Genomic DNA, 144,179 nt, shown 5'->3' with positions numbered 1-144,179 from the left:
GTCTCTTGCCTGTACCATATCTGTACCTGCATATGCCATTGCTGTTGTTGAATAATAGAGCTCACTAAAAAGGGAGAAAATCATGCTCGCTTTTTTTCTGGTACTTCATGATTAAGGGGCCGGTATAAAGTGCTTGCCACTATCTCAAAACTTAAGTTGCTCTGAAATTTATGTTTTGTAAATAGTCATGAGAAGGAGAGTCATTGATCTAGGCTGTTCAACTTTCTCCATAACTTATTGAAACTTATAGTTACTGATGGGGTGGAAGTCTCATTGATTTTAAATGAAAGGGAAAATAGCCTCAAACATCCACATACCCGTAAGTGTGCCTGCCATTTAGCTGCCTTTAAGTGAGCTTGTGTTTACAAAGGATATGCGATTACCGGTTGTGTTCTTAAGCATGCCTGAAGCATCCTTTGAGACTTTTCCTTATTTTATTCTGCTTGCAGCTTTTGCTTCTCATTGCTCAGTTACATGGGATTGCGTACATGTACCTGCTTAGTGTTGAAACAGTAAATAAAAAGGGTACGTAAGAACAATATATTCAACAGCGTTGGACACTAGATCCTCAAATGCCTTTTCTTGCTAATTTGGTGATAATTAACAATTGTTAACAGGTGTGCCATTTAAAGGATGTAGCTGTGTTTTAACTGGCATTTGTGTTAGCATTATTTTAAAGAATTCGCTATCTATCTCCATGTGCCTGTGCACTTTATACAGGAGTTGTTCGTGAAATAAAGTTTGGCTAGGCAAGAGTGGATGCATAAGAACAATCTGGTCAGATCTGAAATTCTATGACATTTTTCTCCTGACCTTCTATTGAGGTCAGTCAGATTTCTGCCATTGACCTTGGTGAAAGAGGGATCTGGTCTTTCATAAATCAGTCAAGCCTTTGTTGAGATGATAGTCACATTTCGGATAAAAAGCTACCATCATTTTAGGCTGAAAGAACACATGCTAATTTGGAGTAGAGGAGTTCAAACAAAAATAGGAATACAGAGATCTATAGACTGGAATGGACAAGCCCCAGAGGCAAATGGGAAGGCATAATTGCTAAAATTGCAGTATCAGTTTAACTAAAAGGAATTTCCATTTATATTTATCTGAATGCCCGTGCTGTAATATATGGTATTACAAGGCCATTCATAAAAGGCTGCTTCTAAACTAAAAATTCTCAGTTAAAATGACTAGGAATATTTCTGTCATGAAAGATATTCTAAAAATATTGACAAGAATAAATCCACACCATTCTTTGGGAGTACTCTGCTTTCATCTATCTCGGAATTTAACATTTGTTGAAGTAAATGAGAGGCAAAGAAAGCTGTGAAAAATGTTTTCAAATGTGTATCACTTACAAATTAAATTCCTCTTCTGTTGAAGCAGCTCTTTTTTTATCAAATTTGAAACAATGCTTAGCATATCAGCAATGAAATAGCAAGTATTTACAAACTCAGCCCTTTAACAGTGAACTTTATTAATAAGCAAACTTCAGAATTTTCAGGAACTTTTTAAAGCTTAAGATTTATTTTTTTACTGGTTAAATTTTGCAAAAGGGGACCAATGAGGTTTAACAATTCCTAATTAATTTCTCCGAATTACAATACTGTCTCTTTTTTCATTAACCAGATTTTTTACGCAGCCTTTTTTATTTTTTTGTTCTTTTTCTCTTCGGAAGTCCCTTCCAAAGATAGAAAACGTATAGATCTACCTCTTTGAAATCCCTACGAATTAAGTGTCTTTTTTTAGTATCTTAGCCTCCTTCCCCCTTCTATTTATTTATAAGCTACAGGGTTAAATATCCTCAGAAAAAAAATAGGCTACATATTTTAATAACATTTCTGCTAGTGTGCTCACTTTTTCAATTCTCTGTAAATACATTTTCACTTCCTTCTCCAAGCCATTGTGGGTTGTTAACATTTCCTATGTTTACTTTAGAAATGGCTATAATTCAAATTAGGACAAGGTGTTTAATCTCTGTTATTAGTAAAAGCTTGTAAAATACTTCTAGGCACACTTTTTATGGAAACCACTAGGCAAATGTCCTAACAAATATTGAAGTATGGGCATTTTTAAGTTTCTTTAATCATAGAATCATAGAACCATAGAACAGTTAGGGTTGGAAAGGACCTTAAGATCATCAAGTTCCAACCCCCCTGCCATGGGCGGGGACACCTCACACTAAACCATGTCACACAAGTCTCTGTCCAACCTGGCCTTGAACATCGCCAGGGATGGAGCATTCACAACTTCTTGGGCAACCCATTCCAGTGCCTCACCACCCTAACAGGAAAGAATTTCCTCCTTATACCCAATCTAAACTTCCCTTGTTTAAGTTTGAACCCATTACCCCTTGTCCTATCACTACAGTCCCTAATGAAGAGTCCCTCCCCAGCATCCCTATAGGCCCCCTTCAGATACTGGCAGGCTGCTATGAGGTCTCCACGCAGCCTTCTCTTCTCCAGGCTGAACAGCCCCAACTTCCTCGGCCTGTCTTCATATGGGAGGTGCTCCAGTCCCCTGATCATCCTCGTGACCTGAAGAAAGGTGAGTCTACATGAAGAATGTGAACTATGTACTTCAAGAAGCCAATACGTAGTACTAAGGGATAAAATGCGAGCTTCTCTAGCTGAAGTTTAACCCTGTTGTTGCCTATTAGGTAGAGTAGCTAGGCAGCTGAGGTGAACTGGGGAAGACCCTGCTAGCTTGCTTTTGTAAGAGGAGAAGTTTAGAATGGTAGCTGGATACGTATCTTTCATTTTTATTTTTACAGGGAACACCCAGTTTTGGGCCCCTTGAACTGTTTCTTTGGTGAGAAGAGCAAACTTGTTTTTCAGTCTGTTCAGTGTCACAAGATCTCTGCCTGTATTTCTCTCACTTGCTGGTAAACCTCTGGTTTTCCATCAGTACTTGCATGAGGTCAAACTTACTTGTCTGCTGCTGCTAAGCTGTGTTAATTAATTATTACCCTCTGCTCTTCATCAAAGCATTCTCCAGAAAAGTGGTTTGATTCATACTTACCCCAGCTCAGTGGAATAAATCTGGGCTAAAGAGCATTCAGGAAAATACTTATACAGGAGAATGTAGGGCAAGAACCTCAGAGTGCATGAAGTTGGTCCAGAACTGTGAGGAGGAGAGATAAGCAGCTAATCCAGATCAGTTTCTTAGTTGAGGAAGACATAAGCTTTCTGGTTTTGTCAGCCTCTCAAATTCATCTCCATCAACTTGTGAACCCAGGAAGCCTCTATTTTCTCTGGGTTAATTAGCATTTGTTTAGGCCTTCCCATGTGGTCCAGTGACTGAATAATAGATTCTTTTGTTCCAACTCTCCTTTTTTCCAAGAAGGCTTAATTACTTCACTCAGTTGACCAACATGCTATTTAGTTTTAGAGAAATTTGCAATTGCTCATAGATCAAGGACAGCCTTGCTGGCAGACACTAACCACCTTCAGCGTAAGAATATTTAATAGACGGGAATATATTATTACTGAAACTATGAGATTTGTGAAAATTGATTATGTGGTATTCAGTTTCTTATGCCTGTTGAAATGTTTAATTGCTGGAGTGTTAGGAGAATTAGGTTTACTTTCCTCTATGTTTAAGAATATGGCTTCACAAAAAAACTGTGCTGGGACTTTAAGGGTTCTACATGTATCAATGAGGAATAAAAGTGTTGCTGCTGTGTAACAAGAGCTAGACTTAAATTTTTGTTGTAATGCAGCCATAAGCTCTACATATTAACAGTTCCTTTTTAGCAGTTCATTGAAAGAATGATGTGTCTAGAAGGAATTTGGGTTTGTTTCGTTTTTTTTTTTTTTTTGTTCTATCTTAAAATTAAAAAAGGCAGCAGTCCTAGGGTTAGAATTGCCTGGGTGTGTGCTATGATAGAGTATGTCATCATTCCTCTTGAAAATGGCTGGAGAAGGCTTATAAACATTTACTATCCCCTAGTTTCCTACAACTGCTTTATTAGTTTGCCAGCAGTGAAAGAAATGTATCAGACGACTGAAGTTGTGAAAGAGCAGCAATATTTTACACCATCTTGCGTTTTTTGAAAGGTCTTAACATGACTGGGATAATTAGAAACATTTTGATTGTATGAGTAATCTGAATGCAAGCAGCATTTAGGATTTTCATGGGTTTTATTAAATTATTTTTTTCCACAAATATCAAAATAAAGAAGACAACTGTATCTTTGAGCATAATGTCTTTAATAACAACAGATTCTCTCTTTTAATAACATTGGAATCATAGACATTTTTTATGCTATCTGTAAAGGTATACATCAGACCTGGAATGGAAAATAGAATCCTTATTCATAACTGGAATTATGTTTATACACCAGCAAAACTGAAAACAAGAAGTCAGGATTTGATGAGACAAAACCCAACAGATCTCAGTTGAAAATATTATGGAATGGTCACTATTTTGAATTGCTTACCTCAAACTCATGTTACAATACTACCAAGAGGCAAGAAGAGTGTGATATCACTGTTTCTGTGGTAAATTACTAACCAGCCTGCAGCTGTGTAGCTCATTAAAAACTGTGTCATTTAGGGATATTTTGAAAACACTGAGGTCCTTTAAAAAGACTGGCAGTCTATGGTTGTCAAACAGACATGCAATTATTGTCATAATATTGCCATCAATTGGATGGGAGAAATTATATGATGAACTAAGAAGCTGTTTAATATCATTTTGAGTTTTCCCAGCACAATTTCCCCTTTGTTCAGACCAGCCATCACCCATCTTTGAATATTTGAATGCAAGGACTCAGAGTGTTTGCTGTTCATGAGTACTAATTATAACTTCTTCACTCCATTTTCTGAGGGCAACAGTATTTTCCTTTTCTTTCTTACTGCCAGTCTCCAGCCACTTACATTACCCTGTCCAGTCACAGGCCTGGCAATCAAAAATCTGGCACCATCTTTCCTTGACATCCACTCCGTTCTCCAGAAATGTTCTCCTCCTGCCATGCTGGGGTTGCTGAGCATAACTGAAACTGTGAGTCTCACTTCTTCCCTCTATGAGAGCAATGAAGCACCCGTAGTGTCTGAATCACACTGCACAGCCCTCATATGGCTACAGTGCAAGTTGCCCACATGATTTAGCTCTGTGCTGACATTATTTCTAAGAGCGACTAAAGTGCAAAAGTGAGTAAAGCGCAAAAGTGAGTAAAGCTTGTCAGGCACCAGACTGCAGCTGCCTGAGCTGCTGCTCACCTCCTAATGCCCGCTTGACAAAGTGGGTTTAGCTTGTGTACATTGCTTGAAGGCAAGCCCTCTTCTGGGTCCTGTCCAGGTTTCCATTTGCTGCCAACTTCTGCCTCTGCTCACTGGAAACTGAGGTTTGTTTCATATACTTCAGCTCTCTCTGTTCCTTGCCATTATAAACTGTGCCCCATGGCAAGAAAAACCTCCTGTGGTACCAAACTGACTTCTGGCACTTGCTTTGCAAGGTTTATAAGGTGCTTATATCTAAGGAGGTAGGGATGGGTCACAGAGAGGAGAAGGGCTGGGGACAAAATCACTGTTCTGGTAGTTGTGGGAAGCATTAGGAGGCTCTAGATAAAGTAGCAGCCTCTCTTTTAGAACCTTAGGCCACCTGCCTTTTCTTTCCCCTACTATCTCCTTCACTTTCCTGCTCATTCTTGGTGTACATGACTTCTACACTCAGTCCCATCCCCTTTAGCTTCTACAGGACTCAGCCCTCAGTTTTATTAGATGCCTAAAGACAGCTCCTTAAGGGAGTTTAAAGAGAGGAAGCAGAGCTTTAGTCCAGTTGATCTCACTGAACAATTGTTTTCATGAAAACCCTAGTAGACACTGAAGTTCTTTTGTAAACCTGGCCCCTAAACGATGGGATTTCTCCTTTCTTTAGGCATAAATTTCAGGTTTAGCTCATTTTGCTCTTCAGGGCACACTTTCATCATCCTCTAATCACCCACAACCAAATGTCAAAAGTACCGGTCCTAACGAATCCAAGATATTATTTCCAGTATATAATAGAAATGTATAGCTGAGACTGGCAATTCTCTGTTAATCCTTAAATGGTTCTGATGGCTTCTTCTCTAAAACTGTCTTTTCAAAAAAGTTCTTCACCCTCTCTTCTCTAAGCATCACCAATATCCATTATCTATGTCTGGTTGTTTTTTTATTTGATCGTTTGTTTGTTTGTTCAACACCTGCCTCCAGAATATCTCACCATTCTGTAGCCTGGGAAAAAAAAAAAATTAAAATCTCTGCTGCTCCTATGCTTGTCACAAGCTTTGCTGTATCTTTTAGCATCAGAATGCATTTGACTTTCTTCTTTCAATACACCTTAGTAAGTATTTTTAAAGTAATGCAAGAGAGCTAGCACTCCCTTATTTTTTTTTATTTTTGTTTTGCATTTGTGAAAAATAACCACAACAATCTAATTCCACAAAGGGAATCTTGTTTACTTTCCTTGTGCTTATCTGAAAGTTAGTTTTTCTTTTCTGTTATTTCTGCTATGCTCATAGAATCACAGAATCACAGAAGGTTGATGTTGGAAAGGACCTCCAGAAGTCATCTTCTAACCCAGGCCCTCAGCTCAAGCAGGGCCATCTAGACTGGTTGTCCAGAATCACATCCAGACAGCTGTTGAGTATCCACAAGGATGGAGACTCTGCAGCTTCTATGGGCTGCCTGTGCCAGTGCTCGGTAACCTTCACAATAAAAAAAAGTGTTTCCTGATGTTAAGGGGGAACCTCCTGTGTTACAGTTTGTGCCAATTACCTCTGGTTCTGGCAGTGGGCAGCAGCCTGGTTCTGTCCTCCTTGCACCCTCCTTTCAGGCATTTATACACATTGGTAAGGTCCCCCAGAGTCTTCTCTTTCCAGGCTGGGTAGTCCCAGGTCTCTCAGCCTTTCCTCATATGAGAAATGTTCCAATGGGTAGTATTTATACGGTTTGTTGTTCAATTTTTGTTGTTTGTTTCTTTCTTATTAAAGCTTTTTCATAGTGTTTGTTGAACACCAGAAAGAGTTATTTTTCATTACAAGAAAATATTCTTCATTATAAAAAAAATATTTTTTTAAGTATTATATGTGAAGCATAATTTGCTATCACTATGCCATCATTATTAAAAAGAAATAAAGGGCATGGATAATTTCATCCAAATTATTTTTAAGCTAGCATTTTACTGAAGCCTTTTCTGCTTTCATACTAGAATAATTTTTTTTTTTTTTTTTTAAAAGTCCTCCTACAAGTTTGCTGTTAAGCTGGTGATAATTTTGTCTCCTGGATAAAACACTGGATAATGTTAGTTTTTAGTGCTCTGTTAAAGTTCTAATTTTGTGTCTGTAAGTTCAGAGATGTAAAAAAAAATAAAAATAAATTGTAATTCAAGCTAAAAGACTCATTGCTTGCTTTGGTTTTGCTGGTTTTTAACCATGTGGATTCTAGTGTGGAACTACATCCATTGTGTCGCTGCAGTATTAATACCAAGGCACAAAGGTATGCTTTTGTGTTTGTGCACATGATACTGTTGGCTGAAGTTCAAACTTCAGGACTTCCTCATACTTGCACTTTGTTTGCACGAAGTTATATGGTCTGGGAGCTGTAAGGTCTGGTAATTCCCAGTGTGCCTACCTATGAGCACATTTTTCAACATTGGTTACCCTCCAAAGGTTTCATGAGATATTTAAGCAGAGGAGCTCTGTGGTGTTGAGCAGTGACCATGCCCTGGTGAAGAGCATTAAGGTTACACAAAAATATACCAAACTTTCAAAATTATGTCTTGTGACACATTTGTCTTTTGTCAGGCTCATAGCATCAATCAAATCTTGCAGCCAGTGACTGGAGTAATTATCTCATCCAGTGCTGTCCTATCTAATTATTTTCAGGGACATTTTCAGGCACAAAAGCTGTAAAATTTTAAATCACAATTATACAGAAAAAAATGCATTCATTAGTACAATGTCTAAGATTTTCTGCTTTTTGTTCATCAGATGTTGAATTATACCGCCTGTTCTGCTCTGGAGCTGCTGATTACAAGTATGCATGCATACTTATCTCCATCATTAGCACTTTGGCCAGAGGTCTTTCTCTCTTTCCCTCTACCTGCTCTTCCTTTTGCAACCAGTTGTATGCACTGTGTGAGTACAGATTTTAAGTTCTCAGGAAGAAGTCTTCCACTTTGTATATTGCTTGTTCTACTTATTCTGCCATCATTTAGTGGTCTTTGATATTTGAGAGTAATATTTTATATTTGAGCAGGACTATGGTGAAAGTGGTGTCTTCTTGAACAGAAGTTTCTAGCATCTTTCAAGAGGTATAAAGCAAATCTATCCTACACAGCAATCAAAAATAGCAAGTGTCTACAGTTCATTTCTATTTAGAAAATATCAGAGTAGAAGCTGTTCAGCTAAGGTGTGACTGCAATTCAAAATAAGAAAAGATGAATGATGGTTGTAGCTGAGACATCATGTTAGTAGAACTGATGGAATTTTCTACCGTAAGGAATGCAAGTATTAAGCAGGAAGGAAATATTATTTCAGCATTTTGGATTAGTCTCAGTATTCATTTGCCAGAAAGAAGTGGCAACCTCTGCAGAGTGCAGAAGCTCATGGCACTGTACTAATCAGGAGGATCCTGGTCCTTCCAGCCCTTCCATGCTAGGCAAGGAGAAGAAAAGGGAGGAATGTTGGAAGACATGTTCCATGGTGCCAGGTTAGGCTCTGAAGATGAACAGCAAACCAAAACCAGCTTGCTTACAGGGAGGGAGGGTCTGGTTTGTGAACAGTAAAGTAGGCATGAAAGTAAAATGAAGTGGAATTGTTTTTTGTTCCCACCTCTTACTATGTCAATATGAACAGAGAAGATGAGAAGACATAAAGCTTTAGCTTTTGAGAAGGAAAGGAAAAGAATACTGCTGAATTACACATCCTGTCCTCTGGCTGGCATTCCTGTTCCTATTGAGGTATTTTCCCACATAAATATGCAGTTTTCCTTTTAGATTACTGGGCTGCCGTTAGAGTTAGTATTAACGGTTTTGAGTTGGTAGTTTATCTGAGTACTCAGTACAGGGGTGCACAGTAAGATCTGACATAGCTGAAGTTAAGGCACAGAGCAGGGGTCCTGTATCTTAACAGACCAAACTTTGATAGTGATTGAATGACAAATCAGCTTTTGGAGAAAAAAGGAAATAAAAGGAGGTTAGCTACAGCAGACTTCTGACCCTTGACTCAGGAATGATCTGGTCAGGGAAGAATTAAAAATGCTGGGTTAGCCTGGTGTGGATGATTAAACAGTGTCAATTTCTTAGGTTAGGGTGGTTTATAGCTTGAGTGAATTTTAGCATTAATAAAGTGCAATTTAATAATGCAGAAATATCTTGTACTGTAAGGATTTACTATCCTACTAATTCCTTGCTCTTTTGGGTTTTGTACCCACTTGCCATCTCCCTTTCCTTCTCACCTACCCCAGTATAGGGTAGAATTATTGGGGCCTTACTCTTTCTCCACATCTTTGCAGATTTTGGTCAGTTAGGGAAAAAGACTAGAATAGGTCTGTTGTTATTTTAAGAGAGCAGTTTAATCACCTCTGTCTACATATGTTTATTTTCCAAGTTTAATAAAGTATATATTCTCAGGGAGAATTATGTACATATCAGGACTAGTATTCTAATACCATGCTTGTTTATACCTACCTTGAAATCATGTGCAGTGCAAATTCAGTTTGATCATATCACGCTGATTTCTAAATATAATTTTAGTGCTTCCTACAGCGATTGATTTCATCAAAGGATTCAGTAAGAACCTGGTTTAAAAAAGAGAGTCCTGTTTCATACTTATCTGCTAATTAATCATATGTTCTTGAAATATATTTATGCCAGCATTTTAAATACACAAGGTATTTTACATAAGTCAGAGACTAATTAGTGTACTGAAAATTGCATTTTTATAGCAACCAAGTTCCCAGAAGCTGGCCATTTGGAAACATAGATCTAACATGGAAATTATTTTGCAGTATTAATGTAGTGATTAGTACCAGCAGGAATGCAACAAACAATGTTTTTTAATTCTATTGTTCACCTGTGTCAGTGCAAGACCTCATCAAACCTCTTCAAAAGATGCAGTGACTAAAATCTAGCTACTGTCTCGTCCTGAGTATTAGCTGCAAGCGTATAAAAAAAGGAGATCTTGTTTTATGTCTTCAAAGCCTAACCATCCCAGTCTTTGTGCACCTACCAAGGAAAACTCACACATAGCTGGCAGTGATAAGGACAGCAGAAAGAAAGCATTAATTTCTTTGAGCAGCATTAGAGTAGAGGACTCCTGCTGTGCTCACCAGTTACTTGCTCTTCACAGCTGCCTTCTCAGCTGGGGGTTCTAAATCAGCACTGTAAGAAAGGACAGAGATGACCATAATGTATTTGTTCATTATGGTGATTTTCTTCCAATGGTGGAAAGGTACTGTTCAGATAATACTCCATGTTTCTTTTTTTCTGATTGACTAATGCTTATTTTTCCCTATCAGTGCATAAAATCAGTCAACTGTACATATTTTGAGTGTGTTAGGTCTGACGTTTGAATAGCTTTACAGAAAACAAGAGTGCACAGAGGCACTCATCACAAAACTGATGTGTTATGTTTTTATTTAAATATGTTTCCTCTTTCCTTCCCTTCTTTCACAGTGTGCATTTAAAGTTATGCTTGGTCAAAATCTAGTTACATGTAGAAACTATATGGGCAGGGTAGATCTGTTGCCACTCTAGAACTCTTTGCTAAGATATTCTTCCTTGAGAAAGAAATATTAAGCCAATATTAAGCGTTTACACAGTAGCTGTATCCCTCTGAAGAAGTTGCCTATTTTCTTCACACTAAAAGGAGAGTTAGCGGCAAGCTCAGATGTAATTGTCTAGGTTAGATGACACAAATCTCTCTGAGGCTCTGTCACTTGGGTGTTCTTCCTTGCCAGAGAAATCTTTATACTTAACATCATTTCTGCTCTTTATATGAGTAAGGTACTATGCAGGTTGTTGATTGACAGGTATTCCTTTGGAAATACAGCAGCAGCTCTACATAATGCCACTCACAGATATTGATGTTTAACAGTTAATGAGTGATGGGGCGCTACTGAATAAATCCCAAACTTGCCCACCAAGTCTGTAGACACAATATTCTGTGTTAGGATAAGACATTTAAATGGTTAGGAAGGACCTTCTAGTGTTGTGTTAATGTCTTTAAGTGTAGGCTGATCATGCTGAATTTGGTCCTAAGGATCCATCAGATGTGGTCACAGGTTCTGAGAGGGTATGGATACACATCTTTTAACTATACATATTTTAAAACCAATTGGTACTAAAGTTTTCTTTGTATATGCGTCATTTGCAAATGTATATAAACATTATAAACCAGGCTTTTTTTGTCTTCAACTTACACTTGGTTGCCTTCTTAGATGGTGTTACATTGTGATGTGCTCTGCAGATTGCATTTTTGGTGGGTACCTGCCATTTATTTTAAAAAGACTTTACCTAATCAGACATACAGTGTAACACCCCTGGAAACCACTTACTGTGTCACCAGGGGGGGCAGATTTTGCTTAACTTAGATAGCAAAATACTTAACTACCCAGTCTTCTAAACATAGTTGAGCATCCCATTAACACGTTTTCCAGAAGCAGTGGTGAGAGTAACTCCTACAGTCTACACTTGGAAGTTCAACTTCCACTTGCTACAACTCGACTGAGCAAGCTAACTAATGCTCCTGCCAGGAAATTTCTCAATGTTTTTGTCTTGTTAATAGTGAAAAAGGATGAAAAACATAAACAATGTGTGTTGGAAAGATGTGGGAGTCAGCAACAGGGGCATTAATATGAACTTCAGGAGGCCCTGTCGAAGTTCCTTGTTCCAGTATGCTTTTTCTGGATGTATCTAGATGTGTCCTTTTGACCTAGATTCACTCAATATGTTTACTAACAAGCGAAAATGTGTCCTAGTTTCACTTAGGGCTTGGGTTTCATTACAAGACTGACATAGTTCTGGTTTCTAATTCCTAGCCAAACCTTAGGTGATACTCCACACCTCAGTAAGACAGCTTGTCAGTACAGCATAAGCAGCTATTCTTATAATTGTTGCAAGTCATGAGGAAAAAAAGAATTTAAAAAAAATCGAGACTCATGTAAGATACACTCTCTTGACACCAAACATACTCAGAAAAAGAAAAACAAAGCCCAAGATATTTCCAAGCCTTTTTGTAGCTTATCTGTTATGGTTTGTATGTCAGTATTTTCACTGTGGGTTTGTTTTGTTTTGTTTGGTTTTGGCTTTGTTGTTTTTTTTTTTTTTTTTTCCCACAGGCATCAAACTTATAATTTGTTCTCATGCCTCAGTTTTCCTTATAGCCCTTTTGATCTTTGTGTTCAGAGCTTTTCATTTTTAGCCTAATGTAGGTGGATAAGAAGTACGCTGCTGTGTACAGGAGTTCTATACCCAGGCTCTGTTATGTGCCAGCAATAAACCTCATTTGCTCAAGAAGCAGCAAAAAAGTACAGAAAGCATGACTGTGTTGAGGTTATAATGTCATGTTGGGATACACATACACCTGGTGTGAGAGGGCAGTTCCCACAGCATTTCTGGCTGAGGTGTATATATATATATATATATATAGAACAGAGAAGAATATATATAGTAGAGAAACAATTCACTAACTGTGTTTTTACTCATAATTTTTGTCAGATGTCTCTTATAATTAGTTGTATGGGAATAGATTGTTCCCATTATAAAGCAATTAAAAGTGCTTCTGCACTATATTGATATAAAGTCACATAGAAGCACAGCAGGATTTTCCTGTGCATATGACAGTTTCATGTGCCCTGAAGATGTCAAACAAAGTGTAAACTCAGAATTCCTGCTGCTGTTCAGGTCTGGCTAAAACCAACCTGGGTATGCTGCAAAAAGAAATAATGTGAGATTGTGTTTGTAAGATCTAGAAGGTGGTATGTGATCTGCATCCAAATTAATCCAAAATCTTGTGCTGGGGCTGAATCCTCACACAGCAGGGACTGAGTGGAATATAAAACATGTTCAGATTTCTTGTATATGTGAAGAAATTGTGGGGTGGAAGTGCACTTTAAATCAGAGGGTGAAAGGAGAAGCCTTGTGAACCGGCACAGAAAGGGTCAGGTAAGAAAGCTCCAGCACCCTGTGGTATCAGGAGAGCAGCACAACAGATCACGCTATCAGCAGGAGGAGGCTCATAAGCCCCAGTAAGATGGAAGAGCAGACATCACACCTCTGTTTTAGCCTGTGCCTGCTGGGAGGAGTCCTTCCCCTCCTCCCTGGTGCGGCTGCAGATCTGGCAGGGCTGCAGGGAAGGAGCTCTGCTCCCTCCCACCCTTTTTCGCCTCCTCGGCTGTTGCAGTATCTCTGCTGCTTTGGGGGTTTCTCAGGGCTGAGCTAACCAGATGCTATTTATTTTGCAAAATGTTGAAGACAATTGCATTCATATATAACTACACAGATAGATTTTGTGTATGCATTCTTGTGTGTGCATGTGTGTGCAATAGCTGTCTGGCACGTTAATTTAGCCACTTGTCTTAGCCTCTTTCCGCTGCACAAATGAGCTTTTCTCAAGGGAGCCTATGCAGCTGATTGGGTCTGCCTCGTTACTAAGGCAACCCTTCTCCTCTCTGCTATATGGTTTATAACTCAGATTCACCAGGCAAAAAATGGAAGTGAAAAAAAACCCAAACCAACATTGCTAGAGACCCTGGGGATACCAGTACTTAATAGATGCTCTTAGCTGACTTATTTATTCAGACAAGAATGCACTTTCTAAATGTAGAAGAGTGTTGAAGCAAACAAAGTAAAATATAATGGTACTGTATAAAGGAGATGATAAAGACCAAATTAAAGTCTTGTACAAACACTGTATGAACCTGAAATTAGCTATGCTGTGCATAGCTGATGTAAAGGTATCATTACTGGATATATCAGCAGCTGTCCCTTTGAACGTCATCCCTGATCAAGAGCAACAACAAAAAACTCTTTATACCAAAAAAGCCACAAATGTAGGGAGGAGTCCTTATGTCAGGCTGGCTAAAGCCCAAATAATATTTTATGTTTATTTTTTGGATCAAAATTATTAGTTTGTTCCTGCTTTTAGGTGATTTGTATTGATTAAATACACCACAGATGTGGTGTACATTTTATGCTGAAACAAGGCATGATTTTGTCTTTGAAGAAGGACTTCTTAATCTTATTAGTATTTCAACAACAGAATCCAGAAACATGCTAATTAAAATAAAGGTGATTATACTCAGGGATGGATAACTGATTAAGGTAATCATATATGCAGATAGGAAGAGGGATGGACCTTTAGGCATTATGTCCCAATCTTTCCTTCAAGAAGCTGTGTTCTAACGTGCATTTCTGTTTACATTGGCACAGGCAATATACACTTTGCTATAGTCTATGATTTACATGTTTATTTCTTCATCTTGTGGCCAGTTCATTAACTGCAGATAATGACCTCTGTAATTTTAAGCTCAGGGGATCAAGTGGAGTGTTGTTTGGATATTCAAAAATCTGTGTAGATAGGATTGCAGTGAAGCTTTTCCAAGGGGGTAGATTTGTTTCTAGATGGAGTTAGATGCTTTTATCTCAAGGAAAGGCTCATACCTTGTATGTATGTATTTTCTCCATCTTTTCCAGTCTTGCTGGTGTCTGCTGCCTCTGTTACTATTCTGGTGGTGGATAGTGAGCTTTTGCTGTCCATTTCTCTTCCTGCCCAACTCCTTACACCTTACTCACTATGTAGTTGAATGAGTCTTTGAAGCAAAAATGTGCATCCTGATACCCTGGTACCTTGGGGGTTGCAGAGATACTTGGCACCCTGCAACAGCCTTCACTTCCTTTTTAATTTGTCGTCCTGCTTCCTCTCACTGACTGGAGCTGCTGCTGCCTCTTTTTTCCCTCTTCCTCTCCTTCTTTCCCTAGACCCTTTATCAAATCCATCAAGCAGGTTTTCAGATGCTTACTCTCCAACCCAACCCTGTCATATAAGTCTGATGTCTTTGTGGCAGGTTTATTGTTTCAATGTCATTTCTCAAGCACTATAAGTAATTGTGCTTGCACTTTGCTCAGCAACTGTTCTAGCAAACTCCATTGCCAACCTCCATTGAAAAACAAACAAACAAAAACAAATAAAAAGTTGCAATTAGTCAGAGTAACATCATGATCTCCTCTGCCTCTGTGGGGTGGTAGGAAGAGCCACCAGTAACAGATACACTATCTGGGTTTGTTTGGATTGGGATGAACTATGGACTTTCAAGAACAGCAAGAAGATAGGTCTGAGGAAAATAAATTCCATTTGAAATTTCCACTAAGCAGCTTCACATGGTTGAAAATAAGAAATTATTTGCTTTCCATCAGGGCTACGCTATATTTTCGTACAGGATTAAGCACTCATACTATGTTAAAATATACACTTAGGGTATGTAGGTGCTAGATACCTTCTTTCTGGGATCTAGGATGCTCATATTCCTATAGGTAATGTAGCTTGCCTTTTCAGATTCTACTGTCAGTAGAATTTGATGTGATATGATTTTTTTTCCTATTAAATGACATAGAGTTCATAGGTCATCTTAGGGTTATTTTCATGCTTAGTTACGTATACACTAATGCAAAGTGTTGGTGACTACCGCTGTACTTTTTGCCTAATGAGGCAGTATATGTCAAATCTGTGTTTGCTGAGATTCCAATTAACTGAATCTCAGAAATATGTCCTATCAGCTTCAGAAGAATATAGAAATGCCCCTACTACATAGAATTTTCATTTTAAGACTGAATTTAAACTCTACTTCTGCTTTGAAAGAGGAGCAAAAACAGCTTTAGAAAGTTACAGATGACCAAAGTTCACTATGGATTAGGAATGAGAGTCATGTGGTGGTAACTGTTATGATTGATGCTTTTTTCCTAACAGGAACATAATCTATATATAATTTCTAGTCTGAACTCTTCATTAGGAGAAAAAGCTGACAGCTGCTTTCAAGGAAGTATTGAAAGTGGGCCACTGACAGATATTTTGGGAGACTAAAGCAGTAAATGATAACTGTTAGGCATTTCTTCCCTATATTCAGTAGAGGAGGATTTATCCACAACACTAATGCAGTTTTAAAAAGAGATGTTTATAATACAAATGTACATGTGTTATATCTGTTAACCTGTCCATGCCAGAATAGGCTGTAAATCTCATTGTCTTCCTGATCCTTCGGCAGGTACATTTAACTAAGGATGAAACAGCCCCATTACTTTGAGCCCCATTACTTTGCAAAGTGCACATTGCTAGTGCAAGTCTGAAGGAGAGCTGTTAACAGCTGGGCAACAGGTATGCAGTGCTTATGAAGGTGATTTAGCAGAACAGTGTGGAAGACCTCAGTGTAGTATCTGTGGCTCTGCAAAGGTGGGGAGAACTAAGACAAGCAACCTGAATCAGTGGCGAAAAGTCTCCTGGGAGGCTGTGGCTGGAAGACAGTAGCAGGTAGCAGGTCCCACTGTGAAACTGTGATCCAGAGAGTTATATATAGGGAACTAATAGGCAGGAGAAGACTTTAACTTCTGTAGGAAGCATGGCTAAACCACAAAGTCCAGTTTTATTGTCCGCATTTTACAAGAGGTATCAGACACCTGAGAGGTCTTCGACACAACTTAAACATCACAGGTAGCGTTCCAAAGAGCTCAATCATCTTAACTTAGTCACAAGAGGATGTGAGTGTTTAGAGTTAGATTAAAAAGCTTGGACTAAACTTGGAGAATCAGCTCTGAAAGTCATAAAGGAAATCTATATCTGGAAACTTAAAGCAATTTTTAGAATGAGGACAGCTATGTAATAGCTTGATTAATTTTCACTGAAAACAACTATTCTATCTCTTAGTTTCATCAAGGCATGGTTTTGAATAGAAGTCTGTGCTTTAGTCATTTATATATTATGATGCTCAGCGTAGTGCAAAGTGATCTGTGCTGGCCTGCTGTATAGAAAAGAGCCAGTCAGATATATTCCTTTCAGACTTTCCATTCAATGAATATAAATTCCCTTCCATAAGGGTAAATTGAAAATCTTCATTTTATGTGGTAATGAAGATACAAATTATGCAAGTTCCATTTCCAGGAATCTTAAATGAAATCCAGTTTAGCATTATCAATTCTGTGATTTTCATCACAGAATTAATGTGTCAACTTGCAGGAATCATGCTTTTTCAGAGAGTACTGGTATTGGCTTTGCATGACAAGGTTTTGGTAGCAACAAGGCTACAGGTTGGCTTCTGTGAGAAGCTGCCAGAAACTTTCCCTGTGTTTGATAGAGCCAATGCCAGCCAGCTCCAAGATGGACCCTCTGCTGGCAAAGCCCGAGCCCACCTTTGATGGTGGTAATGCCTCCAAGATAACATATTTAAGAAGGAGGGAAGTTACTGAGCAGGAGCAATTGCAGCTGTAGACAGGAGTGAGATTATGAGACCAACAGCTCTGCAGACATCAAGGTCAATGCAGAAAGATGGAAGGCGCTCCAGGCACAGGAGCAGAGATTGCCCTGCAGCCCTTGGTGCAGACCATGGGGAGACAGGCTGTGCCCCAGCAGCCCATGGAGGTCCATGGTGGAGCAGATATCCACCTGCAGCCCATGGAGGATTCCATGCTGAAGTAGGGGGTTGCCTGAAGGAGGCTGTGACCCCGTGGGAAGCCTGTCCTGGAGCAGACTCCTGGTAAGACCTGTGGCCCATCGAAGAGACCCATGCTGGAGCAGTTTTTTCCTGAAGGATGCACCCACAGAAGGGACTCACGCTAGAGCAATCTGTTCCTGAAGGATGCACTCATGGAAGGGACCCATGCCGGAGCAGTTCATGAAGAACTGCAGCCCATGGGAAGGACTCACATTGGAGAATTTGGTGGAAGACTGTCTCCTGTGGGAGGGACTCCACGCTGGAGCAGGTGAAGAGTGTGAGGAGTCCTCCCCTGAGGAGGAAGGAACAACAGAGAGAACATGAGATGAACTGATCACAACCTCCATTCCCTATACCTCTGTGCCACGGTGGAGGATGAAGTTGAGAAAACTGGGAGTGAGGTTGAGCCCAAGAAAAAGGCAGAGGTGGGGGAAGTGTTTTTAAGATTTGATTTTATTTCTCATTATCCTACTTCGAGTTGATTGGCAATAAATTTTGTTTGCCCGTGACGGTAACTGGTGAATGATCTCTCCTTGTTCTTATCCTCACCCACAAGTCTTTTGTTATATTTTCTCTCCCTTGTCCACCTGAGGAAAGGAGTGATAGAGCAGCTTTGGTGGGCACCTGGCACCCAGCCAGGGTCAACCACCACAGCACTGTGTGCCCCAAAGAATAAAATGATGTGTCAGATTTCAGAAGCCCTTTTTCTCCTGCACACTCTTTTTATGTAGCAGTTTCACATAGTTCTCTCTTATGTAAAATGTCTGGTTTTTAACAAGATCATTTACTGTTTAGCAGCACAAAAGTGTAGACACAGGGGCAGACTCCCTGGTTCAGAGCCTAGTTTCTTGCTGTTATATCTTTCCCACAAGAGCAAACATTACCTTGAAAAGGTATTTTTCGTGTCCCTTGCCCCTCCAATCCTATGTGGAAACTGTTGTACATGCAGTTTTGGTGTTCTGTTATCTAGAATCCATCTAATTCCCAGTCAATTTGGAACCATTTCTTTTTGTGCCAACAGCCTTTTAACTTCTCTATTCCTTGTGTTTAGTCACTTGATGCATCTATAGAGACCAGTCAAAGCCCTCTCAGACTTTAAGCCTGGCCTATAACATGGCCTATATGCTCTCTTAAATATACCTATTTCTCCAACAGCCTGAATGCATCTTCAGACACATGAGCAATCAGAAGTGTACACAGTATAGCTGGGTCTTAGTAATGTCTAGTATACTTGCATAAATATTCTTCTAAGTCCACTGGGAAATACCTCATCCAATTTGTGCTAAGGTGCTGAGATGACATTTTGCTCTCTACTGGCAGTGTTTCAGTCATCCTTGAATTTGTGTTCTTCAGGTCTTATTAGCTGGTGGCTTCCAGCTGACAAGTTCCCACAACTACTGCGTGATGTGACATTTGGTATAATTAAGTGCATCCTATTTCCTATCCCACTCTTGCCAAGGTAAGTTCCTTTAATTTTGTCACTTACTAATTTCAGTAGCGAAATCTTACTTTAAAAATCTAGGTGAAGAGTAAAATTATTAATGAAGCAGTAAAAATGTGAAGATCTCTGTGAGCAGGACTGAACTGTGTGCCAAAGCCATCCAAAGCCATTCTTGCTGTCTTTGCTACCTGCATTAACCTTGCAGCACCTTCTTCCTGGTAAAACTGAATGTCTTTCTTGGTAAACTTGGCAAATTTTCTTTCAGAAGCAGCTGCTGTGGTTTCTCTCTTCACCTACATCTTTGTCTACCTTTAAAATTTTATCTTTCCCATAATCCATAGTTAATAACTGATTTTAACCCTTAATGAAGTTAGAATGAATCCTTAACCTCCTTTATTTTATGTAAAGATTGGTTACTTCATCAGGCACATTTGCATGCACTAGCCTGCTCCATCATATTCTCCATGCCATAAAATGCTGGTTTTCTTCAAAAACCTACTTTAGTGGTCTTGTAACTGCAAGTTTATTATGTTTGATACTTTTGGGGAGGCTTTAACAAAACGTAAGAAGCTTTGCTTAACCCCGGTCCTATTGTGTTACTTCCCCTTCTCATAAATGTGTCATCAAAAATTCTGGTTTCCTGGTTTGCAGAAATATGCACTAGGTCTTCAAGGAATTCAAGAAAAAAAGATTTTCATATCCTTCTGTCTCAATTTTAGCAAACAAAACTTCTTATCCTTGTTTCCATATTAGTTTTGGTAATTCACATGTTGAGATATGTGCTCCCAAAAGCCATTTTATTTGTACCCTAGGTTCAGAACTGCTCTCATTTAGAAGCTTGAGGTAAAAGGTTTACTTAAAGTCATTCATATATTGTTTTTAACTTCCTTTTCACTGTGTCGTTTTACAATGAAAATACAGACTGTCTTCCCCTTCCACTTTCTTAATTCATTTTAATTATGGACATTTTGCTAATTCTTTTTAATATGCTTAGAATTATTTAGTTCAGGCTAACATCTACTCATCCATCCTATACTTTTTCACCTCCAGAGAAGAAGTATTATTAATTGCTGTTTCCCTGTATTTTTGCCTACTTTTTGCATAGTAGTTATCCATTCTGTATTCAGCTACTCCTTGAATAATTTTCCATTTATTTTGTAGGCAGCTTCCAGAAAAGTGTTTGTACATTCTATTTGAAGAATGTAAAGCCTGAAGTTTAAATCCTTATTCTCTTCAGAATACTTAATTTCTCAGTGTGTGGCTTGTTTTTTTTCAGTAAAGTAAATTGAGTTATAGGCACTATTAATTTTTTTCATGTTTCCATTTAAAGTGAAGGAAGTTCAATTTATGATCACTGCGTCCATAAATTTTTTAGTATGCCTGGCTCTTTTAAAATGTGGAATTCCTTTTTTTTTTTTTTTTTAACTTAAAATACCTTAATTGTTTGTTGTTTGTTACTATTATGACACCAACGCTACTTCTCTTCTCTAGCTTTGCAAAACCAGTTTCTTAAACTCATGTAGTTCTTGATAATATTTACATTGTCAGCTCTACTCTTATCTTTATTTGACCACAGATTCTAGACCAGACATTATCTGCTATTCCAGAGGAATGGATGCATAGTGTTACTACTTTAGTTTCCTATATCATTATCACAATGCTATTTCTACTGTCATTGCTTTTAATGTATTTTTTCCTCAAATATATGTAGATTTCATCAATCTGAATCTTGTGCCATATACTATTCTTACACATCTCTTTCAGCCCTGCAGTACTGCATACTTAAGGGATACGTACATATTTCTAGTCATTCCCTTTTATGGCTTAATTTTCCTGCACTGGAACACCAACATCGCAATTTGGTTGTGACATCATCCAAATTTTTAAGTGGATTAAGCACAGTATTTCATTGCCTCTATGACTGACTACAGACACTTTAAAATGCTTTTCACAGAAACATAAATGTTTTATGGGAAAGTGGCCTTGCTTTTCCAAAGCCATTACTTGGGATAATATAAAATTCATATTTTCATCTTGTTATTGAAAATAGACGTGGAAAAATTCTCTGTACAGTATATCTGTATTGTACCTAACAGAGTCCAGTTTGACATCTCAGATATAGTCAAGAATATCTTTTCTAACAAACTAGGTAATATATCTCTCTTAGTCTTTGGAAGCCCAGGGTCAAAGTCAGGCAGTGACCTGTTCATCAGGAGGCTAAATGATCCTGTTTACTCCACAAAGCTTGTCCTTGACTACAGAAGTTTGTTCACAGAAAGTATGAATGGACTTTGAATGAGAAACAAACTTAAAAGACTTTGACTGGGATTTCTTTGAATTTCTGTCACCTTTTTGGCCTCTTTTTCTGATGTATTTAAACATTACATTGGGTTTTTTGGGGGAACAAAGTGGTGTTTGAATGCTGCCCTTCAATATAAACACCAAGAAACAAAAACAAGGGACACAGGCCATAACAATATTGATACATTGTAAGAATTAGGCAGAGTGATTTAGCTAAATTCTAATGGAAATGCACTTAAACTTTTTTGTTAACCAGAAATTTATGCGCAAAATGCAAAGACAAAGGCAGTTTGCATCAAACACTGACTTCTTTTAACTAAGGAGCCATGGAGAGATTGATTGAATTTGCTTAAGAGGAAACAGTGGTGAAAATGTCTTAATTCAAGTGGCTTCCATTTAACTGTCAAGTGGCTCCAGAAAAGGAACAACTAGCTGAACATAAATGAGGCTCCTGCAATCCCTGTACGCTGCAATAATTGTTCCTTAAAAACCTTTTTTTTCTGCTCCTTCCTGAGAACCCATGTTTGTAATTGCAATAAACAGATTCATATATTGCAAGAATATTGAGCTTATTTGTTTGATGTTCAAATATCTATATTGAAAGAGAAAGAAACAGGTTTATAGGCATATCCCTATCCATCACTCCCTTGACCGCAGAGGAAGAATATTTCAGCCATTGGAGGTGGTTAACTTTCTCGGAAGCCCAGCACAATCTTACCTGTCAGGCACATTTTCTTTCATTGGCCACAGTTACTAAGGAAACCACCTCTTCTGGGTGAAGGTTCCCCCCTCTTTTGGGGGCCTGAATCTGGGACTGTAGCCAGATACCACTTGCAAATTGAAAACCGTACTGCAGCTTACTTAACCCTTGATGCGAGCAGAGATACATTATTAATACGATTATTTTCTGCACAAGGGCAGCTGCTGAAGGACAAGTTCTTCAGAGAGGAAGTGCCAGGAAAAGTACCCTCCTCCCCAGCTCTGAAAGAGTGGTTAGCAATGCAAGCCACCACCTACGGGACACTGGGAAAAGGCTGATTTAAGCCCACTTGGAAAATCTGTGTGATACTGAAGCTATAAAGTAGTGCAAAATGCATAAAATGTTAATCATAAAAGGTATTAGGACAGTAAATGTAACAAAAATCCCCATCCTTGTTGAAGTTATATATATGACATAAGATGAGCTGACAAGTTCAGGAATGTGATTGTATACGAGCTTGAACTATCTCTGGTTTCTTCATTCACATCGTGTCTCTGACTTACAAGCTCCAGTGGTTCAAAATGGGGTGACTCAAGTGGTAGCTATTGCTGCTGTACATAGCTATTGATTTAAAATCCTTCTGTCCCCACATGAGCAGAAAAGACACTCATAATTCCAGTGAAACGTATCATTTAAGCACCACAGATGTATGTACTGACATGTAGCCTAGTACCCTCTTAATAAAAACATTAAATATTAAATATAGAATATTTGCATCTGTGAAAACCTGAAACACTGACATTGCTGTCCAGAAGATACCGAGCTAACAACAATATTAATGCTTTAGTCAATCGATAGTTCTGAGGACCACCTAGCGGAACTCGGACTGTGCTTAATGAGCTTGGTGGGGGTGAACGAAGTGGGCTGCAGGCCACAAATATTATTGGTACTGGTAGAGGCAAAGGTTGGGCTTAGAGATAAGGTGTACTAATCCAAGACCCTTCTCACGAGTACCAGAGTTAGCTCCCTTTGCCTTACTATATGACTTTTGAGATGAAGTCCGCAGATGTTTTTCTACTCCAGCTCCCATAGAGGTGTGGAGCTTCTCACACATTTCAGTGGAACTTCAATGCTCAGTAGCTTTCTGGACCTGGCATTTTCTGCTTTTTTCCTCACCTTACAGGGAGACCAACAAAGGGTTTATCACTCCTAATTAATGTAGATATTTAATGCTTGTTTTGGTAATGGTGTTTTGTAGAATCAAAAAAAAAAAACAAACCCTGATCTTCTTAATATTTGTTTGGCTAGAATACAAATTATTCTACCTTCATTTTGCTTCAGATTTCAGAAAGGCACAAGGTAGAGACACATGGTGCTTGTTATATTCTTGAATAAATGTGGAAAGTTAGAAAAAAAAATCTTTTGGGATCACTAATCAAAAGAAGTAGATATAGACAGTACTGGGATTTACTGCTCTTCTGAAATGGGAAGGAATATTTTACTCTTAAGGTAACCTGAGCCCTGTAAATGTTTATGCTGGTACTTAAGCAGTAGTCAAAATGGGACTTAGTTTTCAGCAAGTGAAAGCTCTTAAAGGTTAACATACATGCAGTCCCCTTGAGGAACCCACAGCATCTGCTTATATGTATAAGTAAAAATAAATATGCATTAAATCCCTTTATCCTACTTTCTCTCTAATTAAATGGCAACTCTCAGGGAAAGGGATACACTCTTTTGTGTTGTCATATAGTGACTAGCACAGTAGGTCACTGATCTCACCTGTGGCATCTGCCTTTGCCACAGTGCAATTGTAGTTCTTCATGAAAATGAGTATTTCAGACTGACATTTCAGCATAAATAGAAAATAATTTTAATTACCATAAGCAGATTATATGTTTAAATTCTACTGCTTTCTGCATTTAAAACCTGCAGTATTTGGTATGCCAGCTAGTTCTAATACATATTGCATGGCTTACGTTTAAGGAGCAGCTAGCTGACAGGCACACTGGTAGACTGCTGGACTGAAATTGCTCTGAACTTTCCTAACACTTTCAAATGTAAAAATTGAGCCAGAATAGTTTCATCTGATTCAAGAAAGGAGATAGATGAATAGACATGGACACTGTTTACTTAAATCTTTCCTTCATTCCCCATGGCTAGGAGATTTACAAACATAAATAATGAAATCAATTTCATTTGAATTTTGCTATTCATAGGACTTGCATCCAGAACTTAATATATTCCCTTTATAGTAGGTACAATGATTCCAATGCCTTCTACCTTTCCCGTTTGTGTGTGCTCTCTTGCTTGTTGTGTGTACATATATTCTACAGGGATCACTTGGAGCTAAGTGTACAAAAGTGCAGAGGCACTTATAGGCACACGATGGAGAAAGGCAAGGGTAGTGCAATCACAGCAGATCCTCAGCTTTTAGAAACAGATGAGTTGCTGCAAATACTTCTGATGCCTGCAATATGTGTTCAGTGTAAACATGCAGTTCTGTGAGCAGCTAATGACCTAATGAAGCCAGATTTCCTACAGATTTCTGCCTCTTGATTGACTTTGTAACTGAGACATAGTTTCATATTATGCCTAAAATATTCTAACTGTGGAGCATGCCAAAGGAGGCAGTCCTGGTTTTTATACTGACTTTCAACTGTGCATTACTACCCCATCAGACCTAGCAAATTCATGTCCTCTAGGTGAATTTGAAATCTAAATAATTTGTGTGTGTGTGTGGTGTTTTTCCAGCTGGATCAATAGGCTTATTATCTCTAAAACCGGTACTCCTCTGTCAAGTTTCAAATTTAGTCAATAGGCCCCAAAGATTTTAGACAAGAATGTAGATGTACATGCAGGTCACACATGGGTTGGATGTTTTAAGTGGTATGACTGCGTGCTGCCGCTTAATTTTCAAAGTAGAGTTGAATATAGAATTAATACAGTGAATGTGTCTTTGAAATGTCTCTATAGCCTAGCAACGTGTGATAATTCATGCCAGAGAAGTACAACATATAGCACTACAGGGAAGTAAAGACAAGGTTAACTACTTTATAATTCAGGATGCTGATAAGTAACACATCAAACCTCCTTGGTGGGATCTTCCTTTTGGTGGGATCAGTGAAGTAAGTGGTCTGCATTCACTGCACTTTGATGAAATGAATATGTAAATGTTGCTTGTGGAATACGTCAAGATGTTATTTCACTTGATGCACATGTGCAACAGAAGCTGTTAGAAAGAGTTTGTATTTATTGTTGTGCCAACAGTAAAGTCAGCACTAGTATCTATATTGACTAGTAATGCACAGTCAAAGTGACTAGCCAAAGCATCTTCAGTGGAATCATCGAGCAGGAATAATCAGCTACTCTGAGGGTGATAAATGACCTTTGAATCATCTGTGGTACTCACTAAGCAGAAAAGCAGACAAGTGTCACAAGTGTCTAAACTTTGATGGATTTGGATGCATTATCTGCATGTGGATCAATGAACTATCACCCTGGTTTCAGCAACTGCCCTCAGAAATGTTGCTGTGTATGTGATACACAATGTTGACCTAAGGTAGTTTGGAAGACATTGCTTCAAGTGCATTTTCTTTGCATTGGGAGAAGGAGAAAAGGTGTCTGGACTATATGCAAATGCACATACCGACGTGTTAACATTTTCATTAGTTCTGGTCCTTATTCCCTGGCCACTTCCTATGTTCTCACTACATTTGTGACACGCTTATCACATACTGTGATAACCACTAGACCACCTTAGTGTCGTACCGTTTATTCTAGGTGGGTGTTAATCTGGAGAGCTGTTGCCTTGCTGCTGCTTTGGCTCCTGCTGTAGATGTGTGTTGCTCAGCCATTGCACAAAGCAAGTGTCTTCCCTGTCCAGTTCCACTGCCCCTCTCAGGCTGCACATCCATGTGCTGGCATGCGAGTCATAGTCTGCTGCATAGCACAACTCTGGGGAGCTGAACGCAAAGCAACTGTTTGAAGTTGGCTGATTCAATGCCTGACTCGAATGTCAGTTTTTACCTTGGCAGCTATGCCACAACTTGAGTTCTTGTGACTCCAGAACTTCGGTACTGACCTGATACACTGAACATCAGGGTTATAACTGCTGTCTCCTGCTGGACTGCCTCACAGCGTCAGGAGAATTGCATTGATTCTATTTCTACATCTGCACAATGGATGAAGTAGAACTTGCTATTCCTTTTAAAGTGCTTTGATGTGTGCACAGTGTGGGCTGTTAAAGAGCAGAGACAAGCCACCATAACAATTACACTAGTTATGATCTACCCTTCAACTTTTTTGGTATAGATAGAGTAGGTAAGCAGGTATTTTATTGATTGGAATAATAGCACAAAGACATTTGCCATCTTGCTAATATAGTTTAATATGATGAACTGATGCAAACACTGGCACAAAATTGTTTTTTTTTTATAGTATAAATCATATCTGAACTAGAAGTATTTGGCAGAGTTGTGCTAGATAGCCCTTTCTAATCTACATACAAGTACAGACATGTTATGTATTTGCTGCTTTTTAACTTTGACAGCTCCCTGTTAGAAAGGGATTATTGGTGCTCATTACTGTCATAGATTACTACTTCAGTATCATATTTGAGTCTGTATTTTATTTCTCTTTTCATCCTGATAAGCAGAACTGTCTCCTTCGAGACTCCCCTTCACCTTCTCTCCCTCCAGCAAGATCAGACAACAGACTTCCAAGCACTGAAAGGGATTTCAGGAGCCCAGAGGTTGAGGAAGATTATGTCCTGCTGAGATTTCCACTGCCCTCTTTACGTCCTTCACAGTGTATACAACACAGTAAACATTGATAACATTTCTATAATGGACTGCTCACTTCTTGCTTTTTGAGGCAAAAGTCTCAAAGATAGTTCTTTGGTATTATTTTACAGAATAACATTGCTTTAGCTTCTTTGTGAGGAACCTGAATGTGGCTGCTTCGGTTACTCTTCCTACCTTGTGAAATAAAAGCAAACTAGCACACATACCTGTGATGGCTTATTTGTCCTGCTGACAAAAATGTGCTATAGATCTACCCAGAGGAATATTAGATGATAGCCAGGTTTCCAACTGTTTGCTTATATAGGCAATTACAATTAAAATAAAAACACTACAGGATTTGGCATTCAGTTCTCTCCCAGTAATCACAAATCAAATGTTAGTTCTAGGGTTAACATATATACAGTTCTATAATCATCCTATTCTTTCAAAATCCAAAGTCCATACCCAAGTGTATCCCAAGTACATGATTTAGACTACAGAATTCAGAAACAAATAAAATTGTACATGCTCATATTCAGAAGCAGGCACTAGACATTTCAATGTTAGCTGGGTTTGATGGCACTATTTCACTCAGCAGCCTTGACACCCCATCCAGATCATCTTTTGCTCTTGTCAGTGAAGTCTAAATTTTGCTTCTACAGAGGTCCTTAGATCCTTATTTTGGGATAAAATATTTCTGATTTTGCTTCAATTGTAAGACATTAATTCCTAAAGACACCAATACATCTGTCATGGTTTAATCCCAGCCAGCAACTAAGCACCACACAGCTGCTCACTCACTCCCCCTCGGTGGGATGGGGGAGAGAATCAGAGAGTAAAAGTGAGAAAACTCATGGTTTGAGATAAAGATGGTTTAATGGGACAGAAAAGTTAGAAAATAATGATAACAATGATGATGAAAGAATTAGAATATACAAAACAAGTGATGCACAATGCAATTGCTCACCACTTGCCAACAAAGTGGCCTTTGGCCAGCTTTCCCTCCAGTTTTTATGCTGAACATGACATATATGGTGTGGAATATCCCTTTGTTGAGTTGGGGTCAGCTGTCCCAGTTGTGTCTTCTTCTAATTTCTTTTTCACTCCCAGCCTACTCACTGGTGGGGTGGTGTGAAAAGCAGAAAAGACCTTGACTCTGTGCAAGCACTGCTCGGTGCTGACAAAAATATCCCTGTGTTATCAGTGCTGTTTCCAGCACAAATCCAAACCACACCCCATACCATCCACTATAAAGAAAATTAACTCTATCCCAGCCAAAACCAGCATAACATCTTTTCAGCTGTTCTGTTCAGTTCTGACAGGGAGGTGCCTTGCTTTAGTCTTAGGGGTCCAGATAAGTAGGCTTATGCAGACTTTGTAAAAACAAAGCCTAATGTGAAAAGAAAACACCTAGGGGTCATTTTACTTCTGGCAGGTAAAAGCCAGCTGTCTAACAGCACACAGCAGCTTTACACAGCAGCTTGGGACAGGAAGTTATTGAGCGAGGTTGATTCTTTGTACATAACCAACCCAAAAGGATAAGAATGAAAAAAAAAAAAAAAAGGAGAAAAGGGTACATGTTTTGATGGCCCATACAGAGAAGGCTTTTGGCACTCAAATGGAATTACCTTGGGAATTAATTAGAATGAACTTTTTAGCTTCTGCATGGGAAAGCAGATGAGATGACCTGGCCACTTATCTTGACAGGCTGTTTTCATGACACACATGTGGCAACCTGACTGGGAGGCATTATTGGCTACAAACAGTAATTTTGCTACGTATTTTACCCTAAAGCTTGTGCAACCTCCCTTTTTATTTTAGAATTTCTACATTATTGTTTATGTGTTTACATGCAGGTAAGAAATTGTTTGTTGGTATTTAATAAGTAGCTGCTACTTTTGAAAATTCTCTTTTTCTTATTCCATCATGCTGTCTCCCATGTCTTCATACTAAAAAGCATGGAATCATAAAACTTCACTAACCATTGCTTTTATAAATAAAATTCAGAACTATTGGTTACATGGTGCATAAAAGAGCATTTGCTGTTCGCTTATGTGTCCTTAAATCACTGAATATGGAATCTGGTTACAGTAGTATTGAGAATTTAGTTGCCAGGAAAATATGATGGCCAATGGCATGGGTTAAAAAATGGATTGTATCAATTCTGTTTCTGTAGAAGATGGCTTGGAAGCTTACATATACCTAAGGTTAGCAAGGTACTCCTGTTGACAGTCTCAAGGTACATAGCAAATTAAAAAACAGACTAGGGAGAACATAGGCCCCCTCAGGAAGCTCTCGGGAGAACTGGCTACACAGCATTTGGAGAAGGCTGAGGTTCTGAATGACTTCCTTGCCTCGGTCTTCACTGGCAAAGGCTCTGACCAAACCACCCAAGTCTTGGAAGGCAGACGCAGGGACTGTGAGAATGAAGATCCTAGGCCCACTGTAGGAAAGGATCTGGTTTGAGACCATCTTAAAAATCTGAACGTGCACAAGTCCATGGGACCTGATGAAATCCATCTGCTGGTCCTGAAGGAGCTGGTGAATGAAGTTGCAAAGCCGCTGGCCATCATATTTGAGAAATCATGGCAGTCAAGTGAAGTTCCTGACGACTGGAAAAAGGGAAATATAACCCCATTTTCAAGAAGGGGAAAATGGATGACCCAGGGAATTACAGACCAGTCAGTGAAACCTCTGTGCCTGGCAAGATCTTGGAGCAGATTCTCCTGGAAGGCATGTTAAGGCACATGAAAATCAACAAGGTGCTTGGTGACAGCCAGCATGGCTTCACTAAGGGGAAATCCTGCCTGACCAATTTGGTGGCCTTCTATGATGGGGCTACAGAACTGATGGACAGGGGTAGAGCAGTTGATGTCATCTACCTAGACTTGTGTAAAGCGTTTGACGCTGTCCCACGCGACATCCTTGTCTCTAAATTGGAGAGACATCAATTTGATGGATGGACCACTCGGTGGATAAAGAACTGGCTAGATGGCCACATGCCAGGAGTTGTGATCATGGCTCAATGTCTGGCTGGAGACCAGTAACGAGTGGTGTCCCTCAGGGATTGGTGTTGGGACCGGTCTTGTTTAACATCTTTGTTGGTGACATGGACAGTGGGATTGAGTGCGCCCTCAGCAAGTTTGCCGATGACACTAAGCTGTGTGGTTCGGTTGATACCCTGGAGGGAAGGAATGCCATCCAGAGAGACCTTGACATGCTTGTGAGGTGGGCTGATGCCAACCTCATGAGGTTTAACCATGCCAAGTGCAAGGTCCTACACCTGGGTCAGAGCAATCCCAGGCACAGCTACAGGTTGAGCAGAGAAGAGATTCAGAGCAGCCCTGTGGAGAAGGACTTGGGGGTGTTGGTTGATGAGGAAATGAACATGAGCCGGCTTCAGTGTGCGCTGGGGGGTTGGAACTAGATGATATTATGGTCCTTTCCAACCCTATCTATTCTATGATTCTATGATTCTGTTTTGAGGAAGCCATGTGTCATATTCTTCAGCCTCTGCATGTCATAAAACTGCCTTGTGAACTTAGTGGCTGCATCTACACAGTGAGATTTTGTTAGCAATTTAAATTCTATTTGTAAGTTGTTACCAGCTATTTCAGACATATTTGTAATTTATTGGAATCATCCTGGAAGCTCCACCTACAGGACCCAAACAGTCCAAAGTGTCCATGCCAAGACCTGGAAAGCTGGAGGAATGTTAAAGGCATTATCTTATTTTAGGATTTAAGAAAACATACTGTACATTGACTCAGGCCACAAATAACATATATCTAGGAACCTTAAATTTTAAAGCATGTCCAGCTGAATTAGCATATGCTCTCCGTATTTTTCTGCTTCAGAGTAGTAATAACCAGTAATTGTTCAGAATCCTAGATTTCTCTCATTTCCACTTTCATTCTCTAACCAAATCTGTAAAACACTTTCCTTGTGAATCTTGCTATCAAAGTCTTCAGAATTTTAAGTACTGACACGGCACAATTGCTTATCAACTGCTTCCAGGAGCAAATAAAAATTCAGGAGCTGAGAGGAGATCCATTATATCCTTTGCTGAGTCTCAATCAGAAAGGACTAGAGACTGCAGAAAATTAACAGCATGGCAAGGTATACCATACAAAATGTCTGTGTTCCCATGCTGTGCTGGTTTTACCAATTGATTAGCAGATTTTTAAGTATAATGGTTTCAGCAATATTGTAGTTTACGGCTGAGATGATGGTCCAGTTCTCCTTTACAGCCTCCATTATAGATGGCTTCCCTAAAATTTCCTTCTGTGTGAAAATTTCTCTAGTTACTTCATTGTCCCAAGTGGAATGTCTTGGAAAGCTTGAAACAAATATATTGCACCATTTTGGAGTCAGCCAAGCATTTGAAATGAGTATTGTTCAGCAGCTGTCATTTTTCAAATTCCTTCTTTGCTCTTTGTTCTTGAGCAATTAAAATGATTTTAATTTAGACCTTTGTCTTGAGACAAGGCATTGATGGAGATGAGGAACACCTATTCTGCTACATATGTGTAAATAATAAAATGATATGCATTATCTGCTTTTGTGGCTGTCTTAAGTAATGTATGATACATTACAAAGCAGTCTTAATGCGACATTTGTGTGTGTCATTTTACTTTTAACATGATTTAAGAACTGATTCAAAAAATCCTCAACAAACTTCCAGGTTTTAACTGTTCACACTTAGACATACAACAAAATCTTTGCTGGTTACCTAATGCATAACATTTGTATCAGTACCAGTTTAATGCTCAAAGGCAAACTTATATTCAGCATTGAGATACAGAAGTAAGTATGTTCTCTATGTGCCAATGGTAAGAGAATGAAGGTTCATTGATAAATTGCCATTTGCAGATACATATGTTCATAGTATTCTAATCTCCAAGTTAGACACTAGAGTAAATTTCTGTACGTATGACAGTGCTCATCAGTCAGTGTTGCTTGAGATGGTATATTTCATGGCACTAAAGAGGTAAGTAATTTCAAATCTGCAGAGAGGACAGAGAACAAGCATGTAGAATAGCTGTGTTTACAGACAATTGGCTCTGACCATGAGGAATATTACTGCTGCTGCAGTTTTCAGGAAGGATGCTGAAAAGCCATCAAACAATTTTGGATTAGTACTGACTTTACCAGATTCAAACTGATAAAAAAGTTAAATGACACCTTGGCAATGCAACTTATTCAGAATTATCAATGTTTTCTATCTTCTATGGCTACTTTTAATTTAGTGAAAAGTACATTTTTTTTAAATATTGGGGTTAACATAAATTACATAGCATAATATAACATAATAAAAATGGACATAGCCTTGGGTGACACGGTTTAGTGGGAGGTGTCCCTGCCCATGGTAGGTGGGTTGGAACTAGATGATCTTAAGGCTCTTTCCAGCCCTAACTATTCTATGATTCTATGAAAAATCATCCAATGGCTATTTTCTTGAATAAGAATTAAACTTAATTTCTCTGGTAAAACATAGAAAGATAAATTTTTATTAATGTTTTCACATTGTGAAGTTAGGCTTCTAGCTATAACGTTAAGCATATAAATTGAAAGAAAATTCTCAAAGATGTTCAGGCACTGAAAATCAAGTGATGGAGCTTCCTTTTTTATTCGCCAAAATACTCATGCTGTAGAAATGAAAAAATGCATTTCCTAATTAAGCTTTTGTGGTGGCCTATCTTGACAATAATGTTACAATTAGTAAAATCCAATCTGGATATGTATTTCAGATACATAATTATAATTACATGAAAAGATTTGAATTGCAATGTATGATATGTTAAAATCTGTTGAATATGAAATTCATTCTTACTGAGATTTTTGCAATCATATATGTATATCTACACACAAATAGTAATCAAACAAGGTTTTGACAGTCCTAGTAATCTTTTTTTCAATTTCTTATAGCTAACATATGGATTATTAGTCTTTGGATATAAGAATACATATGTAATGGATGGCTGCTTTCCAACATTTTTGATTCCACCCTCTTCTCACACAAACAGCAACACTTTAAGTTACTCAACAACTTTAAAGGGTATACTTTGTGTAGCAAAAGTCTAACTAACTGATTTAAATCCAGATTTATTTAATGCTTTCAGTTTGAACAAGCTCTACAGAGAATTTTGAAGTATAGAATGAAGATGAGTATTGAGCATTATCTCTTTTACACCTGGCTCTCTGAAACAGGAATGATGGGGACTGATTCCCACATATTTCACCAATTAAAATGCAAGAAACAATTGTTTAATTGTTAAACTGATAAAGCCAGTAAAGCCCAAAGGAATAAATTCCTAGAAAGATCCAAGATACTTTGACATATGGTGATCCAGACCTGGAAGAGGCTGAGTATTCTTAATTCATTGCAGCAATGGGAAAAAGAGGCAGTCAAAGGTTTTAAAGAAGTTAGTAGTTTCAATTCCACTTTGTCTTTAAACTTTTGCACTGTTCTTCTAAGAGGATTCAAAATATGTTGTTTGTTAAGGCTGGTTGGAGTTTTACACTCAATGAAGGTTAGCAAGAAGAGATGTGATGTATTTGCAGTGCTATGTTCAAGGATGAGATCATTATGATTTAAGAATCACTATACTCAGGCGTGAAGCTTCCATGTGAGTGGCCTGAAAGAAACCATGTTAGCATGAAAGAGAATTTGGAAAGAAAAAAAGTGTCAAAAAATGGGAAACCCTGCAAATAATCCACAGGTTTATGCCCCAGTAAGAAGGGGTAAAAATGCCAGAAAGGATGTTATAGTACTGTTTCTACAGTGATCATGAAGCAAGAATGAAATAATTGTTTTAAACTTAAGATTCTAAAATGGTAATTTTAAAATTACAATATATTTCAATCTGTCATAATATGTTCATCAGCACAATAAGCTGAAATATTTATATAGCCAGCTGTAATTGTTTGTTTACAACTAATTCTTGTGCGATGAAAATTTCTTATGAGAAAATAAAATACATTTAAGGCATATGGTTACTTTGATATTCTGGGGTAATACCCTGATGAACATGTGTGAACACCCCAGCCAAACAGGTTTTGCTGAAAGAACTGAAATGTGTCTTATGCCAGTGAAGGAAGCAGTGCAGGTGTCAAATATTGAATACTTCTGACAAATTGCCCTGAATGCCCTTATTAACTGGAATGTATATGAGTAAATTAACTGCTGGGTAGCTCAGCCTGTGTAGGTATAGATAATTCCATGTCCAGTCTGCCCAGCCTGAGCTCACTAGGGACAACTTTAGCCTGCAGTCTTCACTACGGTAATGGAACAAGATGTTCAAACTAATAAGCTTTGTTTGTAACTATTTGCACAGGCATACTATGAAAGATTATGTGATTATGGTTATTATCTAGCCATTTCAGAAGATCTAGAGACATAATTAGTCTTAGCTGCTTCTTTTTCAGTCATTATCACCAAACTGACACCAAAGCATCATTTATTGACCAATCATCTAATGAACCAAGGGAAATGTTACTGAAATCAAAATTTCTCTGATTTCTGAAAGAGCAAAAATCTATACATGAATCAAAACCAGAAGTACGAAATACCTTAATTTTAACATAAAATATGTCAGTTTTTGCCATGGGTGAAATAAAATTTACGGATTTTCAATTCAAAATACTCATTTGAATTACAGATTATTTTTTCCCTCCCTATAAGAATGTGTAGTCATTCAATATTCTTGTGTTAATCATAGAATCATAGAATAATTAGGGTTGGAAAGGACCTTAAGATCATCTAGTTCCAACCCCCCTGCTGTGGGCAGGGACACCTTATGCTAAATCATATCACCCAAGGCCTCGTCCAACCTGGCCTTGAACACTACCAGGGATGGAGCATTCACAACTTCCCTGGGCAACCCATTCCAGTGCCTCACCACCCTAACAGGAAAGAATTTCCCTCTTATATCCAATCTAAACTTCCCCTGTTTAAGTTTTAACCCATTACCCCTTGTCCTATCACTACAGTCCCTAATGAAGAGTCCCCCTTTACACAAGTCCATGTAGATGACAGATCAAAAAGTTCTAGTAAGAGGATGAGTCAATCAAGCTGCTTTACAGGGAAATAAAATAGTATGGATTCCCCTGGTACGTTAGAGGAAATAAGCTCTCCTTTAGCCTCCACTTCCAAGTGGGAAGAGCTGAAGGTGAGGGCATCTGAGAAATGTGAGATTTATAACCAGTGACTGGAGAAAAGCCACCTGGCTTAGTAAAAAGGAAAAAAAACAACCTCAGAATGGTTCATTTGTTAAAAGACAAGTGTATTTTAGATTCTCCCTAACCCTAAACCCCCAGATGTGATGGTTTTGTTTGTCATAGTCTAAAAGCCTGTTCCATGACTACACTGGCTAGTAAGGCAAAACCTTCCCCAGGTCTGTTCAACCTGGGGAAGAGTAGGTTCAGGAGGGATCTTACCAATGTGTATAAATACCTGATGGGAGAAATCAAGACGGTAGAGGCAGATTCTTTTCAGCAATGTTCAGTGACAGGACAAGAGGCAATGGGCACAAACTGAAATACCAAAACTTTTACTTAAACAAAACCGACAAAAAAATTAGAATGAGGGTGGTCAAACCTGGAACAGGTTTCTTGGGGAGGCTGTTAAGTCTCCATCCTTAGCAATATTCAAAATCTGACTTGGTGCAGTCCTGGGAAACCTGCTCTAGTTGACAGTGCTTTGAGCAGGGCAGAAATTGGACTACATGATTCATGAAATCGCTTCTAATCTCAACTATTCTGTGATTTTGTGAGAAAAACCTTAAAGAGTGGTGTTGAACACAGCACCATAGAAGTAAACATTTTAGCCCATATATTTTGAATAAATAATAGAAAAAAACAGACTACAGCTCCCTCAGTTGCCTATCAAATCTAATTACCTGAGCTTGTGGCTGTCTTCAGTTCTGAAGCTCAGTACTGTATCCCTCATTTCATCATGTAACATCTTAGTTTTCTATCCATTAAATATTTAAATGTTTAGATTAAAGATTAAATATTTAGATTAAATATTTGAAGTATCTAAGAAGAGTTTATGAACATCATAGGACTCCCTCATAATATTCAAACAGGACTTCAGTTAATGCATAGTGTAAATTGGCATTAGCTGCAGATACACATATGTATTAATAGTGAGGTATCAGAAGCTGGCAAGTTATTTATATTTTCATCTACTCTATATTGTTTATAATAAACACATGTTATTAAAGTGTCTTTATCTGACACCAAGACAGTAGAATATTCTTTATCAGCAGGAGATGGTTTCTGAAAATACCATTTTGGCTAAAATTGTATCAAAGAGCCATTACATCAGGAGGCACTGGGATAGCTGGTAGTCTGCAAGTATGTGTGGTAGATTTATAAGATCTAATACCTATCTGCTATACAAAAGTGAGAGAGGGTTAAACATGAATACCCTGCTGCTGAAGAAGACATTTGCTGCCAATGGTGTTCTGTAGGGTAATCCTGTTTGCACTTCCTTTCCCTCCCAAAATGCAAAATAAGAACTCTGACATGCCAGGAAACTGAGAAAAACTTATAGTAGCAATAGTGTATGTACCCGTGGCACAAAACCTTGTGCGTATTGGTGTTTGGGTAAAGGTAGTGAACCTAATGTAAGGTAGTAGTTTCTGCCTTGAGTGCAAAAGTTATTGATTGAGATGACAAGATAGAAGATTCTGGAATAAGTCTTCTGTAAGTAGATGACCATGTGTTGACATGGAAAAGCTAATGTAAAACAGTAGAATCCAAATATCAAAGACATTGATAGGTGTGTACCTGAGATTATATTATTATGTATGGTATATGTAAAATCTCCATTGGCATGAACAAAAACTGGCTGCATTGTTCACATAACTATCTATTAATCTTGCAGGTCATCCAAAATGACTATAAATAGTTGCTTTTTCTTAATGATGGAAACTTGTGTTTTGTACATAGAATATAGAGATATCATTTGATGAGTGATTTAAAAATTATCCTGCAAAAGTTATTGATCATTCTGCAAAATCTTGGCTAGCATAAGGAGAATTCCACCTGGCTTTAGGTTAGACCTGAGATCTGTATTATACTTCTAGTTCATGTCAGGGGAAGAGGATCATTTAGATTCAGCTTAAAAATATAAACCCACCATTTACCATAAATATAGAAATCTACTAACAACTTTCTTTTAAAATAGTTTAAAAAAATTTCTGGTATCTGTTCTTCAAGAATCATTTACTCTAAACCCTTCATAGAGAGACTTTTCTGTTGAAAACACTCCATGAACATTTGGTCATTAGCTATCCTTGTATCTTTTTATATTCTAAAGCCAGAAATCATTAAGTCATTTAAATTAAATGCTGTATTTGGCACTGTTATTTCAGTATTGAGCCTAATAATTTGTATTTGATGTATTATTTTCCCTAAAGCACTGAATCTATGAAACATATGCTGTTTCTTTCACTAATGAATAATCAGTCATAATATCAATAATCATAATAACAATAATAATACCTTTTTTTTTCTAATTTGTGTTTTAATTTTAAACAAATTAAAATTTTGATTTTTATTATAATTTTATCTACTGCAATAAGACATTGTCACTCCATGGAATAATGTTTTGTAGTGATATTTAGAAAACTGTAACCAAATCGTTCTATGCACCTTGTTTTAAGCTTTTTCAATAAAATGATCTTTTAAGTCTCTTCTAGTATGAAATTTTATCTGAACTTCCAAGAATTATTATATATCCTTTCACTAATCTGCTTTTTTCCCAATAATTTTTCTTAACATTCCATTATTAATAATAAATACAGAATTGCAGGATGTTTGGGGCTGGAAGGGACCTCTAAAGATCATCTAGCCCATCCCTCCCTGCTGAAGCAGGTTTACCTAGAGCAGCTTGCACAGGATTGCGTCCAGGCAGGTTTTGAGGATCTCCAGGGAAGGAGACTCTACAACCAGTCAAACTGTCTTGCAAAGGGATGAAAACTGGTGGCTGCAGTATAATTCAGTCAGTAAAAACTGGTTCACTAAAACAAGTTGCTAAATGATTCTGTCACTTATTACCTCAATATCCCCTCAAATTGATTATTATTTTTTTTTTTAAATAAACAAAACAGGTTTTGGACTTTCTGATGTGGTAGCATTTAATACTAATTCATCTGGAATAGCATTTATTCATAGGAAGAACTAAACCAATCAAAATATATAGACAGATGGCGATAGCAGGGTGACTGTTCTCTACCATGCTTCTGTTTTATTCCTAAAGCATTATGCAAGGAATCTAATGTTCTTTACATTGCACACAGTACCATGATCTATATTAAATATCAGAAATTCAGAGAAGTGAAAATTAGCCTTAAGGCCTTTTTAAAATAGACCTTTAAAGTTATGACCAACCAGACTCTTGATACAATACATGCATAGTGCGCTAAAAAAATTGTTTAACCTTTTGAATATTTTTTATTATTCAAGTGAAAAAAAACATTGTACCATGTTCTGTGTTAGAAAATGGTGTGAAGGCTTTGTAGATTTAAAATCTATCCAGCAAATTCATTGTTTGCTTGGATTTAACTCAATAATATGCACAATTCCAGTGTTTATGGTATGAGTAATTTATGCTATGAGTAGTTTGGACTTATCACTAAAACTATCAGCAGACATTTTTTCTGGTCTCAATACCTGATAATTTAATGCAAATCTCATGCAGAAGGATAGCACAAAATCTGAGGCAGATGCTACTGTCACCTTTCTGATAGAAAATTGTTGGATTCTGTTTAAAAGGATAAATGCAGTTCATATTTATGAAATGTTACAGTTGCTTCATCACTTCAATTCCCAATAATTCCCTGTTTACTTTTACACAAGGCAAAATGTAAACAAGATAGATAGATTTTGTCAGCCCAGGCTCCTTCAATCTCCTTATTCTAGCACATTCACCAGCAATCCTTACATGTTTGCACCCTAACTAATATGATGCTTCAAATTCTTCCAGTTTAAGCCATGCTGGTCATCTGTCTTTATCCCTACTATGCAAACACAGAAAAGACCAATTTTTGCCATGATTGGAGATCTGAGAACATAGAAATGACATATCTTAGGTGAACTAAAGGTGGGAAGCCTATGGAAGAGGCTGGAACCCAGGATCTGAAATAGCTTAATTGTAGGTGTCTACTTCCAGAGGAGGAGTTGAGATGAAGGGTCTGGGAAACTACCAAAAAGCAGCTCCTAAATGATTTTTAAGCAATTGCTTGTACAGATGTGGGAAACAAACTCTGAAAAGGGGAGAAAAGGCTTCTTTGTAGAAGATGAACGAAGAAGATGTAGGAATGGTCCTGGGAATTAATAAGAAAAACTTGAGCAACTGGCTTCACAGGTGTCCACTGCTGATGCTGAGAGTAGAAAGTGAGTTGGGTTCCTTCTATTTATCTCCTAAAGTGATTATCAAAGACCAGAAGAGCTGTTGAGATGCAGAGGTGCAAGATTGGTGCAGACTCGCTCACAGTCCTCAGACCACAAAGCCCTGAGGATGGGAGAGGAAACACCTATATCCATTTTCTCAAGGAGATAGACCAGTATGGTGACCCTTTCCACATTCCCCTCAAACCTGAAATAAGCTTGTCTTGAAAAAAGCTTTCAGTCAGAGCTTGAAACAAGCACCTTATAACATCTCCTAGTGTGAAAATTCTTTTGAAAGCATTTTCTATTTTCTTTGTTCCCTTTGATACACAAGGATTAAGCCTAAAGGCAGCTTTCTTTGAAAGCAAGAGAGAAAAAAAATGTAAATACTTGAGCTGCAATAGTATCTTTTGGAACAGCCTTGAGAAAAAAGACTTGAGGGTATTGGTTGATGAGAAGCTCAACATGAGCCAGCAGTGTGCGCTCGCAGTCCAGAAAGCCAACCATATCCTGGACTGTATCAAAAGGTGCGTGACCAGCAGGTTAAGGGAGGTGATTCTTCTCTACTCCATTCTCATGAGACCCCACCTGGGGTACTGAATTCAGCTTTGGAGCACCCAATATAAGAGGGATGTGGGCCTGCTTGAGTGAGTCCAGAGAAAGGCCACAGAGATGCTCCAAGGGCTGGAGCACCTTTCTTACAGGCTTGAAGAGTTGGGCTTGTTCAAGCTGGAGAAAAATGACCCTGGGGAGACCTTAGAGCAGCCTTCCAGTACATAAAGGGAGCCTACAAGAAATCTGGAGAGAGACTTTTTACAAGGGCATGTAGTGACAGGACAAAGGGATAATAATGGCTTTAAACTTTAAAGCGGGTATATTTAGATTAGGTATAAGGAAGAAATTCTTTATTGAGAGCATGATGAGACACTGGAACAGGTTGCCCAGGGAAGTTGTGGATGCCCCATCCCTGGAAGTGTTCAAGGTTGTTTTAGATGGGACTTTGAGCAACCTGTTCTAGTTGAAGTTGTCCCTGCCTATGGTAAAGGGATTGGAACTACAGGATCTTTAAGGTCCAACCCAAACCATTCTTTAATTCTATGATATGTTCAGTTTTGGCATCTTTTTTGCTCGTATCTTTTGATCTTTACTAAATTTCTTTAGGCTGCAGGTGCATCTAGAAAAAATAAATATGTATTTTTTTTTTTAGCTTTGCATAGGACATGATTTACTGAAAAAAGGATCATTTTCATTTTGATCACCCTGATCTAGGCTGTCACAGCCATGATGACTGTGGAAAAGAGCAGAAACAGTGAGATAACTCTTGATCTTATACTTTCTCCTCAGTCCAAGGAAGTTCATGGTGAAGCGGCAGCAAGAAGGAGTACGGGGAGATACTTTTGCTGGCTGCATCTTGACAATTACTTTGTCTATTTTGTATATGTGTCTCAAGCAACTATTAACAGAACGCTATGTAATTCTAATTGTGTCTATCTTGTTTAAACCCTTGGATCATGCTGTCTCTCTGTCAGAAAGATTTCTCCTGGGATTAATATTATCCGTCTGGCAGCAAAGGAGTTAATTTTCCTCATAGAAATCTATATAGTGCTGTGCTTTCCATTTGTACCTAGAAAAGTGTTGATTTGAAACACATTAGTGTTTTAGTTGCTGCCAAGCAGTGATTCCACAGTGTCAAGTCTTTCTTTCCAACCCCTTTCTACCCAAAGACCAGTACTCTGGTGGTGGGCCAGAGTTTAGGAGGTGACACAGCCAGCACAGCTAACACAAAGTGACCCAAGTGATATTCCATACCATATGATGTTTTGCTCAGCAATAAAAGTTGAACGAAAAGAAGAGGATGCGAGACTTTTCTTGCTTATAGCATGTGTCTTCCCAAGCAAGTGTACACTATGTGCAGGATACGTGCAGTGAGGCCCAGCTTTCCTGAAAATAGCTGGACATCTGCTTGAGGATGGGAAATAATGAATAAATTATTTTTACTTTTTTTTCTCTTTGTATCTGTGTGCAGCTTTTTTTTTCTTTCTAATTAAATTGCTTTTATCTCAACACAAGCTTTTCCATCTTATTTTCTCCCTCTGTACTGTTGAGAAAAGGAATGAGAGAGCAGCTGTGTCTGGCAGCCAGCCAAAGGCAGCCCTTTGCACAGTCTTTAAAACTGTGCTTCCCAGATCAGTAGGTAAATAAAGATTCACTTCTGCTGCTGCCCTGTGCAACACTTCTCTGAATTCTGATTATTTCTGTCATTTGAATGGTACAACCTTATAGTAGTACTTTTCTTTGATCATTCATTGCATGGCTTGACTTAGCAAACGAAGATTTGGGAAGGGCTTTACCCATGCTTACTACAAGCATGCTGCTGACTAAAAAGGCCAATGTGAGATAGAGAAATCCGGTTGCAAAAAGCACAGCGAAAGGTCTCCTTGGGTGGTATAGGTGGGGCACGATTCTTTCTATGTTGTCTTTTCTCCTCGAGACTAGTTCTGCATGAGTTCTCAAAGGAGACAACAGCATTAAGTATGGTGTGTCTCCAAGTCTCCTGATTGGAGGCCAAGGTGGACCACTGATGGTAGTCAATATAGCCAAGGCTAAGGTATTGTTTCAGGGAGTCCTTATATCTCTTCTTTGGGGCACTTCTCCTGTGGCAACCAGTGGCAAGTTCACTGTAAAACACGATCTTAGGGAGGCGGTGATCCTTCATCCTAGAGACGTGCCCTGCCCAGCGCAGCTGCAATTTCAGCAATATGGCCTCGATACTGGTGACCCCTGCCTGTTCAAGGACAGTAACATTTGACACATAGTCAGTCCAATGGATGTTTAGAATTGTACAGAGGCAGCACTGATGAAAGCGTTCGAGGAGTTGCAGGTGATAGCGATAGATAACCCATGATTCAGAGCCATATAAAAGAGTAGACAGTACAATGGCTCTATAGACACTAACCTTTGTACTTCTCTCAGGTGTTTATTGAACCAGACTCTTTTATGGAGTTTTCTGAAGGCTCTATATGCCTTTGCTATTCTGTTGTCTCTCTTTGTTGATCGTGGCATCCGAGGAAATAATGCTTCCCAGATAGCTGAACTGCTGAACTGACTTAAGCTCTGACTCGCCAATGGTAATGTTGGGATGATGATAATCTTCTTGTGGTGCAGGCTGGTAGAGAACTACTGTCTTCTTCAAGCTTACTTCAAGCTGACTTCTTTGATAGTATACCAAGGAAAATATTAGGTGCTATCAACATACACCTGTTTCCAACTCTGATAATGTGTGTGGCTTTTTGTCATACCATGGCTCTGTGAGTATGTCTTCCACATATTCTTGCAGCCCCAGTTTCTTAAATCAGTCTAGTCTTGACTCAAATCATGTGTACACTGTAAAACTTTGTATTGTGCTTTGGTCTGCCCTGAAATATTTTTTTTTTCTTTTATGATTTCACAGTGAATCTTTTAAAGATTTCTAAATTAGGAAACATAGTACATGTTGTCATGGTTCAAGCCCAGCCAGCAACTCAGAACCATGCAGCCACTCTCTCACTCCCCCTCCCCCTTCTTCCCCCTGTTCTTGGAAGGATGGGGAAGAGAATCGAAAGAATGTAACTCCCACGGGTTGAGATAAGAACAGTCCAGTAACTAAGGTATAACACAAACCACTACTGCTGCCACCAATAATAACAATGGTAATGGAAATAACAAAGGAAGAGAATACAATACCACCCACTGACCAATACCCAGCCTGACCTAATCAGTGATCTAGCCCTTCCAGGTAACTGCCCCTAGTTTATATAGTGGGCATGATGTGCTGTGGTATGGAATACCTCTTTGGTCAGTTTGGGTCATTTGTCCTGTCTCTGCTTCCTCCCAGCTTCCCCTCCTCCCTGGCAGACCATGAGGCTCGGAAAGTCCTTGGTCAGAGTAAACATTACTGAGCAGCAACTAAACACACTGGTGTTATCAGCATTGTTCCCAGGCTGAAAGTCAAAAACACAGCACTGCACCGGCTACTAAGGAGAAAAATGACTGCTACTGCTGAACCCAGGACACATCTATATCTAAAACTGTACAGAATCAGATAAGTTCCTCTGCAAAGCATATATTTGTTTATGCCATTGATATAGCCCACTTTCTCCTTTATGACTGGAATTTAAAGTCATAAAAGTATATTGATGTTTCTTGCTAATGAATCCTCTTTTCCATCATGCCTCTAGTGCAATATATCTGCCTTGAATGTTGGCAAAAAATGGAGGAGCTGACATCTTAATTCAAGTTCTACAGTGGAAAAGAAGAGTGAAAAAGCTGAATATATTTAATCCAAGTATAGTTCTGCCAAGTAAAAGAATGCTTACAGTAAAATAATGTTATGTTCTTGATGTCGCTTGTGGATAGGCTGTTCTTTTTGCTCTTCTATGTTGCAATTATACCCTGCAGAGTGCAGGAAAAGTTAGCCAACTCTCAGACCCCCTAGAACAAAATTCAGCATGTTGCCATTTTTCTTTTCTACCAACATGTCATTGTCAGCTCAACTTCCTGCTTGATTCTGGGAATTTTTTCTATTGCATCTCGTTGCTTGCATCGTCCAGAGACAAACTTTAGTTACTTCCTTTCTTACCTTTTGCACAGAATGGGACTGTGGTCTGTGTTCTGAACTTTCATGGTGCTTGCAGGGATATGAGCAAAAGTAAATGAGGTATTAACATTTTTCTCTAGGTATTCCCTCCAGTACATTGATTTTATGTAACTGTGTAAGCTTATAATAGAAGCAGATAGAATGCTCATTGCTCTATGAACTGTCTTCCAGTGTGGCTGCTGGCCGTGTGGGTGGCTTGTGGCTTGGGACAAGAAAATTGTGAAATGTGGGAAAGTGATTATTACATATGCATTATAGGACGTGTTACAGAAGCATTCTGAAGGTGAAAAGAAAACCCATTGGGGTTTTCTTTGATTGTTTGTTGGATGTGTTTGTGTTTGTTTGTCTGGTTTTGGTTTGTTTTGTTTTTTTTTTCCTTATACTAGTAAGAGCTTAATTTACAGTAATGCAGGTAAATACAGGTACCTCCCGGAAAAGGATTTCAGAATGCTTTTTTACTGATGTTAACTAGTTAGCAAATGTGATTACTATTGTGGTATTTGATCTTGAAATAAAAAGTGTCAGAGGAACGCCAATCTCTCAGTTGCATTATTGCAGACTTGTCCTGGGTTCAGCAGTAGCAGTCAGTTTTTCTCCTTCTTGGTAGCTGGTGCAGTGCAGTGGTTTTGACTTCCAGCCTGGGAACAGTGCTGATGATACCAATGTTTTTGTTGTTGCTAAGTGATGTTTACCCTGGCCAAGGACTTTGTGAGGCTCATGCTCTGCCAGGGAGGAGGGGAAGCCGGGAGGAAGCAGAGACAGGGCGCCTGACCCAGACTAGCCAAGGAGGTATTCCATACCACAGCACGTCATGCCCAGGGTGAGGGGGGGGTGTAACTGGGAGTTACCCGGAAAAGGACAGGAGCTTCTGGGTCGGACTCGTTTCTTGGCTGGTGGTATCGTATTCTCTCCCCTTGTTATTTTCCCTTATCATTGTTGTAGTTGGTAGTAGCGGTGGTGATTTGTGTTGTACATTGGTTGCTGGACTGTTCTTGTCTCAACCCGTGGGAGTTGCACTCTTTCGATCCTCCTCCCCATCCCTCTGGGAGCGGGGAAGGGGAGAGCCCCGGAGGGGAGGGGAGGGGGGGGGCTCGATTGCTCTCAGGCCGGCACCACTCACTGGGAGTGAGTGAACAAGCTGTCTGGCTAGGGTTTAAACCATGACAAGACTTCATCAGGGACTGTAGCGATAGGGCAAGGGGTAATGGGTTCAAATTTAAACAGGGGAAGTTCAGGTTAGATATAAGTAAGAAGTTCTTTACTGTGAGGGTAGTGAGGCACTGAACAGGTTGCCCAAAGAAGTGGTAAATGCTCCATCCCTGGCAGCGTTCAAGGACAGGTTGGACAGAGCCTTGGGTGACATATCTAGTGTGATGTGCCCCTGCCCATTTCAGGGGGGTTGGAACTAGATGATCTTAGTTCCTTTCAACCCAAACTATTCAGATTCCATGATATCTTTAAGGTGGTACTATTTCCTAAATAGGGAGACGTGAGTTTGACCTTGCAATCTCTGAAAAATGCATTAACTTTATGCTAAACGCTTGTTATTGATCTCCAACTGAGTATTCACATCATTAAAGTCTGCAGGTGCTTAAGTGCAGGATTGGGGTTGATTTCCTTCCTTCTAATTCCTTTAAGAATAGACCTCTCCTTCCAGGTTTCTTCAGCTTTGGAGTATTGCCATAAGGGGGTGTGTTTGCTGTCAAATGCTGCCACTAGTCACACTAACATATATTTAAAGAAAAATGCAGGTAAATATTAATAGCATCAGAAGCATATGCAGAATCACTGGGTAAGTGCAATGGGGAAGTATCTGTTCAAATTCTCAGCATTTTGTTAAAATGCAAATTATAAAAAAGGAGAATAACTGCAAGAAATGGAGGAAATTTTCCAACAGTACTAAAAATCTTCAGTTCTTTGTAAGTCAGAGTAGAAATAGAAAGTTATTTGTGTTTTTAGGTAAACTAACTGTCAATTTAGACAAATGCCCCAAATGAATGACATACATAATCTATCTCTACAGTAAGCTTGTAACTGTAGAGCTGTTTGAATGTAACAATTTACTGTGAATGTTTCTCTAGGCCTGATACTGAAGAAAATGAAGATATTGATTTGTTTAGAGCATAGTCCAGTTAAGACTGAAAGAGTACCATAACTCAAAATAATGGCTACTTGAGCAATGAAAAATTTCATTTGGTTATTCTTGTAACATGTTAGAAGGAAACAGATGCATGAGATTTAAATTTTAAGCAGATGAGTTTTCTAGAACATAGAATACTTGCCAATGAATGTTAATGTCCTCAAAAAGTTCAATGCCAAAAAATGCTGTTTGTATTTACATCACTAGAAGAAAGCATTTTGCAAATCCAAATTTTTGATTAGTTCAATTTTTTTCTTTCTCTAATGTTCTCTTTGAGCTGACATAACAGCATAATTTTGCTGAAGAAAACTTCATCAGTGTCTGTTCTACTGTGAGGCCTGGCATCGATTCTAAGTAACCTAATTATGGATTTTACTACAGAATTTTCATCTGAAAGCTCTATTTTAGACATTGTTTTGTAACTCTAAAAAAAAAAAAAATGCAGGCTTCAAAATTAGGACAATGGTTGTTTGACTGTTTACTATGGTGAGACACAAAACTCAGTAAGTAAGATACAAAGTGAGAGATACACTTTTCAATTGGGTACTCAAGGTAGGAGGTAGTAGAAAGCAGGAAACTTCAAGTGGCCAACTATTGTTATTCAGTTCTTGGTATTCAGACCCTTGAGACCTTCAACGTCTGAACTTTCAAAATTCAAGAGGTTTGCAAACCCTTTTAGTCAAGTGATATGAGAAGACTGAACCATTTGCCAATGGGTAGACAACTAACCTAGACTGTGGGGATCAAATTTCTTTGCCTAAAGAAATTTATGCTCTCAAATCTTGTTTGCCAGGGAAGTATCCCAAACACTAGTATTCTGTACTTCATTTTTCTTAGTATCTCTGACACTGTCTTATGTTTTATGAGCATCTATTGATGCAGAGCCTGGAATCCAGCAGTGGGAGCCATTGTTGTGGTTTCCATAATGCATGGTATTTTCATCAATAATTTGGTATACATACCAGAAAAATAAATCACCTCATTAAAAAAAAATAAAAAACTTTGAGATTGAACTCTGTTTGTTCCTCTATTTTAGTGCATAATCCAGAGGCTAGCAAACAAAGCCAGTAGAAGACAAGATTTCTCTTTGCCATAGCTTATGGGTAACTTTGTATATCACGCTTCTTTGCAACATGCCTCTGTTTTCCAGGTGGGAAGATGATTTGCATATGTATGCATGTAGATGGATGGAATATTGTAAGATACCTAAAAAAGATGAAAATTGGAGTCTTACAAGTACTTAAATTTTGTGGATAAGGGGTTCCTTAGGTCTTTTTTGTCACAGGTGTACCGTTTTAAAGAGAAACTCAACTTCCGTCTGAACTGAGGGAAATGATACACAGTAAATCACCAATTACTTCTCTTCTGTCCTTCCAGTTCCAAGAGCATAGTGCACCTTTTAAAAGTCACAGGACTTTTTTTGTCTGTATCTGGATTAGGGTTACTACTCTCACCAGCTTCAGGATGTGCATTTCAGACTAATTCATTGTTTGAAGTCAGGAATCAGTATTTTGTACCAGATATTACATGAACATCTGCTTTATTAAAATTGTTTTTTTTTTAATATAATGTGCTGAGCCCTTCTATCAACACTTGAGAACATACTTTCCCCCCTCCTTAGGACAGATTTGCTTTCCCAACTGTGCTCCACAATTACTTTCAGAATTGATTAACTTCCAGTTTATAATGACACATCTAGCAGTTGTGAAATAATCAAAGTCAGCACTTTTTCCAATGTCGCTTCTCTGTGAGCTTATTCAATCCATTTTATAGTTATTGAGTTTGACATTTCCTCATTTCTTAGGGGCTGGTGCCAACTGAGGACTCTTAAAGAATCACAACCTCTAAAAAAGCCTTTTTCTTTTTTTCTTATTGCTATTGTTGTATTAAAATTTAATTTGACTTTTTCGTGTTTTATTTTATTTATTTTGTTTTATTTTATTTCATTGAAAGCAAAGCTACAGTGAGGCAGAAAGTTAAAGTTTGTCATTGAAGGCCACAAAATGAAATCTAGGAGTACTCCAGAGACTAAAATCCTGTAGGCAAGAAAGTAAATTTTGCTCCAAAAGGTTAAACAAGCCACACAAATGACTTAACTTACATAGATTCTGGACAGATTTCTGTGAGCACTGTGGGCAGGTAAGAACAATAATTTTTCTTATGACAAATTTTTCCAGAGCAGACTTTTACCATACAAAATTTTGAATTTACCACAGCTCAAGAAAGGATCATTATACGTTTGTTTTCCGTATTAATGAAAAACATCATGCTAAAAATTACATATATTTCGATTTCTTTTCAAACATATGACAGATATAATTCTTATGTTATTTCACTTTTCTTTTATGGGCATGTTATTCTATCCCCCTGTAGAGCCATGAGTGTTTTAACTCATTGTTTAGAAGAACCAGAACCACTTGAAGGGATTGATCCCTTGAAGAGACAACAGACTTAGAGATATTGTTACAAAAATATCTGGGAAGTGTAACTTCACTGAAAGCAACAGAAACCATTTCCTCATATTGAGTTACTTTGAATCTATGCAATTTGTATTAGGATGCGAATGGGACCTGGCCTTACACTGTTACTGATCCCTAAGCTATAGAAAGAATAAATATATAAAAATTGATTAAGAAGTACTTTTAGCAGATCTTGTTTAGCAAATTCTGTGAAACCAGTCTGAAAAAAAAAAGGTAATATTTTCTGTTCAAAACCACCAGATTGTCCTTTTTGTCCAAAATACCTTGGAATTAAGTGGAATACAAAACATTGCTAATAAAAAATAGAAAAAAGAAAAAAATAAAAAAGACAATTCTTTAGGTGTTCTAAAATAAGAAATTACCTTTACATTTTTTTTCTCTTCGTCTTTCAACTTTGTAAAAAAAAATCATAAATGTTCCAAAAATGTTTGAAAATGAACAATTTTAGTATAATGTCAAATGGAATGAATGCATTTTTGAAATGCCTTTAAGGTGTGGAAACCATTTTTTTTAATTCTTTTTTTCAGCTGTCACGAGACTTGAAGAAGTAGCAGTATAATGTTGTAAACTATGATAATCGGTTTCTTACTTGACTGACCATGCATAGTGGGACCTTCCACAGGAGGCACAAATTCTACTGAAGATAATTGAAGATAATGAACATAAATCTGCATTGGACAGAGCCTTGGATGACATGGTCTATTGTGAGGTGTCCCTCCCATGGCAGGTGGGTTGGAACTTGATGGTCTTTAGATCCTTTCCAACCCTAACCATCCTATGATTACTACATAAGTATTCACAATTTTTCCTCAGGAAACTACTATGTTTTTTTTTTATTGAAGTGGTAGAACTGTGAAAAGACTGTTATCATCTTTCAGTCAGGTCTAAAAATAACCCCTGGTAGAAATTGCACAAGTTATTTTAACAAATTTTTGCCTCCATAAGGCAGAAATTATTTCCTTAAATGGTGACGAATATCATGTTCTTTTTGCAATAGAATCAATGTACAAAACCATTATATTATCTTTCATCACTTGGACTTTAGAGTTGCTTTTGTGACACACCCTGTAAATAATTGCTGAGGAATGCCTGATTCATAAGGAAGCTTCAAGACTTCAGTAGAGTGCTACTAAACAGACAGATTGATACACTTCGTGTCTTTCTTTTCTCAGCATTGTATGAGTATGTATATGTTGTATAGATGTATACACAAACATGCATAGACACAGCTATGTGTATACAGGTAAGTGTATGTGTATCTGGTCTCTTTCACTGAGCAGTTGTTTGTGCTTCAAGTAGCAGCTATAATTACTCTTCCACATAAAACCAGGTTTTCTTCAAAACTGATGTTGATATTTTCTGCGCTTTTTTCACTCTGCCTTTAAAAAGACACAGGATGTGAGGCTTCTGAAAGAAGTCTGACAGGCAGAAGCAGTAAATGCAGATTTTTCAAACTACATCAGCATTTTGACAATTGGCAACATGTATGTAATCCCAGTTTCTCTGCCAGCCAAACCACAATGACAAATGTAAATGTTTAAGTACAAGAGGACAACCAACCTTTTAAATAAAGACAAATATTCTAAGATAAAATAAGCATGTATTAGAAAATAATATGATCTTGGGTGAACACATAGAGTATATCTTCAAATGCTGAATATATGCTTAGTAAAAGCCAATAAAGGTTGATAGATTATGACCTTATACTCTGTGGAGCCTTTCTAATAAAGTTGTGAGTACTAGAGGATGTCTACAAATTCAAAATGCACAATTTGCATGCAATATGTTTTCTATGTTTTTGTTTTACAACTATATCAGTTTCAGAAATGATTAAGTCACTATAAATTTACAAGCAGCGCATGCATCTGGACTTTTAAAGTATTAAGAAGACTGAAGCTCAGGTGGTCTCAGTTGTACTGAAAAACAAGAAATGCATTTTAGGCAGAAAGTTTCAAGTAATAAAGCATTAATAGTCTGAAATTTGCTGATCCAAGTTGTTTATTTTATCAATCCATAAACACATGCTTCCTTTGTATACAAAATTTATTTTCTGAAAATATCTTTTGCAATGTGGAATAAAATACAAGTTAAAAAATTCTCATGAAGTAATAATACTTGAATTTGGGCTTTCCAATAAACATTTTAGCTACACAGTAATGTTTTATTATTAAATCTCATCCTTTTTCATAATATTTAATTGAATGCCACAGTACAGTAGTCAATGTTTAATTAATCTTAAAATTATTACAGTTCAATATCTATCTTTAAAAGAGAAAAAAATTCTTCTCACAGAAAAATTCATATCATTTTTCCACCAGATACTTTAGTAGTAGACAGAACTGCCTCTTCCAGCAAAAGTATTTTCCCAATTGTTGTTTTTTTTTAATTTCATGTTTCCAAATGCATTAGTGAAGCAGTCATTCTTCTTCAGATTGCTCATCTATCAACCGAGTTAAAACATGTTGTTCAAATGTGTGTATATGCACATGAGTAACATGCAAAAAAATTGTGCTGCAAAGATGGTGGAAATATAAGGATTTAGTAAAAATGGGATATATAATTTATTTTGTTTAGACTGTACTATTCTTTCTCAGGCTTCCAACTAAATAGCCACACTGCAGCCATGATTGCCACTTGATTCTCTTTGTGGTTTCAAGCTGAAGAAATATTTATGGCAAAGGTATTTTAAGTTGATTCTGATTTTAAAACTCTCAGTTACAATACCTACGATAAAGCATTTACCCTTCAAAACTGAACTGATAAAGAAAACAAGTGTAAAATTTTATTTGATCAAATGAACCATTTTAACTTTTACAACAAGACAAAGATAAATCTATAGCATTTCCATAACTGTGGGTGATTCTAAGGAATCAAAGGCAGAATAATGAGATCTCTGGATTCAAACCATTGTCCTCTAGTCTCATCAATAGTACTTCTTTATACAAAAAAACATACTTGATTAACATTGCTCCATTTAGCATGCACTAGTGTCAATATGAATAAGTAACAGTTGAAGAACTGGTCTTATTAATAGAAAAGGCATGAATTTCAAATGCAGCATATTGCAGTAGTCAAACACTGCCATATATGGCTTTTAATAGGTTAGGTTTTTTTAATGGTGCTAAGTCATCATTCCAGCATGTCAAATTCTGTTTATAAAGACCATATACATTTGGTAAAGATTAAGGTTCACATAGATGACCTTGGGCTTTCTTTTAAGCTCATCATGGGTTGTCATTGGTGTGTTACATGTAAGTGAATAGAAATAAAGGTCAAAGATCAAGAGTCTGAGCACTGTCTGAGAAAATACTAATTGAGATGGAGAAAAGCCACGCCAAGGGCTGCACTTATAACAACACCTCTTATTTGTGTACTTAAAATAAAACAACTTTTATCTTACATAAAACTGACTAGAAATGGTGTAACAGTCTCAGGCCTGTGCTGTCTAGAAAGTTTGAGACAATGCTAGTTATCGTGTTCCTAAATCATCCCAGGGAGAATGCTAAAAAATGAACATTCCAGTGTCAGATTATATTTACATATATATATGTATAAACAATCTACCCTGGCACTGCTTAGACTGTCAGAAGAGGTTTGGACATAAAGACCAGTAACACATGCATGGTGAAATTGCTACATTTTGTTGTCATGCTTTGTGCGCAGGCCACCAATACTTCTTAACAGTATTATATAGTTGCAAGGTGCACTAGGCACTCCTCTGCAGTATCTGTCTGTTGCTGCCTTTGTCACTAGTCCTTAAGATCTGTGATGGCTTGTTCTTAGATTTTGTTTGCTCTACTCTGCCTGTGCAACACTACTAGGTATATAATAATAGCAGAGGCAGTTGAGATGGAATTTCTGATTTTAAAGGTGCATTATCCCATTATTCCCATAATTACTTACTGACTTCATGGGATGCTGAAAAATTCAGGCACTATGCAGGCTGTGATGGGAATTCTTTAATTTATTTATTTATTTTAAAGAAAATCAGACTTTATAAGGATGGAGGTGGTTTTTAGCTGCCTTTTTTTTTTTTAATGGAATGGCTGTTTGGAGCCTTCTAGTTCTTCATCATTTATATTCATAAACAGCAACTGGCAAGCTAATTGCAGATACAAACCTGCACAGGCTCAGAGGCTGTAAAGGCTCCAAAACCATTTGGAATCATCACTTACAAGAGGAACCTGTCTGAACAAGATTTTGACTTGCCTATCTCTACAGTTTTTGTGTTATTCCAAATATGAAGCTCAAAGAGTGTTTATAGACATAAAATTTACAGGAAGGGTCTCATAAGCAAGAGCAAGATAATCAGAAACATTTCATAAACACATGGCAGTCCCAGAAAATGAATTGCTTCATGTGTTTAATTTCTACTCCTTTGCCTTTGGCTGGTTTACATTCTGCTAGGAGAACAGTCTTCTTGGATGTCAAATCTGCCATTTCTTTATTTAGATATGTAGGGGAAATTCTTACCTTGTCTTTATGATAAGCAGTTGTGATGCAAAATTGCGTGGGGAAAAAAGGGTTTTGTACAGTAAATGCTACTGGAGCTGAAATTATATAGTTACTTTATAATCCTTACAAATCCCATTTTTATAATTCCATTTATTATTTATTATTTATTTTTATAATGCCAGTTGTGACCTGACTAGCTGTGCCATATCATATAACAGATGGTGGAGGGAAAAACTAGTTAGATTAAGATTTAATTAATATATCTAAAGTATAATTAATTTATTTAATATGTGTTCTCTTAGGCCTTGCTCTATATAGAACTAAGAGACCACTGCAGTTAACATTAGACTTCACTGGGCTGCCGATCAAGATCATTATTAAAATGTATTCCTGATATTGTGGAAATACTTATTTAATGTTCTAGATGCTATGTGGGACATATCAGAACCTCAGCTGGCAGATTTAGTTCCCTTAATTACATTGCAGAGTTTAAAAGGAATAAAATTAAATAACACTTTCTGTATCCATATTTGATGAAGTATTGAAAGATCAAAAAGTCTCTCAGTGTTACGTCATCAATCTACAGTTGTACAGTAGTACAGAAGAGAGCTGTACAACAACGTAATCAACACAATTGTGTAATATCCTACTTTGTACTTTACCCAGCTGAGAGTGGTTGGTTAGCTTAATAGTTTGACTGAATGCCATTGATGTCTGAGGGGTAGTTTTTTCTTTCCTCAGACTTCCAATGATCTAGGATTATACAGTACAGTTATGTCTTAATTTATCAATAGCATCTGATGGGAATATGTTGTTTTAAATTAAAGATGGCATTGGCCTGCCAAGGCTGCATTGCACCCAGTCCTCAATGTCTCATTTTTCAGTTATGTAGGCAAACTATATGGAGAAAGTTACTTTCTATCATCCTGCTGTAATTTCTTCCCTTCAGTAGTCTTACAAGACAATACAAGCCCTCTCAGATGAAACAGTGAAAAATCAAATAAATGCATATGCTCCACCACCTTGCACTGAAAAAACAGAACTGAAATTCCCAAGTAGAGCTAAACGGCAAGGAGTTATGTAAGAAGGGTTTTCACTTTTTCTTCTTTTTTTTTTCCTCCACATTCTTCTGTTACTTCTCTAGGTGATATTTCTTAGAAATTGTCTAAAACAATTCAATAATTTGGTTGCATTTTGCAAATGAGTTTATTTTTATTACATACATGTTTGTCCTAGGCTAATCAGAATTTAATGGCAGTGACAAAATGGAGTCTCTGTTGAATACTGGTTTACAGATTACTAACACAAACATTATTGAAGTAGTGAAAGTAATGATCCTCACAGACTGTAAAGCAGCAATGGAGATGCCATGCATCTGAAGCAGTATCTTTTAATCCCTCAGTCATGAAAACTTCTTGCATGAATCTCTCCAGTGGAGAGATGTAACTGAAAAAAGTAATAGCACTTTTTTATTTTTTTCCCTTAAAAATATTTGGGAACATTTTTTTTCCCCTTTGAGATGAGATGTTTTCCATTGCAGCTGAATCTGACCTTTTGTTCTTTTAAGCTTCATTAGAAAAGCCTGAACTCCTGTTTTAAAAAGCTGGGTCCCGCCCTTTGTCAGAAACAAGGAAGAGCATGTCCTTTATAAAAGAATGAGGTATTAAAAGGGAAACTTCCTGGGGGACCAGGGTAGGCAGATAATGAATACATAGACAGATAGAAAAACATGTTCAGGGAAGAAGAAAGATGAAGGTTTCTAAAACAGGTGAATGGGAAACTGGAGCTGGGCAGAGAGTGGGGTGGGGAAGAAGCAGCAGGAAAATTGTAAGATAAAGTGGATGCAAATTATACCCAAATTCAATAGGAATAGTACAAATGGAAGGCTGAAGTTGTATGCAGAGCAGAAGTATTTAGCAGTATTAACGCTACTCAGTAAGGGTAAAGCCTCCGCAGAGTCAGACAACTGAAAATTAAAAAGCTCATTCCTGATTGTCCACTATAGGACACTAACACAGTTGGAGAGAAGAAACATGAGATGACAAAATTTTTACAGAATTAACCACACAGAAAAAATGTTGTTATTATGATAGCCTGCATAAAGTGATAACATTTGTGCAAAAGACCAAAATTTGAGGCTGGAGTTGGCTATGGTTCATAGAGAAAACTTCAGAAGAATGTAAATCAGATCAAAGGACAGGTACCATACTGCTGATGTAAATGAGAATATGTGAAAACTTGTATGGGTTGAGGAAAAGTACAATTAGTATTTTCATGAGATATATTTAAGCATCTTCAGATAACAATCACAAAATGAGGTTTTGAGTTACTTAGATATCTACAATATAGATGCAGGAGAAAAACTCAAGCTTTGTTGATTAATGGAACAATTTTAATACTCTCTGATTAAACATCTCATTACATTTCTACATTGTTTTCAGTCCTAGAATATGTCAATAACTTACAGGGTATCAGTGATTCTGCACCAAAGTGCTCAGTCTGCCTTATGCTTTCACTTTCATAGGAATAGGGATGTAAAACAGGCCAGATTTCTAAAAAGAAACCTTATTTATAGGTGCAAGTTAGTGATATTACTGAGACAAGCACTCTAAGAGATCAGATCAAATGTTACTGCCAATGTGTGTCACAGACTACCAAAAACTTCAGCAGTACAGGACAACTGCCAAGGGAAGGCAATATGATTCTGGAAACAAGTAACCATTCAAACTAGGTTTTAACATGCAAAAAACCCCAGATAAGGACATGTGGCTCAGTGTTGGAGGCTAATGATCTGACATTAGAAAAGACAAGATTTGTAGGGAGAAATATTGCATATGTATACACATGCACACATATCTTTATATGTAATTATATGAATTAGACCAGGCTTTTGGATACACAACATTCCAGAAGCAATTGCAAAATAAATTCCTATTCACTTTAAATAACATGGAACCAAAACAAATTCAGATTTCAGATACATTAAAAATAGACTGGGCTATTTGGAATGTTGGTTGGCAAATTCCACATGGTGACAAGCTATCTGCGTCTACATATATTTGCAAGGTTTGCATTAGAAGCCAAGCCTTCTTGTATCCTGAATTCACTAAAACATGTTTTCTTATGGACTGAAAATGGGAACAGAGTTATCATTAATTATGTCATAGCTCTGTTAGTATAAACGATTCCTTTATGCATTTCCATAGAACTGCTTGCCCCATATATCACCATCCAGAATTGAATATCCAGATGGAAAGAGCATTTTTCTGTATGTGCCTTTCTCACTGCAATCTACAGCATAATACTTAGGTAAACACAGGTACAAGTATCGCTTTCTGCAATCAGGGTTGCACAAATGAAACATGCCCATTTCCTTCTTGTTAGAAAAAGGAAAAAGCCTTCATACTTCCTAACTTGGCTACATGGAGAGCATCCTAATCTAAGTGAATTAATAAATTAATTTTTTGTCTCCTGAGAAATAAAGCCTCTCTAGTCATTCATATGAGCTTGTGTGCATCTTTAATCATATACTTACGGGTAAGAATGGAAGGCACTACTATTTGATGCTGGAGACACAGGAATTACACGTGAAGGGAGAAGGGGGTTCTGGGCTCCATTTAAAAGCACTCATTTTCAGCCTTGAGAATTTTGATAGGGGCACTTAGACAAGGACTTCCGCTTTAGAGAAGACACCTATGGGGAGTCTTGGTGAGAGCATGAAATATGGTGAAACAGGAGGATGCACATCCCAGGCATGATTATTTGAGAATTGCCTTAGAGTCAGTTTTCCTGTTGGTGAAATGAGTGAAGTTGATGTGTAGCTAGGTGCTGGGGAAGCAGTTCTAAATTAGCTGTAAGTATCTACACCTTCAGTTTTTCTCAAAGGTTTAGAAGAGTAAATTGTCGGAACACAAATATTTAGCTATCTCAGGCCATCTCATTTTAAGGGGTTAGGGACAGGGTGGGGGGAAGACAGCTTCAATTCATGAGCAGATTCATGCAAAAATATCATATGATGCCCACAGCTGACTGGCGTGGCAGAGCTGGAGGGATGTGATGGATCCAGGTGCTCCGGCCATTGAGGTGTATCTGTCGTGGTCTGCATAGGCTTCTCTCCACAGGACCCTGCTCCAGTATGGGCTCTCCACTGGCTGCAGCTTCCTTCAGGGGACATCCACTTTCTCTGGTGTGCAGTCACTGATGGAATCAGCTCTGGCCAGCAATGGGTGCATCTTAGAACCAGCTGGAACTGGCTCTGCCTGACATGGGTGCAGCTTCTGGTGCCTTCTCACAGAAGTAATCCCTGCAGCCCCTCCCCCACCCTGCCCTGGCCTGGCTACCAAAACCTTGCCACATCAGCCCCATACAAGGTTCCTGACTACGAGCAATATTTTCTTACCTCATGTAGCACACTGTTTCCAAAGCTGTCTCTTCTCTGGGCAAGATCAGCTGATCTCCAGAAGAAGGAATTACTCCTCCTCTTTGAGAAGTGTTATCTCGTCCATCCTTCTTAGAGAAACAAAACATAATTATCGACAGAAATAAAACAAAGCAAGACAGAAATACCCCAATTACAGGAGTCTAAAGACTTCTCTTGTGATTCTTATAAATCTTGGTTACTCTGGAGGACACTTAATATAAGCTATTAGAAACAAAGAAACAAAAATGCTGGTAGAAAGTGTCAGGGACAGGCTTCTAAATGAATAGAATTAGATGAACTTTCTTTAAATGTCTTGAAAACAAAACAAAACAAACAAAAAATGGAGGAAATGCACTCTGCAGATGGCAAAGGCAAACCTTAATCCCAGTTTGTACTCTAGCAGCTGGTATCCTAAGTTTTTTACTCCTCATTGGTCTCGCATCCTTTCATTCAACAGACAGATTGTTATTTATTTTCCCTCTTAACAAATGGGGCTTTTGTTCATCTCTTTCCTTCAAGCAGCCCCTTCAGCAATCTTTGTTTGTTCCTGAACTCAGGACCAAGTTGCTGAATCATCTTTGACATAAAAAATAGCAAGGGTAATGTATGCAAAGCAAAGACTACTGAGTAGAGTGTTATAGTGCTAATCTACTTGCATTTGCTCCTGAGAGGAAAATGTAGCTTGCCACTGTCATGAGAGGCAGGAGAGCACACTGAAGAGAATTTTAACAGGGGCTGCATCACAAATAAATGGGTACCATAAACTTACTTGCTGTGATCCTTTGGATGGTGGATGTTCTCTTTCCAATATTTCATGTTAACTCTTGAAAAAGGAGCAGCTGCCTCTTATGCTGTACAACAGCCTGGTGACAGTGCATGGGAACAGATGGCAGACCAAGTGTCTCTTTCTTTGCATTTAGGCAGTCCCCTTTTCTCCTCCTGCTTCTCACAAACAGCCTCAGTGAATTTTCTTCATGGTATAAAGATACTAAATCATTTCTTTTCACTCCAGGAGACAATCACCCTTGCTGAAGAAAGAGCAGAAAATCTAAAATGCTAATTCCTCCCCCCATCCTTCATTCACAGGTTGGTGTCATGGTTTAAGCCCAGCCAACTGAAAAAAGATATGAGCTTTAAGACTATTTTTTTTCTGTTCTGTGGATTGATTTGTAGACAATCTTAATTTGATAGTTGCCTTGCTGTTCAGAGAAGCAATGGAATAGTAGAATTCAAACCAGGGAAGAACTGGTGTAACCAGTCCTTGACTTCTGCATCACTGCCAGAGGTTTTTCCTTTTGCATCAATAATCAGCAAACGTAAATACTACTTTATATATATAAATATGAATAGTTTATATAGATATAAGTAAAACTTCTGCATAGCAGATATTAAATAGTGAATATTGTCTGTTAAGTATTGCTAGATGAGGAAAAAACATATTAACAAGAAACAGATTTCATCACCCACATGGTTTCCCTGCGATTTAGACAAACAAATCAAGTTATAGAAAATTGTGCAATGACTTTCACCTGCCAAGAGTACAAATTAATTTGGAGGTCATGGACACTTTTAAAGTCACTGCTATGGCAAACTCCACTGGGACCAAATTAGCACGGTTAGGTGCTCTGTCCTCTTGCAAGAGGAGTCCACCCAGCCATTCAGAGTCTGCTGCTGACAGGAGTGCCTGGAGCAACTAGACTTGGATGGGAGATGCTGGTGGTAGGTCACCACACCAAGACTGATTCATTCAGACTGTCTGCAGGCTTACTTAGTGACACTGAGCTGGCTGCACTCTCTTTGCCTTTGCAGTTGTGAAGTCTAGAGATGCATGCATTTTTTACAAGGGGATTTCAGATTCTGGACATAATTCTAAGACCTCTGGGACTTCAGACGCTCTGCAGGCTTTGTAATGCCTATGCTTTGATCCATCCTTGCTGTCAGGCCCCTATTCCTGAAATTACAGTTGATCCTGTAACGCCTACTGCCACACGTTTGGAAAGAATCAAATAGCAACCTAATGCAAAACCAAAATCCAAATATATACTGAAGCGAATCAGAAGTTCGCTTATTTCTACTTGCTGAATATTCCATTTCTTGAAAAAAAAAGTATTAAACACAAATGCCATGTGTTAACTGAGCATATATATTTTTCAATGCTCTAAAAGATGAGATTATGAGCTAGATATTTGCACGGAGCCGCATGTGAGCATATTTGTTGATTAAATACTCCTACAAGTGAAGTCTTATCTCTTTATTTCAAGGTCTTTAGAAATTGTCTCCTAATCATCAACCCTTGTAAACAAGCACTCTTTACATATTCCATTAGTAGGTGTTTTGTGTTACTGCAGATGAATCTGAAGAGTCTGGACCCTGGGAGATATTCCTTTTTATGTGCTAGTCTCTTCAGGGCTTTGCAGAATGTCACTTTGAAAATGTAACATGATGGAAATTGGTAAGCTGTGCTCTCTCATGCAATAGTGTTTACATAAACACTGTTGTTTCTGGTTGATATAGCCTGTAACTTCTATGAACATTGTCCTCAAGCTACTATTCATTAATTGAGGAAAAACACAAAATATTTTGCCTGCGTGCTATGTGTTGTGAAATCATACAAAGTTTTTAACTCAGTTGTAGATTACTTGGCACTGAAGTGGCGAAACCCAACAAAATCCTCAGGTCACAAGGCAAAGATAGGTAAGACTGCCAGTCCCAGTAAAATGTTATAATTCTGTTACTGTTCATGAAACATGCAGGTAAATTTTTTTTTTTTGGTTGGTTGGTTGTTGGTTGCTGTTGATTATTTTTTTAATATACATTTTTTGTGGACTTTTTTTATTTGGTTGGCTTGGGGGTTGTTTTGGTGGTTTTGGGTTGGTCTTTTTTTTGGTTTTTGGTTTTTGTTTTTTTTTTTGGGGGGGGGGGGTGGAGGGGGTTGTTTTGGTTTTTGTAAGTAGGTATATGTAAGTTTCTGCATGTCAAAATAAGCCATAGTCTTTAGCTTAGCGAACTCACAGTCCAGCAGCTTTAGATAGGGGAGTACTCACATAAGAAATCCCAATTGCTTTCACTAAAAGCATACAGAGTCTGGATCAAGGCAGACAGATAAAGCAACTGTAGAATTTTTCTGAAAAGCTGAAAAAAATATTAGATCTGTATTCTTCTATAACATTTTTCCTGAAAGGTGGGCATGTGGGTGGATAGTGCAACTGCTTCTGATGCAGGCTAAAGCTCTATGAACTTTTGTGCAACTTCACTGCCTTCTTGGACTCTGGATTATATTAAAGAACAGAAATAATTACACTGAGGGGCCTGTCCTGCATTCCTAACATAAGCAAAATGCTTATTGGATTTGCAGTGTAGGTCTGTCTTTTGTTTAGGAAAAGCTTTGAAGCCTGTTGAACATGGACCAAGTTAAGATCTTTGAGACCCAAGTGGTGCTCTGCATAAATAAGAAATACAGTCCACATATATAGAGCATAATTATTTACATTTGTTCAGTGGATTCTCTGTAATCTGTATTCCTTTGACACGTACAGATTTCATAAACATATACTGACTATTGAGGTGGCAAGAAACACAGCAATGCATACAGAGAAGTGGCTTCCTACATATAAATACGAGCAGCAGGCTTGAGAGTGTATATTTACCAGTGTCCTCTACTGGCTGAATTTAGAACTGTTTTGAGTAACAGTGGGCAAACAGGAAAAAATTTGCGGTGCCATTCATTCAAGTTTGAAAACCAGCCCCTAGTCAGCCATGCTTAGGGTTGTTTTCCATTCTTCCTACCATAATATTAAAATGAAATATTTGTTATTTTTTAATCCGCTGCCAGGTTTATAGGCTAGCTGATATAGGCTAGTTAAAGAAAAGGACAAGAATTCAGGTACAGAAGCCTACATTGTGTCTGACAAGCAAAAAATGCAAGTAAAACAAATTTTAAAAACAAGTGATATGAACTTAGCATAACTGCTAATGGATTGGCTTCTTCAGAGAAAAGAGATGATACTTTGGGTAACAGGGCTGCAGTGGCAGACATGAGGTCCCAGCTACTTGTGAAAATGAGAAAGAATCTCTGCGGCTCCTAAATGCTCTCCAGAGCTCTAAGGAAAAATTAAATAGGGAAATTAGGCCATTTGAACCTGGCTTTTATGGCTTAGATGGATATATGGTACTTTTGAGGCATTATGCTTTCATCCAGTTTTGGTTGTCTGGTTCGTTAGTTCTATATTAGCCAGCAGGAATATGCACAGCTATTATTTCCCTTATAGCACTTTCCTCTAATGAATGTTAGCTTACCTGTTGCTATATTATGTTTTTCTTAATTATAGAATGTGATAAATACTTCATTCATTGTAGCTTCATATTAAGTAGTTCAGTGTCTTGCCACAAGGAATTTTTTTTTAGAGAGCATACTTGAAGAAAAAAATACAGCACTTTCCTTTTTCACTGATCAGATCTAAGCGCTTTTGTATAAAAAGAAGCTGTTTTTGTGTCCCTAGCAAAGAACAGAAAAGGGAAAGTCACCTTTTCCTTCATCTCAGGAGCACAAAGTTGTTTTTTCATAGCAGTATTTGCTCTAATCGTGTTCAGATAGGCAGTATGTGTAGACAGCAGCATTTGAAAAAATGGCTGCTTGGAGTCATAAATCTCTCCTAAGATCTCACTGTGGTGGTGTGGCTTTGATTTCTTTCCTAACATAATAAAATATATTGTATTCTTAATACTGCCTCAAATGCAAGCAGCTTCTTATTTCATTTTTCAGTGTGGAAAACAGAGGAGGGGGAGAAATACAGTCAGGAAGGATATGGCTTCAGAAATATAATCCTAATTATCTGACAGTTTTACACATTTGTTTCCAAGGCAAAGATGGAGCTAGCTGAGGACCACTGGCAGCAGCAGTAGCAGTGGCTGCAGTGTCAGGGCCACCCAGCCTGGTGCAGGGCATCCTGCAGCTGAACTGCTTCAGTGTGGCAAAATGGAGGCAGACCTTCCTAGCAGTGTGCAGAAACCTCAGTGAAGAAGCAGTCTGGTTCTCATGGCAACCAGGATTTCCATATACTGCAGGAGTACACATAGTCTGACATCACTTTGCTGCAGGGAGGATTTCTGTGCATGCTCAAGGACTAAATTAAGCCATTTGTAAATGGAGAATGTGTGCCCAGTTTCATGTCTGTAAATATACGGCTTTCCCTGTGTAAAAGGGAGAGGAAAAAAGAGAGAAAAGGGGATGCAAAATTTTATTTCTCTACGTAGAAATAGAAATAACTCTGACACAACCAGCTTCTAATTTTTGTTTTGCATCCTGTTTTAAAAAGGAATAGTATCTTGCACAGCTGGGAGGAAAGAAAGGTGCTAGCAGCTTCTTTAGGTCTAAGAAAATTGGTTTTGCTAATCAGAACATAGGAAAAATGCATGTACTGAATGTTAGGTGATGCTTTTTGATGCACCATCATACATACAGATTTTAGCAGTGAAAGACTTTAATGGAGACGTGACTCATCATGCATGATACAGTGACATCTGGTGTAAGACATGCTGTGTTGTGTGCTGCAGTTCCCAGCTAGGAAGATAATCCATGTGCTTTGGTGTTATCAGACTGCCAAGGAGCCCAGTGAGAAGTCTCCTTGCCCCTCATTTAAGAGAAGTCACTCTTATTGTTATATCTTCTGGGGCCCCATGTTATTCAATTCTGTATATATATTCTGTCCAGAGGAATTACAATGCAAGAGAACATGACATGAAATCTCTATTGTTCTGTTTAAGGGGATTGGAGTTCCCCAAGGGTGAAAGGTTTACAGTTGCTTGTAGTTCATTTATAATAGGCCTGTATAAAGGCTAAAAAAAAGCTTAAAATTGGCTGGAGGTTGAAGGCATTTAGTATACTGAGGGATCTATTCCCTGTTTTATGTTTTTGGCAGTAACACCAACTCTGAACTGAAAACATTTCTCATACAGCTATTTTGGCTTGTATTGATCTAAATAATTCTGAATATTTTCACTTGCAAAGGTTTAGTATGGACTTGTATGAACTCTGATAAATGGAGATCTTGCAGGGCTAAAACAGATAGAAGTTATTACAAGGAACAGCTGCAGTTCTTTTCCTCATTACAAACTCAACTTTCTGAATGAAGTTCAGTGGAGGTCTGCATAGGTGTGGTATCCACACCACCATTTCAACTGCGGCTGGTCTTCAGACCAGGTCTTTGATCTGTTCGATTTTTGAGCAAGGGTTTGCTTAGCAATGTGTTTTGTGGAGTGCCAAATATATTCCCAGATGATCATAAACAAAGTGACAATGTTAAATAAACATCAGTGTATTTCTTCTGAACCTGGTGTGCTGTTAAATGATACAGACATTTCCATAAACTGCTGTTTTTGCATGTTTTAATCAACAGATTTAACTCTTCTTCTGAATTATAGTTCTCTCTTCTGGTTATGAATCACAATCTTATTACATCACTGTGCTTGAAGTTAACTGTGAGATGTTTAATCACAAATCTAATGATAAATGTCCTTTCCTTGTCCCCTTTCGGGGGGAGGAAAAGAAAAAGAAGTAAGAATGAGGAGAAATAGAAGCCAGACCTTGGTATTTTATCTGCTATATCCTCCAGTGAAATGTTTTTTTTGCGGGCAGCTTCTGGTAAATGTGAAAAACAAAATGGGTGGTTATGTAATGCTTTGAGAGGAAAGAGAGCCTGCTTTGAACTGACAACAGTCTTGACAGCTTGAATGTTGAAGCTAGAACTATCTTGTCAGAAGCATTGTTTTTAACACTGCAGGACCCCACTTGGAGCCCTTCACTCCATGAAGGAAGCGCAGGCGGAACCTTCACACACAGCTGTACTGCAACACTGCACGGCTACTGGCAGTGGTTAAGGATAACTAATACCTGAGCTCTGCTTTGATATCAGTAGATACCACATGCTCACTATCCCCTCTGTACCCCAGAGGGAGCTGATTCTTCTGGCCTTCACACTGGAATACGGTGCAACCACTGTGACAATGAAATCAAAAGAATGGCTTCTTTAAGAAGGCTATTTGTGTTGTTTGGCACCAGAAGTCCTTTCCTTCCTTTTTTTTCCAAGTGGATCCAGAAGTGCATTCATAATTACTTATAATTTTCTATTTGATTGTATAACTATAATGGAAAGTATTCATTACACCTTCCTAGGCTAACTGTGACATGAGTTAATGCATCTCTCTCCACTTTCCCCATACAATTTTTAATCAGTACGGGCTTTTTTTAGTATTTTTCATTTATTCATAATGTAATGGTGCAGTATAAGGATGCATGTTTTTATTCTTTTGTAATTATAAGTGTATTTCTAGGTCACAAGTAGAATTTGCAGGGATGTACAAAATTTGCAAGCATCATCAATAACCTGTAGATGTCATTATCCTGGGAACATGGTGGGTGGATGTGCTGTCTAGTCAGCTAGAAAGCAAGAGAGAAACAGTATGAAAAGAGATTAAAAACAAAATAGAAGGTCTCATTACTTTATTAAAAGAGCAAATGTGTGAGAAAAAAATCATCAAAGTGCTCCTTCTGTTTTTTTTTTTTTATCTCTTCTGTGCTTAAACAGCCCAGACTGAGCAAAGTCCTTGGCTGGCTGCACTGCCCAGACCCTGACATTCTCTCTGGGATGTCACAACACCCAAGTGATGAATCCATGATGGTTCTACAAAAGCAGCCTACAGAGGCAGTGCTCCATGTCACACTCCATTGTGCTTCATACAAGCTGGTGTTGGGATTTTGCATGACTGGGGCAACCAATCCTATTTATGCACTTCCTAATAGCTTATGCACTTGCCGCCTTAAGCACCACAGCCTACAGTGGCTAACAGGAGTAGAGGAGAAATGTCCAGCTCTGGGAGGCTGAGAGAAATAAAAATCTCAACATATGCAGCGCATGTGACAGTGGGCCTCTTGTCACCACAGGCAGAACATTATCCTGACAAGATAACTTCTACAGGGGCCATGTCACTGGTCTGGCTATGACTCTCAAACAGCAGCCCAAAAGGCAGCCAGCCCATCAGCTCCTTTCTTGATACTACCTGTTTTTCGGATGCAGGCATGGTAGACAGTGTCAGGAGCTTGGCAGGATTCCAATAACAAACATGAAAGCAACAAACAAAATTATATACCTGAACTATATGTGTTTCTTTATATCAAACAATTATCTGCTCATTTTATTTAAAATTAAAATGACATTACAATATCATGGAAATAAAATGCATGAAATATACATGAGTGTGTGCATACATACACACATATATATATAAAAATGGATAAAATTAAGAGCTATACAAAGCATGCTTGTGTGTTATCAAAATAGTCTCGGTCCACTCTTTGGCACTATAGTTTCAATATTACTTCAGTCTCTGGGCCTTTCTCACAACACTCAAGGAAAAAGTAGGTTTTGTCCTCCATTAATTTTACTATATATTTTTTTTTTAATTTCCTGCCCTGTTTTAAATCAGAATGATAAATTTCAAAGCTTCTGCATACCAAAAGTTTCAGTGTCTCTTTAATCAAATTCAGAGTAGTTTAACTGCTTGGTTCAGCCATTTTTTTAGTCTGGCTAAATGAGAAAATGAGAAGTTTCATTCCACCAACTTTTTTTTTTTTTCAGTAATAGATAAACTGACGCCTTAGCTCTGGTTAAAGTCAATACCCTACCTAGCTGTGGTAAGGTAAAACAGTCAAAAGCTCTGAGATCAACACCACCTCAGTAAGGAAAATAGCAGTTTAAGTTTGTTGATAGTTGTGTGCCCTATATACAATCTGCTGGTAGCAGCATATGCTGTCGCATCTCAGACTCCTCAGAAACTCTTCTTTAGGTGATGCAGGCATTATGGACACAGCAGTGCTTTCACTGCCTCTGCACTGTTTCTTTCTTCCTTGCAGATGATGTGACTGTTAATTATTTAAATTTCCATATCTTTAACGTGTGTTACAGCAGACTATTTCGCTCTCCTGAACAACGCCTTTTGATGGTGCTCCTTCACTGTATTTTTCTGAGAGAATGGGAAAAGCTATTAGGCAGTCTTCTACCTTTCCTCTTATAAGGACTAGAGCTGTTTACTTTAAAATTCGATTGCAGCCTTGATCTTGTGCTATTAAGTTTAATGTTTGTTCTTCAGGTTTGGTTGACATTTGCTTTAGGATGGGCTCTTCTCTGAGCTGTGCTCATCAGCCCTCAACCCCGAGAGTCTATTTGATTTTGCAGCTGTAGCTGTTATTGAATTAAATTCTGGTTGACGGAGTTCTAGTAATACATTGGTTAGCATAACCTGTAAAAAAAGTCTCCTCCTGCTCTTTCTGCTTTTTTCTTATCAGGTCTCTGACTTTCTTCACTGACTTTTATTATTTGGAAAATGTCTGGTGTACCCTACAGCCAAAGGCACTAGGATGAGCATAATACTACTTTAAGTGGAACTTTTACCTAGCAAGTACACTAATGAAAGGAGCAAAATAAAAAATTAACCAGTCTTGCCTCAGAAAGAAATAACCTGTCCGGCAACAAAGACTCTGAATACCATTCAGAAATATCTCTTAAGTGAGATTTTCCTGGAATGCTTAGTCAGATGACTTAATGGATTCGAGGTTTTACTCATTTCTGACAGTCTTACATTAGTACATTTTTTCTTAAAAATTTGTTAAATTTTATTGTATTTATTCAGACAATTTAAAGAAATCAGGTAGACATGTTGAAACAGAAATCTTTTTTTAGAATGACCAGACTGAAAAAAACCATATTACACTTAAGAACCATTGGAGGGAACTGATCTTCAGAGCTGCTGATCACCTGACCATGTTGAGCTGCACATGTATAATATGCGTTTCAAGCCTCTAACAATAGAGCCATAACCATTTCAACCGTAGCAAGTTCTTCAGCAAGCTGGAATTTATATGATTTCAAAGGTCATGACCTCAACCACTTTCAGCTCTGCATTCCTGACAATTTGGAAACCCTCCTCCAGCCCCTCCCCTGGACCAGTAACCATTCATGCCTTCATATAACTTTTCCAGGATTTTGTAATATCCATACATAAAAGTTGAAGGCTTGTGAACTGCAATGCACAATTCATGTACTGTTTCAGTGGTATTCTGGGGCTGTAAACAGCTTCTCACAGTAGTTTTCAGATTAGTTTTCCTGGGGAAGGAGTTGCATGCCATGGTAGGAGACTACTGAAAGCAGACAAATCCACATTTGTGATGCAGCTGATCAGTTATCAGGTAAAAAAGGATATTCAGATGAATCCAATGCAGCTAGAAGACCAGAAAAATGCGATGATGAAATCCGCAATCAGCATGAGAATAAGTGTTAAACTAATTACTGCAGGAATCGATACTCAGCTTTTACACTTATTTATCTTACATTACTGCAGAAAAACATAAAAACATGAACCTTTGAAACAGTTTGTGAATTATAGAAAATGAGATCATAACACCAATTTTTCACTGTTTTTTGTTGCTCTTTTTTTTTTTTTTTTAGATATATGTAGGAAAAAAGTCATGGGTGTATTAATCTCAGTATTATTTAGAAATCTGGCTACAGTGAATTTGGGGATGCTTACAAACACTGCATGCAATCTCAGATCCAGAAAATCAAGGCAAGAGCTGATGTCTTTCTGGTCCAGATTCAGAGACTGCAAGCACTTCAGCTAATGGGATTGCTTTTATTATTTAATTAATTTCCTTATCACTGAGGGAACCGTGTCTTAATCTTTGGAGTCAGTTACCAGTACAGAGAAATCTAGTTCTCATAAGTATATTTGAGATGGTAGTTTGCTTAGTTTGATGTGAAGCCACAAAAGAATCCCCATCAATACATTCTTCCTAGATTAGGTTTTCCCAGAATTTTTTTTTTTTTTTTTTTGGATAACTATGTTCTTAGCATTCTGAATAAGGGAGCCAACAACCTGTTCCATAAACTGCAACCATTTAAGTCTATGGAATCCCATATCAAAGCTTTTACTGATTTCTATATTTATTTCTTAGCTATCTGTATATTACAATTGGTGTTCACACGTCAATATACATGATTATGTATGTAGTAATTCTGCGAAATACACCTATTATGTCAATCAAATAAACATGCTTGCATTTAACTGCCAATTTCAAATCTGTATGTAAGACTTAATGCTGTCCATAGAGGTGGGCACAATTTAGAAGGCCACCTGAAAAACTGGCCTTATGCTCTTTGACAGTTACTCCATAAGAACATAATCATGAACAAGATAGCTGATTGTTTCTTTTATTGGAAAATGTGATAGAGAAGACATTTTCAATATATAGAAATATACGGATTGAGGGTGCATTAAATTTGAGAATTCAGTATTTAGTGAGAACTGTGTTGTCATAAAATCATTTTCTGCTGCTGATTTTTTTTAGGTCTAATATATAATTTTAATCACAGACTTCCATAAGAAGTTAAACTGCCTTTGAATAATGTCTTTGTGTTTAATAAAAATACTGGTAGAGTTCCATCGATGAGAAGATGTGTTTACCATATACAGGAAAAAGAATCACACCCATGTCAAATGGTAGCTAGTTGGAATGTTTCTGTAAATTATAAGGAGTTACTGGATAAATTATGGTGAAATTATTATCTGTGGTATTCCTGTAAAAAAAAAAAATATATATATATATATATACAAACTTGTTTAATTAAATTTGCTTTTTACAGAAGCTGAGATATCTGTAAGAAGCAAGGATGCTTGCAAATTGAGTTTCAAAGCTTTATTTGAGTGACAGGCTTTATCTCATTCCCTTGTAAAGTGATGGAGAAAATCATTCTGGAGGTCATTTGCAAAATATTAAGGACAAGAAGCTGACTGGGAGTTGCCTGCACTGGCAGTAGACTTTTAAAAAAAAACTTTAGTAAACTGGGAGGTTACTGAAGAGAACTAATGTCTGAACGACGGCCTTCCACTATCAAATGACTAGCTCAGTGGATGAGGAGAGAGCAGTGGATATTGTTTATCTTAATTTAGTAAGGCTTGCGACATTGTCTCCCACTGTATCCTCAGAGACAAACCTCTTAAGTATTGTCTAGATAGATAGATAAAGAGTAAAGAAGACTGAAACTGTGCAGATTTCCAGGCTTATAGGGTTATGATCAGTTGCAAAAAGTCCATCTGGAAGGCAGTCACTGGTGGTGTACTGCACAGATCAGTACTAAAGTCAATACTTTAATATCTTCATTAATGACCTGGATGAAGGGATAGAGTATACCCTCTTCAAGTTCACCTATGATATAAATGTGGGAGGTTGGGCTCAGAATGATGACAACAAAAAAAAAAGAAAAAAACAAAAACAAAAACAAAATTATATGTGCAAGTAGCAAAGAAACAGCTTGTAAGATGAATCAGTAGACTAAAATGCTTTGAGAAAAGGTGGTTACAGAAGTGTGAGAGACTAGATGTATTGCTGATATTCCCCCTCACTGTTCCTGCAGCTCATGTTCCTTGTGGTCTGGCTGTGGATCCTCAGAAGCATTTGGCTAAGGAGAAAACATCAGCCACTGAAGCTGACATGGAGCTTGGGCTTTGTGAATTTGGGCTTGCATCATAGGCCACTGCATTTAGAGGTCAGACTGCACAGGGTCACAGAGATGCTTGCTGGTGCCTCAGAACTTGCTGGATGCGTAAAATGCACAGTCCTTTATGCCCTTCTGTTTTATTGAAAAAGGAAACATTTGTATTGATCACAGAGCCTGAAGCTTGAATTTGGTTGATAAGCAATGGGAAACAAGGATAACTGGCTGTGAGCCTCATCTGTCCAGACACATTTCTTGAGCAAAAGCAGCACCTGCAGACTTGTTGATAAGCCCCAAAGCATTGTTCTTCAGGAAATATGAATTCAGACACTGGCTGTCTGACAAATAGATGTAGTAAGAGAAAAGGCTTGTTTGGCACTGTCTGCAGTATAATAAGGGCACCTGGAAACTAGCCATAAAAAAGAAAAATAAAATAAAAAAATGCAGAATAGACTATGAGCCAATACCTGGGACATGACTCTGCTTTTCCCAGAATCACAGAATCCCAAGGGTTGGAAGGGACCTCAAAAGATCATCTAGTCCAACCCCCCTTGCAAGAGCAGGGTAACCTACAGTACATCACACAGGAACTTGTCCAGGCAGGCTTTGAATATCTCCAGCATAGGAGACTCCACAACCCACCCTGGGCAACCTGTTCCAGTTATCTGTCACTCTCACAGTAAGGAAATTTTTCCTGATGTTCACATGGAACCTCCTATGCTCCAGTTTACACCCATTGCCCCTTGTCCTGTCACTGGACATCACTGAAAAAAACCTAGCTCCATCATCCTGACACTCACCCTTTACATATTTGTAAACATTGATGAGGTCACCCCTCAGGCTCCTCTTCTCCAAGCTAAAGAGTCCCAGCTCCCTCAGCCTCTCCTCATAAGAGAGATGTTCCACTCCCTTAATCATCTTTGTGGCTCTGCGCTGGACTCTTTCAAGCAATTCCCTGTCCTTCTTGAGCTGTGGGGCCCAGAACTGGACACAATATTGCAGATGCAGCCTCACCAAGGCAGAGTAGAGGGGGAGAAGAACCTCTCTTGACCTACTAACCACACACTTTCTAATGCACCCTAGGATGCCATTGGCCTTCTTGGCCACAAGGGCACATTGCTGGCTCATGGTCATCCCCCTATCCACCAGGACCCCCAGGTCCCTTTCCCCTTCGCTACTGTCCAGCAGGTCAGCCCCCAACCCCAGTACATGGGGTTGTTCTTCCCCAGATGCAACTCTACACTTGCCCTTGTTTTCCTTTTGACATATCCTGTAGCAGATGGTGAGGGAGGGCAAGGATGCAGAATGAGCTTCTGTAATTTTGCTGTCCTCCCTAGAAGGGGTTTAGGGCCATGCAGATTATACCTGTGGCTGTATCTAGAATTTTGTGGAAGAGCATCAGCTCTACAACTTACAACTTCATAAGCTGTACAGCTAGTATGGTGCATAGAGGCAGTGTTTATATACCTTTTCTCCGTTTTGAAACTATTAGCAGTTCCTCTCTTGTTCCTCTTAAGTGCTACAAAGTAATTCTACAGACAATCTAACAACTCATTCATAAGGATTAATCACTGCAAAGGAAACAGTCTCGTTTACTCTCCTTCTTTAGAGATATAATACGCGGCCTTAATTCAGATGTCTCCTAGAAGGCCATATGGGTAAAACTATTGCTGTTCTGAGACTTTTCAGCCAAGCTTCTTCTCTTCATGAAGAGGTTGCATCTCTAATCATTTTTGCAAATACAGTATAAATTGCTCCAAAAGCTATACATTTAGTTTTTCATGACACCCTCATTTAGACCATCAACATGCAGAATGTATCTCCTCAGCACTATCCATTGCTGTGGGAGGTTACAGAAAGCTACAACGTCTATATGGTTTATTGAGAATCACATTGCCAAAGCAGCATAATATGTGGAGAACTTATTTGCAAACAAATAGATTAACAAAACCCTGTCTTTTCAGTCAGGCTAAGTGCCTTATGCACATTGCTATGTCACTGTTGAAATACTGTTTCTATTCTCAGTTGTTAGGTATATAGGTATATAAGCACAAGGGGGCTTCTACCTCCTGAGAAAGGAAAGCAATGAAAAAGAAAGTACAAACATGATTTTTATGTTGCTTCTGCAGAGTTGGAACAAAATAATCATATGGGTGGCTGGGGAAAGGGGAGAGGTGGAAGGGGAGGAGTCATATGGCTGCTGTATGTGTTTGGGAAAGGAGCTGGAAACAGTTTGGAAAATATTGCCCTTGGTTTTCAGCACAAAACTGACCATGATGGAGTGAGAAAAGCCCTCCTCAGGGCTAAACTAACGCTGTCTGTTTGCACATATGAGCTTAGCCTTCTGCAGTTGAGAGGGAGAACACTTCAGTGAAAGGGCTGGCATTACCATTTGCAAAATGCTGGCAAAAAGCAGTAAAAGCTGACTGCTACTGTGGCTACCTGACAGTAACTTTTTAGCCAGCTTTATTTGATTTCATCTGATTTGTGTTCCTTTACCCTTACTATGTAGCTAGTCTGCCCTTTGCAGAATTTGCCCTTCTACGTGCTATGCATCCACGAAGCCTGACTTAAGCGTAAGCATAAGAAGCGACCTGTGAGGAGCATTTTAGAAATGGAGTAAAGCCAGAATGATTTTTTGAAATATCTTCTTGATACAGCATGCCAGCAAAACTCATGAAGCCTGAAAATTATGTGGAGCTTGCCTATTGTTGAACAAGAGCTTGCCTATTGTAGAACAAGATAAATAATGACACACCTAATGTGTTACACTGATGTGATAAAGCACAAGTAGTTTACAATTCCATTTCAGCTCTGCTTTTTATTAAAGTAATGATTCATAATAACCTGCTAACAATGCTAACAATATGATCTTGCACTTTTGGGGAAAAGGAAGTTATTTTCCATTAATTTTATTTTCAATTAAGCAGCTGCTCTGTTTCTTTCCCTTGGGATACATGCATTATAATTTGCAAACGCTTACTGTAACTTTTACTAATTAAATATGTTTATCCATCAATTATATTAATGTGTTCCCTGGTTTTCCCTCATCCCTCACTCCCATCCCTTGGACACTGTTGCTTAAAATTGTGGGCAAGTTGTTTTGTTGTGTGCTTTAGAGTTGTGAGTTGACTGATCTGGGCCAAACACTGCGTTTTTTTTTTGTTGTTTTTTTTTTTTTAATTATTATTTTAGATAATGAACTAGAGAAGAGGCCTGAAACATAATTGTGGGAGAACAAATGAAAAAGGCATACAAAGGCAGAGACTAGACACCTGTGTCTAAACCTCAGCTTGCTGCTGTACCGGGTATTATCTTAGATTTTCCTGTTACTGCTGCTTCACATAACTGAGCTTCATCTGTTCTGGGGTGTCAGTTAAACTCTCCTCCTTCCTGTTTACTTCTCAGAAGTGCTTTTGCCCTAATATAGAGCCAAAGAGGCAGATTCTCCCTCTTCCTGTGGCCCACAGGCAGAGAGCAGGACTGTGCAGTGGTAGCAAGCTTCAAGGAGCACACCAGGTCTGTTACTCCTTCCCTTATACATGTACCTGAAAGAAGATCAGTGCAAGCAGTCCTGTTGGTTTCCACGCAACTGTCTTCCACAGGAAATATATGGCCTCCAGTGAACAGTCCTCAGTTGCTCTAAAAAGATTTTCTTTTATTGGAAGAGCTGAAAGCTCTAAGTTTTGTATAATTCAGTGTGCTATGCTGAGGGTGGTTAGACCACCAATTTTGGTGGCAGAACCTGTTACTTACTTGGATTTTCCCTCAATTTTTGTGCAGAAAGTGCTTTAAATATTGTCTCTGCTATTTGTAATAGATGACCTATAAAAAGTCAATAGAAATTTGGTATTGCTTAAGAATAAACTTTAATAAGCAGCAAATTAAAGCTTTAATCTTAACAGATATTATTGTGGCACATGCAAGAAGCCTTTGCCAGAAGATTCCTATTACAAGTGCAACTATAGAGACAAATTTACTGTAAAATTTCTACAGGTTAAGTCTGTAATATTTGTAAGATTTAACTCATGGTTCTTCACAATGACTACACCTACTCTAAACCTGAGCCCTCACTGACCTCTGAAACACACAGGTGAGGATCCAAATGCTAACAGTGACTGACTGGTTTTACGGCAACGTATCTGAACAGTAGCATCCAGTTCCAGCTATTGGTCAGGATCAGGGTCCCAGAAGCCTAATTTTACCTTGTTGCAGCTATACACTCTTTGATGCACTCTTGAGGAGTAGATTAAGCATTAATAATGTAAATTCCTCCTTATTTTTTATTGTTGACCTACATGTCAAGGCACTGAACTTGTCAAATGGCAAACTCACACTGTGACAAACAGTTCTGGAGCACTCACAAGTTGCCTTCCTAAAACACTGTCAGCTCTCATTTGGTTTTGGTTATTTCATTCTCCACCAATTTCTCTCCCCTACCCACACAGTGTGACTGATTTATTATTAGTGGGTTGCTGAATTGTCTCCTGTCTGATTGTGTAATTCTGCCTTCAGTGTGGAGAGACATGAGGGAAATGTGTGCAGTCTCTTCTCTCCTATGTTTTCCTAGTGGACCGGGAGGGGTCAGACCACTTTTGTGGGCTTTGTATTCCTTGTGCTTAGGAACACAACTTCCCTGTGTTCTCTGCTTATTTTGTATAGACATGAAGTGGGTATTACACAAGAGTGGCCCAAGGCTAGGAAGATATCTGCTCTCGCTATTCTCAAAGCACTTAAAAAATATTCTTTTCTAATACACTCTGATAAAAAAAAATAAAAAAAAACCCCACATTAGCAAGCCTTTTAAAATAAACTTTTTAAACAATCAAATCTTAATAAAAAATCCTGCTGTAAAAATTCCCATGACATTTTAAATACTAAAAGTAGCACAGAATAGTAGTTAATCAACAGCACTGTGTCTTATATTTTTTTCTAAAGAAAAGTTACATTAAAGTAAATAAAAGAATAATTAGTGAAATGAGTAACAGTTCCCACCCAGTTCTGTATAATATCTTTATCAATCATCTGGATGAGGAAATTGAGTGCAGATGACCCCAAGTTGGCTGGGAGTGTTGATCTGCTTGAGGGTAGCAGGGCTCTGCAGAAGTATCTGGACAAGCTGGATCGATGGGCTGTGGCCAGTATGAGGTTCAACAGGGCAAAGCGCCGGGTCCTGCACTTGGGCCACAACTCCATGCAATGCTATAGGCTTGAGGAAGAGTGGCTGGAAAGCTGCTCTGTGGAAAAAGACCTAGGGGTGCTGATTGACAGCTGCTGAACATGAGCCAGCTTGTACCCAGGCAGCCAAGAAGGCCAACAACATCCTGACCTGTATCAGAAATAACACAGCCAGCAGGACTACAGAACGGACTGCTCCCTTGTAATTGGCACTGGTAAGGCTGTACCTTGAATACTGTGTTCAGTTCTGGGCCCTTCACTACAAAGAAAGACACTGAGGTGCTGGAGTGTATCCAAAGAGCAAAGAAACTGGCACAAGTTCTAAAGCAGAAGTCTTATGAGAAGCAGCTGAGGGAACTGGGTTGTTTAGCCTGAAGAAAAGGCGGCTGAGCAAGGAGGAAAATTTAGTGGTTTGTTGGATGCATTCTTCTTTCATAAACTGCCCATTGCCTTGGCAAGTTAGATAGAAATCTAAAAGAGAGATTAATTTTTGGGTCCTAGATAGGTCTTCTGATGTGATAGAAGGACTGATAATGGTTTTGAAAATGATAAGGCTGTAAGAACAGGGAACTGTAGGAAGATACAGAGTTTTGCCATCACCTACTCACAGCCAGATGTTTAATGTACCGTGAACAATGAATATTTTGAAAGCAGACAGGCGGGATGTAGTCCATATCAAAACGAACACACCAAGCACATGCCCCTATTCTTGGATGGTCCAGGAAGAGAAAGCTAGTGTTTCAGACTAAAACTATGATGAGTATTTCATACAACAGGTAGATTAACAAACTGTATAGGATTGTGAGAGATAAAAATGGAACTCTCTGTAAGTCTACTGCTACTTCTAACAAAAAACAGCCTGGATCAACCTAATCCAGAAGATATGGCATTTTTTTCCCAACTCTTCATGATAGACTTGTAACTATAAACTGAGTAATTTACTATGAAAACCACTATCCTTCAGTATTTGAGCGTTTGGCAAAAAGAAAAAAAAAAGTAATGACCTTAAACGCTGGGCATGCATACACCTGTAAACATATTTGTAAGAAACTTCCTGTAGAAACCTTAGGGGTTCTTGAGACCTTCAGGGGCAAAGCTGCAAGGAAATTATGATTGTATGGTTTGTGGCTTCCATGCAGTAGAAGGGTGTCAGAATTAGCAGGCTCAAACGAGCACTGTTTACACGATTTCATTGCTTGTAATTGGATTTCAATGCTTTTGATTTAAAATATGGGGGGAGGGTAAGGGAACATGAAACAAAGCCTGGCAATGTGCTTGCCTTTGCTCTGGTTGTGATGGTACCCAGAGAAGTGTGAGCAAGAATGTGGTCTTCCAGATTGCCTCTAAAACTCATGTTTAATGAAAGCTCTAGCTATAGACAGTCAGCAGTTGCCTATGGCAGCTGCCTGTAAGGAAAATGCTATGGCAAAATGATAAACCACCACTCTAGTATACATAAATTCATCTTGCTGCTTAAAATTTGCACTGGAAAGTTGAATGACTGAGATAATGGCTGTAAATTTGTCAGGAAATGTCAGTAAATTTATACTGGATCTGGTATGGATATCCTTCCAGAATAAACATGGTCTCTGTGCTTTAGTTCATCTCATTTGCTCTATTTCATCAGAAATGCAACAGTTCGTTCATACTCAATACTGATCAAATTTGTGTTCTGAGATGGTCCGACATGTACAAAAATGGTGCTAATGACCACAGCTGAGTAACTAGTAATTTCTACTATTTTGTAGTGATTTGTCTTTGTCTATTCCATATTTATACCTTTTTCTCTAAACACATGAAGTTGGGAACCTCACTTTTTTGATTATGAACAAAAATTCAGAAATTATAGTATTTGCCTTAGGGCTTTACAAAACATGCTACATATCAAAGGTACGTAACACACATACAAAACATATGCTGATGCTGCTGTTGGTCTTTTTGAAAAATTTACCTGTCTTCACTTTGAGTTATAGGCCTTCTCTTTCTGAAAACCTGTCCTGGAGCTCATAATATCTTCCTGTTGCTACCTAGCTGCTCATATGCTTGAAATTCAAGCTTGTGCACGTGGATAGTATTTCAAGCCAACATGTTTATGCCTAAATCTAAACTGAGGTTGGTAGGGAGTCTTGGATGCTCTTATGAATACATGGGCTTCATTACTGGAAAAGTATCTGATAATAATACAGGATTCAAAATAAGGTCCAAAGGTTCTATCCTTACTTTGTGTAATCAGTGCTTTGCAACATCCCCTCCTTATTTCTATAGTCTCTTTAGGGAGGAAGAGGAGGAAGCTTTTTCAACAGGGTAATAAATAACTGCAAGATTTACTGAGCTAATACGCTTCTGGCCTAGAGCTATGCAACAGTATTATTCTCCTAAGCAGAACTGTTCACGTGCTTAAGCATCTTACAGTACTGAGGCCATGTCTAGAAATTCAATAGCAAAACCTCATTCCTGATGACTAAGAATCTCAGCAATCTTCTTTTGGAAAAGAGTGGCTGAAATGTTGATACCTCTAATGATCTGCAGAGCAAAAGAAGTTCATACTCCAGTTCTTTTGCAGATTCTGGTATATAAAGAGGAACAGAAATTATTATGTACGAGTAATCTGCAGAAATGAAGGGAAATTGACTTTAAGGTTTGCACCAATCTCAGTATCTGAAAGAAACTGGGTTTATCAGCCCAGATTAGCATGTCTCTTTGATGTCTCATTGGTGCGTTAGGGGGCTTTCTAGGATGTTTCCTTGTTTGATGTACTGCTTTATGGGCAATATATTCACAAGGGCTCCTGAAATTAACAGCTACCCTTGAAACATGATGGACCCCACAAAGCACAATGGATGAGTTACTGAGAAAATCATTAATAAATTCTGCTACTCTGGGCCATGGTGTCTCCTTTATTTTTAATTTAATCAGATTGAAAGTTACTGAAAACAATGAGGAGAATCTTCTTCAAGTTAGTGAAATGAGGACTATTTTAATCACAGTCAGGAAGAAAAGTTGTTGGGTCCATTTGAGAATTCAGACAGATTCTTAAGTGGACTGTGGACTGTCCCCCCTTTTAAGCACAGGCCTGTGAGCCCAAGGTTGTTTTGGGGTTGTTTTAGTAATTCAGTGCCGCAGGATTAAAATTATCTGGCTTTTGCTTTGTTTTCTTGCTTGTTTTGGATTTAATAATTTGTTTGAAAGATGGTATGGTTTTTTTTGGTAGTAATTAGGCTTGATTTGTTGTAAAAGCAAAACACGGGGAAAATTAAACCCAGTACTTCTAAATGGGTTATGAAAATGCATGGTGGAAATCATTATATATACCAATTGCTTAACAACTTATAAAAATGCTTTTGTTCAATTCAACAGAAGTTAGGAAATCAGTTGTCCCAACTTTAAGCAGATACTTGTGTGGTAGCTCCTCAGGAATGAGTTTCTGGCATCTCTCTGTACCTTTTGGAAATCTAAACTGTCATTCTGACTGTGCTAAGGAGGGGAACACAGAGGAAGCACACTAGTTAAAATCAGGCAATTACTTTATAACTCTGGGGTTTATTTTTTCCCAGTTGTTCTCTGCATTAAATTAGTATTTTAACTTGACAGATCTGTGTTTCATGCTTTCCTATTAGTCTTTACTGTTTAAAACACTGAGAAATAACAGAGTAGGTTTTCCTCTGGTGGACATCTGAAATGCACTTAGCAAAGAGTTTTACTGTGTAAATGAGACCAAGCTGGAATTGCTGCGTGGGCAGGCAATGCCTAAGAGTTTAAGAAGTGGCTCAGAAGTCAGAAACTTCATAAAAAGAGTATTTAGCCCATGGAAATCCTCTTGCCCTTGCTATATGCTTGAAAAATACTGTTACTTCATCACTGTACCAGCTTCCACTATAGTTCCCTGCCAAAATACTCCTACATCTCAATTTTTTAATGTTTACTGTCAGTCTCAGTGCTCACTACCTACCATATAAAGATTGTATGTAGATGAACATTCACTGACTCCCACAGGAAAAAAACAATTAATATTACCTGTGTGGAAAATACTGTCAACTTGGAATTTCCTTATATATCCTTTTATCATAAATGCTGACAGGCAAGGAGATTCAAGTTTTGCACTGGTAAAAATGTCCCCCTCCCTGATTTCTTCTCTCCTCACTCCCCATGCCCTGCGAAAACTCCCTCCCCTGCTAAAAACCAAACATGAACAGAGCCCTGAGCTAGACTGAGGAGGAGAAAGTGGTGGAAGAGAGACTAAAGCCTGAAATTTGTGTAAGAGCAAACAAATGCTATTCTGCATCCCTTCTACCCTTTTGCCATGATGAGTACTGCCAAAAAGAACAATCGAAGACTGATGCTAGATTTTTTTTAACTGTTCTTCAAAGAAACCATTTTTATTGTGAGGCAGGGAGCTTGGTTTTATTTCTGTCTGGTGAAACTTAAATTTCCCAGATGCATATTAAGATAAACAACCTTTGTATGCGTGTGTGTGTGTTTGCGCACCTCCAGCATTTCATCTCTACTTTAAAACAGCCATTGGGCATTTCAGTAAATCAGTTCTTGTGGAGCGCTTAGCAACTGAACTGTGTTGCCACAGCTTCCTTACAAATACGGTATGGCCTGTATTTTTGACTGTTAACAAAATTATATAATGCTGTGCAATAAAACACACTAGACAAAACATATCTTGTACACAGTTCTTGTAAATAAAATTTCAAATTTACTGTTCCCCTTCTCTGTCTTGCTTGCTACCATGTATGTCATTTTTCATCCTTTTTCAAGATACATTGCCCTTTTCTTATGAAGCCTTAATTCCTATTTTTATCACTTCCTTACTAAAACACTACTATTTTTTTCCTCCTTAAAGCACTGCATTAAAATGGAAATGTTATCTTTACATATACATTAATAACTCAACATAAGAGCTGCAATTTTTGCTACAATATCATTTTCTAAGAGGTCAGTGTAATTTTACAGCACTTTGGGCACACAGATCTCCAGAGATTCTTGCTTGGTCAAGCTAAAATAATAGTCTTGCTTTCCCGTTGAAAATTATATTGGATTTTCCATGTTAAATGATTGGTGATTTCTGCCATCAAAAAGGTTAAAAGCAGTTTTAAATCCTATTGAAGCCTCAAGAAACTGTATGATGGAGAGATTTCTTAAGCACTTGGTTTGACGAAAATGCTTTATTTTTCTGTCAGGCTAGTATTAGAGAAGGTGAATATTGTTGTTTCAATTAAAAACTGATATTCTGTAATATTAGGCTAATTGACTCGTCAAGAACTGAATGCAAAGAAACTTGAGGCACTTTCTGTACACACTGCATAAATATGCCAGATACTGAGAAGCAATTCCGGGTTTCACCTGCTGCAATCGTTCTAGCAATTCAGGACTGCAAGGGCCCTTGTACACTACTGATTTCAGTTCTTTGCTTGTACAGCCAGCCACACCACAAAAAGCCAAGGGAATTCACCAGATTCCATTGTGAAATTATCTCATTTTCTTCCCCACACAAGTTCTACCAGCAGGCTGCCGATGAAGGTTACTCCTCCGATTATTAAACACAACCTTCACGTTTCCAGCCTTTTCTTTTCCTCCGCCTTGCCGTGGCTGTTCTTCTGCCCTATCCCTCCCTACCTATCCCCCTCCACCGCCAGCCTCTCCTCACACCCGGTTACTGCAACCCGCCATTGCAGACGGACGTTAAACGCCGTTAAAAGGGCGGGGACTTTGGGACACGGGGCCGCCGGTCTCGGGGCGGAGGCCTGCGCGAGGCGGGGAAGTCTGCCGGACTCGGGTTGTCTGCCGGCCTGGCCATAGGCTGGCGCTCCTGAGGGCTGCCGCTTTCCGGGGGTCCCTGCTCCCAGCCCCGCCCCGCGGTGAGCCGTGCCAAGGCACCCCGCATGGCTGAGCGCGTGTTTCTTTTGGGGGGGGGGGGGGTAGGCATCATGCTGGAGAACCCGGGGACCAGAAAATATGCAGGCACATGAAGGAAAGGTTTCTTTTCCTCGGGAGCATGGGTTGAAAGAAAGGAAACAAAAGACTCAGCCCCAGACTCAACCACCAGATGTTGTATTCTGAAGAAAAATTCAGGGAATGATTACATAGCATCACTGAAGACAGCTGAATAAAACGGAGCAGAATTTAATATGCTGAAATCTCGCAGGTTTTCAATAATCAAGTCTTTAGATAGGAATAATGCAAGGTAGACCTGCACTGGTAATGGGTTAATTATGGAAGGAAAACACAGGGCTCTGTCATAAAAGCATAAATTATTGGACACAAACCCCTGAACAAAATGTGTATCAGAGAAAGAAAAGCAACATTTGAGGCTATAAATGTTGTGAACTTCATTAGAAGTAAGCCTAGAAAAACACACATTATATTACGTGCTAATGGGCATCCTATAACAACAGCTCTTTTTCCACCCCAAGGTGCTGCCCCTTAAAAGGCAAACTTAGAAAATACCTTTGAGTCCTGAATATGCCAAAAACCTTTCATTTGGGATGCTTGAAGTCGCTGAGCCATCAACTGTTATCCATATAGTTTAGCTTGTGTTTTAGGTTTTTTTCTGAGATAAGAATGTGACTTGTCATATGCTAACATATAGAGTTATTACACTTTCAGAACTTTTAGTAGGTTCCTGAATTGCTAAGATATGGGAAAAGAATGTCCTGCTATTGTTTCTGTCTTGACTTTCACCACCATATTGACCTCAAAACTTGGTTTGAAGACTAATGAGGCTGCTAATTGAAATTAGCAGCCTCATTCCAGGAAAGATGAGTACTTTCAGCTTAACTGTTGGTAAATTATTGATGTTCCATTTTAATATCCTAAAAATGTTGCTTTCTCCTTCCTGGTATATTTTGCCTATATGTTAGAGCAAGTAAGGAAATGGATGAAAAGTGGTGAGGAAAGATTCAAAGAAATCAGGATAATGAACTGACCTATTAAATGCAGTGCTAATTTTTTACACTGAATTGTCTCTGAGCAGTAATTATGGATCATTTTACAAGATGCATATTTTTCTGTTATAAACATGATTTTATACACATTAATAAATCAGAAAAGTCTATTTTTTTTTTTCGATTTTAGACTAATAATTCCTTTTTTAGGTGGCCACATATGGATAGGAAAGCTTTGGAAAAACAAACAGAAAAATGGTAGTGCAGATGATCAACATAGCATGCATTTTTATTTATTTAATTATTCTTTATGAAAAAATTATGATCCTGGTAAGGTTATCCACTTTTACAGCAAACTTGTGGGGTTTTTTTTGTTATTATTTTAAGCTTCTTTTTTTTTTTTTTTTTCCCTGGTAAAAGTATTACTTTGTCAATAAGAATATCACATGTAGGAATAGTCAACAATTCATGAGTTTTTAAACTGCACACTTTGATGAACTTCAGCTTTTCCAGTTGCTTTTTATTTTAATCTCTTTCTATGGCTAGATATTCATAAAGTATTCAAACTGTCATTACATGCTTCTGCTAGAAAGAAGTTCTAATCCATATATTAACTAGAAGTAAATAATGAAATAAATTGTTTTTCCAAATTTTATTTATTAAGAACACTAGATTTGAGGATCTGGTTAAGAAAAAAACAGCTACTATTTATTCTGATAAACTCTTCCCTTTTATACACTATTTAGTTACTAGAAACTGGAACAAAATGGAAAGGACGTATGTTTCAGTCTTCCTAAAGACCTGAAGGACTGAGCTAACCTTCTCAGAGTTTCATTTCAGTGTCTGTCCCTCCACCATGACTATATTCTTATATTCCTTGAAGACTTCAGGCTTCAGGATGAGTTCTCTGTAATGTTGCTATTGAATGGAGAATGGATTTGAATTTGCAGGGGTATAACTGTCCTGCACAGTAGCCCAGGACTTTCTGTTTCATGACGTCTGTTTTCTTATTTGGACCTTCAAGTCGACTGTTATACATTGGCAGAGATTCTTGTTGAGCATGTTGCAGTTTCATTTTCATGAACCTTCATACAGGCTCAGCACGAGCACCTGCAAAGAAATAACAATGTCTTTGGACCTGAGTGGAGATGGAGGAACATAATTGTGTGTGTTTAGACACAGTTTTACACAAATGGGCAGCTCACAGAAAGCAATGCCTGTCTTTCCTACCCCTCCTATACCAGTTGGAAAATACATACATTCAGTGTGGATGGGATACTGTAAATGAACAAGTTTGAGACACTGTTGGTGAATGGTGTGTGATACTGTGACAAAACAAGATGAGCCATTTTTCAGAAAATAAGGTAAAAAGTAGAAGACAGCTAGTCTGTATTCTTTCATGGAAAAGGCATTTAAATATAGTCAAGTGAATGTGTTGTATTTTTTTTATAAATATTATTGAAATGTTATCTCCTGTCCTTCTGAGACCACTTTCTAATGACATTAACAAGATTTCACAAAGCTTTTAGAGAATGAATCCACCTCAGGCAGAGAAGCTTAAGACTAAAGGGAAAATCTTGCAGCACGTTTGGATGGTAAGCTTTTAGTTCGTACAGGTTTTAGTTGCCAATACGCAGCAATACATAAAGAGGTTTCAGAAGGTGATATCTGATGTTATATGCTGCTCTCTTCCCAACTTCATGTGTTTTCCTGACATCCCATGGATGTTCCAGAGCTGAAATTCAGAATAGTATCTAATTTAATGATTTTTTATTTTCTACTCAGGGTTCCAGTATTTTGAAGTAGTGGTTTGACTTCTTAGCTTTAACTTACACAGACCTGTAGGTAGTCCATATTTTAATTTATTCATTTCTATTTCAATTTAGTGTGCAGGAATAAAATCCTCCTAAAGATATAGTCATTTACATTTCAGGCACTGCAAGGATTATGGTATTTTCAATAATTTAGTGTCTGTAGCTGTACTACTTACAGATGACAGTATTTTTAGCCTCTGTAAATTTTCTTAGTTACTGATTTTACTGATCCTAATGGCAATAAAAGGATGCCACATAAATTTGGGTCAGCTGGTGATTTTCTTGTTCTCAGATGTCCTCACAACCATGTGTACTGGTCTTGTGTGTCAGGGTCTTGGTAGAGGAGAGGATACAGGGGTGGCTTCTGTGGAAAGCTGCCAGAAGCTTCCCGTCCCTGATGGAACAAATGCTGGCCGGCTCCCAGTCAGACCTGTTGCTGGCAAAATCCAAGCCCATCAGTGATGATGGTAACACCTCTGAGATTACATATTTAAGAAGGAGGGAAAGCTACTGCACAGGAGCAATTGCAGCTGTAGAGAGAAGTGAGAATATGTGAGACCAACAGCTCTGCAGACATCAAGGTCAGTGCAGAAGGACAGAAGGTGCTTCAGGCACAGGAGCAGAGATTGCCCTGCAGCCCATGGTGCAGACCACGGGGAGAAAGGCTGTGCCTCTGCAGGCCATGAAGGTCCATGGTAGAGCAGACTTCCACCTGCAGCCTGCGGATGTTTAAGCAGGGGGATGCCCAAAATGGAGCAGTCTCCTCGCAGGAACTGTGGCCCATGGAGAGAGGAACTCAGGCTGGAGCAGGTTTGCTGCAAGACTTGTGACCCCGCAGGGACCCACACTGGAGACTCATGTTGGAGAAGTTGATGGAGGACTGTCTCCTGTGGGAAGGACCCCACACTGGAGCAGGGGAAGAGTGTGAGTAGTCCTCCCTCTGAGGAGGAAAGAGTGGCAGAGAGAATGTGAGATACACTGACCACGATCTCCATTCCTTGTACCCCTGCACTGCTGCAGGGAAGAAGGTAGAGAAATCAGGAGTAGAGTTAAGCCTAGGAAGAAGGGAGGGGTGGGAGAGAAGGTGATTTTAATATTTGGTTTTATTTTTCATTATTCTACTCTGATTTGATTGTTAATAAATTAAAATAATTTCCCCACATAGAGAGTGTTTTGCCCATGATGGTAACTGTTGATCTCTCCCTGTCCTTATCTTGCAGGACCCATAAGCCTTTTGTTGTATTTTCTCTCCCCTGTCCAGCTGAGGAAAGGGAGTGATAAGACTAGTTTTGGAGGGCACCTGACATCCAGCCAGGGTCAACCACCACACCATGCAAGCTGGAAATAAGTAACTGAGTTTGTTTGTAATATGGAATGGATAATATTGCACCTTTCTACTATTTTCGGCTTTGGAAAAAGCTACCAGTAATGAATAATAGACCATGTTTGCTAGGAATTGTCCTATTAAATGCATTAATTAAAAATGATTTATCAAATTCGCTTGATTTTGTCTGTGTAAAGTGAAAATGTGTACTTTATACTGATTTGTAATGTTTTCATGATCTGAGTAGAAAATATCATTTGAATTTCAGAAGTACTTTCTAACATTTTACTGAAAATAATAGAGGAAGGATCTGAAATGATGCACTGCAATAAAAATAGTCTATATTTGTTTACTTCTGAATTATTCTTCCTTTCCTTTTCTCCTTTTATTAAATGTTAGCAGGGTATAAGTAGTAAGGTCATACTCTCCCACTTTTTGATTATTAACGGATTCTCTGCTGCACAGTGAACATGTTTATTTATTATACAGAATATACCAAAATTAATATCACCATATATACCTATGAAAGCCAGTTATAAGGCAGGCAATCTGATGTAGTTTGGAAAGAGCAGAAGGTTGAAGCTTTCAAGCCCTTTTCAGGCTTGATAAAGATGGAGCAAACATTAAACTAACTGGGTAATAATTGTTCTGGATGTTGTTGATTTATATTAATAAGCTAGGAAATGTTGAGTGTAATAGTACGAAACTAGGGAGACACAGAGGTAAGGAGTTCCTATCTGTGTGCTTCTTCTAAAAATTGATGCTATTCCAGGACTTTTGAACTATAAATAGTATACAAAAATAGTGAGCAATTTGAAGCATGTAAGATAGGAAGGAAATTCTAGTGGACTAAAAAAACTCCATACTTTAGACCAGAATTTCACTTATCTTGTAATAGTATACACATTAATAAGCCAACTAATCTCCTGAAAGGTTAGTATTAAGTTTTGGAATATTTTTTTTTCCCCTTAGCTGGATTGCAGCCAGAGTAATTCTTTCCAGTGCCTGCTTGGCTCATGTCAGCCTTGAGAAAGGGCTTGTGTGCCCTAAAGCTTGACCTTTCCCTTTTTTTGACTGCACCATTTGGTCTAATAAAAGGTGTTATCTCTTTCTAGAGGTTGATTTTAAGAAGTGATGGACTAAAAAAGGAGAGGAGATGGTGTCCACATTTGTACTATAAAAATAAATTCTAAAATGATCAGTGATACCTGTAGAAGCCTGGTCAAGTTAGAAATACTGTACGTTTTTAAATGCCTGATAATGACATTAGTAATGATCACAGTTACTTCTCATTTTGCCAGAGTAGTTCACAGTTATATGGGTTTGTACCATTAGCCTACATAAAACAGGGGAGATCAGCTGATATATAAAGCCTCTTTCCTAAGCTTAATTGGCTGGTTTTGCATTTTGCAGATGTTTGATTTCCAAATCAATAATCCCATAAATGCACACAAGCGGCTCTGATGACACACAGACTTTGATTTGCTGCTGCTTTGGTAAGACAAATACCATTGGCAATGGAGGATGTCAAACCTAAAGAGAATATGCCCTTGTGAATTCTCTTACCCAAGGGGAAATTCTAAAATTAAATGTCAAGGTCATCAAGACAAGTTGTGGTGTGCAGAAAATGAAATTGCTACTTTATATCCTCTGTTTTTCATTATTTTGGTGAGGACTCTTTGAAGGCATTTTTTCTCTGTTTATACACCAGTTTGCAGTCCTCATGGCCACACTGGCAGCTGAGGTGTGCTTCGTCAAACTACACTGATGGCAGCCTGGGCTGAGGTGTGCCTGCTGTCCTCACAGCTGCCAAAGGGATCTTAGGGCCCTCAGGGACCTCAGCACCCATGGAAACCTCTTCCTTCTCATTATACTTTAGCAGAAGAAAAAGGTGATGCCTGCAGTTAGATATCAATGAATAATTTTTTAGACTTTTTGGCATGTGATTGAGCCAAAATAGATTGTAAGAGCAATAATACAAGCACTTTACGTGGTATTTTCAAAATCTGGTTTCTTCAAGAGGCATAGATATCTATCTATCTGCACAGATTTCACACAATATAGTGTTATAATCTTTCCACAGAATATTGTCTATGAGTATGAAATTGAAGGGAGGGGCAGAGTACAGTATGATGAAATTGAATGTGGGAGAATCTTTTTATTTGAGCAATACCAGAGGAAGAGCAAGAAGGGGGAAGCATGTGAAAATTGGGTGATGACCTTGAACTGATCAGCTTTCTACTAAGAGTCTAGCAATATTATTGTTTTGAAGCTCTCCATGTTCTCAGTGTATATCTTACTTTTCTTCTTTTCTAAGTATTCTCTGCAGTACCACACAAAATGGCTGGTAAATGTCTTTCATGTAAAAGAGTGAGGCATGACTGCAATGAACCTTTGGAGTTTTTTTTAAGGATTGTACATGGAATCTGCCACTGGTTTAATGCTGTCCAGTGGAGCTGCTAAAAATGTATTCTATTCACAAATATAATCCTATTGAAAAACTAGACTGGTATGTAATTCACAATAGCCAAGATACTCCTCAGCTACTTCATACCACTGTGCAATTATCTGGTTATTCTATTCTTTGCACTCTTGCTTGTGAATATCTAATTTGCATAACAATTTTACAGTGCCTTCTTAATAATGTGTAGTATGCCAACTGTTACTGTTGGATTATGGGGTAATCTGATTTCTTGAAATCCATCAAAAATTATTCTCAATAGCCTAAGTATGAATGTACAGGATTGTCTAACCTGATTGCCTTCTAGTCTGAGAACGTTCAGGCAGGTTGCCTGTAACAAATGTACCTAGCTTAGCTTTCTTGCTCTCTTCCACTGAAGTGTGTATTGACCAGAATTTATATGAATGAGAAAGAAAACTAAACAATTCACACAACTTATTAACTGTTACTCCAGTATCCTGATATTTACAATACTGGAGAGATGTCTGGTGCTGGAAGTGCAGATGTGCTTGTGTACATCGTGTTTATACAGATATGCAGATGTTGGGACCTTTTTACCTCTACAGTTATACAATAGGGGAAAAAAAATAGATGACCAGTCACCCACTTTCATTTAATTTAATTTCATTTTGTTTCATTTCATTAAAAAATAATTCAATGTCTATTAAAAAAAGTGTTGTGTGGCTGTCCCAAGAAGAGGAAGCCATACTTGTCCTGTCTGGAGGTGATCGTGGCATACACTGCCGTGTCAGCTGTGCTCAAGTCATGTTTGGAGAACAGTGATCAGCTTGCTCCAAATTGCTCTTTATCAGAAGAGACCTTAGAAAAGAGCTAGAGGGTTTGTAAAGTGGTCAGCAGACTCTGATCCTGCCTGAACCAGCCCATAAAGTGAGCCTGATCAATAAAGTAAGCACATCCAAACACAAATAAAACTAAATGATTTGGAGCAAATGATGTACTTGGCTCAAGTAGCACCATGGGATGATTCTTGTTAAAATTGTTTGGAATACCCCACTGAAACTGGGACATCTGTATCTCTGTCTGGAAGTAGCAGAAACCAAGATCTGAGTCTATATATGGAACCAATTCATATGCACTCTTCATTATTGGGAAAGGTCTGAGATGGTAAATATCAAGGTCAGTCCAAGTATTTTGAATTGTGAATTGACATGTAATTACCACTTTGAGAAGAGGGGTATTAGTACCTCAGTTATGCTGAAAGTAAGGCATTTTGCTCCAAGAATTATGACTTCTTGTTAACATTTTGGAAATGTGCATATGTTTTTGGATGTGTATAACATCTAAGCAGAGTCCCTATTTATCCTGAGAATAGGTCTAGCCTGATAAATGTCCAATATTATCATAAAGATATATATTTAACAGTGAGTGTATTTGTGTGTTTACATGAAAAAAAAACAGATAAAAAATGATCCTGTTGCAAAAGAAGTCCTGTTCTTGTAAAAAGGCAGCTGATGAATAGAAAACAGACTCTTGTGTAATATCCAAGTCTTTGTTGGTAGTGAACAGATGCTACACCAGCAGTCCTGGGACTTCCATGGAACTGTTATGAATATGTTCACAGCATGAGAATATGGGCAACATGCTGTTAAAATGCTGCTTCTCAAATCCCAGGACTGCTATGTTGCTGTTGTAGCGATGGCCTTAATTCAAAGGCACGCTTAAAAAAGGCCTGTTACGATGTAGTGTTCCAAAATTGTGTCGGTGATATTACAGTTTAGCCCTTTTAGGGCTGAAGGTCTGGGAAGGAAAATAATTCATCTTGCTATATCCTGATGCAGAAGAATCTCTTTGGGTTTGAGATTCTTGCTTCAAGTACTAATAAAGAGCTTTTTCATATATCATGAATTTAAAGGAAAGATTTAGTCAGATTTATCTTGTGCTGCAAATGTATACATGAAGAAACCCCATCTGTATGATGTCACAAGGAATTTTCTATTTTTATTAACCATTTTTTAGAAGGGATGAATACTCCTGTGCAAAGCATTTTATACTGAAACTATGCAAAGTACAGCATAAAGGGAAAAGTTTTGGTTGCTCTTGTTTTGCAAAGTCTCTTCAGGAACCTGTTTTCATTGCTTCAGTCATGCTTCAATAAATTATGGAACGGTAAAGACTATAGAGGGAAATTCTAAAATAAAGGGAGAGATTGAGGACTATGATTAATTAGCAGAGTGTTAAACATATTGTTCTTTTCTCCCGATTATAATATTTAAGGATAGGTACAATATCTGTGATAACAAATATCTGCAAACCCAATGAGGTAGGAAAGAATTAGAGGTTGTTAGAGCAGGGGGCATGTTTAAGTTGAGTTATGTATTTCATGATTTCTATTCCTTAGTCCTCAAGGAGTATGGAAAAATACAAGGAAATGCTAAGGAAATTCATATTTTCATTTTTTGCACTAGTAACTTTTCACATTGCATTTCTGGCTTCCTGGTAGAGAAAGTATGACTACTATGCTTTGTGCTGCCATGTTGAAGCTCCTTTGTCCTAGTTTGTGATTCTGTCTATTGCAAAAGGGTACAAAGTAGGCAACTGCAGTACACTGCAATTACTTTTGACATGATAGTGGCATAAACATACTTCTGATCAGAAACAGACTTTTTGGAAGAGAGGGATATTCACATATGCTTTTTCCTGCCCTGAAATGTAATAGCAGGTCCTTTCTGTACTGCTTGGTCATAGCACTTTCTAGGTGTAGTTGAAAGTAGCAGCTGTCACTGGCTAACACACTCCCAAAACACTGTGAACAGGAATATGATCAGGAACTGGACATCTTCTGCAAAGGCTCGTTTAGAAGTAGGCACATCAAAATAAGCATTTTTAGCAAATCCAGGTCTTTCTGTATTTTGGCATAGAGAAGCATTTCTTTCGAGGAAGGCGGTTTTCCTTCTGTCCTCTGTTACTCTCTGGGCTATCTGATGCTTACCTTATCTATTAAATATATTATTCTGTTAAAGTAATTGACAAGACATTTAAGACAGTCTCTGCAAGGAAGTGGTGGTGCAGCTCAATAGGATGAGATAGGCTAGAGAAATACTTATTTCTGAAGACTCTACTACAAACTTTTCGATAGGTAGTTATTTGGTAAAGCCTTGGCAGTCCTGTGGATTTGATGGTCATTAGTAGTTTGGATGGGACAGCCCTGGAATGCACCTTCCAATTTAGCTTAATCCAAAACACACAGTTCAAGCACTTTCAGACCACTCTGCAACATGAACCAAAGTACACTAAAAGGGAATAATGAAGTTTGTTTAAAAAATGTACTCTTCATCTGAACTAAAATGTTAATGTAAACATGTCCTAGTATATCTTATTACACTGATTAATATGACAGTACCACCCTATCATGATCAGATTCATCATGTCATTGGAACTAGCTGTACAAGTATTTAGGAAATATAGCCTGGTATTATTTGCACCATATATAGTCACTTTATAATAAAACATCTATTTTCTTTTGTTTACAGCCTTCTCAAAGTATATTACAAGATTATTCTTGTTACAGAATTATGTGACCTTGCTGGATAGCCAGTACATATGTGCTTTGTGCTTATGGTTAACATTCAAACCCTTTGTGATAGAGAATTGAAAAAAAAATTAACTCTCAAATGAAATTGCTTTATATGCTTTCTTTTTTATGTGCAAAACAGCTAAGGGAAAAATTGAAGTATTACTGCTAGTGGCAGGAGATCTTAGTGCTGGATCTCTCCCTCTCTTTTTTATTTTTGTCCCTTCTCCCTGCAACTAGCAAAAAAATCAAAAAACTTTTAATTCATAGCTAGAATAACTGAAATTTTTCTGCATACTTGATACCGCTTCATTGTCTTGCATCATGGACTGAATTCAAGTTTACAGGACATAGATAATTTTAACCTTTTTGTAGTGCTTGTATTCTGTTATTTAGCAGAGCCATGTTTCGGTGTGGTTGTATATATCTGTATCCACATGCATAGATAGAATTGTAGAATACCAGCTTGGTATACATGGTACTGTATGCATATTTCTTATGGGAAAACTGTGTGGGTTATTTCATATAGTCTCTGAGGGAGAATGGAAACTGAAATTGGGTTGCAACAGCAGTTTTGAAGAGGAATGGATCCCACTGCCTGAGGCCAACTTCGAGGAAATGAAGCTCCTCTTAGCAAAGCAAGCTGTAGTCTATACCGAAGCTTATTATGCATTTCACAGGGCTGTGAATTCCCATAACCTTAACTGAACTTTTAAGATTTTCTTGGTGTTGTTTTTCTAAAGCTTTGACTTTTAGGATCATGCCTGCTTTTGCCCAAAAGTTCCTTTTATACTCCTCATGATTGTACAACAAAAGCTTTATATGTAATTTCACTACAACCTAACTGTCAAAAGCCAGATAAAAAATACAAAAGAACTTAACATGTATTTAGTATTCAAAATAAGTTTTTGCGGAGCTGTCTTATGGAGTTTCTTTTCTTTAAATTCTCAGGATTGAAAAAATTATGTCACAGCTGTAATGCTCTGGTGTCTACTTCTACTGCCACTTGGTAATAAATGAAAGCACTGGATTTTTATGTTTTTTTTTTCTGTATTTCTTGTGTGTTTTGTGCTGGAGAAAGACTGAATTCTTTATGCCATAGCAAGTTAGTTAGAAAAAGTTTTCAGTCCTACTGAAGGTTTCTGTAATCTTCCATTCCCAAATCTATACCAAAGGACTCCTTTTCTTTTCTTTTCTTTTCTTTTCTTTTCTTTTCTTTTCTTTTCTTTTCTTTTCTTTTCTTTTCTTTTCTTTTCTTTTCTTTTCTTTTCTTTTCTTTTCTTTTCTTTTCTTTTCTTTTCTTTTCTTTTCTTTTCTTTTCTTTTTTTTTTTTCTTTTCTTTTTTTTTTTTTTTTTCTCTTTTCTTTTCTTTTTCTTTTCTTTTCTCTTTTCTTTTTTCTCTTCTCTTCTCTTCTCTTCTCTTCTCTTCTCTTCTCTTCTCTTCTCTTCTCTTCTCTTCTCTTCTCTTCTCTTCTCTTCTCTTCTCTTCTCTTCTCTTCTCTTCTCACTACCCTCATTGTGAAGAATTTTCTCCTAACATCTAATCCAAATCTACCTTTTTTTCTGTTTAAAGCTGCTCCCCCTTGTTCTATCGCTTCAGACCCTTGTGAAAAGCCCCTCTCCAGTTTTCTTGTAGGCCCCCTTTACATACTGGAAGCTGCCCTAAGGTCTCCCTGGAGCCTTTTCTTCTCCTAGCTGAACAAGGTCAACTCTCTCAGCCTGTTTCCACAGGAGAGGTGTTCCAGCCCTCTGATCATCTTTGTGGCCTTCCTCTGGACTTGCTCATTCAGGCCCACATCCCTCATGTGTTGGAGGGCCCCAGACATTACTAGGCATTTTTACCTAGACATTCCAAGAATGAACAATGTGGGATGCAATGCATCTGAAAATGCCATCCCAAAATTGTGTGTGGAGGTGGTGGTGGTGGAAATTAAACACAAGGGATTATTTTTGTTAAAATCTAATATTTTGAAATGACTAAAAAGGAAAGCAAGACAAAGAAAGATTCCAAATCATAAGAAGACCAAACCAACTGTAAAGCAGCAACTATCCCTAGCTCTGAGGATTTCACTCCAAACTTTAGAGATCATTACACTTAAAATTATTATCTTACTTGGATGGTGGAAGTAGGACTTTTAAACAAACTGTATAGAATGCCTCAAAATACCTTGGCAAGACTTGTAGGGAAAGAAAATACATTTGGTTAAACTGAATGATTTGAAGGAGAGACAGATAAGATTCTGGAGACAAGCAAATCTTCAGGTCTGCTACAGCAATACATAGCTGTTTCGATGTTACAACTAGTATATCTCTGTTAACTGACTAAAATTTTTCCCCATTAAGTGAGGAAAGGTGTAAAGAAGGTAAACTGGAGTTTCTTTAGATGAATGTGGTCCAAATTAAATATTTGGAGGTTTTGATTTTAGAAGTCTGATACCTTGTTCTGATTTAGCTACAGATTTCTGAGATTTCTAAGTTAAAACCCTGAGCCTTACAGAAGATATTTCATTTGCTGTTTTCTCTGTTATTTTTCTCTCTGTTATTTGTCTGCAATAGCTTTTATTGTTAGTTTCTGGCTAAATATTATTATCTTGTCTGACGAAGAATATTGTGCTGTCATCATCCTCTTGTTTTCCTACTAGAGTTGTAGAAAGCTTGTATGCTATGACATCTATTTTTCAACATCTACAAGCAAGTAACTTCTCATAAACCAACAAATGTGTTGTCTTTAAACTTCAGAACCAACAGAACCACTAGTTCATAGTTTCTACTAAGCCTTCAGATGAAGGAAACCACAGCACTGACAGCCATCCTGTGTTAAGTATGCACTTTTTGTTCCAGGCTACTCCTTACTAGGAAGAAAGATGCTTTTGTGTCAGTGTTTTTTCACTTGAGTTAGAAGCAGTTGTTACTAGGATCATGCTATGTAGGCAAAATTATAATCTCTGGATGAGCTGTCTTCTCACAGAAATAGGGAAAGTTCTGTTTCTGCTTCAGATTTTGAAATAAATTTGGTTTTAGATAGAAATAAATTTCAGTAAAAATAGTTTAAAATTATCAAGTGGAAACCAGTAGGTTTTTCAAACTTATGTATACTTGTTGGTAGGTGAATACATTTTACTTAGTTCTTGATTAATTCTTTAGTCTAGGTATTAAAATGCACCAAAGGGAAAAATCTATGGAGATCTGATGCTTCTCTCCCAGGATTTTGAACCATTAATGTGTCTCAGATGTAATTTGTGAGCCACTTGAGTAGCAGTCCATGGCATTCTTTTGTGTAATGAGTGAGCTGGTCAAAGTAGAAAGTGACCAGTTCCCCATAATGCTCCTCACAAATGCATATGACAGAAGAGATGCTAATCGTTTAAAGCAGGAGAACAAGACAGCTTTACTATGAATGCTTTTATAAGTTTTGGAGTTATTAGACATGAAAGCTTGAACTTCAGGGAGCTCTTAGAATGTCTCAGTAAATATTACAGGCTCCATTTGAAGTCTTGCAGAAGTTACAAGGAAGGAAAGCATGCCTTTGTATTTTTCATGTCTGAGAACAGTAATAAAAAAGAATGTTATGACTACAGAAATTTACAGCGTAAGCAAATCTTTAACCCATTCCATCTTTGTTGATCTGAAATATCTGGGTAATGATTGAAACTAGATGAATGCAGATTTGCTATGAGGTGTGTCCCTGTGACTATAAGCACTGGGAGGAGAAGCACAGGCTCTCATATCAGTAACAAGTAACATATTCAGTATTCAGTATATTTTCATAAATTCCCATATTCAGTAACAAGTGGTATTCCTCAAGGGTCTGTACTGGGACTGGCACTGTTCAATAGCTTTATTAGTTAAACAGTGGGATTGAGTGCACCCCCAGCAAGCTTGCAGATGACACAAGCTGAGTGGTGAAGTTGATACATTTGGAGGAAGGGATGCCATCCAGAAAGACCCAGACAGGGTTGAGAAGGGCCTGGGTGAGCCTCATAAAGTTCAGCAAAACCAAGTGCAAGGTTCTGCTTTTAGGTGGGGGCAGTCACCACTGTCAGTACAGACTGGGGGATGAATGGATTGAAAGCAGCACTGTAGACAAGGGTTTGAGAATACTACTGGAGGAAAAACTGAATATGAGCCAGCAATGCTTGCAACCCAGAAAGCCAATCATATGCTGGACTGCATCAAAAAGAGTGTCCAGCAGGTCGAAAGAGGTGATTTTTCCACTCTGCTCCACAGTTATGAGACCCCACCTGGAGTACTGTGTCCACCTCTGGGCTACCCAGCACAAGAATGACATGGACCTGTTAGAGTGGGTCCAGAACAGTGCCACAAAAATTACCAGAGTGCTAGAACCCATTCGGTATGAGGAAAGGCTGAGGAGTTGTGATTATTCAGCCTGGAGAAGAGACGGCTCCAGGGACACCTCATAGCAGCCCTCCAGTATCTAAAGGTGGCTTATAAGAAAGCCTACCAGGACCAGTAGTGACAGGACAAGAAACATCAAAGGGTTTTGAACCAAAAGAGGTTAGATTTAGGTGAGAAGTAAGTAAGGGATTCTTTACTGTGAGCATGGTGAGACTGGAACAGGCTCCCCAGAGAATTTGTGGATGCCCCATCCCTGGAAGTGTTCAAGTTCGGTTTAGATGGGACTTTGAGCAACCTGGTCTAGTGGAAGATGTCCCTGCCCATAACAGAGGGAGGTGGACTGGGTAATATTTAAAGCTCCCTTTCAACCCAGACCATTCTGAGATTCTAAGAGTCTATCACATGTGTTAATGGGAGCTGTGTGGTTATGCAAGCTGTCCCATCTACATCGAGGACAAGCATATCCCCTGGGCTGGAGAATGAGTTCTGGATTTTTTATTTTTTTTTAATTTCTGATTAATCAGAAGTCTTTTCTATGTCATGTTTAGGATTCATGGGGATTGTTTTGCTTTTTGGGAAGTTTCTGTCAGTTGCTTTCTCATAGCTCAAATTAACCCTAGCGTCGGCTTAAAGCTTTTGGTCAAAGCTTTAGAAAACCTTGATCTGACCTTTGTACGAAGAGCAGAATTGTTTTCATTAGGCCTAGATGCTGACTTTTTGGATTATTAAATACAAAATATTGAATTTGAATGATTTTTTTTTTTATTTCAGATAGTTTTTTAAACCTGAAATAGAAGCTGGAAGCTATTAACAAGATGCTTTTATGCTGAATCATTTTAGCCTCCTCATGAAATATTAATTTTTCAAGAAACAAATGTTTTTTTTGTCCCTGTAGTTGTGCTCTCTCTTAGGTTCTAGATAATCTGCAGCTTCTGCTGGAAAAGCTGATGAGGCTCACAAGTAGCCTCTTAAGACATATGAGTGTATCCCAGAGAAGCTTAGAACTACATTCAACAAATTAACAACAGTCATGTTAATTTCTGCCAAACTTGTAGTTTTGCAGGTCTTAGCTCCACGCAAAGGCACCTCATAAACACCTCACAAATTCATTTGATAGAGGTGTCAGTTTGGTCTCCTATGATGAGTTCATCCTGTCCTTCCTCTCATTTTTAGTGTTCATGCTTTTAGTTTTAGATTAGAACTCAGACATTTCATACTAGAAATTGAAATCTTAATTGTACTCCCATGTCCCATTAAAGGCATTCCTTATTACAATTCATGAATCTGTGACTCTATGACTTTTGACTCATTCATGATCCTAAATATTCTCTTTCATTCTCTGTATAGGTCTTGCATAATGTGCTAGAGGCCAGAGACACCAAGATCTCAACTAATAAATTACATATGCTGACTGCTTCAATGTTCAGTAGATACTGGCCACAAACTACACTTCTTCATGCCCACCAGTTCTCCTGGGGTTGGAAGAATCTCCAGAAGTCTGTGTGACATTAATTTTCCAGCATCCTCACCAACGTTTGAAAAACTTTCCTCTGCTATCCTGCGGATAAAAAATAGATTACTAATGTACATCAAATGGAGCTGGAGTCATCAGCTGGCCTGAGGCCCAGGAACACCTGAGTCCCTAGAGTTGGTAGTGATTAGAATTTTCTGTCAACGAAAAGAGGTGGCATCAGGAATTGTATATAATTTTTCATTAACAACTAATGACTTACAAGGTTATTTCTCAGTCTCCTGTAATCACTCTTATTTTTTTTCCTAATTTCCACTGAATGATGAGGGACAGAAGGAGTTTACTTCTTTGTGGCATTACTGTGACTGTATTTCTTAATTTTTAAATCTTTCTGGCTTTAGAAGTGCAATGTATTTGCCTTTCTTTCTAATACTTAACTCGAAGAATCTTTCCACAGTTCATCAGCTGTAGGGAGCTGCTTTCACTATGTTCACTTAGCAAACTGGTTTGATTTCATCTGGTATTCCCACTGTGGGACAGATGGCAGAAATGGCTGATATCTGTGCTACTCAGGCACAGTGTCTTCAGATCCCTGCGTCAGAACCGCATAATGTAGAGGGAAGTAATTTTTGGCTGCTCACTCAAGACAGCTCCCTTGAGTGATGAGGCATGTAAGCCTTCAGGCTCAAATCACAGAACTGTTTTGTTTTCCTTGTCCCTGCTCCTTTCCTCCTCTCTACCTCCCTTCCCCTTTTTTGATGAATTAGGATGTTAGCTTGTTAATTCTGTTCTGAAACACTGCTGAATGCAAAATAATATCGACTTAGTGATTTTAGTCTGTTTCAACAATTAAAGCAAAATATGCTATTATGTAATATGAATCTCAATCTAGATGGCAAGTGCTGACAGAAAGCTTACTGGTATTAAAACAAATGTATAGGCTCCTTTTTAGTGTTCATGGAACCTTAGTATCTGTGTGTGTCAGTATCTGTGTGTAAGTATGTTTCTAATGTAAAAAGAAATCCTTAATGTGAGATTTCTTTACTTCATGTTATTATTATTATGCTTAGTCTTTTTACCTTGTGTAGTACCTATGTTATAAAGAATACAATTGTTTGCCATAATTTTCTCTAATGTGCATTGCATTCTATGGACATCAAGGCCAGTGTGGGCCATAGCAAAAAACTATTTAAGTCGAAGATTTCTACTGTACAGTCCAAAACTTTAATGGTCATATATGGTCTTTTAACCCATTTGCACTAAATTTTATTCTTTATATTATTCCCTAAAATTTAATTTGAAAATCTAGTGCAAGATAGTAGCTTAATTAAAAATACTAAAGTTCTTTCCATGTTTCTTGAAGGACTGTGGGTTCTAAAATTTGATTTAGGGATGATTGTGCCAGTTTTGTCTTTAATATTTGTGCATGGTGCCTGATAAGGACAGCAAAGGTCATATTATTTTCTCAGGTGGAAAGAATACACTACATCCCTAGGACTTGAGCATGCATCCCTTCTAAGGTGGAGAAAGATGTTAAAGTCTCATGCTTCTTCCAGCTGAGTAATTTTGTCATTGATGTGCTATTCATACAGTTGCATCCAGATAAACTACAAGAAAAGTAATATAGCATGTGGTAAGGCCTGAAGGTTGTAACTCCATTCCAAAATGCCTGTGTGCTAGGTCTTTTAAATGCATATATTTCCCACTGCAACTGGCTTGCTGTCCTTCAAGTCACCCTGCTCAAGGAATTTACTGCTTTCAGCTGTAGATGGTTAAAATAGCCAGCTGAAACTCTCATAAAACTACACAACTTACCATTGTTTGGTATGTTTCACTGTAGGAAATATAGGAAAGAGAATTCAATTCCTAGTTCCACAGCAAGACTTCTGTATTGTTTGTGGATTCTGGGACCTGTTGTAGCCCTTGAGAAAACTGAAAAAAGCTGAGGAAACAGAGATGAAACTAGGGGAATCCTTCCGTAATGACTGATTTTAGAAAGAGTTTGCACTGATTTTAATCAGAAGTGAATCTATAGATATCAATAGATGGTTTCAGTTCACTTTCTGACTCCTCTTCTGTTCATTCTCCATGATCTTCATTGTATATACGCAAAGTATGCCTTCAGATCAGCTGCTTTTCTGAAAGCTCACATAGAAGGAGAAATTTGGCCTTTGGTTTTGTATCTTCCTCATAGATCATCATGGGGTCTTTTGGTGTAAGAGTGAGGAATAATTCTGTGTGCTGAAGGAAGATACAGATGGAAAAGGAAACAAGGTTTGTAAAATAGAAAGATTTGTAATGGCTAGGTGGGGTTTCAAAATCACCTATGCAAACAATTGAATATTTATTTAAGTACAAATTTACATCTGTGGAACTACTGTCAATCAAAATGCTGTCCAAAACTTGATAATTTTCTGAAATTTTCATCAGTACCTTGAGAATTCGGAAGAAATTGCAGGTGTCCATTAGAATGATTCTGAAAAAACATGGTATTTTATTGAGTATGTTACATGCACAGTAACTGGAAAGAAAGCATATACTGCAATATCATAAGTTGCAAATAAAATAAATTACTTTGATCTCAAAACTAAATATATTTTTTTCCAAAGATGCATTCCTTAATAGTAGTATAATAACAAAAATTTAATTAGTGTAACTTAAAGAGCCATATAATAGCTTTCTCCTGATAACAGCATTGAGGGAATCTAAAGTCACAAAATGCAATTATCATTTACTTCAAGTTATCATGAAATTGAAAGAACTGCATACTGCTCATACTATTATGACTTTTTCAGTGTGCTGAAAAAAGCATACTGGATTGTCTGGACATTTTGCGGTTCCCCTTTTACAGCCTTTCTACATTAAGAAATGAGGATAGGGTGTTAAAGAGATCATAGGAATCAGAATAAGAGCACAAAACATAATGTAGAGATCTGGTTTTATGTTTTGCAAAGAGACGAGGATATACAGGAAGAAAATTAAGAATGTATGCATACCTGATTGGAAATTAGTACTTTACCTCTTTATCTAACCTATTTATTCTAATTTTTATCTTAATACTCTCAACTTCGTCTTTAATGAAGACCAGGACAATTCTGGAAAGACCCACCACCAGAAAAAAATACAAACTTCTGTTGAGATGGCCAATTACCAAAAAAGGGAAAAAAAAAAAACAGCCAAACCATAAAACCTTAATAGATTATTCATAGAAGCATATTTTTTTTTCTAAATCTTTCATTGTTCTAAAAGGCATGTTTGGACATTTGATGCTAGAGGCAGCTGGAAGGAGTTTACATGAGACAGCTTCTACCTCTTTCTTTTCATGCTTTGCTAATGTAGCTATGGTTTCACAGGGCTCCATCAGTAATTTTTAAGACCTCATCTGAGTTTCTTTCAAGAAGTATGGAAAATGTTAGGATCTTATTGAGTTAGAATCAATGAGTTTGTATCCTCTGCAGCTTGAAGGGAATTTTTTATTCCATTGCTTGTGAGGGAAGGATTTCAGTTGGTATTGTTTGATGTCTATTAGACATGAATTCTTACTATATACTTTTTCCCTTCTAAATTTTTTTCTATGTTACTCCCCAGATGTTGAAATCTCTCAGTTTATTGATGTACTTGATTGTTTCCCTCTCTTATACTATTACATTTATTCTTCACAGATTTTAACTTCCTTTTCATGTCTTTAGCTGGTTTGCAGACTGCTGGGAAGTAATACCACAAAGTTATATTGTGATGTATGAGGTATCTGGACCGATACATGAAGATGAAGCCTTCAAATCTAAATACCTAAAGTGTGATTACTTGTTATGTGAAACTTGATAGTGTAGTTAGATAATAATTTTCCTCTTTCAGATTGAAATATATAAGCACAGAAACCACAGAAACCCCAAAATACATAAAAACATTTTGAAGGTTCTTTTCTGTTAGATGAATTTCTTATCAAATGTAGCAATATCTGACATATCACTCAAATTCTGCCTTTCTCTTTGGCTGGATTAACTATACAATATTGTCTTGTGCCCTGTTAATGTCATTAACACCATATGTAATTGTTGCAGGCTTTTTCCAGAACAGCATTGCTAGGATTTGAGCTTGGCATGGAAAGAGGGAAGATGCTCACAGATCTGAATACGGTTTTGTTTTGATTTCATTTTGGTTCTGTCTTAATGGAATGTTTTTAATTTTTAGCAAAAAATAATCATGGATTTTTTGTATATTTCTTCTGCCCTTCCCATCACAAAATACATCTTTCTAGACTCATGCTTAACATTTTCAGGCTCAGAGAAATAGTCTCTCTGTTTTCACAGAAATGAAAGGTGAAGGAGAGCACCTTATCCTTTCTTCTGTGGCAGGCCATAAGCTTATGTTTGTGCTGCTTAGCACATTCACTTCTATGTGAGAAACATCTTAAACAATATTTTTACCTTTCTTCATCTTTCTTAAAAAAATAAATAAATAAAAAAAATCTTTAACACCCTTTCCACCTGATCCAGAAGAGGGGGGGAGGGGGGGGGGGGGGAAGGGGAGGAAGAGGAGGAGAAGAGATCGTTGTCCCAAAAATCTTTCCATATTTTTTCAAATTTATTAACTAAAACGTGATCTATTGGAATGAGCAGAAAGTTTAAAAAAAATCTGCTGTCTAAGGTAAAGATTTCTTTTTCTTTCGTACCTCAGATGTAGCTCAAGGGAGCTATGTGAATCATGTTATAAACTTAAGACTTCTAATTACCTCTGTGAGTCTTGAAGACCTATTTCAGTGAAAAATGGGAATTGCTTAAGCTGGCTAGCACCAGAGGGTAGTAGCTAGATGTTTGTGGCATAGCGCTCATGATCACCAAAGTGAAGAAAGGGAAAGACAGGTTTTCTCTGAGCTCTCAGGTGGAATCTTCCCACAAAAGGGCCGAACATTAATAATCCTGCAAATGTGCTGTTTTGTGGTTCTTGGTTCTACACTATAGTCACAATGCCCTATATTATAGGGTGGGGTGACTGCATGACTTTTTTTTTAACATTATAGCTATGCAAGTTGTAGAAAAGATTTTATTACTTCCATCTCAGATAATTAGAACAGTAAGCTTGCATCACTGCATGATTGTGGGAAGATTAGAAACTGATTACTGTTTGGCTTGTTTTTTAATTGACTTGGCTTACCAGGAAGAAGTTCTAACCATGTGCCTACCCAAAGCTTTTCTCAGTGGTGTCTGCAGCTGAGCCTTTACTGCTGTTCCTTGGGAGTATGGTACGATACATTCTTTAGGAATGCCAGAGCAAAAACATGCCTAGGAGACTTGGAAAGACAGGGCAAATTTTGTACATAGTATGTCATTAGAGTAATTGGGTGTGGACATATCTGGAGATGCAGATCTGAAAAAAAAATAAAAAATTGAGATTTCCATAATGGACTTGGACTTTTATATGCTTCAACAGCCAGACTAAAACATCGCTTATTAGTTTGTGGTATCTCAGCAATATAGACGTTTTACGTAAATTCCATTATCTTTATTGCTAAAATACTTGAGTCTTTTCCAATAATCCATTAAAAATGTGACTAATATCTTTAATATATATGTTTCCCAGGAGAGGAAATGAGTCACTATGTGTGCAGTAGAGTTTTGATTTGAGTAGTACAGCTAGCTGAATTTTCTCTAAAAGCCAAATGAATCCACCCAGAGTGAAAATATTGACAGAATAGATGAATTTTTCAGGAAAGCTCTTATAAAAAAAGAATAATTTTTAAATATCCTTATTCAGCTGAAAAATTCTAGATGAGAGCTCATTAACTATTCCATCTATTGCATAGTTATGATGCAGAATATCACCAAAAATAGCAAAACAATGGGGTTCTTTAGATTTTGATTGCTAGCATTTATTATCTTATAATGATAATAAAATATTATTTTATATGTGTCAAAAAAAAAGACAAAACAGGTTTTTAGAGCCAATGAGTAAGACTTCAAATGTAATTAAAACAAGAAATGAGAAATATGTTTAGTTACTTATTAAAAATAGTGTGGTAAGATACAAACTGTGCTGATTGCTTGGATTTGCTAATCTGTAATGGAATCCCTTAGCATTAAAAAAAAAGCAAAACTACAAAAACCCCTGTAATTCTTAAAGAAATCTAACTTTTGGAAAACAGCGCTTCAATACTTTTTAAGACCAGATATTTAAAACTTTCATCACTTCTTAACCAGTATTGTAGTTTTCTCTGAATAATTTTAGTGACAGGTATAAAATGGGTATCCAGAAAGAAAACAATTGCTTTCAAAATTTGTAGATGCTTATATATTGTTCCAGAGTAAAAGCAGCTGAATTGTGCAGATCAAATTAAAAAGGATTTCTATTCAATTCCTTTCAGATTAGTCCAATGGAAAAGAAGTCCCTGTCTTCTCTATTAAAAATTTTCATTAGTTCATATTAAAAATAGCACTAATAGCCATGGCAACTGAAAGCTATGAAATGCTAAACAAATACCAGCAACAAGCTACTGTAAAACGTCAGTAATCTTCAGAATACTTCTCTGAAATATAGATCTTTATCCACAAAATAAATCCACACCTGGCAGCAGTGATGAAGTGCATTTCTAAATATGTCTATGCTTTAGATAAATATGCATATTGACTATTTGATAATGTTGGGGGAAATTAGTGTTCAACATTAATAACTATGTATGTATGTTTTATATGTAGTAATACTTGGGGCCCATGCATTCATTCTCTCATTTCCCACTGTGCTCTTCCCTTCCATTCCTGAAACGTTAACTTCTTGATATGCATCATGGTTAATGTAGTTCTGCAAAGAGAAGAACCCTATTGTCCCTTGGGAATCTTATATATTAATGTGTGCAATCTGGACACCATGTGGGAAATCAGTCAGAAGATCTTCTTTGGAGACAGGAAATAAAAAACCAGAAGAAGGACTAATCTGGGAAACAGCAAAGCAAATGATAGCTGTCTAACACTGGGAATCTCTCATTGGACCCAAATGAAATGATGGGCCTGTATTCCCACAAGATGTGGAAGATAAACTTCTAAACAAAAGGAAAAAGGACTAGAGAATCCCAAATGGGGAAGGCAACAAATGTTTGTGTACAAATTGTCCTAGGCCTTTGAGTTTTCTTTGAATGGCCTTACTTTCATAGAGAGAGAAACCTGAGAAATAAGGTGTTCTCAGTCCTGGCTGAGAATCCCATACTTTACTCCGAGTACTGGTTAGTCAGAGTTCCTCTGTAAGGCTTGCAGAACAGAACCTGTTTCAAACTGAACAGTGTAGTATGCCTTCAAAGTATGAGGATTTGGCATAACCTCATTACCAATTCCAGTATGGAACCTAGGTCTTCAGCATCTTATGGCTACCATCCACTCTTTCTCTCTTTTCATCTTACTTCTGGTTCTCTGAGGCCTGTTGCAGTGCTGTTAGTTGATGCTCGTTAGTCTTCTATGACAGATATCACTGTTCAGCCTCCCAACCACAGCTAAAGAAGTCAAAGGTCTCACATATTGTCATGTAGTCTAGGAAGTAGTAGTTCGGCACTATGGGATGAAACTGTGTAGCCTATTACCTTCCTTCAACATGCTCTTAACATTTTGAATGTACTCTTCTTCCCATTTACTGAATAGTCCTAGTTCTTCTTTACAAAGAAAAGAAACGAATAGCTCAACCCACTCCCTTAGGCTGAATGCAGGTATACTAAAATACAAGAATAGAATCAGTGGATATTGTTGGTCTACCTACCCTGCACACCACCCCTATCCCCACCACCCCCCATACATGTGCACTTGGGAAGGAATCTGCATGCATGACAACTCCTAAGAGCAGCAGATATTGCAGGGTGAGTAACCATTCTGTATGTGTTGAAAGATCAGTGTGACAGCATCCAGTAAGCAATATTTTAAGCTTAGGTAAAAACAGTTTCTGCTTTTCTGTTAAACAAAATGTATTGCAATGATTTTGCTACCTGAAATGCTAAGTACATACTGAAGAGTTCAGTGTTTGAAATCTCTTTTCTGGTTTTATTTTTTGCTATGTAGGATAGAAATAATAAGCACTGGAAAGCAGGCATGAAAGAAAGGTCAGTAGTTTTGCATCTGCAGTTCTATATTTGCACAGGTTGCTAGGCAATGTGAGAAAATCATAGCTCTTAACTGCAAGATTGTGTTTTCAGATATCAATTATTAAAAAGAAATCAACAATTGTACTCAGTAATATAATTCAGTACAATTTCTTTCCACTAATGTTACTAATACTTGACAATTATTAGAGGTAATTAATATTGTATAATCTGCATTTACTTCAAAATGGGTGGGCCCTTCTCTTCATGGAACAGCTTGTATTTGTTTTATAAGACCATGATAAAAATCTCTTTTTCCCTACTTGAGCATAGGAAATTAATTACTTTCTTATGCTTTTACTTTAACGCCATTGACTATCATAATATATGTCATGCAATTTATCAGATTTAAGGAATATACCATCTTCTTGTTTTACAGCTGCTGTTGAAACAAAAAACATGGTTCTGGCTGGCACTCAAGAGGTGTGAGCCATCTGACATATTTCTGACAGGGACTGAGGAAAGCCTGTCAGGTTTACAAACTGTGATATCAAGGTATTGGGCCTGACTTTTAGGATGGGGCTGTGGAAAGAAACTTGAAATGCAACGGACAGGGAAAAAGACTGGAATCAAAAAGGAGGATGATGCCCGCCCTGGGGCAACATCTGGGGCTCTGTCTATGAGGATTTGGAAGCAGAATGACTCAGCAGGGCTCCTGGGGATATAACTGTGGTGGAGCAGAAGGTGAAAGAAGCTTCTTTTCTGTCTCACAACGTCACTTCATATTATACATAATGGATGAACATGAAGAAACACAAGTTCTAAATGCTTTAGAGCCTGTGCTTCACTTCAGAATTTTTGATGCTGTTGTTGGCAATCAAGATCAATTCCTTTGAAGGTTCCAAAATTGTACCAGTGAGGAAAGAGGAATTGAGTTTATGAATTATATCCTAATTTGCTGTCTCAATATTTTACATGAATAATTAGTTATAAGAGTAGAAATTAAAGTGCCAGTTGAATATTTTTGTTTCTGTGGCATACAAAATTCTGAATGTTCTTTACCTTTTTTTTTTCCCCCAGTAAATTTAATTCAATAACATACATACAGATATATTCTGCTAGTAACCTGGATTCTGCTCACTAAAAATAAATGTCATATGAGACCTTTATGATTCCTTTCCATTGCAGCCTGGAGCTGTACAGTTAAATCTCTGAATGTTTATTTCTCAATGCCATGAGTGAAGTAATTTGTAAACAGAAAATCTCTGAATATATGAAATGTTTGTGTGACGTCGTAGGGTTAGTTTTCAAAGACTATGTTAATGTGATACACAAGGTGAACATATCTTGTTGTAGCTAACCTGATCACATGAGAAACCACAGTTCAGGAAGTTTAGAACAAGGACGCTTGCAATGTAAGTCGTTCAAGTATTTGCATAAGTCATAATTGAAATGTGAGTTTAGGTATTGAGGAAATAGAGATCAAGCAGAGGTAAAAAATATTTTGTGTTCTACTAAAACCCAGAAATTCTGTTTAAGGCCTGAAAATTTTAGCAACATAATAGGAATTAATGCCCAATGAAACCTTAAGTCTAACATTAGGCTTTCTTAAAACAATATCGGTGAACAGAAACCTCGCTGCTATGGCTTATTGAGACTAATGCCTTGTATTTATTCAGATATTCTCAGTATGATAAAATGCAAAAATAAATGTCAGTAAATGTTTGACCCTCTTAATTAGAGATTAGGTGTTGGAGTAATGGCCAGCATAGTTCTGTAAAAACAATTTATAAATTCTGTTCCCTGCGAATTCTACTTTTTCAGTGAGAAAAGTAGAATTGCCCTCCTAAAATAACCTCTTTGCTATTATAGGAATGTGTTTTAATTATTTCATATTCCCATTAAAAGACAAACAAGGCTTGTTTTTTGTGTACGTGCACGTGTGCATGGGTGCAGTGCTTTCTAACACTGATGTGTGCTCCGAAGCAAGATGCATGCCTTATTCTTATCAGTAACTGCAGGGGACTTCAGTGACAATTGGGTAAATGAGATTTGTGCTCAGGGAATAATTGGAAAAACTGTGGGCCCAAATATGAATGACTGGACATTTCAAGTATAATCTCTGTATGGAAACATACTACATTCCTGTGTTATGCATTCTGATTAGTCATTACTCCAGTTAAGGAGGATAATGCCCAAATTCCCTCCCTTCCCTCATTTCCCTCCTCTAGTCCAGATGTTTCAGATGTAGAAGAGCATCTTGGATATCGTCTAAGTGTCCTGGGTTCAGCAGTAGCAGTCATGTTTCTCCTTCTTGGTAGCTGGTGCAGTGCTGTGGTTTGACTTTCAGCCTGGGAACAGAGCTGATAACAATGATGTTCTGGTTTGGCCAAGGACTTTGTGAGGCTCATGCTCTGCCAGGGAGGAAGGGAAGCCAGGAGGAAGCAGACAGGACACCTGACCCAAACTGACCAAAGAGGTATTCCATACCACAGCACGTCATGCCCAGGATGTAACTGGGAGTTAGCCGGAAGGGCTGGGAGACTGCAGGGTTGGAGGTATGGGTCAGTGTTTGGTCGGGCTGAGGGGGGCAGGTTATTGGTCGGTTGGTGCTGAGGTGTTGTATTCTCTTCCCTTGTTATTTCCTTTATCATTATTATCATTGGTGGTAGCAGTGGTGATTGTGTTATACCTTAGTTACTAAACTGTTCTTATCTCAACCCGTGGGAGTTGCATTCTTTTTGATTCTCCTCTCTGTCCCTCCGGGAGCAGGGGGAGGGCAAGAAAGGGGGGGGGAAGTGAGCGAACGAGTTACCTGACTGGGTTTAAACCACTACAACCCAAGTCTGTTGCATTGCCCTTTTACACCAGGAAGTCCAGCAAGGTATATTTAGCATGTTGTTGTCTGTTCTGATTTGCCTTTGCAATTAAATAGATCCCCAGAGGAAAGAAGGTAGCATTTTCTGTCTTCCACTATTTAACTAATGTATTATTAAGCATAAAACTGGACTGGCAAGTTCTACTGGCTTGTGTGTTTCTAATTCAAACAACTTTCAGAAGCTCTTTAGAAATGACAGGGATTTTTGTCCAGGAGAAACCCAGTTCTTGTTTTGGGCTTTTTTTTTTTTTTTTCCTCTTTACTGGAGTTGGATTAAAGAAGGGTGATGACTTCTTGATTCAGATATTCAGATGTGGAAATATCCATTCCCTCCCTTGCAAGGAGCTATTAATGAAATCAAGAATAAGGGCTTACATAAAAATGGAACTGAAATTAACAGAACTTGTGTAAGAAACCTGAAGATCAAGGTGATTAAAAATGGGTAAATTCATCTGTTCTGATATACAGAACTTTTGGGCAAACCAATACTAATAAGAGGCATTTAGAAAATGGAGAAGAAATATTAACTTCAGTAAACTGTCTTCTGATTTTCATTTTAAGTAGCATTTCAATCCAGGCAGGAAATTAAATGGGCATATAGATTTATACATCCATTATTTTTAGTTTGCTGTAAACTAAGAGCAGCAGTTCAAAATTAGAATTCATTTGTATAATCATTTTTCAGTGTAAATGGTTCTTGATAAGGAATGTGATCCTGATCTTCCTGGTATATTACCACTTCGTATCTAGAAGAATTACATTTCAGATACATACAAATGTGTCACATTAGAAGTGTATGGCACCCTAGAAGGGCGTAGAAGGGGAAGCACATTAACATTTACAACACATCTAATTGATTCATTTGCAGATAGAAATATTATGGAGTTATTTAGAAAAAGTGATGGATACCATTATTGAACATGAGATAATTTAGCATGTCCCTGGTGGCAGCTGAGCTGTCAGCAGGTGTTTTTGGATACTGAATTTTGTCTTGCACTGAACAAGATATGCATTAAAAAATAGAAAATGGCTAGTGGAATCAATCTGAGATGTATATATAATGTTAAATCATGTTAAATTGAACTTGTTCTAATTGGAAATAATCCTGCATTGCTCTACTAGAAGTGACACACCAAATTGTTGATGTGTGTGATTTGATTACTTTCAAAAGCAAAAGCTTGGGTTATCCATCTCCCAAACAAAAGCTGAAAGCATCCAAAAGAAATCAAGACACTACTAAACATTCTGTACAGACTAGGTACTTGCATAAATTTTATGCTATTGTATAGAGCATTTTTCCTCTGTTTAGGTTTTTTTGTAGTAGCATTGTATAATGCTGAGTTGATTATAATATTTTTGATCATTGTTTTCCAGAACTGATAAGAAATCCATAATTTCCACCATATGGAAACATACTGGACACAAAGCACTGCTAAGTATTTATTTTCAGTAGACTGAGAGAGATTCTGAGATATGTTTCTTACATAGGCTATTAATTTTGTTCTTCATCTTATTGGACCAAGAAATACCTTTAATTTTGAAAAAAGATTTCAAAGTTGCAACAAATGCATTTGAGAAGCAGATTTTAAATGTTTTTTTCAAGTCTTTTTGAGCCCTTATTGGTATCAACATGCCTGGATTTCTGCATGTTGATGAATCAGTAAATAAAAAAAAGTTTGGGGAAATTTCTGCAGAAGTGGTCATTTGATTCTCTAAAGTAAAGCAATCATTTCATTTCCCTCATGATTTTCAACTTGGCCCATCTGTTATATCAAGCACTGGTTTCTTTCAAGTGAGGTACCAGCCTGCATTGTACTTACTGTATTTTTATATTGACTATGTCTCCCTGTTCAATCACAAACTACAGGTTTACCTGTTTGATCAAAAACCCCTTATCTAAGGTGGCAATCTGTGCTGTAAGGAGGAGATGTTTGACAGGCATCTTTCGCTTTTTGTATTCTGCGCAAATATGGTAATAATTAATCAGGTGTTTTTTAAAACTTAATGCTAAGTAAGTACTTACAGAGCAACAGCTTTTCTATCCATCTGTTTCATACAACTACAAATAGGATCTGGAAGGCTTATGTCCTGGACTTGGATGTTTATATATGCACTAAAAAGTAAAATGTATAAACCTGCTAATCAGAATGAGAATGCCACAGGCATTTGATTTTCGAATGAGCCAGGAGAAACAGAGACATACTGGAGGGAGTCCAGTCTTCACATAGATGATGAAGAAATTGAAACATCTCACATATGAAAAAAGGCTGAGAGAGATGGGACTGTTCAGCCTGAAAAAGGCAAGATTTAGGGGATCTCATTAATGTATATAAGTATCTCAAGGGGGATTGCAAATAGGAGGGAGCTAGGCTCTCCTTTCAGTGGTGCTGAGTGACAGAACCAGAGGCAATGGTCACAAAGTGACCCACAGGAAGATCCTTCTGAGCATCAGGAAACACTGGTGGTTCCCCCAGAGAGGCTGTGGAAGTCTCCCTCCTTAGATATGTTCAAGGGCCATCTGGACATGGCCCTGGGCTCTAGGTGGCCTTGTTTCAGCAGAGGTGGTTGGACCAAGTGACCTGCAGAGGTCCTCTCCAACCTCAATGATTCTGTGTTTTTGTGATTCTGTGAAATGATGATTCTATTCTGAAAGAAGTCAGACATTGACTTGTAATTATTGAGCACACTTTGGTTTTACTGATAGCTGAGATGATTCAGCAGTTCACAGTATTCAGCTGACTAATTATAATAGCACTCAATAAATAACCCACATTTTTCTTTGGTTTAATAAATTATAGCATCAGCATATGTGAGAAGCCACACTCTTCCAGCAGCTATTAGTTTGTTTTGGTGAATGCTGTGAGCATTCCTCACTGTTCTTTCTGTCAATATGGTCTTTTCAGAATAAGATCCATAGTGAATTTTGCAAAGATTAAAATCGTAGGTGTAGTATATGAAAAATAAGTGGTAAAGTGAACACAGTTGGATAGCTGAGAGTGCAGAGGAACAATAAATACTTTTCTACAGTTTGTTGTAGTATAAATCACATTTCCAAGGCTACTTTAACAAGCATTGCTGCTTTCTGCATAGTACTGCCTGCTTGTGGACAGACATATAAGTTCCAATGTGCAGAGACTGGAAGGTGTTTACAGGCTTAAATTTTGACATCACTATTATGTATTTTAATACTATATGAAGATTGTACATTTGCTTCCTCATACAGCATAATTTTAAGAATTCTTTGCATTTTTTTCCTGAAGCTGCACAAAAAAGTCATTGTGGATGAAAATTTGAAAAATTAAAAAAATCTAAAAGCAGACAGCAGTCATATCAAGCAGATCAAGAAGAATCAAATTTGAAATGGAAACACAATCTAGGACACAAGACCGTATTATTTTTTGTCTGCTACTTCTTATGAAATCACTAATTATTCTATTTACTACTACATTTTTATCCACTTAGTGTAAAACAAAGTCACAGCACAAGGGCTGCTTTTCCTCACACACTTTTGTTTTAATAGTGGTTGATACTTTTTGATATAACATTACTGGGTTACAGTTTATAATACAATTGATCGAATTGCAGTGTATTGTTCTAATATTTTATCCATACTGGTGGCAGTTTTCTTATATAATTACTTGATTTCAATTATTTTATGGAAATACTAGTGTAAGTTGGGGAGAGAAGATGTTGCATAATATTTTCCTTAATTTCATAAATTCTAATTCCTTAAGCCATTCACAAGCTGAAGTTTTTATGCTGAAATTTTCTATGTTGGCTGCCTGCTTCATGGCTGACACATTTTTACTTGGCTTGTAAAGAAATGAAACCTGGTCAATCATGCTGTCATATTGGTCCCTACTTCTTTTGTCTCCGAGTGCCAATTTCATTGGTTTCAAGGATATAAAAAAATCACAGATTTTGTAAAAATCATCAGCTGCATAGGGGAGAAATTAGCTAAGGGGGAGCAGAGTAACTATTAACTCTAACTGCCAGCCAGCAAGCACATTGCTATAGAGCAGTCACAGCACTTGCTGTGTTTTTACAAGTCAGCATGCTAAAAAGGTAGGCAAAGGACCCAGCAGGAGCCTGGGATCAAGGATGTGCTTCTTGCCACTTTGATAAAAATCCACCCTGATTGGCCATGTTATTATTCTCTTACTCATGGAAATTTCATTTGCATGTGTAGAAGCTGCTTTGACCACAACTAGAGCTGCACATTTTACCCAGGATGAAAATCTTGTCTATTTATGAATCAATTAACTCTTTGTTGGCAATAAAAGAGCTAGTTTGGAGGATTCTGACCCTACACATGATCCCTGTTGGGTGTGGTGCCAGGGCCCTAAGTGCACTAATTAGCTTTAATTGCCCTAATGGCCTTACCCACTCCCCCACCCCCCTGCCTATGGGTCTATTTGTACTCAGGCCAAGGTAGCCACTACTTATCTGAGGTTTCTTTGGATTCATGTCTTTCACTGACTGTGTTTTCTGGATAGATTCTAAGCGTATATAGTACAGCAATTTTGTCTCCTCTCTGGCCCTTGAGTCTGTTTTAAAGGTAGCCTTGCTTTTTGAATGTGCCTTGGATCTGAGTTACAGGCTCGTCTCTAGCTCTGACTCCTTGGTGAATCTTGGTCTTCTATGGTAGGTAGCTTCTCTCCAATCCTGTCTTTGGTCCTGTCTCCTGCTATTCCTGATTGAATCCCTGGTTCACCCAGTCTCCTCCATTGGTCCTGTTTTTATTGATCCCTGGCACTTCGAATGAAAACGTAGAGAATCTTTCCTCCTTTTGGTGTTTACCTCAGAGGCTGGAAATTTCCTGACATAACACTTTGAAAAATGTCTAAGCATGAAGGAATACTAGAACTAAGGTTGCCTGTGGAATTATAATTTGTCAGACTCTTTTGAAATTTCTAGCTATGTCTGTTGCTATAATTTCTCCATATTGCTCAGGGCACAGTGAAGCATGTTCAGCAAATCGACAGGCACATTTTGTTGTTTACTGTGTAGCTAAGGTCTTATTTCAATCACAGTACTTGAACAGGAGGTATGTGGGGCTTAATTTTGTGTCTACTTTTCTGTGCTAATCACTGTTGTACTGCATAGGTGCTAAATGAATTATATTAGATTTAGCTTGAGTGTGACTTTTTTTTATCCTTGTACAGTAATTGTCCAAATGTGCTTATCTAGCAGATATTAATCTAAATATTTTTGTGTTTTGTTTTGTTTTTTTTTTATTACTGGAAAATAAGCTGCTTGTGTCTACTACACAGAAAAAGCAGGTTCATGATGTTGTGGTTTAAATCCAGACAGTAACTAAGTACCACACAGCTGCATGTTCACACACTCTCCTTCCTTCCCCATTCCTCCTCTGTTGTGGGGTGGGGAGGTGAACTGAAAGAATGTAAAACTCATGGGTTAAGAACAGTTTCATAACTAAAGTACAATATAATAATAATGAAATAAAAAGGAGAGATAGATAAAACTAAAAGAGAAAAGGAAAAATCCCCAAACAACAGTGATTCACACTACCACCACCCCCTGGCCCAATTTATATACTGGGAATGATGTGCTGTGATACGGAATACCCCTTTGGTTAGTTTGGGTCAGGTGTCCTATATCTGCTCCTTCAGAACTTCTTGTGCCCCTCTTCACTAGCAGAGCATGAGAGATGAAGTCCTTGATCGGGGTAAGCAACTAAAACATAGGTGTATTATCACCATTGTTCTCAGACTAAAGAGAAAACACAGCACTGCACCAGCTACTAGGAAGAAAATTAACTCTATCCCAGCTGAAAGTGAGAGATGTGGACACTAAAGTTATTGACACACTGCAAACTGTTGCCCTGCCTCTTTGTATATGCCTTCACCGTGCTTCCAGACCATGAATTTGTCCATTCCTAGAACGCTTTGCATTTTATCCTACTTACAGTTTTTAAAATCTGTCTCCCACTAACCTCCAATACAGATGTAAGTATTTAATATTTCAGCAAACTGAGACTCCGAATCTCAGTAGCAGGGAATTAGAAACATGCTCTTTTGCAGACCGCTTGTAAGAAGCTTGGTTTAGGTTCATAACAGAAACTGTTTCCCCAACCCTCTGAGGCAGCGCTGAAAACATTTTGCCCATGAGCTCTTCTGCCTTCAGGTTATTCACACGCACTTGTAACAAAGGAGCCAAGCCTCTTCTAGGAGGGCTTATATTATGCAATGCATATTTATTAATTTCTGAATTTCTATTAGAAATTAATTTCTAAATTCAACCTGGTTTTGATTCAGAAAAAGTACAGTATCTTGGTCTGTGAATATGATGTAGTGTAACATATGGAGAAAAGAGTGACTCCTCAAAGAGAAACATCAGGTGTTTGTGTCTGCCTGAGTGTTTTCATTTGGCTCTTCCTTCTATGGGTTGCATAAATACAGAATGGCCATGCATGTCTGGAAGTTGTTATGTAGTTGGAAAAGGTTCTGTAGAGACTTGGACCTCTATGGTTCCTCAGTAAGTTTGTTTTCTAAGCAAGGCAAAGTCAGTAGGTAAACATAGTAATGTCTATTAGGTCGTCTTGTCCATTAAGTGCTGTAGCTAGCTTTGGTCTAAGAAGTGATTACTGGTTATCTGTTGGCTGTAAGAGGACTTTGGTGGGAAAGTAGAAGCCTGACCAGTGGCAGCTGATATGTGAGTAGCAGCAGATGCAGGGCCAGATGGTCTAAGAACAGGAGTGTGAAAACCAGTGTGTTTGAGGGAGTAGTGTTATCCCTTGAGAGGAGACAGAAAACCATTTGAGTTGCAAAGTAACAGCTATGAGAGCACATCAGGACTTAATTCAAGAGCAGCCCAGAGACGCAGGCTTGGCCAGCTCTCTTAAAGGGATTTCTGAGTGTTCCAAAGCTCTGTAATACAGTCTTCTGAAACGGAACGCTGTACCAAAATGAGAAAAGGCAGTGGCCCTTGGAACCTCCTGTACTTTCTGTCCTCTACAAAAGGTTGTCTGATCACCCTCTCAGTTAACTCATGAAAGTTTCTGATGTATAATTTTATTTAGCTAGGCTTGAAAGTAACTAATGAGTATGAGCTGCAGAGATGTGCCATGCTGTCCCTGGGAACTGATGTACTGGCTTACCTATCTGCCTTCAGGTGTAGTGTACCCAGAGAGTGTGACTTCTAATTAATGGCAGAATTAAACCTGGGTTTGTACCTTGTCCTTTGCAGCTGGTCTCATTTTTCTCTGAAAACTAAGAGTCTTTTTTTGGCTATATGTACCAGGCACCTTTTGACAAAAGGGGTACTATTTCTGTAAAGCTGAAGTTCCTGCAGATGAAAGTTCAGCATAGCAATAAAGGACTGTACAGAGTACCTGAGTGGTTCATAGAATAGTTAGGGTTGGAAAGGACCTTAAGATCATCTAGTTCCAACCCCCCTGCCATGGGCAGGGACACCACACACTAAACCATGTCACCCAAGGCTCTGTCTAACCTGGCCTTAAACACCGCCAAGGGTGGAGCATTCACAACTTTTCTGGGCTACCCATTCCAGTGCCTCACCACCCTTACAGTAAAGAACTTCTTCCTTATGTCCAATCTAAACTTCCCCTGTTTAAGTTTTAACTCATTACCCCTTGTCCTGTTACTACAGTCCCTAATGAAGAATCCCTCCCCAGCATCTTTGTAGGCCCCCTTCAGATACTGGAAGGCTGCTATGAGGTCTCCACAGAGCCTTCTCTTCTCCAGGATGAACAGCCCCAGCTTCCTCAGCCTGTCTTCATACGGGAGGTGTTCCAGTCCCCTGGTCATTCTCGTGGCCCTCCCCTGGACTTGTTCCAACAGTTCCATGTCCTTTTTATGTTGAGGACACCAGAACTGCGCACAATACTCCAGCTGAGGTCTCCTGAGAGCAGAGTAGACGGGCAGGATCACCTCCTTCGACCTGCTGGTCACGCTCCTTTTGATGCAGCCCAGGATACGGTTGGCTTTCTGGGCTGCAAGTGCACACTGCCAGCTCATGTTCATTTTCTCATCAACCAACATCCCCAAGTCCTTCTCCGCAGGGCTGCTCTGAATCTCTTCTCTGGCCAACCTGTAGCTGTGCCTGGGATTGCTCCAACCCAGGTGCTGGACCTTGCACTTGGCATGGTTAAACTTCATGAGGTTGGCATCAGCCCACCTCTCAAGCATGTTGAGGTCCCTCTGGATGGCATTCTTTCCCTCCAGGGTATCAACCGAACCACACAGCTTGGTGTCATTGGCAAAGTTGCTGAGGGCACACTCAATCCCACTGTCCATGTCACCAACAAAGATGTTGAACAAGACCGATCCTAACACCACTCCCTGAGGGGCGCCACTCATTACTGGACTCCAGCTGGGCATTCAGCTATTGACTACAACTCCTTGCGTTCAGCCATCCAGCTAGTTCTTTATCCACCGAGTGGTCCATCCATCAAATTGATGTCTCTCCAATTTAGGGACAAGGATGTTGTGCGGGACAGTGTCAAACACTTTTCACAAGTCCAGGTAGATGATGTCAACTGCTCTACCCCTGTCCATCAGTTCTGTAGCCCCATCATAGAAGGCCACCAGATTGGTCAGGCAGGATTTCCCCTTAGCGAAGCCATGCTGGCTGTCACCAAGCACCTTGTTGTTTTTCATGCGCCTTAGCATGCCTTCCAGGAGAATCTGCTCCAAGATTTTGCCAGGCACAGAGGTGAGACTGACCGGTCTGTAATTCCCAGGGTCATCCATTTTCTCCTTCTTGAAAATGGGGGTTATATTTCCCTCTTTTCAGTAATCGGGAACTTCACCTGACTGCCATGATTTCTCAAATATGATGGCCAGTGGCTTATCAACTTCATTCGCCAGCTCCTTCAGGACCCATGGATGGACTTCATCATGTCCCATGGACTTATGTGCGTTCAGGTTCTTAAAATGGTATCGAACCAGATCCTCTCCTACCATGGGCCCAAATTCTTCATTCCTTTATATGCCTGTATTATGTATCAGTGTTTGGGTGGTTTTGTTTGAATCAGTTTGAAAGTAAAAAACTATTGATGAGTTTTTTGTGAGAAAGTCTTTGTCATCGTGACTCAGATGTAGTTCAGTAGATGATCTAGGTGCTGTTCTTAATCCAAAGAGTATTTATTGATCCATGCTAATTGTTAAATTCTCATTGCAGAGGTGTATATTTTATTAACAAGAGGTTGATCTGTTGATTTTTTCTTATTGAAGCATCTGGAATTCAATTCACATGCATTGCCTAAATGGCAAGAACACAGTTAAGCTCAAACTCTCACCTTTTCTGGTAGGTTATGTTGACTGTCCAGGAGGGGGAAATAAAAATATAAACAATTACATAACTTCTTATTTTATGTAGGTCAGGATATAGAACATATCCATCATTACTAATTTATAGCACTCTTTCATTAGTTGTGTACAGAAGTAAATGTATAGCTGTACTTTACAAGTCTCTGAGTACTAACACATTATAGTTTAAGGAACTTGTCAAAATGCTTGCCTAATGTGAAAATGGTGAGGGAACAATTGTGAGATTGCACATATGTAATAAAGCAAAGCAGCTGTAGCATCGAACAATTATTAAAAAAATTATTTGGAATTGGGGAGCTGTAATATTTTGAATATTAATATGGCATGAGCTCTTCTTGAATATATACTTAGGTTAGATCCGTTGTATTTCTAAATCTGTCATGCAGTACAATGCTGTAACAGTTAAGGTCATTACTTAATGCTAACACAAGTTTATGCTTCCCGCCTTTTCTGTGCTGAAATAAACTGTTGTCCTGAATGCAGTTTGTTACTTGATGTGTACTGCCAATACACATGCCAAGTAGAGGTATTCCTATTCTTTTATTCTAGCTCAGGCCAAATAGGGAGAGTAGGTGTTTCAAGCTTCAATTTGTGTTCTGGTATGGGACAATGTCGTGGTTTAAACCCAGTCAGGCAACTTGTTCGCTCACTCCCAGTGAGTGGTGCCGGGCTGACAACAATCGAGGCCCCCCCCCCCCCCCCCCCCCCCCGGGGGCTCTCCCCTTCCCCGCTCCCGGAGGGGCGGGGAGGAGAATCGAAAGGGTGCAACTCCTACAGGTTGAGACAAGAACAGTCCAGCAACCAATGTACGACACAAATCACCACCGCTACCACCAACGACAACAATGATAAGAGAAAATAACAAGGGGAGAGAATACAATACCACCGGCCAGGAAACGAGTCCCACCCGGAAGCCCGTGTCCTTCCGGGTAACTCCCAGTTACCCCCCACCCCGGGCATGTCGTGCTGTGGTATGGAATACCTCCTTGGCTAGCCTGGGTCAGGTGCCCCGTCTCTGCTTCCTCCCGGCTTCCCCTCCTCCCTGGCAGAGCATGAGCCTCACAAAGTCCTTGGTCAGGGTAAACATCACTTAGCAACAACCAAAAACATTGGTATCACCAACACTGTTCCCAGGCTGGAAGTCAAACCACAGCACTGCACCAGCTACCACAAAGGAAAAACATGACTGCTACTGCTGAACCCAGGACATTATCTACCCCTTATTCTATACCATTCCCGTCGTGCTCAGATCCCACATTTTCAATGCACCATCACTCTCCCACATATATACATCCATATACACACAGACCAAGAGAAAAAGATCATTTTCTTAGTGCATGGACCAATCCCTGTAATGCTGCCAAGTCCATTCGCTCCATGATGGATGTCAGGTTCCATCTCTTGTAACAATCTTTCAGGGCAGGAAAGGCTGTGTGCAGTATTGGATCGTTGCCTGCTGATGCTGGTCGTTCCTTTACTGTGGAACTCATCTGGTTCTATCAAAGTTCATTCTCTGTTGGGATGACGGTTGGAGGGAAGTCAGGGCTAGTCGCTGGTGACCTGGAGACATCTACTTGATGAGCTATAAAAGTATTACACAGCAGGCAACAGCATACAATTGAGTTCACTGGCTGTTTTCCCCTAAAATCAAATCCCCTTGAGGTATACATCGGACTTCCCCATCTTCCCACATTACCCACCAAGTATATCCATGTCCCTGAGCAAAAGCAATCCCACAAGTGGGTTTGCCTTTACCTGAAGCAGGAATTACCCAGACTGTCTTCCCCAGCAAATTCTTCATATGCACCACGGGAACTTTGTCCCCCTCTACAATATGTAAAAGTTCTGACTGGGCTGGGCCAGCCCTGTTGGCAGATCCTCTGGTGTTGACCAACCAGGTGGCCTTTGGTAAGTGTGTATCCCAATGCTTGAAAGTTCCCCCACCCATTGCTCTCAGTGTAGTTTTTAACAGCCCATTGTACGTTAGATTTTCCCAGAGGCTGGTGCGCGGTAGGGGATGTGATATATCCACTCAATGCCATGCTCTTTGGCCCAAATATCTATAAGGTTATTCCGGAAATGAGTCCCATTGTCTGACTTAGTTCTCTCTGGGGTGCCGTGTCACCACAAAATCTGTTTCTCAAGGCCCAGAATAGTGTTTCGGGCAGTGGCATGGGGCACAGCGTATGTTTCCAGCCACCCAGTAAGCACATGGCGCTTGCCTTGGGGGGTTGGTGGCAGTGTGATATAGTCAATCTGCCAGGCCTCCCCATATTTATACTTCAACTTCAACCATCGTCCTCCATACCAAAGAGGCTTTAACCGCTTGGCTTGTTTAATTGCAGCACATGTTTCACACTCATGAATAACCTGGGCAATAGTGTCCATTGTTAAGTCCACCCCTCGATCATGGGCCCATCTATATGTTGCATCTCTACCCTGATGGCCTAAAGCGTCATGGGCTCACCCGGCCAAAAATAATTCACCTTTATTTTGCCAATCTAAGTCCATCTGAGCCACTTCAATCTTAGCTGCTTTATCCACTTGTTGGTTGTTCTGGTATTCCTCAGTGGCCCGACTCTTGGGTACATGGGCATCTACATGACGTACCTTCACCACCAGGTTCTGCACCCGGGCAGCAATATCTTTCCACAGTGCAGCAGCCCAGATGGGTTTACCTCTGCGTTGCCAGTTGCTCTGCTTCCATTGCTTCAACCACCCCCACAGGGCATTTGCCACCATCCATGAGTCAGTATAGAGATAAAGTACTGGCCACTTTTCTCGTTCAGCAATGTCCAGGGCCAGCTGGATGGCTTTCACCTCGGCAAATTGACTCGATTCACCCTCTCCGTCAGCAGTTTCTGCAACTTGTCGTCCAGGACTCCATACAGCTGCCTTCCATCTCCGATGCTTTCCCACAATACGGCAAGAGCCATCAGTAAACAAGGCATACTGCTTTTCACTTTCTGACAGTTTATTATATGGTGGGGCCTCTTCAGCACGCACCACCTCCTCCTCTGGTGACATTCCGAAATCTTTGCCCTCTGGCCAGTCCATGATGACTTCTAGAATGCCTGGACGACTGGGATTTCCTATTCGAGTTCGTTGTGTAATTAGTGCAGCCCATTTACTCCATGTAGCATCAGTTGCATGACGTGTAGAGGAGACCCTGCCTTTGAACATCCAGCCCAGCACGGGCAGCCGGGGTGCCAGGAGGAGCTGTGCTTCAGTGCCAATCACTTCCGAAGCAGCTCAAACCCCTTCATAGGCTGCCAGTATCTCTTTCTCAGTTGGGGTATAGCTGGCCTCAGATCCTTTGTATCCCTGACTCCAAAAGCCGAGGGGTCGACCTCGCGTCTCCCCTGGAGCTTTCTGCCAGAGGCTCCAGGTAGGACCGTTCTCCCCAGCTGCAGCGTAAAGTACATTTTTTACATGTGGCCCGGTGCGGACAGGTCCAAGGGCTACTGCATGAACTATCTCACATTTAATTTGCTCAAAGGCTTGTTGTTGCTCAGGGCCCCATTTAAAATCATTCTTCTTCCGGGTCACATGATAGAGAGGGCTTACAATCGAACTGTAATTTGGGATGTGCATTCTCCAGAACCCCACTGCACCCAAGAAAGCTTGCGTTTCTTTCTTATTAGTTGGTGGAGACATTGCTGTTATCTTGTTGATCACATCTGTGGGGATCTGTCTACTTCCATCTTGCCATTTTATTCCCAAAAATTGAATCTCCTGTGCAGGTCCCTTGACCTTACTCCGTTTTATGGCAAAACCGGCTTCCAGCAGGATTTGGATTATTTTCCTCCCTTTCTCGAAGACTTCTTCCGCTGTATCACCCCACACAATAATGTCATCAATGTATTGCAGGTGTTCTGGAGCTTGCCCCTGTTCCAGTGCAGTCTGGATCAGTCCATGGCAAATGGTAGGGCTGTGTTTCCACCCCTGGGGCAGTCGGTTCCAAGTGAACTGGACACCCCTCCAAGTAAAAGCAAACTGTGGCCTGCACTCTGCTGCCAAAGGAATTGAGAAAAATGCATTGGCAATATCAATTGTGGCATACCACTTGGCTGCCTTTGACTCTAGTTCATACTGAAGTTCTAGCATGTCCGGTACGGCAGCACTCAATGGTGGTGTGACTTCATTCAGGCCACGATAGTCTACTGTTAGTCTCCATTCTCCATTAGACTTTCGCACTGGCCATATGGGGTATTAAAGGGCGAGCGGGTCCTGCTGATCACCTCCTGACTCTCCAGTCTACAGATCAGCAGATGGATGGGAATCAGGGAGTCTCGGTTGGTGCGATATTGCCGCCGGTGCACTGTTGTGGTCGCAATTGGCACTTGTTGTTCTTCGACTTTCAGCAACCCCACAGCAGAAGGATCTTCTGAGAGACAAGGCAAGGTGGACAGCTGCTCAATTTCCTCAGTCTCCACAGCAGCAATACCAAAAGCCCACCGGTACCCTTTTGGGTCTTTGAAGTACCCTCTCTTGAGGTTGTCTATTCTGAGGATGCATGGAGCCGCTGGACCAGTCACAATAGGGTGCTTTTGCCATTCCCTCCCAGTCAGGATGATTTCAGCCTCCAGCACAGTCAACTCTTGGGATCCTCCTGTCACTCCAGACATATAGATGGGTTCCTCCCCTTGACAGCTTGATGGCATCAGGGTACACTGTGCACCGGTATCTACTAGAGCCTTATACTTCTGTGGGACTGATGTGCCAGGCCATCTGATCCATGCAGTCCAGTAAATCTGATTGTGCCCTACCTCCACCTGGCTGGAGGCAGGGCCCCTCTAATGGTCATCACAGCATTGGACACTTAAGTCAGGGTAAAAGGGATTATTCTTCGTTATCACAGGAGCTGGAGTAAAATCAGCTCTGCCACTCCATCTGGGAAACTGCTCACCAGAGACTGAAGCCGTAGCTCTCATGGGACGATCAGTCTTGGCCCTTGCTCCCCTCTTCAATTCACAAAGCTGATGTAGGTTTTTGTCCTGGGTTCAGCAGTAGCAGTCATATTTCTCCTTCTTGGTAGCTGGTGCAGTGCACTGTTTTGACTTTCAGCCTGGGAACAGAGCTGATAGCGATGTTTTGGTTTGGCCAAGGACTTTGTGAGCCTCATGCTCTGCCAGGGAGGAGGGGAAGCCAGGAGGAAGCCGAGACAGGACACCTGACCCAAACTGACCAAAGAGGTATTCCATACCACAGCACGTCATGCCCAGGATGTAACTGGGAGTTAGCCGGAAGGGCTGGGAGACTGCAGGGTTGGAGGAGGTATGGGTCGGTGCTTGGTCGGGCTTGGGGGGCGAGTTATTGGTCAGCTGGTGGTGAGGTGTTGTATTCTCTTCCCTTGTTATTTCCTTTATCATTATTATCATTGGTGGTAGCAGTAGTGATTTGTGTTATACCTTAGTTACTAAGCTGTTCTTATCTCAACCCGTGGGAGTTGCATTCTTTTTGATTCTCCTCTCTGTCCCTCTGGGAGTAGGGGGAGGGAAAGAAGGGGGGGAGTGAGTGAATGAGTTACCTGACTGGGTTTAAACCACGACAGTTTTCCATCCCACTTTGTCATGTCTTCTCCATGATCCCGCAGGTAAAACCATAGGGTACCCCGTGGCGTATACCTCCTGTATCTCCTCTCTTGAACAATAGGATGCCTTTTGTTAATAGCTGAGACGTGTGTTGGTACACGTGAGGAGCTGGAGTAGCTGCGCTGACTGTTGCTTTGCCCTCAGATCCACCGACATTCTTTTCCTTTTGAAAGTGCTGGATAGTGTTGAACAAGGCCCTGTAAGCATAGGCCAAGCCCCAGCACATTGCCATGATTTGTCCACCTCTGGTATGGCCAGAATGACCACACACCTCATTTAAGTGTTTTACTAATTCTTCTGGATTTTGCAGTTGTTCGGTAGTGAAATTCCAAGGTACTGGAGGGGCCCACTGACCTAGATACTTGCCTATACTGTCCCACACACCCTGCCACTCATGGCTGTCCAGCCTCAGGGAAAATCTCTTGGTCCTCCTACATCGTCGTTTGACCGGAGACAAGACCCAAACCTGACTCTGCTTAACTCTTGAAAGCAGTTGTGAGCAAAACGCACTCTGTATGCATGCTAGCACATGAGCACCTGAGAAGGAGAAAAAAAGATGTGTAATTGCTAAGCACTTCCATTATATACCTCCCAAAGTATAAAGGTGGTGACCACACTGGGAACACAAGCCAGATTAGTTTCATGATCAATGATTCTATTGTATTACAAGTCATTACCATAAAGTACAGTGAGACAAAAACCTTAACCCAAGCCCCACACTTGAAAAACACTAATACAGCAAATACCGGATGGAAGTAAGATAAGATATACTGAAACTGTGAGATCAAGAGGAACAACCTTGAGAGCCAATAAATCAGCATTGTGACGAGTGACTATTAATCCGGTCAGATCTGTTGTTATCTCAACCCCTTGTGCCCCACGTTGGGTGCCAAAAAACTCTGTCATGGTTTAAACCCAGTCAGGTAACTTGTTCACTCACTCCCAGTGAGTGGTGCCAGGCTGACAACAATTGAGGCCCCCCCCCCCCCCCCCCCCCCCCCCCCCCAGGGCTCTCCCCTTCCCCGCTCCCGGAGGAACGGGGAGGAGGATCAAAAGAGTGCAACTCCCACGGGTTGAGACAAGAACAGTCCAGCAACCAATGTACAACACAAATCACCACCACTACTACCAACAACAACGATAAGAGAAAATAACAAGGGGAGAGAATACAATACCACCGGCCAAGAAATGAGTCCCACCCGGAAGCCCGTGTACTTCCGGGTAACTCCCAGTTACCCCCCACCCCGGGCATGACGTGCTGTGGTATGGAATACCTCCTTGGCTAGCCTGGGTCAGGCGCCCCGTCTCTGCTTCCTCCCGGCTTCCCCTCCTCCCTGGCAGAGCATGAGCCTCACAAAGTCCTTGGTCAGGGTAAACATCACTTAGCAACAACTGAAAACATCGGCTTCACCAGCACTGTTCCCAGGCTGGAAGTCAAACCACAGCACTGCACCAGCTACCACGAAGGAGAAACATGACTGCTACTGCTGAACCCAGGACAGACAATTAAGTTGCTCAGTTGGAAAAACTTGCTACTAGCAGCACACCAAATTCTAATAACTGGAATACAAGCATGTTCCTAATGAAAATGAGAAAAGCTAGCCTGTTAAAAAATATATGAGTAAAAGCTGATGTTTCTTCATTGTTAAAAAGAGGTCTCTATACTTATTTTCTTATAGTGAGATACTATCATTTTAGCAGACTTGCACCAGATATAATACCGAAGAAAACAACTGGTATAGATTGGTTTTATTTTAGCAATAAATAGATTGTATAGATTGCTGGAGATTTCTTCTTTTTTTTTTTTTACTTTTCATTTGAAAAGTGCATTAAAAGAAGACTGAATATCATGGTCTTTGGTTGTCCTTATGCTGACTGAAACTGCCTGAATTTCATTCTCACAGATCAGTGGACACTTTGTCTTCTGCAGTTATAAACAGAAATAGGTCAGGGAGTAGGTGCTCTAATTGAGGCAACATTAATGGTGCCTTCAACAAGACAATTTATGGTCCAAATTTTTAAGATCCTTTCTACGAATGTAATGACTTTAAAAGACTTCCTACCAGGAAATCCTCAGTTTCATAATTTGGCAAACCAAATCCACAGCAAGCAGTTTCTATCTCGTTGACAAAAAAATGTTTTTTCTTCAAACTTTCTAAACTTCATGAATCTGAAAAGTGTAGAAAGATAGATTTTTGTAACTTAGGTTTGTAATTGGTCCTTTTGATGAATCTAATTTAGAAACTTTTCTCAGGAAAGTTTTATCTTCATAAATAGTTTTTTAATGTTATTTTTCACATGATGAATTTGGTGTTTGGCTAGTACTGAAATTGTAATTTTTAGGAGAGTAAAAGCCTTTTGTTAATTCATGACTTCTGATTCACTCAATGTTTTAAACAATGGCATAAGTTTTGATAATGACTGTTGGTCAGTCAAGTATGTTCCATTTCAATTTTGAAATAAGAAATTATGAAATTGACTGTCAAAGCAATTATGATGGAATGAATTTATCTAGAGGTAATTATATCATGAAATTAGCTATCCAGGCAGTTATTAACTAACTACATGAACTTTTGGGAAATAATGCATTTTTTTCTGAATCTTAATATGAATGTTCTTTACTTGGTGTATGCCCTGTCTACAATGTAGATTAACATTCATTAATTTTCATGGAAGTAATCAATTACTTTGTATCATGTTTGAACATTCTTTCTTTCCAGAGTACCTATTTCATTCCTTTCTGTCTATCACATGAATATCCTTCCAACTGTTCATTTGCATAGGAGGCTACTTGTTGGTTGCAACCAAGAAAAGGAGATTAAGTTATGGCATGGAAAGACTTGATGGCAAAATCATGTAAGAACTAAATAAAAAAAGCTTTTTCTCTTTTCATGCCACACTTTAAGCAGCCTAAATTGGGTGTGTTATAGCAGTAGTGATACGTAGTTTCTGAAGTTATGTATTGATCATTTCAATCTCCTAGTTTTAGGTAATCTCTAGAATGAAATAATAAACCTTATTTCTACAAAGAATATGGTTTGGGTTTTAGCCTGTTCTCCCCCCACACCTGAGAGCTCTATGAAATAACAATTTAGATTTATCCATCTATTCTGTTAAAAATAAAAACTTTAGTTAACTAAATAAATGATAATATTTATGATTGAATTAATCTGGTAATAAGCTACATAGTCATATGAAACCAGAATAGTGAAACTGTTCAAAAAAATCAGGGAATTTCAAAATACTCAAATGTTTTTTAGTCCTTCTAAAAATATTCTAAAGAAAAGTTTGTTCAGTAAAAATCAGGCTCTGGGCTGTAGCTGAGCAGCCCAGATAGTGACCCCTAAGGGTTACAAAGTACTTGCCAAACGTGCCTAGCGAGAAAAGCATGAACTACAGTTAATCAAGCAGTCTATTACATTGTGCTGCTCTACATGTGCTTCCTTAGAAGTTTGGACTCTTGATGAAACAAGATGTTATTTGGGAATAAAGCATAAAGAAAATGCTTTATATAAGGGGGAAAAAATCATTCCTTTGAATTGGCTGTCCTTTGTTGAGGTTGATATTATCCGAGAGAACAGTGGGATGGGAACAACCTGGCAAACTTTCACTGAAATCTCCCAGTTTGGTACAACTGTCTCAGGTCCATGAGGTAAGCCACATGCCAGACAGGTTTCCTGACAACTTGGCTATCTTTCTCCAAATCTACCACACCAATCTGGGCTTTTAGGGCTTTTGCCAAGTAAGAAGAAGCCAGGTCAGAGATGTGTGCTGAGCATCTGAAGCAGAAGTGGTGGGTTTTGCAGCAAGTCTGAGTTTCTGGTTTGGCCTCCCCCAAGTTGTTTCCCACACAAATGAGCTCTTTTTGCAGTGTGAGGAGTTCTGTTCCACAGGAAAAAATTGTCAGACCCTGGGTAGTCTTTGAGTTTTCTCCCTAGGATTCCTCTTCTAATAACGGCCCCAACTGGGTTTGTCCTGTAGCTGTACGCAATGGCAGTGTGGGCAGCAGAGGTGTAGGGATAGGAGGACTGCTGGAGATATGAGGAGATGCAGGGCCATGCTCTTCCAAGCCCTAAAGCTTGTGTGCACACCCACATCATGATGCTGCAGAGCAAAGTTGATATGGCAAAGTCTTGATAACCACAACAATGTCACATGTAGGTTGTGATAAGGACTACATAGGTTGAAAATGCTTTCTTGACATATAAAGAAAGCTATAGACCATCTGCTTTCATTGGAATATTGTGCTTTGCTAACTAGCATGTATAAACTAACAAGATTTTTCTCTTTCTAAAACAAGCTGTAAAGCTCCCACACATTTAGTTTAATAAAATTCTAGAAGCTTATTTCCAGGTTGTAATCAAACAATAGTGACTCTTTATTTTTTTGTTGTTGGTGGTTGGTTGGTTTTGTTTGTTACCTTTTTAATTGCATTTTGTCACTTACCAAGGAAGCTGGGCATCAGAGCTGACTAGCAAAGGAATGTTTCTTCTCTCCTAAAGAACTTGAACATCAAAACTGAAGAAGCCATGGCAAGTAGGGTGTCATAAATGAGAACAAGAGAAGAGGGGTAGGTTGACAATATCGTGTGGCTATTTAGTAAGGCATGTCCATATCTGAGATGGTTTTGTTTTGCTTATTTTTGTAGTTTGAGGCTTTTTGAGGACTTAGAGAGCATGAACTTCATATGAACTATGGTTTTCTCGGGTGCCCTATGGCTGAGCTACAAGGCTCTCAAGCTGCATGTAATTGAAAAGACAACGTACATTGGCGTGTCAGGAAACATCACTTACATCGTTTTATGCTGCATTTGCATCTTAAACTTATCAACAGACATTGCCTCAGGTCATAATAGCTATTCCCTCAGAATAGCCATTATGAATAGGCACTTATAAACAAGTGAACATATACAAATTTCTGACTTTTTTTTTATTATTTTCTGCTCTGGTGAAGTTAATGGAAAACTAGAACATTAAGGATTTTTTATGGTTAGCAGAGTATGTTTTAAGTAAGAACTAGTTCTTGACTTTGTGTTCAGCATTTTAGGTGGGGGCAGGGAATGGAGAATATGACTCTTTTTCTTCAATCATGCTTTAAATACCATAGCTGCATGAATAGAGGGAAGATTAGCAACACGCTCACCTTGCCAAGTATGTAGACTCTGACGTTTTGCAAAACATTTTGTCCTAACAGATTGTGCTTTGCAGACCTCTGAAAGTTTTTACAGAACTGTGCTTCTAAGGTCCAAAAAAAGTGAAGGTGTATCTTCTGTCTCCTTGTTTCCTTACTAAAGTAAGCTCTTAGCTCTTTGACAGTTTTTAAATTAAGAAGATGCGAATAGCACATTTCAGTAGGTTTTGTGTACGTCTTAAGACAGCATAAACCTAAGAGGAGACAGAGTTGCAGGATTAGGAGACTGTTCAGAAACATTAGCTCTTCTTTGCTAAGGCTTACAAATTTGAAATTCCAGAAGTCTTTCTTGGAAAATTTCTGTCAAACTTTTTTTACTGTCAGAATATAAATGGCATCAAGACTGTTTTCCTATAGCAAGATGGAAAATTCTCTAACAACTAATTGAAGCTTAACTTCCTTTTGAGGCAGAACCCACTGTCCTTCTACCTTGCTGGTAGTTGTAGTGAGCTATCTGGAGCTCATTAACAGGAATTAGAAATATTGTGAAGAAAGAACACTAAAGAAATAGCTGACACCAAGCAACTTGTATGCAGTGGATGATACCATAAAAGTATTACTTCTCTGCCTTGCCTGGCACTTTCATTTCCAGACTAAGCAAGAACCAAATAGAAGTGACTATAAAAAGGATGGATGATGGATGTTTTCAGGACATCCTGAAAGACTACATCAGTCATCTTGCTTGACAATGACTTTTTTCTGAATGACATATACTCTCGAACTTCTTCAAATCTGGTTAATTCACATGCCCCAAAACTGTTGAATGTGGTTGTTGTATCAAGTATATATAATCAGCAAAATATAAATCTCACAGTATAAACAGGTATGTTACTTTAAAGTATAGTTTACTTGATTAAAAAGGACATGGAACTGTTGGAACAAGTCCAGAGAAGGGCCACGAGGATGATCAGGGGACTGGAGCACCTCCCACATGAAGATAGGCTGAGAAAGTTGGGGCTGTTCAGCCTGGAGAAGAGAAGGCTGCGTGGAGACCTCATAGCAGCCTGCCAGTATCTGAAGGGGGCCTATAGGGATGCTGGGGATGGACTCTTTGTTAGGGACTGTAGTGACAGGACAAGGGGTAATGGGTTAAAACTTAAACAAGGGAAGTTTAGATTGGATATAAGGAAGAAGTTCTTTACTGTAAGGGTGGTGAGGCACTGGAATGGGTTGCCCAGGGAAATTGTGAATGCTCCATCCCTGGGGGTGTTTAAGGCCAGGTTGGACAGAGCCTTGGGTGACATGGTTTAGTGTGAGGTGTCCCTGCTGATGTCAGGGGGGTTGGAACTTGTTCTTGAGGTCTTTTCCAACCCTAACTATTCTATGATTCTGCGATTTGATTTGCCTGTTCTTCACTTAGAGTCTTGACTGAGACTTAAAGTATTGTGTGCTAAGAGTATGTTACTAAACTTATTAGTAAGAATCCTTTACAGGTCATCTGCTGCCTGATATTCTTTGTATGTAAATGTAAAACCACTTAGCTTGCAAAATAGTCTCAGCATGATACTTTAAATTGCTTTGGGGGCATGGGGTAAATAAAGCGCTAAAACTTCAGTTCTTCTAAATCCACAGTTTTAACATGTGCAGAGGTAGTTAATAACCCCCATAATATTAATTTGCCTCTGTACTATATCATTACTTTTTTACTAAACTATGGTATGTGCAATACAGAATTTGTTCAACCTTCCCAAACTCCGAGAGATCCCACAGTTGAATAGTAGGAATATTTTATTTTTTTTATCTTTGTGGAAATCAGTGGTTTAGAAATGGCTTCATCAGCTATATCCATTTCATGCAAAACTACAGGAGCTTATTGTCAGCAGGAAACAGAGCCAGATGTTACTAGTTCTTAGTTTTCTTACATTGTAAGCACTGCATTAAGCCAGATCTCAGGGTGCTACTGAGGTTTATAGAAAAAAAAAAGAAAAAAAGAAATTGGCACACCACGGTTGCCACAAAGCAAAACTAACGATAAAAGTAGAAAATAGAACTTTTTGCAGGTAGGCAGTAGCTAATGCTGCAGACCTCTTTAGCTGTGTAAATAGCAGTATGCCTTATAAGTTAGTTTTAAATAGCAAATGGGTGATACACGTAAGGCATGACAGGGGTTTTTGGTTTGTTTTGTTGTTTTTTTTTTTCCTATGCCCTCTGGTTTTAACCATGTGTTTACTTTTAAAATCTTCAGAAACTAATACTTGAATTCGGAATGTTTTCAAAAGAGCACTGGAAAAAATCTCACAAGACTATTTAACAGGTCTATTTATGAGCCTGAGTCAGCAACGTTTCCAGATAAAATAGTCAGGATTGTGATTAAACGCTCAAAATGCCAGAGCTTTTCTAAAGCTGTGGAGCTAGGATCCATGTTGTGGTTTTCCAGATTGTCTAGAATTATTTGGTTAGTGCTTATTTGTTTAGTGTTGCAGTGAAGCTTACTACTGAAAGACTTCACTGTTTTAACAGGGTATTATTACTGTTTCAGGGAATGCAGTGACTGTAAATTTGGGAAAGATTTGCAGGTAAATGAAAAAAAAAAAACAAACCCACCACCCCCCCCAAAAAAAAAACAAACAAATTTCAACTTTAATATAGTTTTATTGGCTGTAGGTCATGCCAACCTAATTGGGGATGGGGGAGAGGGTTGGAAGGAAGTACTAATCAACTGATGTGAATATATTCCATGAGGTGCCATAAAGGATGGAAAAGAATTAATTAGAAAAGCCAATAACTATGAAGTAGATTTACTCTGAGGTCACCAAAAACTTTGTGGAAGGAAGAAGTCTGTAGGTGTGAAGTTGCTGACAGAATTTAAAGAATCTCTCCTGGGTTTTACTTTGGTTTTTTGTTTGTTTTTTTTCAGGAAAAACAGGTGTGTGCCTATGGTATTTGTTAGTGTACAACATGTCTCAGGTGAGCTACAGCACTGTAACAGAAGTTCAGTGGTGCTTGATAGTATGAAAAGAAAGGACATGCCATTAAAACCTAATTTTTGAATTGGTGCTGTTTAGTGCTTATGCTGCGCAATTGAAAAAGACAGACCTCAGTGTAGTAGGTTAACGCAAAATAAACCTGTCATGCAGCTACAGGAAAGGCAAAAGAAATTCAAGTATCAAATGAAATAATGGTGGTGTTTGTGATGCTACATAAAAGTAATGAAACTTTCTTGTCTGCAGTGTGTCCATCTGACACATAAGTGCAATGATGGCTGCAAAAGGAATTGAGAGATTGGAGGATCTCATAAGAAAAAACAAGTGTGGCATGGTCATCTAAAGCCAGGCTGAAAATGGGCAGTATAGTTTTCTTGTTCCTAAAATGCTTGAGTTAGCTGAGACTTCAAAGAAAGGTGAAAAATGCAATTGCAATACTGTAATCTGTACAAGAATCCAGCAAAATCCCTCTCATTTTTAAAATGTAGAATTCTAATTGAAGCTTCTCAATTTCCATGCATGTGGAAATTGGTTGGATTTAAATTGTCTTTCAAACTGGTGGTGTGCTTTGTGGGGTGTTTATTTTTTTTTGTGTGTTTGTTTTTTTTTTGTTTTATTGTGTTTGTTTTGTTTTTTTTCTTTTTTGATTGCTAGAAATATTTTGAAATATCTTGAATTAAGTGAAAATTTTTCAAATAGCTTTTTTGCAACAGAATTTTCACTTAGAAAAATAATAAAATTACATACATGGCAGATAAAACTAACAGCAGAGGCAATGTAGGCCCACTGATGAACGGGATGGGTGCCCTGGTGACAGAAGATACAGAGATGGCAGAGTTACTGAATGCCTTCTTTGTCTCTGTCTACTCTGCTGCAGGCAGTCCTGAAGAGCCCTGTACCCCTGAGACCTTAGATGAAGTCAGGTCGACGGAGCGGTTTGCCTTAGTCGACGAGGAATGGGTTAGAGACCAGTTGAGCAATCTGGACATCCATAAATCCATGGGTCCAGATGGGATGCACCCGCGGGTGCTGAGGGAACTGGCGGAAGTCATTGCTAGACCACTCTCCATCATCTTTACCAAGTCTTGGGAAACGGGAGAGGTGCCTGAGGACTGGAGGAAAGCAAATGTCACTCCAGTCTTCAAAAAGGGCAAGAAGGAGGACCCGAGTAACTATAGACCAGTCAGCCTCACCTCCATCCCTGGGAAAGTGATGGAACACCTTATCCTTGGTGCCATCTTAAGGCATATCAAGGATAAGAGGGTTATGAGGGGCAGTCAACATGGCTTCACCAAGGGGAAATCATGCTTGACCAATCTCTTAGCCTTTTATGAGGAAATAACACAGTGGATGGATGATGGCAGAGCGGTGGATGTGGTCTACCTTGACTTCAGCAAAGCATTTGACACAGTCTCCCACAGCATCCTCACAGCTAAATTGAGGAAGTGTGGTCTGGATGATCAGGTAGTGAGGTGGACTGTGAACTGGCTGAAGGAGAGAAGCCAGAGAGTTGTAGTCTTTGGAGGCCTGTAACTAGTGGAGTGCCTCAAAGGTCAGTACTGGGACCGGTATTATTTAATATATTCATCAATGATTTAGGTGAGGGAATTGAGTGTACTATCAGCAAGTTTGCTGATGACACTAAGCTGGGAGGAGTGGCTGACACGCCAGAAGGCTGTGCTGCCATCCAGCGAGACCTGGATAGGCTGGAGAGTTGGGCAGGGAATAACTTGATGAAATATAACAAGGGGAAGTGTAGAGTCCTGCATCTGGGCAGGAACAACCCCAGGTTCCAGTATAGGTTGGGGAACGACCTGTTAGAGAGCAGTGTAGGGGAGAGGGACCTGGGGGTCCTAGTGGACAACAGGATGACCATGAGCCAACACTGTGCCCTTGTGGCCAAGAAGGCCAATGGCATCCTGGGGTGTATTAGAAGGGGTGTGGTTAGTAGGTCGAGAGAGGTCCTCCTTCCCCTCTACTCTGCCCTGGTGAGACCGCATCTGGAATATTGTGTCCAGTTCTGGGCCCCTCAGTTCAAGAAGGACAGGGAGCTGCTGGAGAGAGTCCAGCGCAGGGCAACGAAGATGATTAAGGGAGTGGAGCATCTCCCTTATGAGGAAAGACTGAGGGAGCTGGGTCTCTATAGTTTAGAGAAGAGGAGACTGCGGGGTGACCTTATTAGTGTATATAAATATATAAAGGGGGAGTGTCATGAGGATGGAGCCAGGCTCTACTCAGTGGCAAACAATGATAGGAGAAGGGGTAATGGGTACAAACTGGAACACAAGAGGTTCCACTTAAACTTGAGAAGAAACTTCTTCTCAGTGAGGGTGATGGAACACTGGAACAGGCTGCCCAGGGAGGTTGTGGAGTCTCCTTCCCTGGAGGCATTCAAAACCCGCCTGGACACATTCCTGTGTAACATTATCTAGGTGTTCCTGCTCCGGCAGGGGGATTGGACTAGATGATCTTTCGAGGTCCCTTCCAATCTCTAGCATACTGTGTGATACTGTGATACTGTGATACTGTAAAAGTTATTAAAAAAAACTATCCCAGACAGCTAAACTGGCCATGAAAATAACCATGACAGGTTGAGCTACTGATTTTTCTCTGAATCGCTACTAATCCCTGAGGTGTAAACTTCCAATGAAAACAGGAGCTGTCTTAGCAGTACCATCAAGGTAAAAGAGAGGGTGTATTTCTTCTTTAGGAAATGACGTAATGTTGTACTCTTCCCAGTGCTGGCTAGCAGACGTTCCTTTTGGACTTTTAATACAAAAAAATTGAACTGCAGTTATAATAATTAATATTCGTTAAAAGTACAGCTTCCATTTCATAATGTGAATGCTAATTCTAAAGCACGATTCACTTAGAAATTTAAGTAGATTCATACTGATTCATACTGATACAAAAGAGTATGCTGATAGCCAGAGTTCGTTACTTGCCAGCAGCCAGAGGACCAAAATTGAGTTGAAACAAATTTTGGTAACCATTTAACTGACTTAATACTCACCAATAAGTTTATATTACTTTAAGAATAACAACTTCAATATAATTTTTTTTTTTATTCCATTCTTATTTAACTATGAAAAAATGTTATTTAATGTGGAGTTATTGTTCCAATCATGAAATGTTGGACAATTATCCTGGACATTACCCTCTCTAGTTCGTGTGTTTCTGCCCAAAATTTTAAAATAAGTTATTACAATTTACTCAGGATGATCAAAATTAGCTAGAATTTGAAAGCAGACTTTTACTACGGTTTCTAAATACCTTTACTGAACAAATAAAACCTAAACTAGCACAATAAATTGCTGTTATATATCTCCTCAAAATGTCCATATTAAGGAGAATGAGCATTTGTACGTATTAAACCACAGATTACAGTAATGAATAAAATATAGATTTTCATGGCTTGGTAAGATTGACATGTCTTGTTACAAGCATCATTTTTGTATAAGGGAGGGTGAAAAATGTATTATTTTCTCTGAAAAGCGCTCCAAGTTCACCCAGCGGTGAATTTGCCAGTTTATTGTTATTGGGATAAAAATTTTGTGTGAGACTCTAAACAAATATATCCACTGAAGGGTTGCTATAGTTGCTATATTAACAATATTCCCCATGGCTATGCTAGCACAGCGGAAGATGGCGGCATTGTCTTCAGTGTTGGTGATACTTTAAGAAACTGTGAACCAATTCACTTCAAAACAAAACAAAAAAGCCAGTCTCAGACTCTCTGAATTTTAAAAGGTTAGAATACCATGAATACCATGTTTTTGTCAATGTGGGACTAAGAAGGAATAATGCAAGTCACATACACATTTGTATAAAAACTTGAAGTACATTCAGGTGGTGGCTTTCTCCTCACATTTCATTTTTCTGTCTTTGTTCAAATTGTAACTCAGCTCCTATACCACAGATTGGTGGGAAGGTTACTATTTTCAGAGGGGTTTTCTTGTTTTCAGATTTTTTTTCTGGCTAGAGACAAGGACAATGGGACTTGTTTTTGAAAAAGTTTGCCACCTGTATTGTACTCCTCGGAAAGTTGAATTATGTTCAGATAAATTCTCTTTTGTCCTAAATCAAACCTCTTTAAGTCCTGGTATAACAAACATTGCTGAAGATCTAATTGCAAAGTGTTAGCACTGGTAATGAACAAATTGGATACTGTTTTTTGTAGGTGATCTAATACATTTAGATATGGTCATTTAGCACTAAAGTAATGATAGGGACTTGTGTTGGTCTAAGTGTGTGTTGCTCTTATCTGCAACCATGGCCACTTAATAGTAGTTACTGCAGTGCGTTTTAAGGTGTATTTGTAGATGGTACAACTTGATTCTCTCAACCTTACTTAAATCAAAGTGACACTTTCACTTAAAGGAAAGTGGTGCAGAGCTCAGATGTCTAGGGCAGGTTAAAAAATGGCTTAGCTATGTAACTGCCTTGTTGCAGTCTCAGTAGTGTGAGAAACTCTGGAAAAGCCACTAAACTATGTAGTACTACAAAGGAAAGATGGATGAACTAGATATGTTTATTGCTGCTTTACAGGTAATGGGTAGTTAAATGTTTTTAAGGTCATTATGTTGCTGTTTGGTTTTAAAACATCTTTTGTTATGTGGCAACTACATTTTTCTATTTAAATCACCTGCTGAGCATTTGCTTCCTGTTTATGTGGCATGTAAATAGTAACAAAATAACAAAATTGAGTGAAAAACTCTTCAACTGAATGCTAGTTGTCACCTAACATGCTAGTGGTAGAATTAGTAATGAAACATTAATTAGTAATTTTATAAACCATACATGCATTTGCATGTATGACTGCGTGAATCTATTTTTCTTCTGTCAGGATTAAATGACAGAAAGAAACTCTGAGAGGAGAGAAAAAGTTCTGACCCAACAGCAGGTAGAAGGAATGTCCTTTAGAAGCTTCTAGAAGAAAAGACCAAAGTCTTGGATGTTACATTAAAATACATAACTCAGCTTCATGAAGTTTAACCATGCCAAGTGCAAGGTCCTACACCTGGGTCGGGGCAATCCCAGGCACAGCTACAGGTTGGGCAGAGAAGAGATTCAGAGCAGCCCTGCGGAGAAGGACTTGGGGGTGTTGGTTGATGAGAAAATGAACATGAGCTGGCTTCAGTGTGTGCTTGCAGCCCAGAAAGCCAACCGTATCCTGGGCTGCATCAAAAGGAGCGTGACCAGCAGGTCGAAGGAGGTGACCCTGCCCCTAGAGGGGGAGGATCTGCTCTCATGAGACTTCACCTGGAGTATTGTGTGCAGTTCTGGTGTCCTCAACATAAAAAGGACATGGAACTGTTGGAGCAAGTCCAGAGGAGGGCCATGAGGATGATCAGGGGACTGGAGCAGCTCCTGTGTGAAGACAGGCTGAGAATGTTGGGGCTGTTCATCCTGGAGAAGAGAAGGCTGCATAGAGACGTCATAGCAGCCTTCCAGTATCTGAAGGAGGCCTATAAAGATGCTGGGGAGGGACTCTTCATTAGGGACTGTAGTGACAGGACAAGGGGTAACGGGTTTAAATTTAAACAGGGAAATTTAAGTTAGAAATAAGGTGCTAGTTCTTTACTGTGAGGATGGTGAGGCACTGGAACAGGTTGCCCAAAGAAGTGGTAAATGCCCATGGTAGGGGTGTTAGAACTTGATGATCTTAAGGTCCTTTCCATTGTAATGTATGATTCCATGATTCTATGTGAATGAAAGTGTATTCTGGGTGTGCTTTAATTCCTGTGGCTTTCTTGCTGAATATAAAGAAATCTTGCTTTTAAGGATTTTGAGTGAATATTGATTATGTATTGATCAGCTGTCTTTGGAACTGCTTGAAAATGTCAACTGCTGCATGTGTACAAACCTGGCTATTTAAAGAACTTCCATATCCAAGTGTTCAGGTGCTCTGGGATCTTGGGGTGTGTGTGGTCTTTGTTTTTTTTTTTTTTGTTTTCTTGGATGTGTTTTGTCTGTTTTGTAGTTTGTTTTTTTTGGGGGGGGGGTGGTGTAGGGGTGGTGGGGGTGTGCTGGTGGAGGTATTTTGTTGTGCTTGGTTTTTTTGTGATGTTTGTGCTTGTTTTATGTGATGTGATTTTTTTCATTCTGCTTCATAGAGAGTATTCAAGTAGCTGTAGAATCTATTTCAGGGGTTTTATCGGTAAATATTTTTTCCTCATTGGCCTTTTCCCTGTTCTTTGACTGTAACACTTCTAAAACTGCTCCAGCTTTGCTTTGAAACACTGTGAACTACCACCCTGTCTTCTGTTTTAGTTATCTTCATCAATCTAAACTGTACACAAGACTGATCCTTAAATGCAAAGGCATATGGTGAAGTCTTATAATGCCTCATTATTTGTATTGGGGCTTGAAATATTTAATCTTTATCAAACCTGAAACCTTAATGCATCTTTGTCATGCACAACTGTATAAGCAACTTTTTTTCTGATTTATTGTTCCATAAGTAACTGAGTAGGGAGTATGCTCTAGGGATGATTTGGAACTTTATCAGATAAATAAAATATCCAGGAAAGAGAAGAATGTATGAAGGGGGGTAGTGAGGCAGAGGAGAAAGATGTAAAAGAGTAGAATGTCTGTTCTGTGTCAAGCCTAAAAAGAGAGAAATTTAGTACTTCCAGTAATACTGGAGCACACAAGATGTGAAATAGTGTTACTTCTTTCATACCGACATGGAGATGGAAAGATCCCCTGCAAAACCACCAGACCAATCTCTGCTGTGCACTGGCAGGTAGCTAAAGTGAATGAGTAAAGAGAAAAGAAAGACTGCTTTATTCCTTTGGATAGGGCTGCCATATAGCTGTTCAGATAATGGCAGGTTCTGAAACCTTCTTGGAAGGAGAAATGCCTTTAAGATCCAGAAATCTCAGCTCACATTGACATAAAATTTGGGAAGATTATGTTTTAAGTCACAGAATAAAACTAGGAATGTAGTAAAAAGACAGACATGACACATTTTCAGTTCAGATGTGTTTTCATTGTAGTAGAATAAATCATAAAATATTTTACCCCAGCTGCTGCTTATCAACAAAGAAGCTCCTGGCTATCAGGCAGCTAGTCTTGCAGACTTCTTAACAGAGAACTGCTTAAGCTACTGTCTTTCCTTTAGAAGCAAAATCTACTGTTTGTTTCATTTAAGTTGTACTAGTGAGACCAAGGAATGTGGTGGTCTGAGAGACATCAGTCTTGATGAGTTGTTATCCTTTTCTTGAGTTGTAGTACACTGCAGCTGCTTAGAAACTTCCTGTAGAGGCTTCAGAAGAAATCACATAACTGAAGTCAGACTGCCTGCTGCATGAAGTTTTAGATTTATTTGGAATGCAAGTTTCTTACTGAGCACTGTGAAGATAAAAATGGTAAGATTTCTCTTCCTCATCCTCCATCTGGGTGGAAAGATTTGACTTCTTTGTTAAAAAAAAAAAAAAAAATATTTCAATACTTAAATTACATAACTCAGTTATTGTACATATTCTGTTTTAATTCACTGTATCATACCTGTTTTTTTTCCCAGGTCATTTTATAGTTAAATTGCACTGTTATATAATTCATTTGGATAACAGTCCTGTGCCATGGGAAGTGGAGGGAGGGGAAACTACCTATATTGATGCATTGAGGCACTTGCATTTTATAAGAAGGAGGAGGAAAATAAATCTATCCTGAAACAAGGGAGCACAAAATCACAAAATGGAATATAGAAACCTTTGGAATTAGATTTAAGTAATGTTAAGTTTGATGGCTTTGTAACAGTAGCAATGGAAAATTACTGAGGTGCATGATACATAGAGAAAAAAATATAGTACAGCTAGAGAACATACTGAGAATTCTCACAAGATAAATCGTTATAGTTGTGACATTGCTTAAGAAAAACAGTCCAGAAGAGCAGGACACAGGGATAAGGAGTATCTGGGAACTGCAGGTGTCCAGGATGGGCTACAGTTAAACTAACTGATGAGTAGGAGGATAGGAGGATTATTATGTCTCTGGTGCTAACGAACCAATTAAACTGGTATGAGCATCTACTGCGCGTGCTTCAAAGGCTGCCAGAAGTGATGGAGATTGTTGGAAGAAGTAAACGACCCTCAGAGACCACCACCACAATTCTGTACGCATGCGGGGAACTTTCTGGAAAATTATGTAATCCATACGTAGCCTCATGAATATGTATGTATGCCCAGTGGCTATAAAAGGACTGCTTGTGTGGCAATGGGGAGACACACGTTAGGACGAGCTATCCCCCGTGTCTCCCGGCACCACAATAAAGAATACCTGCTTGTCAGCTTGAAAACTTTGTTGGCAAGTTTGTTCCTGGAGTTTTCTCCGTATCAGTTTGGCGACCCAGATGGGACCCTCTCTGCTCGGCTGCAGGACCCGCTGAGGACAGGGCTCCCTCTTGGCCCTCAGGAATTTTTCCCGGAGGGACCCCTCGACTCATTCGGATCACTGCAGGAGCAGACAAGGACCATCCCATAAAAGGTATTCTTTTCTTTTATATGGTTTGTAAGGTGCAGGGGGCATCTCGGTTTGGTAAATTGGTTTGGTAAATTTTCTTTTATATAGTTTGTAAGGTGCAGGGGGCACCTTGGTTCAGTAAATTGGTTTGGTAAATTGGTTTGGTAAATTGGTAAGCATACGCATGGTTTGGAAGCCTTCTGTAAATCGAGATAGGAAGTCTCATAGGTAAAGGCGTATACCCGGCTGCTAGCATCCGTTTGGTATACACCCACAAGAAGCAAGGGTCTTCTTGTGGTTTGGGTCCTGCAAGACACAGGGGGTGTCTTGTGGAAATGGTTTTGTATTTTACTGGCATACACCCAGAAGAAGCAGGGGGCTTCTTGAGGTTTGGGTCCTGAAAGACGCAGGGGGTGTCTTGTGGAAATGGTTTTGGATCTTGCTGGTATTTATTTTGTGGCTTGTTACATAAGGATTTTGGTCTTGTGATTTTGGTATCAGTGACAAACTGTTATAACTAAGCAGGGGGCATCTTGTGGTTTGGGTTCTACAAGACACAGGGGGTGTCTTGTGGAAATGGTTTTGGGTCCAGTGTGCTATCAACAGCCCATAAGGGATTTGATTCAGTGATGCTGTCAGCGTGGGTCCCTGAATAGGTTAGTCACATCACCCTCCGATACAGTGGGCTGTCCAGTACGTCCCACAGTGGGATGCAGACAGGCCACCATTGTAGAACAAGATGATATAGAATTGTGGTCACTAACATTGTGAATCCAGCATCCTTTTTGCAGGAACAATTGACAGAACCACTAACACACGACTGCTTGACCACCATAGAGACTGTATATTTGAGCCGACCAGATTTAAAAGAAAAACCTCTGGAAGATGCTGATTTTTGGTTTACTGATGGTAGTAGCTTCAGGAAAAGTGGTAAACAAAAGGCAGGATATGCCATTACCATCACTTCACAGGTAATAGAAGCTAAACCTTTACCTGTGAACACCTTTGCCCGGAAGGCAGAAATAATAGCATTAATGAGAACCCTGGAATTGGCTAAAGATAAAAGCATAAATATTTGGACTGATTCTAAATATGCATTTGGTGTGGTACATGCACATGGTGCCATCAGGAAAGAATGAGGACTTTTGAACACACAAGGGAAACAGATTAAACATGCTACAGAAATTCTATGATTACTGGAAGCTGTTCAGCTACCTGAAAAAGTAGTTGTTATGTACTGTAAAGGACATCAACAAGGTGACTCTGATCAGGAAACTGGAAATAATTTGGCTGATTTTGAAGCCAAACGAGCACCTGAACAATCTCAAATCATGTCCTTAATCCCTGACGGCAAACTAACAATTGAAAAATCTAAACCTAGGTATTCAAAAGAGGATAGAAAATTGATTGAGGATCTAACGGGACAGGAAAATAAAGAGGATTGGGCTCAAATACCTGATGGGCAAATTGTAATCCCCTATAACCAACTCTGGAAATTAGTTCAGGAAGAACATAATAAAACTCATTGGGGTAGCAACTCTTTGTATAAATATTTAGACAAACAAGTTGTAGGAAGGAATCTATACACCACAGTTCAATTAGTGACAAAGCAATGTCAGTTATGTCTTAAGAATAATCCTAAAACTGAAAATAGAAATCAAATCAGGAAAATTGGGAGAGGAAGTTTTCCGGGACAGCAGTGACAAACAGATTTTTCTGAATTACCAAGAAAAGGGAGTTATCGATATTTGTTGTTGTTAACGGATACTTTTTCAGGCTGCCCAGAAACATTCCCTTTTAGGATAAATAATGCGAGACAGGTGATTAAAACATTATTAAATGAAATAATACCTCATTTTGGAGTACCAGTGGCAATTTCTTCTGACCAGGGTTCACACTTTAGTGCAAAATTGTCACAAGAAATTAGCAAAAAATTAGAAATTGATTGGCAACTACATGTTCCATATAGGCCTCAGGCCAGTGGACAAGTACGAAAGATGAACCATCTGATTAAACAACAGATTAGTAAAATATGTCAGGAAATGAATTTCTATTGGTACCAGGTGTTACCACTGACTCTATTGAGAATTCAAACTAAACCACAGTTGAAAGAAGAGGTCAGTCCATTTGAGATTTTGTATGGAAGACCATATCAATCCCAGTTTAAAGAAGAAAGTCTTCAGGAAGTGGGAGAAGGCTATCTCCGACAGTTTCTGATCAATCTGGGAAAAGAATTGGAGGAGATAAATAAGAGAATAGTAGGGACAAGAGCAAGAGGTTTGGATTATCCGATTCACCCTTTCAGATCTGGAGACTGGGTTGATGTTAAGAATTTTTCAGGAGATCCTCGACAGAAGTAGAGGGGACTGTACCAGATATTACTGACCACCTTTACAGCAGTGAAGATAAAGGAACAACCTGCTCGGATACATTAAGATACATTCAAGAATGAAGAAAGCACCAGAGCCAGAGAAGACATGGCCCATCAAACCTTCAGGACCCTTATGTATGAAATTGCATCGGTCATAATTTGGACTCATATGATAACTGGCACACAAGCTTGGGACCAGAACTTATACCTGAAATGAGTGCAGAATGTTACTAATGTTTTTAATCGTAGTGACTGTTGGGTGTGTGCACAGTTGCCTAAATCAGGAAAAATCCTGGATCTCCCATTAATTGGAGTTCCAATTCCTAACACTGTCTCATGGACAAATTTGTGGGTGAACACTAGCAATCTGTATTTGAAGGAAAGGTTAAAATTTGGAATAATTAATCCTAATCCAGGTAATAAATATTACACCTGTGCACAAAGATGTATTACACCAGGAACCAGGGTAGGAAATCTTGCTTAAATGCCACAGATGTAGGTCACCATTCAAATTGCAATCATACTATTAATATAGATGGTATCATAGTTCAGTGGTGGCCCGTTCCTAAAGGGAAAGGATGGTATTGGTTATGTGGAAAAAATGCTTATAAGACTCTACCCTCCAACTGGAAGGGGGCATGCACCTTAGGTTCTGTAATACCCAATTTTACTATTATCGACAGGTATCCTTCTGGGACTTGGATTAGAAGTTTTGCTAAATGGATTAAGCGAGGGTTTAACCTTATTATTGACTGGCACAGCACATTTCATAGTTTTGTAAATGGGCTAATTCCATCTTTGGGTGTAAGTGAATTAGAGAAGGCAATTGTAAATATCTCAGCAACCATAGAGGAAATGGAAAGTAAAAACATTGATATAATTCAGGCAGAAAACCAAGAGATAACTAGCTTGTCTAAAGTGGTATTACAAAACCGAATGGCTCTAGACATGTTATTGGCATCACAAGGAGGGGTTTGTTCCATAATCAGTGAAAGCTGTTGCTCCTATATAGACCAAAGTGGCAGAATCGAAACAGCTCTGGAGGAAATTCGGAAACAAACTAAGCTATTTCATGAAATGACCATGGATGACACCTCCTGGGGTTTTGAAGAAATATGGCAAAAGTTAACTTCATGGTTACCCAATCTCTCCTGGTTGAGGCAACTGGTTGCAGGAATATTGATGTTAATTATTTTGATATTGATTACTTCTGGTATGATAGAATGTTCTCTCTAGTATTGTAAACGGTCTATGATTGGAAAAGGAATGAAATTAAGCACCAAGCAGAAATAGGAAATTATTTCAGAAAGAATTTTGATGGTAATGGTAATATATAAAATGTTGCAAAAGAATTTGCAAAAGGACAGAAAAAGGGGGGAATTTGAAACAAGGGGGCACAAAATCACAAAATGGAATATAGAAACCTTTGGAATTAGATTTAAGTAATGTTAAGTTTGATGGCTTTGTAACAGTAGCAATGGAAAATTACTGAGGTGCATGATACATAGAGAAAAAAATATAGTACAGCTAGAGAGCATACTGAGAATTCTCACAAGATAAATCGTTATAGTTGTGACATTGCTTAAGAAAAACAGTCCAGAAGAGCAGGACACAGGGATAAGGAGTATCTGGGAACTGCAGGTGTCCAGGATGGGCTACAGTTAAACTAACTGATGAGTAGGAGGATAGGAGGATTATTATGTCTCTGGTGCTAACGAACCAATTAAACTGGTATGAGCATCTACTGCGCATGCTTCAAAGGCTGCCAGAAGTGATGAAGATTGTTGGAAGAAGTAAACGACCCTCAGAGACCACCACCACAATTCTGTACGCATGCGGGGAACTTTCTGGAAAATTATGTAATCCATACGTAGCCTCATGAATATGTATGTATGCCCAGTGGCTATAAAAGGACTGCTTGTGTGGCAATGGGGAGACACACGTTAGGATGAGCTATCCCCCGTGTCTCCTGGCGCCGCAATAAAAAATACCTGCTTGTCAGCTTGAAAACTTTATTGGCAAGTTTGTTCCTGGAGTTTTCTCCGTATCAATCCTGAGATGAAAAGTAATGGTGGCTTCAATATTTCTTGGTTAGGTTAACACCAAATGTCAAGGTAATGCATTTACCCCCCCCCCCCCCCCCACAATCTGTGTATTTTCTATAACAGAGGTATGTAGATGTCTATATACATATGTATATGGCATGGTATTTTATACATTGTCTTGCACAATACAGTATCAAGTAGATTTGGAGTAATTTTGGCTTTCCTGCTCGCATAAAGAGATTCAGGAGCAATTAAAGAGTGTTGCAAAGGAACTAATACTTAGATAAACTTCCTAGGGAGATATATTTGTGAAGAAAACTATTCAGTCACAATTTGCTG

Source organism: Pezoporus wallicus, unplaced genomic scaffold (genome assembly GCF_028554395.1).
Source record: "Pezoporus wallicus isolate ANWC-B61680 ecotype Strahan unplaced genomic scaffold, APGP_CSIRO_Pwel_v1 contig_6658, whole genome shotgun sequence".
Classification (NCBI taxonomy): Eukaryota; Metazoa; Chordata; class Aves; order Psittaciformes; family Psittacidae; genus Pezoporus; species Pezoporus wallicus.
This window is presented reverse-complemented; position numbering follows the sequence as displayed.